At 45.0% G+C, this 144,179-nt stretch overlaps 1 protein-coding gene across 2 annotated transcripts; it reads right to left on the reverse strand.

The window, feature by feature from the left end:
* Positions 1-27,369: 27,369 nt before the first annotated feature.
* olfm3a (olfactomedin 3a) lies at positions 27,370-95,796 on the reverse strand. Of its 2 annotated transcripts, XM_073062461.1 has the most exons (6): positions 95,655-95,796; positions 73,557-73,700; positions 59,488-59,643; positions 47,037-47,256; positions 30,121-30,227; positions 27,370-29,526 (listed from the first exon to the last, which is right to left on the reverse strand). In XM_073062461.1, the coding sequence occupies exons 1-6, from the start codon at positions 95,724-95,726 to the stop codon at positions 28,831-28,833; spliced, it is 1,395 nt and encodes a 464-aa protein (XP_072918562.1). In that variant the 5' UTR covers positions 95,727-95,796; the 3' UTR covers positions 27,370-28,830. The 2 variants fall into 2 exon arrangements, with proteins under 2 accessions (XP_072918562.1, XP_072918563.1); XM_073062462.1 differs by lacking the exon at positions 59,488-59,643.
* Between the last annotated feature and the right edge of the window lie 48,383 nt (positions 95,797-144,179).

Consider the following 144,179-nt stretch of genomic DNA (forward strand, 5'->3'; position numbering starts at 1 on the left):
CACACTGGCTCCATGTTTCCCACACTCCCTTCAGACACACTGGCTCCATGTTTCCCACACCCCCTTTAAACACACTGGCTCCATGTTTCCCACACTCCCTTCAGACACACTGGCTCCATGTTTCCCACGCACCCTTAAAACACACTGGCTCCATGTTTCCCACACTCCCTTCAGACACACTGGCTCCATGTTTCCCACACCCCCTTTAAGCACACTGGCTCCATGTTTCCCACACTCCCTTCAGACACACTGGCTCCATGTTCTCCACACTCCCTTTAAACACACTGGCTCCATGTTTCCCACACTCCCTTCAGACACACTGGCTCCATGTTTCCCACACCCCCTTTAAACACACTGGCTCCATGTTTCCCACACTCCCTTTAAACACACTGGCTCCATGTTTCCCACACTCCCTTCAGACACACTGGCTCCATGTTCTCCACACCCCTTTTAGACACACTGGCTCCATGTTCTCCACACCCCCTTTAAACACACTGGCTCCATGTTTCCCACACTCCCTTCAGACACACTGGCTCCATGTTTCCCACACCCCCTTTAAACACACTGGCTCCATGTTTCGCACACTCCCTTCAGACACACTGGCTCCATGTTCTCCACACCCCCTTTAAACACACTGGCTCCATGTTTCCCACACTCCCTTCAGACACACTGGCTCCATGTTTCCCACACCCCCTTCAGACACACTGGGTCCATGTTCTCCACACCCCCTTTAAACACACTGGCTCCATGTTTCCCACGCACCCTTTAAACACTCTGGCTCCATGTTTCCCACACCCCCTTTAAACACATTGGCTCCATGTTTCCCACGCATCCTTTAAACACACTGGCTCCATGTTTCCCACACCCCCTTTAAACACACTGGCTCCATGTTTCCCACACTCCCTTCAGACACACTGGCTCCATGTTCTCCACACCCCCTTTAAACACACTGGCTCCATGTTTCCCACACTCCCTTCAGACACACTGGCTCCATGTTTCCCACAGTCCCTTCAGACACACTGGCTCCATGTTTCCCACACTCCCTTCAGACACACTGGCTCCATGTTTCCCACACTCCCTTCAGACACACTGGCTCCATGTTTCCCACACCCCCTTCAGACACACTGGCTCCATGTTTCCCACGCACCCTTTAAACACACTGGCTCCATGTTTCCCACACTCCCTTCAGACACACTGGCTCCATGTTTCCCACACCCCCTTTAAACACACTGGCTCCATGTTTCCCACACTCCCTTCAGACACACTGGCTCCATGTTCTCCACACCCCTTTTAGACACACTGGCTCCATGTTCTCCACACCCCCTTTAAACACACTGGCTCCATGTTTCCCACACTCCCTTCAGACACACTGGCTCCATGTTTCCCACACCCCCTTTAAACACACTGGCTCCATGTTTCCCACACTCCCTTCAGACACACTGGCTCCATGTTCTCCACACCCCCTTTAAACACACTGGCTCCATGTTTCCCACACTCCCTTCAGACACACTGGCTCCATGTTTCCCACACCCCCTTTAAACACACTGGCTCCATGTTTCCCACACTCCCTTTAAACACACTGGCTCCATGTTTCCCACACTCCCTTCAGACACACTGGCTCCATGTTCTCCACACCCCTTTTAGACACACTGGCTCCATGTTCTCCACACCCCCTTTAAACACACTGGCTCCATGTTTCCCACACTCCCTTCAGACACACTGGCTCCATGTTTCCCACACCCCCTTTAAACACACTGGCTCCATGTTTCCCACACTCCCTTCAGACACACTGGCTCCATGTTCTCCACACCCCCTTTAAACACACTGGCTCCATGTTTCCCACACTCCCTTCAGACACACTGGCTCCATGTTTCCCACACCCCCTTCAGACACACTGGGTCCATGTTCTCCACACCCCCTTTAAACACACTGGCTCCATGTTTCCCACGCACCCTTTAAACACTCTGGCTCCATGTTTCCCACACCCCCTTTAAACACATTGGCTCCATGTTTCCCACGCATCCTTTAAACACACTGGCTCCATGTTTCCCACACCCCCTTTAAACACACTGGCTCCATGTTTCCCACACTCCCTTCAGACACACTGGCTCCATGTTCTCCACACCCCCTTTAAACACACTGGCTCCATGTTTCCCACAGTCCCTTCAGACACACTGGCTCCATGTTTCCCACACTCCCTTCAGACACACTGGCTCCATGTTTCCCACACTCCCTTCAGACACACTGGCTCCATGTTTCCCACACCCCCTTCAGACACACTGGCTCCATGTTTCCCACGCACCCTTTAAACACACTGGCTCCATGTTTCCCACACTCCCTTCAGACACACTGGCTCTTGTTTCCCACACCCCCTTTAAACACACTGGCTCCATGTTTCCCACACTCCCTTCAGACACACTGGCTCCATGTTCTCCACACCCCTTTTAGACACACTGGCTCCATGTTCTCCACACCCCCTTTAAACACACTGGCTCCATGTTTCCCACACTCCCTTCAGACACACTGGCTCCATGTTTCCCACACCCCCTTTAAACACACTGGCTCCATGTTTCCCACACTCCCTTCAGACACACTGGCTCCATGTTCTCCACACCCCCTTTAAACACACTGGCTCCATGTTTCCCACACTCCCTTCAGACACACTGGCTCCATGTTTCCCACACCCCCTTCAGACACACTGGGTCCATGTTCTCCACACCCCCTTTAAACACACTGGCTCCATGTTTCCCACGCACCCTTTAAACACACTGGCTCCATGTTTCCCACACTCCCTTCAGACACACTGGCTCCATGTTTCCCACACCCCCTTTAAACACACTGGCTCCATGTTTCCCACACTCCCTTTAAACACACTGGCTCCATGTTTCCCACACTCCCTTCAGACACACTGGCTCCATGTTCTCCACACCCCTTTTAGACACACTGGCTCCATGTTCTCCACACCCCCTTTAAACACACTGGCTCCATGTTTCCCACACTCCCTTCAGACACACTGGCTCCATGTTTCCCACACCCCCTTTAAACACACTGGCTCCATGTTTCCCACACTCCCTTCAGACACACTGGCTCCATGTTCTCCACACCCCCTTTAAACACACTGGCTCCATGTTTCCCACACTCCCTTCAGACACACTGGCTCCATGTTTCCCACACCCCCTTCAGACACACTGGGTCCATGTTCTCCACACCCCCTTTAAACACACTGGCTCCATGTTTCCCACGCACCCTTTAAACACTCTGGCTCCATGTTTCCCACACCCCCTTTAAACACATTGGCTCCATGTTTCCCACGCATCCTTTAAACACACTGGCTCCATGTTTCCCACACCCCCTTTAAACACACTGGCTCCATGTTTCCCACACTCCCTTCAGACACACTGGCTCCATGTTCTCCACACCCCCTTTAAACACACTGGCTCCATGTTTCCCACAGTCCCTTCAGACACACTGGCTCCATGTTTCCCACACTCCCTTCAGACACACTGGCTCCATGTTTCCCACACTCCCTTCAGACACACTGGCTCCATGTTTCCCACACCCCCTTCAGACACACTGGCTCCATGTTTCCCACGCACCCTTTAAACACACTGGCTCCATGTTTCCCACACTCCCTTCAGACACACTGGCTCTTGTTTCCCACACCCCCTTTAAACACACTGGCTCCATGTTTCCCACACTCCCTTCAGACACACTGGCTCCATGTTCTCCACACCCCTTTTAGACACACTGGCTCCATGTTCTCCACACCCCCTTTAAACACACTGGCTCCATGTTTCCCACACTCCCTTCAGACACACTGGCTCCATGTTTCCCACACCCCCTTTAAACACACTGGCTCCATGTTTCCCACACTCCCTTCAGACACACTGGCTCCATGTTCTCCACACCCCCTTTAAACACACTGGCTCCATGTTTCCCACACTCCCTTCAGACACACTGGCTCCATGTTTCCCACACCCCCTTCAGACACACTGGGTCCATGTTCTCCACACCCCCTTTAAACACACTGGCTCCATGTTTCCCACGCACCCTTTAAACACACTGGCTCCATGTTTCCCACACTCCCTTCAGACACACTGGCTCCATGTTTCCCACACCCCCTTTAAACACACTGGCTCCATGTTTCCCACACTCCCTTCAGACACACTGGCTCCATGTTCTCCACACCCCCTTTAAACACACTGGCTCCATGTTTCCCACACCCCCTTTAAACACACTGGCTCCATGTTTCCCACACTCCCTTCAGACACACTGGCTCCATGTTCTCCACACCCCCTTTAAACACACTGGCTCCATGTTTCCCACACTCCCTTCAGACACACTGGCTCCATGTTTCCCACACCCCCTTTAAACACACTGGCTCCATGTTTCCCACACTCCCTTTAAACACACTGGCTCCATGTTTCCCACACTCCCTTCAGACACACTGGCTCCATGTTCTCCACACCCCTTTTAGACACACTGGCTCCATGTTCTCCACACCCCCTTTAAACACACTGGCTCCATGTTTCCCACACTCCCTTCAGACACACTGGCTCCATGTTTCCCACACCCCCTTTAAACACACTGGCTCCATGTTTCCCACACTCCCTTCAGACACACTGGCTCCATGTTCTCCACACCCCCTTTAAACACACTGGCTCCATGTTTCCCACACTCCCTTCAGACACACTGGCTCCATGTTTCCCACACCCCCTTCAGACACACTGGGTCCATGTTCTCCACACCCCCTTTAAACACACTGGCTCCATGTTTCCCACGCACCCTTTAAACACTCTGGCTCCATGTTTCCCACACCCCCTTTAAACACATTGGCTCCATGTTTCCCACGCATCCTTTAAACACACTGGCTCCATGTTTCCCACACCCCCTTTAAACACACTGGCTCCATGTTTCCCACACTCCCTTCAGACACACTGGCTCCATGTTCTCCACACCCCCTTTAAACACACTGGCTCCATGTTTCCCACACTCCCTTCAGACACACTGGCTCCATGTTTCCCACAGTCCCTTCAGACACACTGGCTCCATGTTTCCCACACTCCCTTCAGACACACTGGCTCCATGTTTCCCACACTCCCTTCAGACACACTGGCTCCATGTTTCCCACACCCCCTTCAGACACACTGGCTCCATGTTTCCCACGCACCCTTTAAACACACTGGCTCCATGTTTCCCACACTCCCTTCAGACACACTGGCTCCATGTTTCCCACACCCCCTTTAAACACACTGGCTCCATGTTTCCCACACTCCCTTCAGACACACTGGCTCCATGTTCTCCACACCCCTTTTAGACACACTGGCTCCATGTTCTCCACACCCCCTTTAAACACACTGGCTCCATGTTTCCCACACTCCCTTCAGACACACTGGCTCCATGTTTCCCACACCCCCTTTAAACACACTGGCTCCATGTTTCCCACACTCCCTTCAGACACACTGGCTCCATGTTCTCCACACCCCCTTTAAACACACTGGCTCCATGTTTCCCACACTCCCTTCAGACACACTGGCTCCATGTTTCCCACACCCCCTTCAGACACACTGGGTCCATGTTCTCCACACCCCCTTTAAACACACTGGCTCCATGTTTCCCACGCACCCTTTAAACACACTGGCTCCATGTTTCCCACACTCCCTTCAGACACACTGGCTCCATGTTTCCCACACCCCCTTTAAACACACTGGCTCCATGTTTCCCACACTCCCTTCAGACACACTGGCTCCATGTTCTCCACACCCCCTTTAAACACACTGGCTCCATGTTTCCCACACTCCCTTCAGACACACTGGCTCCATGTTTCCCACACTCCCTTCAGACACACTGGCTCCATGTTCTCCACACCCCCTTCAGACACACTGGCTCCATGTTTCCCACACTCCCTTCAGACACACTGGCTCCATGTTTCCCACACTCCCTTCAGACACACTGGCTCCATGTTCTCCACACCCCCTTCAGACACACTGGCTCCATGTTTCCCACACCCCCTTCAGACACACTGGCTCCATGTTTCCCACGCACCCTTTAAACACACTGGCTCCATGTTTCCCACACTCCCTTCAGACACACTGGCTCCATGTTTCCCACACCCCCTTTAAACACACTGGCTCCATGTTTCCCACACTCCCTTCAGACACACTGGCTCCATGTTCTCCACACCCCTTTTAGACACACTGGCTCCATGTTCTCCACACCCCCTTTAAACACACTGGCTCCATGTTTCCCACACTCCCTTCAGACACACTGGCTCCATGTTTCCCACACCCCCTTTAAACACACTGGCTCCATGTTTCCCACACTCCCTTCAGACACACTGGCTCCATGTTCTCCACACCCCCTTTAAACACACTGGCTCCATGTTTCCCACACTCCCTTCAGACACACTGGCTCCATGTTTCCCACACCCCCTTCAGACACACTGGGTCCATGTTCTCCACACCCCCTTTAAACACACTGGCTCCATGTTTCCCACGCACCCTTTAAACACTCTGGCTCCATGTTTCCCACACCCCCTTTAAACACATTGGCTCCATGTTTCCCACACTCCCTTCAGACACACTGGCTCCATGTTTCCCACACCCCCTTTAAACACACTGGCTCCATGTTTCCCACGCACCCTTTAAACACACTGGCTCCATGTTTCCCACACTCCCTTCAGACACACTGGCTCCATGTTTCCCACACCCCCTTTAAACACACTGGCTCCATGTTTCCCACACTCCCTTCAGACACACTGGCTCCATGTTCTCCACACCCCCTTCAGACACACTGGCTCCATGTTTCCCACACTCCCTTCAGACACACTGGCTCCATGTTTCCCACACTCCCTTCAGACACACTGGCTCCATGTTCTCCACACCCCCTTCAGACACACTGGCTCCATGTTTCCCACACTCCCTTCAGACACACTGGCTCCATGTTTCCCACACTCCCTTCAGACACACTGGCTCCATGTTCTCCACACCCCCTTCAGACACACTGGCTCCATGTTTCCCACACTCCCTTCAGACACACTGGCTCCATGTTTCCCACACTCCCTTCAGACACACTGGCTCCATGTTCTCCACACCCCCTTTAGACACACTGGCTCCATGTTCTCCACACCCCCTTTAAACACACTGGCTCCATGTTTCCCACACTCCCTTCAGACACACTGGCTCCATGTTTCCCACACTCCCTTCAGACACACTGGCTCCATGTTCTCCACACCCCCTTCAGACACACTGGCTCCATGTTTCCCACACTCCCTTCAGACACACTGGCTCCATGTTTCCCACACTCCCTTTAAACACACTGGCTCCATGTTTCCCACACCCCCTTTAAACACACTGGCTCCATGTTTCCCACACTCCCTTCAGACACACTAGCTCCATGTTCCTCACACTCTCTTTAAACAAACTGACTCTCTGTTGCCGACATTCCCTTTATCACACTGATTCCTCATTTGCCACACTCCCTGTAACACACTGGATCCCTGGTTCCCACAGTTTTAAACACACTGGATCCTTGTTTCCTCACATCCTTTCAACACATTGGCCTCCTGATCTCACACTCCCCTTAAACACAGTGGCTCCTTGTTTCACTCTCTCTTTTTAAACACAGAGTGGCCCTGTTTGCTACACTACCTATTAAGCATGCTGGCTCCGTGTTCCTATATTACCTTTCAAGACACTGTCTCCCCGTTCCCCACATTCCCTTTATCACCCAGGCTCCCTATTTCTGACAATTCCTTTAAAAACACTGTCTCCCTGTTCCCCACTCTATCACACTGGCTCCATGTTTCCCACACTCCCTTTAAAGCACACTGACTCCCTATTCCCTACATCCCCTTTAAACACACTGGCTCCATGTTCCCCACATCTTAAGACCATAAGATATAACCATATAACCATATAACAATCACAGCATGGAAACAGGCCATTCCGGCCCTCCTAGTCCATGCCGAACTCTTAATCTCACCTAGTCCCACCTACCCGCACTCAGCCCATAACCCTCCACTCCTTTCCTGTCCATATACCTATCCAATTTTACCTTAAATGACACAACTGAACTGGCCTCTACTACTTCTACAGGAAGCTCATTCCACACAGCTATCTCTCTCTGAGTAAAGAAATACCCCCTCGTGTTTCCCTTAAACTTTTGCCCCCTAACTCTCAAATCATGCAGAAGTATCATGCAGGAGCAGAAGTAGGCCATTTGGCCCATCAAGCTTCTCCGCCATTCAATCATGGGCTGATCCAATTCTTCCAGTCATCCCCACTCCCCTGCCTTCTCCCCATACCCTTTGATGTTCTGGCTAATCAGGAACCTATCTATCTCCGCCTTAAATATCCAATGACTTGGCCTCCACAGCCGCTCGTGACAACAAATTCCACAGATTTACTACCCTCTGACTAAAGTAATTTCTCAGCATCCCATTTCTGAAAGGACGTCCTTCAATCCTGAACTCATGCCCTCTTGTCCTAGAATCCTCTACCATGGGAAATAACTTTGCCATATCTAATCTGTTCAGGACTTTTAACATTCGGAATGTTTCTGTGAGATCCTTCCTCATTCTCCTGAACTCCAGGGAATACAGCCCAAGAGCTGCCAGACATTCTTCATACGGTGACCCTTTCATTCCTGGAATCATTCTCGTGAATCTTCTCTGAACCCTCTCCAATGTCAGTATATCCTTTCTAAAATAAGGAGCCCAAAACTGCACACAATACTCCAAGTGTGGTCTCACAAGTGCCCTATACAGCCTCAACATCACATCTCTGCTCTTATATACCTCTAGAAATGAATGCGAACATTGCATTCACCTTCTTCACAACCCCCTCAACCTGGAGGTTAACCTTTAGGGTATCTTGCACAAGGACTCCCAAGTCCCTTTGCATCTCTGCATTTTGAATTTTCTCCCCATCTAAATAATAGTCTGCCCATTTATTTCTTCCTCCAAAGTGCATGGCCATATACTTTCCAACATTATATTTCATTTGCCTCTTCTTAAGTTAGATATGGCCCTTGTGGCTAAAGGGATCAGGGGGTATGGAGAGAAAGCAGGTACAGGGTTCTGAGTTGGATGATCAGCCATGATCATACTGAATGCCGGTGCAGGCTCGAAGGGCTGAATGGCCTACTCCTGCACCTATTTTCTATGTTTCTATGTTTCTTCACCCATTCCCCTAAACTAAGTCTCTCTGCAGGCTCTCTGTTTCCTCAACACTACCCGCTCCTCCACCTATCTTTGTATCATTGGCAAATTTAGCCACAAATCCATTAATACATAGCCCAAATCATTGACATCCATCGTAAAAAGCAGCAGTCCCAACACTGACCACTGTGGAACTCCACTGGAATCCGGCAGCCTGCCAGAATAGGAACCATGCTGACTTTGGCCTGTCTTGTCATGTGCCTCCGAGTGCCCCGTAATCTCATCCCTAACAATCGAATCCAACAACTTCCCAACCACTGATCCCCTTTAAATACACTGGCTCCTTTTTCCCCACCCTCCCTTTAAACACACTAGCCCCCTGTTTCCCACACCTCCTTTAAACACACTGGCTCCCTGATCCCACATTCCCTTTAAGCACACTTGCTCCTTGTTTCGCTCTCTCCTTTTAAACACGCAGGGTCCCTATTTCCTTCACTACCTATTAAACATACTGACTCCCTGTTCTCACACTACCTTTTTAGCTCACGGGCTTCCTATTTCCCACACTCCCTTTAAACGCACTGGACCCCTGCTCTCCACACTCCCTTTAAACGCACTGGATCACTGTTCCCCACACTCCCTTCAAACACACTGGCACTGACTCCCCATTTCCCACACTCCGTTTGAACACACTGAGTCCCTGTTTCCCAAAGTTTTAAACACACTGGACCTTTGTTTCCCTGATATTCTTTCAACACACTGAAACCCGGATCCCACACTCACTTTAAACGTACTGACTCCCTGATCCCACACTTTGTGAACCACACTGGCTCCTTGTCCCATGTTCTCCCCTTAAACATATAGCTCCCTTTTTCCCATACCCCCTTTAAACGCACTGGCTCCCGGTTTCCCACACTCCCTTTAAATACAATGTCACCCTGTTTTTTACACTCCCTTTAAGCACACTGACTCCCTGTTCCTGATGATCCCTGTATCACTCTGGTTCCCTGATTCCCACACTCCCTTGAGAAACACAGGGTCCCTTCTTCTTCAAGTTTTTATGGCAGTTGGCATCCACACTGTTGCATTACTGCCATCTTCAGGATTTACTGTCCCTCATTGTCCATTCACTTGCCTGCCTAAAGTCGTCTGTCCAGTCCTGTCACCCTTAAAAAACTAAACAACCATTTCCTCCCCTGATCACTCTCCCCACATTCCAATAAACCTTTAACACTGTTCTCTACCAGTCCTATTTTGCGTAAATGTTATAGCATTTGTTGGCTTTCCTGTGCAAATTTCCTGCATGAAATAAGGATACGCTCTACTGTTTCAGTCTCCTGAAACAGATCGCAAAAACCTGTTGGATGTTTAATTATGATGGCCAGAGTACCATTAAGGTTGCTGTGCCCAATTCTCAGTCTACTTATAATTACTTGCTCCTTCCGCTTTACTCCCCTACTCCTTCCCATATCTACTCTGTTCTGAATTGAATGTAATGTTAAAATTGTACAAGGCATTGGTAAGGCCAAATTTGGAATATTGTGTACAGTTCTGGTCACCGAATTATAGGAAAGATATCAATAAATTAGAGAGAGTGCAGAGACGATTTACTAGGATGTTACCTGGGTTTCAGCACTTAAGTTACAGAGAAAGGTTGAACAAGTTAGGTGTCTATTCATTGGAGCGTAGAAGGTTGAGGGGGGATTTGATCGAGGTATTTAAAATTTTGAGAGGGATAGATAGAGTTGACGTGAATAGGCTGTTTCCATTGAGAGTAGGGGAGATTCAAACGAGAGGACATGATTTGAGAGTTAGGGGGCAAAAGTTTAAGGGAAACACAAGGGGGTATTTCTTTACTCAGAGAGTGATAGCTGTGTAGAATGAGCTTCCTGTAGAAGTAGTAGAGGCCAGTTCAGTTGTGTCATTTAAGGTGAAATTGGATAGGTATATGGACAGGAAAGGAGTGGAGGGTTATGGGCTGAGTGTGGGTAGGTGGGACTAGGTGAGATTAAGAGTTCGGCATGGACTAGGAGGGCCGAGATGGCCTGTTTCCGTGCTGTGATTGTTATATGTTTTATATATATGTTAAATGTTTTCCTTTTTTTGCTCTATCCCAATGCTGCTGCCACTGTTGATTTATCCTTCTCCACACTATGCTCTTCCCCTCTGATTTTGATAGTTTAGTATTGACCTCTACAGATCCTTTTTTGACTGCTGCTTTTGCCAGCTTATCTGCTGTCTCATTTCCCATAATACCCGAATGTGCTAGAACCCACATGAATGCGATATTTTTGCCTTGTCTAGCCAGTCTTGAATTTGCAAACAGGATTTCATAAAGCAGATCCTGGTGTCCTCTAGCTGTACCCGCCTTAATGCTTGCAAGGGCCGATACAGAATTGCTACATATCACAATATTATTACAATCAACCTGCTCACTCCATTCCAGTGCTAACAATATGGCAAACATTTCAACTGCATAAACACTCAAGCAATCCGGCATTCTCTTGCTAATTTCCACTTGATAACTTGGCACAACAATTGCAGACCCTGTTGCACCCGTTTCTGGATCCTTTGATCCATCCGTAAAAATCTGTACGTCTTTATATTTACATTCCCTATACCTATAATATTCCCAGAGTATATCAGCAGTTTTATTACTGCATTTAATCTTAAGCAATTCCGAATCTACAGAGGGATTTTCTAATACCCAGAAAGGTCTGACAGGCCACACCACACTTGGACAAAACTCTTTATCATATACACCCATATCTTTTGCTGTTTGCTCTCCTGTCCAGCCAAAACTTAGTTTTTGTATCCTTTCCTTCTCCCAGCATGTCTCCAACACCCTTTTTGTAGGATGGCTATCACCATGCCCCCTTAAGTTAATCCAGTAATTGGCCTCCAGCTGTTTACGTTGCAGCCCCAATGGCATTTCATTTACTTCAACTTGGAGTGCACACACTGGGGAAGTTCTAACCACTCCCAAGCACACCCTTAGAGCCCGAGCTTGCACGATATCCAGTTCTGCTAACACAGATTTTGCTGCTGACCCGTATACAATACTACCATAATCTAATCTTGATCTTATTAATGCTGCATAAATATACTTCGGTGATGAAAAATCAGCACCCCATTCCTAACCAGCAAGACACCTCATGACATTTATCACATTTAGCAACTACATATCTAACATGTTCTGTCCATGTTAATCTCAAGTCAAAGTGCACTCCCAAAAACTGGCATCTTTTCCAAGTTTCCTTATTGGAATAATTATTGCCTCTTTCCAGTTCCCTGGTATTCTCCCTTCATCCCAGACTTTGTTATACAGAAGCAGTAGTTTCTCCAGACTTCCATCACTCAGGTGTTTTATCATACTATAGCATATTTCATCTTTACCTGGTGCAGTCTTTCCTGTTCTATCTAATGCCTTTCTTAATTCTCCCATGCTGAAAGGGACATCTTGCACACCATCAAGGTTAGCTTTCCTACATAAAGCCTCCATATTTTCAGCTTTTGTTCTCTCTCTACCTCTTCTTCCCTTCTCAGACAAATTATCAGAACTATGTACCATAACAAAAGTACTTGCCAACAACTCTGCCTTTTCCTTATTTGTTACTGCAGTCACATTTCCATCCACCAGAACTGGGTACCTCCACTCTTTCCTGTCCCCTCCCATCCTTTTTATCATCCCCCACACCTCTCCAACTTGGGTTGTGTTTCCGATTGAATCACAATACTTTTTCCAGTGCGTCCTTTTAGCATGTTTTATTGTCCTCCTTACTACTGCCTGAGCTTGTTTGTACTGAATCATATGTTGGAAGTTATGAGTTCTTTTAACCAATTTAAAAGCCTTATTTCTATTTCTCACTGCTTCCTTACAATTATCATCCCACCATGGCATTAGATAGATAGATAGATAGATAGATAGATACTTTATTCATCCCCATGGGGAAATTCAACTTTTTTTCCAATGTCCCATACACTTGTTGTAGCAAAACTAATAACATACAATACTTAACTCAGTAAAAAAAAATATGATATGCATCTAAATCACCATCTCAAAAAGCATTAATAATAGCTTTTAAAAAGTTCTTAAGTCCTGGCGGTTGAATTGTAAAGCCTAATGGCATTGGGGAGTATTGACCTCTTCATCCTGTCTGAGGAGCATTGCATTGATAGTAACCTGTCACTGAAACCGCTTCTCTGTCCCTGGATGGTGCTATGTAGAGGATGTTCAGAGTTTTCCATAATTGACCGTAGCCTACTCAGCGCCCTTCGCTCAGCTACCAATGTTAAACTCTCCAGTACTTTGCCCACGACAGAGCCCGCCTTCCTTACCAGCTTATTAAGACGTGAGGCGTCCCTCTTCTTAATGCTTCCTCCCCAACACGCCACCACAAAGAAGAGGGCGCTCTCCACAACTGACCTATAGAACATCTTCAGCATCTCACTACAGACATTGAATGACGCCAACCTTCTAAGGAAGTACAGTCGACTCTGTGCCTTCCTGCACAAGACATCTGTGTTGGCATGAATCTTTTGCATGGATTACTCTCTTCTTTGTTCCTCCTTTACTTTTAGGAATGGATTCTAATACAGCTGATATTATACCTTGTTTTAATATGCTGTCAAGTGTTTCTGTGTCCATCTCATCACTGACCTGACTTAGATATCTATCACTTTTTTCCAGAAACTTCTCCCAATTGGCTTTCTCAAGGATACATTTCCCACCTATATTCTCTGTGACCAATGAGGCAGAAATATTTATCTTGCACCAGATTGGGTAATGATCACTCCCGACAGTTCCTTCTTGGTACACTAACCACTCACATACTGATGCAATAGAGTTTGATACTAATGTAAGATCAAGCACAGATTCTTTACCTGTATTAACATCAATTCTTGTACTACTGCCATCATTTAGGCACACTAAATACTTCCCATCTAGCAACTCCTCTATTACTTGACCATTGATGTCTGTTCTGTTGCTCCCCCATAATACATTATGTCCATTAAAATCACCACACCAAACAACGTTACTACTATTCTGCCCTTCTATCTCCTCAAGCTTGTTTAACTTAAGCCTTTTGCATGGATTATAATAATTCACAATCACCAAATCTTCCCTTTCAGCCCATACTTTTACTACCACATTCTCTTGTTCACTTCCTATACCTAGTATTCTATAAGGAATACCTTGCTTTACATAAGTTGCACATCCTCCTCCTCCCCCCCTTTCTCCTGTCTCTCCTTACCGCCTCATAACCATATAAAACAAAATCTAAATTAGGTTTTAACCATGTCTCCTGGATACACACAACATCTGACTTTTCTCTCCTACTAGCTATAAACTGCTTGAAATCTTGTCCATTACTAATCAGGCTTCTTGCATTCCATTGAAGAAGTAGCATTATTAGTAATATCAACCCATACATACTGTCTCTTGACTTGACTGTACTCTGAGTTCATCATTTACCTCTTCCCATTTTAATCCTATCATACCCAAATGGTGCTCTGCAGCTTTCACAATAATCTGAATCCTTTCAGTTTTAGATTTGATCTCATAAGTTGCATTTACCACTCCTGCTATAAAGGTCACCAATTTCTTCTTCTCTACCCATGCATTCTTCTTATCTTGCCTTTCTTTAGTGCCACTTGCTCTTTGCTACATCCTCCCTCATTCATTCTCTTCTGTCCTGCCAACTTGACTGCCTCAGCATATGAGACCTTTTCCTTCACCCTTATCTTCTGCACCTCCACCTCTTTTTTCACCACTTCACATCCCCAGTAGGCTACACTATGGTTACCTCCACAATTACAGCACTTTGGTCCCACTCCCTCTCCACATTTTCCGTATTCATGTTCCCTACCACATTTTGCATGTCTTCTCTTTCCTTTGCACACTTAGGCCACATGCCCAAACTCTTGGCAATTGAAACACCTCATAGGTTTTTATATATATTCTCTTACATTGTATCTCAGAAATCCAAAATATAACTCCTTTGGAGGCACCGTATCCTCAAATTCTACCAGAACAGTTTCAGTCTCCCTTTTCTCTGCTCCCCTTGTCATTCTGTTCACACTCTTCACTGAACTATTCCTCACCTTTAAGTTCTCCACTAGCTCCTTCATATTAACATTGAGGGGAACCCCAGAGATCACCTCCTTGCAACCTTTGTGCTCCAACTCTTACAACCCTGGACACTTTGACTTTCCCAACATTAGTCACCTTCATTGCCTTCTCCATCTGCTCTTTAGTTTTACATCCTATCAGCAGATTTCCATCTCCTAAAATTCTCGCATGGCTCACTGCCCCTACTTGCCCTCTGATGATTTTTGTTAAATTAAGCGGATTGATTTTCTTTACTCCCTCTTCCCCCTCAAATCTTACCACTGCATTTAGCAATTTTGCCCTCGGGCCCTTCCCCTCAACTTCTCTTCCCTCATTTTCCGATCCACCTACACTAGACTTTCTTTCTCTTCTGACTCATCACCTTCCTATTCTTAGTCCCTTTCCCCACCTCTTCCCACTCAAACTCCGTGCTGCTGCTGTCACCATCAGTCTCCCTCCCTGCCATCCTATCAGAGTTTGCAAGGAACCGTGTACGAATATCGTTCTGGACCTATAAAGGCCGTCGGTCAATATTCCCACAGAATGTCCCACACAACACCCCAGCCAGCCCAAGTAACCTATTTCTACCAATGTCTCCTTACATGCCAGCCAAAAAAATTGGCTGCCCGCCCCTTTAGCCTGGCCACACAGGGTCCCTGTTCCCACATGTGTATAAACACACCAACATTAGTGGCAGACCATTCAATTTGCAGAGACAGCGAGCTTCGGGGAGAAAAGTTCAATAAAGGAGTGTTTTGCGGGGCTCGGCGCATTAGCGGCAGACCAAACCATTTGTGGTTCATTAGCAGAAGCAAATAAAAGTAAAGCAGAGTCACAGCAGAGCAGGCATTGTGAGTGGACCAGTGTAGGAGTGGGAACTTGAGGCTATGGCGAGGAGGCACAGGAAAGTTGCAGGGAAGGCTTTTGTAGTGGTTGAATAAAAAGTCATTAAATTACAGCTAATTAAATAAAGTAGGGATGATGCAGGATCAGGTGATGTGCTGTTCTGCATGATGTGGGAGCTGTTGGACCCCATTGTGATTCCTGGTGACCACATCTGCAGCAATAATTGGCAGCTCAAGGAACTCAGGCTCAAAGTTGATAACCTGGAATCTGAGATTCAAACACTGCGGCACATCAGGGAGGGGCAGAGTTACCTGGATTCTCTGTTTCAGGTGGTAATCACACCCATTAGATTAGCTGCCTCAGATTCAGTCTGTGGTCATGGGTAAGAGGGTGAGGCAGATGATGGGATCCAAGAGGAGCCTCAGCCCTTGAGCTTGTCCAACGGGTCTGAGATTTTTGCTCCCTGTGTGGATGAGAGCGGGGGCTGTAGGAAGGATGAGCAACCTAACTGTGGCACCGTAGTTCAGGGAGTGATTCAAGAGGGGGAGAAAAGAGAAATGTAGTGGTAATTGGAGATAGTATAGTCAGGGGAATAGACAGAGTTTTCTGTCACGAGGACAAAGCATTCTGAAGGCTGTGCTGCCTCCCTGGTGCCCAGGTTCAGGCCATCTTATCTGACCTGCTGGAAAGATCCAGTTGTCGTGGTCCATGTGGGTACCAACGACATAGGTAGAACAAGGAAAGAGGGAGTTTGAACAGCTAGGGACTAAATTAAAAAGCAGAATTAAAAAGGTGGCAATCTCTGGATCCCTGCCTGAGCCACATGCAAATCAGCAGAGGATCAAGAAGATTAGAGAGTTAAATGCATGGCTCAGGGACTGGTGTGGGAGAAGTGGGTTTGAATTCATAGGAAATTGGCACCAGCATTGGGGAGGGAGGGAATGGTACCAATGGGATGGGTTCCATGACCTGCATCCTAGTGTATTGCATAACTAGGGCTGGGGATAGGGCTTTAAAATAAATAGCAGGGGGGTGGATTCAACAGATTGGAGAAGTATGGATAAAGTAAAAAAGAGAAGTGTGGATAAAGATAAAGTAAAAGCGGAAAAGGGTGGCTAAAGTGAACGTAGATCCCTTGGAGGATGAGAATGGGGAATTAATAGAAAGGAAATTTTAAGCCTGTGAGCCCAACCTCAGTGACTTGGAAAGTGTTGGAGTCTATTATTAAGGATCAGGTTTTGAGGTACTTGGAGACTAATGATAAAATAAGTCAAAGTCAGCATAGTTTCTGTAAAGGAAAATCTTGCCTGACAAATCTATTAAGAGTTCTTTGAGGAAGTAACAAGCAGGATGGACAAAGGAGAGGCGGTGGCTGTCATTAACTTGGATTTTCAGAAGGCGTTTGATAAGGTGCCACACATGAGACTGCTTAACAAGATAAAATCTTTTGGTGTTACAGGAAAGATACTGGCATAGATAGTGGAATGGCTAACAGGCAGGAGGCAGCCAGTGGGAATAAAGGTGGCCTTTTCTGGTTGGCTGCCTGTGACTCGGGGGTCAATATTGGGACCACTGCTTTTCACATTGTTTAGATAATGGAATTGATGGCTTTGTGTTAAAGTTTGTGGATGATATGAAGATAGGTGGATGGGTAGGTAGTGCTGAAGAAGTAATGTAGTTGCAGTGGAACTGAAACAAAGAGGAAGAATGGGCAAAAGAGTGGCAGATGGAATGCAGTGTTCAGAAATGTATGATAATGCATTTTTGCAAAAGGAACAATAGTGCGGACTATTATCTAATTGGGGAGAACATTTAAATATCAGAGGTACAGAGGGACTTAGGAGTCCTCATGCAAGACTCACAGAAGGTTAATTTACAGGTTGAATCTGTGGAAAAGAAAGCAAATCCAATGTTGGCATTTATTTTAAGGGGAATAGAATATAAAGGCTCAGCATTATCTCCTTGCTTTTATAAGACACTAGTCAAGCCACATTTGGAATATCATCAATAGCTTTAGGCCCCATATCTCGGAAAGGATGTGTTGTCATTGGAGAAAGTCCAGAGGAGATTCACAAGGATGATTCCGGGAATGAAAGGGTTAATGTATGAGAAACATTTGGTAGTTTTGGGTCTGTACTGACTGGAACTTAGAAAAATGTGTAGGGATCTCATTGAAACTTACTGAAGGGTGATGGGGTGATGTGGAGAGGATATTTCCTATGGTGAAAGTATCCAGAACTAGAGGGCACAGCCTCCAAATTGAGGGGTGACTCTTTAGAACAGAGTAAGGAGGAATTCTTTTAGCCAGAGAGTAGTAAATCTGTGGAATATTCTGTCACAGACAGTGATGGAGGCCAAGTCAATTTAAGGTGGAAGTTGATTGTTTTCTGATCCGTCAGGGCATCAAAGGATATGGTGAGAGGACAGGTGTATGGAGTTGAGTGGGATCTGGGAGCAGCCATTATGGATTGGCAGAGTAGACTCAATGTGCTGAATGGTGTAATTCTGCTCCTCTGATGATCTTATGGGTCTCTGTTTCCCACAGTTTTCAACACGCTGGATCCTTGTCTCCCTCACACCCTTTAAACATATTGGGTACCTGTTTCCCCCACTCAGCTGTGAACAGATCATCTCCCTCTATCACACACTCACTTTAAACACAGTGACTCCCTGAATCCCACATGCAATTAAAACACACTGGCTACACATTCCCCATTTGCCCTGGCTTCCTGTTACCCACAATCCCTTTAAATACATGAGGTCCAAGATTCCCACAGTTTTAAGCACACAGGCTTCCTGTTTCCTTCTCTTCCTTTAAACACACAAGGATCCTGTTTCCTGTTCTCCACGCAGATTCCCCATTGCCCTCGCTGCTTTTGAATACACTGTCTCCCTGTTCCCCACAGTCCCTATGAACACTCAGGCTCCCTGTTTCCCTCACTCCCTCCCTTTAAACACACTGACTCCCTGTTTCCCACTTTCCATTTCAACACACTGGCGCCTCATTCCCCACACCACCTTTAAACATGTTGGATCTCAGTTTCTGACACTCTCTTTAAACACCAGGTACCTGTTTCCCACACTTTTAAACACAGATTCCTTGTTTCCCTGACATCTTTTAAACACATTGTCTCTCTGTTCCCCTTAGTCCCATTAAAACACTGGCTCCCTGTTTCCCATGCCCTCTTTAAACACACTGACACCTTCTTTCAGAAAGGGTGGGTAATGTAGCAGGATCCTCTTTTGAGTCAGTATGGGTGGAAGTCAGGAACAGGAAGGGAGCAGTTATTCTACTGGGGGTATTCTATAGGCCTCCTGGTAACAGCAGAGATACCAAGGAGCAGATTGGGAGGCAGATTTTGGAAAGCTGCAAAAATAACAGGATTGTTATCATGCAAAAAATGCTGGTGGAACACAGCAGGCCAGGCAGCATCTATAGTGAGAAGCACTGTCGATGTTTCGGGCCGAGACCCTTCGTCAGGACTAACCGAAAGGAAAGATAGTAAGACTGGCCTGCTGTATGCCACCAACATTTTGTGTCTGTTGTTGTTTGAATTTCCAGCATCTGCAGATTTCCTCGGGATTGTTATCATGGGTGACTTTAACTTCCTTAATATTGATTGGCACTTGATTAGATCCAAGGGTTTAGATGGGGCAGAGTTTGTTAAGTGTTTCCAGGATGGATTCCTGTCACAGTATGTTTTTCAGGCCGACTAGGGGGAATGCCATACTAGATCTAGTATTAGGTAACGAACCGGGTCAGGTCACAGATCCGTCAGTGGGTGAGCATCTGGGGGACAGTGATCACCCCTCCCTGACCTTTAGCATTATCATGGAAAAGGATAGAATCAGAGAGGACAGGAAATTTTTTAATTGGGGAAGGGCAAATTATGAGGCTATAAGGCTAGAACTTGCGGGTGTGAATTGGGATGATGTTTTTTCAGGGAAATGTACTATGGATATGTGGTCAATGTTTAAGGATCTCTTGCAGGATGTTAGGGATAAATTTGTCCCAGTGAGGAAGATAAAGAATGGTAGGGTGAAGGAACCATGGGTGACGAGTGAAGTGGAAAATCTAGTCAGGTGGAAGAAGGCAGCATACATGAGGTTTAGGAGGCAAGGATCAGATGGGTCTATTGAGGAATACAGGGTAGCAAGAAAGGAGCTTAAGAAGGGGCTAAGAAGAGCAAGAAGGGGGCATGAGAAGGCCTTGGCGAGTAGGGTAAAGGAAAACCCCAAGGCATTCTTCAGTTATGTGAAGAACAGAAGGATGACAGGAGTGAAGGTAGGACCAATTACAGATAAAAGTGGGAAGATGTGCCTGGTGGCTGTGGAAGTGAGCGAGGTTCTCAATGAATACTTCACTTCAGTATTCACCAATGAGAGGGAACTTGATGACGGTGAGGACAATATGAGCGAGATCGATGTTCTGGAGCATGTTGATATTAAGGGAGAGGAGGTGTTGGAGTTGTTAAAATACATTAGGACGGATAAGTCCCCGGGGCCTGACGGAATATTCCCCAGGCTGCTCCACGAGGTGAGGGAAGAGATTGCTGAGCCTCTGGCTAGGATCTTTATGTCCTCGTTGTCCACGGGAATGGTACCAGAGGATTGGAGGGAGGCGAATGTTGTCCCCTTGTTCAAAAAAGGTAGTAGGGATAGGCCAGGTAATTATAGACCAGTGAGCCTTATGTCTGTGGTGGGAAAGCTGTTGGAAAAGATTCTTAGAGATAGGATCTATGGGCATTTAGAGAATCATGGTCTGATCAGGGACAGTCAGCATGGCTTTGTGAAGGGCAGATCATGCTGAACATGCCTGATAGAGTTCTTTGAGGAGGTGACCAGGCATATAGATGAGGTTAGTGCAGTGGATGTGATCTACGTGGATTTTAGTAAGGCATTTGACAAGGTTCCACATGGTAGGCTTATTCAGAAAGTCAGAAGGCATGGGATCCAGGGAAGTTTGGCCAGGTGGATTCAGAATTGGCTTGCCTGCAGAAGGCAGAGGGTCGTGGTGGAGGGAGTACATTCAGATTGGAGGGTTGTGACTAGTGGTGTCCCACAAGGATCTGTTCTGGGACCTCTACTTTTCGTGATTTTTATTAATGACCTGGATGTGGGGGTAAAAGGATGTTAGCAAGTTTGCAGACAACACAAAGGTTGGTGGTGTTGTAGATAGAGTAGAGGATTGGCGAAGATTGCAGAGAGACATTGATAGGAAGCAGAAGTGGGCTGAGCAGCGGCAGATGGAGTTCAACTGGAGAAGTGTGAGGTGGTGCACTTTGGAAGGACAAACTCCAAGGCAGAGTACAAAGTAAATGGCAGGATACTTGGTAGTGTGGAGGAGCAGAGGGATCTGGGGGTACATGACCACAGATCCCTGAAAGTTGCCTCACAGGTAGATAGGGTGGTTAAGAAAGCTTATGGGGTGTTAGCTTTCATAAGTCAAGGGATAGAGTTTAAGAGACGTGATGTAATGATGCAGCTCTATAAAACTCTGGTTAGGCCACACTTGGAGTACTGTGTCCAGTTCTGGTCGCCTCACTATAGGAAGGATGTGGAAGCATTGGAAAGGGTACAGAGGAGATTTACCAGGATGCTGCCTGGTTTAGAGAGTATGGATTATGATCAGAGATTAAGGGAGCTAGGGCTTTACTCTTTGGAGAGAAGGAGGATGAGAGGAGACATGATAGAGGTGTACAATATATTAAGAGGAATAGATAGAATGGACAGCCAGCGCCTCTTCCCCAGGGCACCACTGCTCAGTACAAGAGGACATGGCTTTAAGGTAAGGGGAGGGAAGTTCAAGGGGGATATTAGAGGAAGGGTTTTCACTCAGAGAGTGGTTGGTGCGTGGAACACACTGCCTGTGTCAGTGGTGGAGGCAGATACACTAGTGAAGTTTAAGAGACTACTAGACAAGTATATGGAGGAATTTAAGGTGGGGGGTTATATGGGAGGTAGGGTTTGAGGGTCGGCACAACATTATGGGCTGAAGGGCCTGTAATGTGCTGTACTATTCTACGTTCTATGTTCTTTCCCAAACTCCTTTGAAACAAAATGACTGAATCATACACTCACTTCAAACACACTGGCTACAAGTTCCACACACTCCCTTTAAGCACACTGACACCGTTTCTCACACTCTCTTTATCACACTGGATCCCCATTTCCCACACATCCTTCAACACACTGGCTCCTTGTTGCCCACACACTTTTTAAACATTTTGGCTCCCTGTACTGAACACTCCCTGTAATAAAACAGGCTCCCTTTTTTCCACACCCCCTTTAAAATCACTGGCTCCCTGTTTTCCACACCACCTTAAGCACACTAGCACATCATTTCCAACGTTCCCTTTGTTTTCAATACTCCCTGAAACACACTGGGTCCCTGTTTCCCACACTCCCACTAAACACATTGGCTCCCTGTTTCCTACACCCCATTTAAACACACTGGCTCCCTTTTTCTCACACTCCCTTTAAACACACTGGCTTCCTGTTTCCTACAGTCCCTTTAAGTACATGAGGTCCGTTTCCCACACCCCCTTTAAACACACTGACTCCCTTTTACCTACACTCAAGGAACACTGTGTTTCCTTGAATCACACATTCACTTTAGACGTTGGCTACAAGTTTCCCACACTCTCTTTGTCACATGGTGTGAGCAGAATCATCTGCAGCTTAATGTGAAAAAGACTAAGGAGCTGGTGGTGGACCTGAGGAGGGCTAAAACACCAGTGACCCCTGTTTCCATCCAAGGGGTCAGTGTGGACATGGTGGAGGATTACAAATACCTGGGGATACGAATTGACAATAAACTGGACTGGTCAAAGAACACTGAGGCTGTTTACAAGAAGGGTCAGAGCCGTCTCTACTTCCTGAGGAAACTGAGGTCCTTTAACACCTGCCGGACGATGCTGAGGATGTTCTACGAGGCTGTGGTGGCCAGTGCTATCATGTTTGCTGTTGTGTGCTGGGGCAGCAAGCTGAAGGTAGCAGACACCAACTGAATCAACAAACTCATTCGTAAGGCCAGTGATGTTGTGAGGGTGGAACTGGACTCTCTGACGGTGGTGTCTGAAAAGAGGATGCTGTCCAAGTTGCATGCCATCTTGGACAATGTCTCCCATCCACTTCATAATGTACTGGTTAGGCACAGGAGTATGTTCAGCCAGAGACTCATTCCACCGAGATGTAACACTGAGCGTCATAGGAAGTCATTCCCGCCTGTGGCCATTAAACTTTACAACTCCTCCCTTGGAGTGTCAGACACCATGTGCCAATAGGCTGGTCCTGGACTTATTTCCACTTAGCATGATGAACTTATTATTTAATTATTTATGGTTTTATATTGCTATATTTCTACACTATTCTTGGTTGGTACGACTGTAATGAAACCCAATTTCCCTCGGGATCAATAAAGTATTCTGATTCTGATTCTGATTCTGAAGCACACTGGCTCCCCGTTTCCCACACTACCTTCAAACACCTTCAACCACACTGGGCCCCAGTTTCTCACATTCCATTTCCACACATGGACTCCCCTTTCCCCACACTCCCTTTATCACACTGACAACCTGTTTCCCATACACCCTTTAAACATAGTCTTTCTGTTTCGCACAGTCCCATTTAAGCACACTGGCTCCCTGTTTCCCACGCTGCATTTAAACACATTGGATCTTCTTTTTGGACACTCCCTTTAAAGACACTGGCTCCCTGTTGCGCCCAGCCCCTTTAAAAACACTGGGTCCCTGTTAACCACACTTTTGAACATGGTTCCTTTTCTGCTCACTCCCTTTAAGCAAACTGGCTCCCTATTCCCCACAGTCCCTCAAAACAAACTGGCTCCCTGTTTCCCAAACTCCCTTTAAACACACTGGTTCCCTGGTTCCCACACTCCCTTTAAGCAAACTGGCTCCCTATTCCCCACAGTCCCTCAAAACAAACTGGCTCACTGTTTCCCAAACTCCCTTCAAACACTCTGGCTCTCTGTTTCCCTCTCTCCCTTTAAACACACAGGATCCCTGTTTCCAACATTCCTTTTAAACAGGCTGGATCTCAGTTTCCAACAATCCTTTTAAACACACAGCTACTCTGAACACACTGGGTCCCTGCTTTCCAGACTCTCTTTAAACACGCTGGGTCCCTATTCACCATACTTTTTAAACACACTGACTCCAATTTCTCTCCCACTTCCTTTAAACACTCTCTCTAAGCACATTGGCTCCCTGTTCCCTGCAATCCCTATAAACACACTGTCTTTCTGTTTGCACCTCTCACACATACAGAGTCCCCGTTACCCACACTGCCTTTAAACACACTGGTTCCCCATTTCTCACCGTCACTTTACACACACTGGCTCCTTGTTTCCCTCACACCATTTAAACACGTTGGCTCCCTGTTTCCTATGCTCCCTTTAAACACATTGCCTTCCTACTTCTAGCACACCCTTTAAATAGAATAACTCCCTGAATCACACACTCACTTCAAATAGACTGGCTACACATTCACCATACTCCGTTTAAATACAATGAGTCCCCATTTTGCACAGCCTCTTTAAACACACTGACACCCTATAAACACATTGGTCCCCTTTCCCCTCTCTCCCTTTAAACACAGAGTCCCTGTCTGCTACACTCCGTTTAAACACAGTGACTCCCTGTTGCCCACACTCCTTTTCAACACCGTGACTCACTGTTCCCTTACCTTCTTCACACTGGCTCCCTGATTCCCACATTCCCATGAAAAACACTGGGCCCCTGTTCCCCACATGCATCAAAACACACCAGTTCCCTGTTCACCACAATCCCTTTATCACACTGACTTCCTGTTTCCTACACTCCCTTTAAAAACGTGATCACCCTGTTTCCCAAAGTCCCTTGAACCACACTGACTCCCTGTTCCTGACAATCCCATCATTACACTGGGTCTGTTTCCCACACTGTCTTGACAAACACTGGGTCCCCGTTCCCCACACCTTTCCCCAAACTCCCGATAAACACACTGACTCACTGTTTCCCTATTCGCCTTTAGACACACGGATCCCTCTTCACCACATTCCCTTAAAACACATTGGAATCCAGTTTCCAACTCTCCGTTTAAACATACTGACTCCTTGTTTCCCTATTCCCCTTTAAACACACAGGGTTCCCGTTTCCTACATTCCATTTAAACACAGTGACTCCCTGTTCCTGAAATGCCTTTTAAACACACAGGGTCCCCGTTCACCACACTTTCTTTAAATGCACTGGCAGCCCATTATAACATTGCCACTGAACACACTGGCTCCCAGATATCCACACATCTTTATCACACTGGCTTCCTGTTTCCGACACTCCTTTTAATCACCCAGGCTTCCTGTTTCCCAAACTCCTTTGAGGCACTCTGACTCCCTGTAAACACACTGGCTCTCTGTTTTCCTCTCTACCTTTAAACACACAGGGTCCCCAAATTCTACACTACATTTAAACACTGGGTCCCTGTTCACCACAATCCCTTTATCACACTGACTCTGTTTCCCACATTCCCTTTAAATTTATGGGTCAGACAGACAGACATACTTTATTGATCCCGAGGGGAAATTGGGTTTCGTTACAGCCGCACCAATCAAGAATAGTGTAGGAATATAGCAATATAAAACCATAAATAATTAAATAATAATAAGTTAATCATGCTAAGTGGAAATAAGTCCAGGACCAACCTATTGGCTCAGGGTGTCTGACACTCTGAGGGAAGAGTTGTAAAGTTTGATGGCCACAATTAGGAATGACTTTCTATGACACTCAGTGTTATATCTCGGTGGAATGAGTCTCTGGCTGAACGTACTCCTGTGCCTAACCAGTACATTATGAAGTGGATGGGAGTCATTGTCCAAGATGGCATGCAACTTGGACAGCATCCTCTTTTCAGACACCACCGTCAGAGAGTCCATTTCCACACCCACAACATCACTGGCCTTACGAATGAGTTTGTTGATTCTGTTGGTGTCTGCTACCCTCAGCCTGCTGCCCCAGCACACAACAGCAAACATGATAGCACTGGCCACCACAGCCTCGTAGAACATCCTCAGCATCGTCCGGCAGATGTTAAAGGACCTCAGTCTCCTCAGGAAATAGAGATGGCTTTGACCCTTCTTGTAGACAGCCAGAGTCTCGGTACTCTCTGTATACCCATGACTGTGTCATCACCCACAGCTCCAATCTGTTAATTAAATTTGCTGATGACACTATACTGATTGGCCTAATCTCAGCCTACGGAGAAGAATTCATCACCCTCACACAGTGGTGTCAAGAAAACATCCTCTCCCTGAATGTCACGAAAACAAAAGAGCTAGTTGTGGACTACAGGAGGAACGGATCTGGAGTTGACAAGGTGAGCAGCTTTAAGTTCCTCGGCATACCCATCACTGAGGATCTTAGGTAGTCTGTACGTACCGGCTGCGTGGTGAAAAAAACACAACAGCACCTCTTTCACCACAGACGATTAAAGAAGTTTGGCATGAGTCCCCAAATCCTAAAGGCTTCCTACAGGAATACAATTGAGAGCATCCTGACTGGATGCATCACTGCCTGGTATGGGAACCTTACTTCCCTCAATCTGCAGAGAGTGTTGCGGACAGCCCAGCGCATCTGTGGATGTGAACTTCCCACTATTCAGGACATTTACAGTGACAGATGTGTACAAATGGCCCAAAGTATCATTGGGGACCAGAGTCACCCCAACCACAAACTGTTCCAGCTGCTACCATCCGGGAAACGGTACCGCAGCATTATAAGCAGGACCAACAGGCTCCGGGACAGCTTTTTCCACCAGGCCATCAGACTGATTAACTCATGCTGATACAACTGTATTTCTATGTTATATTGACTGCCTTGTGCACACTTAGACAGAGACGTAAAGATTTTTACTCATGTATATGAAGGATGTAAGTCATAAAGTGAATTCAATTCATTTCAATTCAATCCTTTCAAACACACAAGCTCTCTGTTTCCCACACTCCCTTTAAGCACACTGACACCCTGTTCCTGACACTCCCTTGAAACACATTGGTTCCCTCTTTCTCACAGTTTTAAACACACTAGAACCTTGTTTCCCTGACATCCTTTAAACACATTGATACCCTGATCCCACACTGGCTCCACGTTTGCACCTCTCGCTTTAAACACTGTGGTGAACTACGTGTACCTGTCTGGACACCCCCCCCCCCCCCCACCGCTGACTGCTCCTGTGGCTCCTCCCACAGACCCCGGTATAAAGGCAATTGGGGCCTGAGCCCTGCTCAGTCTCCAGGATGTAGCATGGTGGTCAATTGCTGCTTGTTCTTTCTTCCAGTCAATAAAGCCTATATCTCGCCTCACGTCTCAGAGAGTTATTGATGGTGCATCAAACACACAGACTCCCTGTTTCCCACATTCCTTATCAACACACTGGCTCCACAATCCCCACATGCCTTTTATCACACTAGCTCACTGTTCCCTACAACCCCTTTGAAAACATCAGCTTCCTGTTCCCCATACTCCCTTTATCACACTGGCTCACTGTTCTCCACATTCCCTTTAAATACACTCACTCCTTGTGGCCGACGTTCCCTTTATCACACTGGCTCTTGGTTCCCCGCAATCCCTTTATCACACCCCTTTTAAACACACGGGCACCCAGAACCCCACAATCCCTTTAAACACACTGGCTCCCCGTTACCCACAATCTCTTTTAAACATTCTGGCTCCCGGTTGTCCACTCTGTTAAGCACACTTGATTTGTGTTTGCATCTTTCACTTTAAACACACAGTGGCTCTGTTTTCTACAAGCACTTTAAACACACTGGCTTCTGGTTCCCCACAATCCCTTTATCACACTGGCTCCCAGTTCCCCACAACCCCTTTAAACACACTGGCTCTCTGTTACCCACACTCTCTGTAAATACACTGGCTCAGTTTCCTACATTCCCTAAATAGACTGACTCCCTGTTTCCCACACTCATTTTAAATGCAGCGGCTCTGTTTCACACACTCCATTTGAACACACTGGTCCCGTTTCCTACACTCCCTTTAAACACACTGGATCCTTGTTCCCCTCACACCCTTTAAACACACTGGGTCCCTGTTTACCACACTTTTGAACACATTGGTTCCTTTTCTCCTCACTCCCTTTAAACGCACTGGCTCCCCATTTCCCCCACTCCCTTTAAACACACTGGCTCCCTGTTTCCCACACTCATTCTAAACACAACAGAGCCCAATTTCCTATGCTTTTAAACTCAGTTGGGCTGTTTCACCCAGAGCCTTTAAATTTGCTATGGCCCCACTCCCTTTAGACTCACTCTCTTCGCGTGGTCCCATTTCCTGTGAGCTCCATTGGGACTCCATTTCCCAACCTCACTCTGTTGTCTCAGAAATGTATTATGCTGCTGTTTAATTGTGAAAAGGTGAATTAGAAGTGTGTATAACTGCAAGTTGTTGCATTACTTGGTTCAGCAGCCAAGACCACATTCACCAAAGTCCGAAACACACTGGATTATCCTGGTTTTACTGAAGTTTCCTTGTCTACGGTAAAGGGATGGAATTTTTCTCCAGTAGAGCAGCCATTCTAAGATGGGAACTGTCACACTGTTTACATACAGATTTGTTAAAAGCCTTGGCATTATTTTACTAACGACTCACAACAGGAAAAGTAAGGTTTGAAAATCTTATTTTGTGTTGGAGGCTTTCACCAGTTACTGCTCCCCAGGAGTCTCCATTTCTCCCTGGGTCTGAATAACATGGAACAAGGTGACATTGAAGAGCACTTGATGGCCATTATTCCATGCGTACAGTGTGCGGTCTCTGGCATTGTAATCCAGCATAGAGATGTGGAAGTACTGATTGTGGAAGGGGATGTCGATGTACTCATAGCTGGAGGTCTTGGTGGAGTATGCGTAGTAGACCTTCGCACCCGTCACGTGGGAGTTGGTGACGTACAGGGTTCCGCAGATCATGAACGCCTCTCCGGCACTCCTCTTGGGGTAACCTGTGTTCCAGGTCCGACGCACATCCAGTGTCTGTGTGTCCAGCTGGCTGATGACAATGTTTCCTGCATTCTGGTTGGTCGCGTAGACAGCCCAGATCCCACCCTCGTCAGCCATGAGATCGATGTCAGAGAAGCCGCCCCAGGTGTAGGGATACATGTTATTGAAGCCAGCATACTCTAGGCTGCGTTGCGCCTGTACTGAACTCGTCTGGAAGTTGTACCTGATGAGCGTGTTGCTCTGATACTTGTTATAGTAGAGAGAGCCATTATAGACAAGGTGATTGGTGCCAGCCCAGGGGTAGGGCAGACGGTACTGCCTATAATCCTCCCCACTGACAAAGCCCGCCATGGACTGATATTCCAGCACTACCTTGCTGCTTGTGTATCCATCCATGTACCACACCTGGGAGAGGAACGGTACAGTGAGAACTACAGGCACCAGGGAGGAACACCCCTCCTCTTCCCCTCCCACTCATCCATGTACCACACCTGGGAGAGGAACGGTACAGTGAGAACTACAGGCACTGGGGAGGAACACCCCTCCTCTTCCCCTCCCACTCATCCATGTACCACACCTGGGAGAGGAACGGTACAGTGAGAACTACAGGTACTGGGGAGGAACACCCCTCCTCTTCCCCTCCCACTCATCCATGTACCACACCTGGGAGAGGAACGGTACAGTGAGAACTACAGGCACTGGGGAGGAACACCCCTCCTCTTCCCCTCCCACTCATCCATGTACCACACCTGGGAGAGGAACGGTACAGTGAGAACTACAGGTACTGGGGAGGAACACCCCTCCTCTTCCCCTCCCACTCATCCATGTACCACACCTGGGAGAGGAACGGTACAGTGAGAACTACAGGCACCGGGGAGGAACACCCCTCCTCTCCTTCCCACAAACTCCCTTCCCCTCCACCTCCCCCTCCCCCCTTTTACCTTCCCCTCCTTCCCCTGCCCCTGCCTTCACCCACCACATTGACCCTACGTCGTTAACCTTGTCATCTCTCTGTGCTGCCAGAGGGTCAGTCATCCATGCTCCAAACCTGGTTCCAGATGTCTTCACTGTGATCGGCAGACTAATTTTCATCAACTTGCCACAGGCTGTAAGAGTAATTGACAAAGCCTTTCATCATTCTCTCTCTCCACACCCAGACCTCTCTTGATACCCACTGCTTTCTCAAGCTGTAGGTTCTCTCCCTGCAACCACATGGGTTTCTCAAGAACATAAGATCATGGGCACAGAAGAGGCCATTTGGCCCCTCAGTGCTGTCCCACCATTCAATGTGACCATTGCAGGTCTGCACCAGGACCTATCTCCCCTGCTGAAATGTTGGAGGCCCGTCGGTATGTGAGGGAGTAAGTAGGAGGAAAAGTGAGATGGAAAAGTGACTTGAAGGTCTGAAGAAATGTTTGAGGCCGATCGGTTGGTGCGTCAGAGAGCGACTGGCCAGGTGTTAGGGAAGAAAAGGCAACCTGTTTTGCTGTTATTGTCTTGTTTGTTTTGTTGTATTGTTGTTTGTGTTGTCCTGCTCAACGTTGTTGCCATGTGATATTGGTGCTGGAAATGTGTGGTGACACTTCAGTGCTCCTTTGTTAACCCAAGTGACACATTTCACTGTATTTTTCCATGTGCATTCATCATCAGGGAGCCCGTGTTGATGTGCAGAGTTCACAGCTCCCTGAAAGCGGCTATGCAGATTGACAGGGCTGTTAAGGAGGCACATGGCATGCCTGCCATTATTAGTTGAGACATTGAGTCCAAAAGTCAGGAAATTATATAAAATTCTCATTTGGCTGCATCTCGAGTATTACATAAAATTCTGGATGCCCCACTATAGGAAGGATGTCGTGGCCTTGGAGAGAGTGCAGAAGAGTTCAACAGGGTGCTATCTGGATCAGAGGCATGTGCTATATTGACAAGGCAGACAAACTTGGCTTGTTTTCTTTGGAGTGAAAGAAGCTGAAAGATCTGATAGAGGTTTATAAGGTTATAAGACCACGAGAAATAGGAGCAGAATTAAACCATTCAGCCCAGCGAGCCTGCTCCGCCATTCTATCATGGCTGATATCAGATCCCATTCAACCCCATACACCTACATCCTTGCTATATCCTTTGATGCCCTGACCAATCAGGAAACAATCAACTTCTACTTTAAATATACACACAGACAGCCTCCACGGCTGCCTACCACAAATTTACTACTCTCTGGCTAAAAAAAACCCTTCTTACCTCTGTTTTAAAGGGTCGTCCCTCAATTTTGAGGCTGTGCCCTCTAGTTCTGGATACCCCCATCACAGGAAACATCCTCTCCACGTCCACCCTATCCAGTCCTTTCACCATTCAGTAGGTTTCAATGACATCCCCATGCAGTCTTCTAAATTCCAATGAGCACAAGCCCAAAGCTACCAAAGGCTCTTCGTATGATAACCCTTTCATTCCTGGAATCATCCTCGTGCACCTCCTCTAGACCCTCTCTAATGACAACACATCTTTTCTGAGATATGGGGCCCAAAACAGTTGACAATATTCCAAGTGCAGCCTGATTAGTGTCTTATAAAGGCTCAGCATGATCCCCTTGCTTTTATATTCTATTCTCCTTGAAATAAATGCCAACATTGGATTTGCCTTCTTTACCACAGACTCAACCTGTAAATAAATCTTCCAGAAGTCTTGCATGAGGACTCCTAAGTTCCTCTGCACCTCTGATGTTTGAAACCTCTCCCCATTTAGATAACAGTCCACATGATTGTTCCTTTTACCAAAATATGTTTTCGAACATTTCGCAACAGTTCATTCCATCTACCACTTTTTTGCCCATTCTTCCAATTTGTCAAAGTCCTCCTGCAATTGCATTGTTTCTTCAGCACTGCCTACCCCTCCACCTATCTTTATATCATCTGCAAACTTTGCCACAAAGCCATCAATTCCATTATCTAAATCATTGGCAAATAATGTGAAAAGCAGTGGTCCCAATACTGACCCCTGAGGAACACCATTGGTCACGGGCAGCCAAGCAGAAGAGGCCCCTTTTATTCCCATTCACTTCCTCCTGCCTGTCAGCCATTCTGCTACCCATGCCAGTATCTTTCCAGTAATACCAAAGGATTTTATCTTGTTAAACAGCTTCATGTGTGGCACCTTATCAAATGCCTTTTGAAAATCCAAGTAAATGACATCCATTTCCTCTCCTTTGTCTACTCTGCTTGTTACATCATTACTTCCTTGAAGAACTCTAACAGATTTGTCAGGAAAGATTTCCCTTAAAAGAAACCATACTGAAATTGACTTATTTTATCATTAGTCTCCAAGTATCTTGAAACCTTATCCTTAATAATGGACTCCAACATTTTCCCAACCACTGAGGTTAGGCTAACTGGCCTATGATTTCCTTTCTTTTGTCCTTCTGCCTTCTTAAAGAGTGGAGTGACATTTGCTATCTTCCAGTCCTCTGGAAGCATGCCAGAATGAAGTAATTCTTGAAAGATCATGACCAGTGCATCTGTTAACTCTTTAGCAACTACTCACAGGACTCTGAGATGTAGGCCATTTGGTCTAGGTGACTTATCCACCTCAAGACCTTTGAGTTTGCCTAGCACTTTTTCCTTTGTAATAGCAATGGCAATCACTCCTGCTCCCTGACCCTCACGGACCTCTGGCACATAGCTAGTGTCTTCCACAGTGAAGAAAAATACAATGTTCTCATTAAGTTCATCTGGCATTTCTTTGTCCCCCGTTACTACCTCATCATCATAATTTTCCAGTGGTCCAATATCAACTCTTACTCTTTATACAACTGAAAAAACTTTTGGTATCCTGCTTCGTATTATTGACTAGTCTATTCTCATATTTCACCTTTTCCTTTCTTATAACTTTTTTAGTTGTCTTTTGTTGGATTTTAAAAGCTTCCTAATCATCCAATTTCCCATTCACTTTTGCTACTTTATATGCCCTTTCCTTGGTTTTTATGCTGTCCTTAACTTCTCTTTTCAGCCACAGTTGTCTACATCTACTACTTGAGAATTTCTTCCTCTGTGGGACATATCCATCTTACGCCTTCTGAAATATTCCCAGAATCTTCAGCCATCTCTGCTCCACCATCAACTCCACCAGTGTCCTCCTCCAATCCACCTGGACAAGCTCCTCTCTCATGCCCCTGTAATTTCCTTCATTCCATTGTGATAATGATACATGTGTTATGCTTCATGGAAATGGAAATGGAAATGGTAGATCAACTGAATGTATTTTGCATTGGTCTTCATTGTGGAAGACACTAGCTGTATGCTGGAAGTTCAAAATCCTCATGGAAGTGAGTGAAGTTGCCATTACTAGGGAAAAGGTGCTTGTGAAACATAGTGGGTGTGGTGTTTGTCAGAGTAGTCTGATGCAGAGTAGTAAGGCTTTGGCTCAACAAGGATTCATTGAGAACAGGCGGAGGCAAGTTAAGTAGGTAAATTCATTCCTTATTTCTTATTTAAATCTTGAGAGTACAGGGAGTATGGCTACAGAGCCAGTGTTCTGTGCAGGGTGTCAGATGAGGGATGTCCAGGAGACTATCAGCCTTCCCGTTGGCCAATTTGCACCAGGTGCATCGAGATGCAGCTCCTTAGAGTCTATGTTAGTGAACTGGAGCTGCAGCTCGATGACCTTCGGCTTGTTAGGGAAAGTGAAGTAGTGATAGACAGGAGCTACAGGGAGGTAGTCACCCCAAGGCAACATGAGACCAATAAATGGGCATCAGGAGAGGGAAGGGAGAACATTAGACGTTGGGAGCACTCATATGCCATGCTCCTCAACAATAAGTACTCCATTTTGAGTATTGTTGAGGGGGACAACCTACCTGTGGGATGTAACAGTGACCATGCCTCTGGCATTGAGTCTGCCCCTGTGGCTCAAAGTGTAGGGAACTGAAGAGTATGGCCGCAGTAATAGGGGACTGTATAGTCAGGGGGATAGATAAGTGATTCTGTGGAAATGAAAAGGAAACCCGGATGGTAGTTTGCCTCCCAAGTACCAGGGTCCAAGATATTTCTGGACTCGTCCACAATATCCTGAAAAGAGAGGGTGAGTAGCCAGAAATCATGGTACACATTGGTACTAATGACATAAGTAGAAAAAGGGAGGAGGTCCTGAAAAAAGAATATAGGGTTAGAAAGGAAGCTGAGAAGCAAGACCTCAAGGGTAGTAATGTCGAAATTGCTGGCTGTGCTACACTACTGTGAAGATAGGAATAGAATAAGGTGACAGATAAATGCATGGCTGGAGGACTGGAGCAGGAAGTAAGGATTCAGATAAGTGAGACCTTTTCTGGGTCAGGTGGGACTAGAACAAAAGGGATGGGTTGGACTTGGATCTGAGGGTAACCAATATTCTTGCAGGCAGGTTTACTAGAGCTGTTGGGAGTGGTTTAATCTAATATGGCAGGGGGATGGGCAGCATGATAGTGCTGAGCAGGTGATGTAATATGTAATATGAATGTAATGAAGGACAAGTCAGTGATGGGGTACAAATGCAGACAGAGCAAAGAGTTAAACTGTACCACAGAGGCAAAATTCAAAAGTGCGAAGAATGTAGGACTGAAGGTGCTGTATTCAAATGCATGTAGCATTCGGAATAAGGTGGACAAACTCATGGTGCAATTACAGGTTGGTCAGTATGACATTGTGGACATCACTGAGTTGTAGCTGAAAGAAGTTCATAGTTGGGAAATCAACATCAAAGGATATACTTTGTATCAAAAGTTCAGGCAGGAAGGCATAGGTGGTGGTGTGGCTCTGTTGGTAAGAGATGGAATTACATCTTTAGAAAGAGGAGACATAGGGTCAGAGAATGTTGAATCTTTATGGGTGGAGTTAAGAAATTGTAAGGGTAAAAAAAAGTTATGGGAATCATATATAAGCTTCCAAATAGTAGCCAAGATGTGGGATTAAGATTGTAAAGGGAGCTGGAAGGGGCACATAATAGGGGTAATGACACACTTGTAATGGGGAACTTCAATATGCAAGGAGACTGGGAACATTAAGTTGTTGTTGGATTGCAAGAGCCTACAAGATGGCTTTTTAGAGCAGCTTGTGCTTGAGCCTACTCGGGGAAAGGCTATTTTAGATTGGGTGTTGTGTAATAACCCAGATCATATTAGGGAGCTTAATGTAAAGGAGGTAGTGATCATAATATGATTGAATTCATACTGCAGTTTGAGAGTGAGAAACATAAGTCACATGAATCAGTATTACAATGGAATGAAGGGAATTACAGAGGCATGAGCTTGCGTAGGTTGACTTCTGGATGATTCTGGCGTGGATGACGGCACAGCAGAGATGGCTGAAATTTCTGGAAATAGTTCACAAAGCACAGGAAAGATATGTCCCACAGAGGAAGAAGTTCTCAAATGGCAGGATGAGGCAACCATGGCTGACAAAGGAAGTTGAGGACTGCATAAAAGCCAAGGAAAGGGCATATAAGGTAACAAAAGTGAGTGGGAAGTTGGATGATTGGGAAGATTTTAAAATCCAACAAAAGGTAACAAAAAAAGCTATAAGAAGGGAAACAATGAAATATGAGGACAGACTAGCCAATAATATAAAGCAGGAGACCAAAGGTTTTTTCAGTTATATCAAGAGTCAAAAGGTGAGAGTTGATATTCGACCACTGAAAGATGATGCTGCCCAAGTAGCAATGGTGGACAAAGAAATAACAGATGACCTTTATGAGAACCTTGCATTTTTTTTCACTGTGGAAGACACTAGCAGTGTGTCAGAGGTCCGTGACTGTCAAGGAACAGGAGTAAGTGCCATTGTTATTACAAAGAAAAATGTGCTAGGCAAACTCAAAGGTCTTAAGGTGGATAAGTCACCTGAACCAGAAGGACTACATTCCAGAGTGCTGAGAGAGGTTGCTGAGGTGATAATGGATGCATTGATCATGGTCTTTCAGGAATCACTTGATTCTAGCATGGTCCTAGAGGACTGGAAGATTGCAAATGTCACACCACTCTTTAAGAAGGGAGGAAGACAAAAGAATGGAAATTATAAGCCAGTTAGATTTATCTCAGTGGTTGGGAAAGTGTAGGAGTCTATTGTTAAGATGAGGTTTCAGGGTACTTGGAGACTAATGATAAAGTAAGTCAAAATTAGCATGGTTTCTGTGAAGGAAAATCTTGCCTGACAAATCTGTCAGAGTTCTTCAAGGAAGTAACAAGCAGTGCGGACAAAGGAGAGACAGTGGATGTCGTTTACTTGGATTTTCAGAAGGCATTTGATAAGGTGCCACACATGAGGCTGCTTAGCAAGATGAAATCCCATGGCATTACAGGAAAGATACTGGCATGGATAGCGGAATGGCTGACAGGCAGGAGGCAGCGAATGGTTGGCTGTCGTTGACTAGTGGTATTCCTCGGGGTCAGTACTGGGACTGCTGCTTTTCACATTGTTTGTCAGTGATTTAGATAATGGAATTGATGACTTTGTGGCAAAGTTTGCGGATGATACAAAGATAGTTGGAGGGGTAAGTGGTGCTGAGGAAGCAATGCGATTGCAGCAGGACGTAGATAAATTGGAAGAATGGGAAAAAAGGTGGGAGATGAAATGCACTGTTGGAAAATGTATGGCAATGAATTTTGGTAAAAGGAACAATAGTACTGACTATTATCTAAATGGGGAGAAGGTTCAAACATCAGAGTTGCAAAGTGACTTAGGAGTCCTCATGCAAGACTCCCAGAAGTTTAATTCATAGGTATTGTATGTGGTAAAGAAGACATAGAAAAAGAAGGTAAAAAAAGACATAGGTAAAGAAGAAATACAATGTTGGCATTTATTTTGATGGGAATAGAATATAAAAGCAAGGAGATAATGATGAGCCTTTATAAGACACTAATTAGGCTGCACTTGGAATATTGTCGACAGTTTTGGGCTCCATATCTCAGAAAGGACATGCTTCATGTAGAGAGTCCGGAGGAGGTTCATGAGGATGATTTCGGAATTTCAGAAATGAAGGGGTTAACATATGAGCATTTGGCAGCTTTGGGCCTGTACTCAATGGAATTTAGCAGAATGCGGGTGGTGGGGGGGTGGGTGGAATATCTCATTGAAGCCTACCGAATGTTGAAAGGACTAGGTAGGTTGGATGTGAAAAGGATATTTCCTGTGGTGGAGGTATCCAGAACTAGAGGGCACAACCTTAAAATTGAGGGGCAACCTTTTGGAATAGAGGTAACGAGAAATTTTTTTAGCCAGAGTGCAGTAAATCTGTGGAATGGTCTGTCACAGACTGTGATGGAGTCCAAGTCTATGCATATATTTAAGGGGGAAGTTGATTATTTCTTGCTCAGTCGAGGCATCAAAGGATATAGTGAGAAGGCAGGTGTATTGAGTGGGAACCAGGATCAGCTATGATGGAATGGCGGAGCAGGTGCAATGGGCTGAATGGCCTAATTCTGCTCCTATGTCTTCTGGAAACAGAAAGGTCTGAAGGTAGATAAGTCACCTGAACCAGATGGTGTACACCACAGTGTTATGGAAGAGGTGGCTAAAGAGATTGTGGAAGCATTAGTAATGATTTTCCAAGAACCACTAGATTTTGGCATGGTTCTGAAGGAATGGAAAATTGCAAATGTCACTGCACTGTTCAAGAAGGAAGAGAGGAAGAAGAAGGGAAATTATAGGCTATTTAGACTGACCTCAGTGGCTGGGAAGATATTTTGTTTCTCTTGTAAGGATATGGTTTTGGGGTACTTGGAGGCATATGTTAAAAAGGCCATAGTCAGCATAGTTTCCTTAATGGAAAATCTTGCCTGACAAATGTGTTGGAATTTTTTTGAAGAAATAACAAGCAGGATAGACAAAGGAGAATCAGTGAATATTGTATACTTGGATTTTCAGAAAACTTTTCACAAGGTGCCATACATGAGTCTGCTTAAATAGTTTAGAACCCATGGTATTATAGGACAGATACTAGCATGGATAGAGCTTTTACTGATTGGCAGGAGGCAAAGACTGGCTATAATTGGAGCCTTTTCTGGTTGGCTACCGGTGACTAGTGGGTTGCCACAGGGGTCTGTGTTGGGGCCACTTTTTTTTACAATGTTAATGACTTCGATGACAGAATTAATAGCTTTGTGACCAAGTTTGTGGACGATATGAAGATAGGTGAAATGGCAGGTAGTTTTGAGGAAGTGGACGACTACAGAAAGATTTTAACAGATTAGGAGAATGGACAAAGAAGTAGCAGATGGAATATAGTGTCAGGAAGTGTATGGTCATGCACTTCGGTACGCAAAATATAAGGGTACATGGAGCTTAGAAAAACAGAAGGCTATGGGTAACCTGAGGTAATTTCTAAAGTAAGTACATGTTCAGCACAGCATTGTGGTTTGAAGGGCCTGTATTGTGCTGTAGGTTTTCTGTGTTCTGTGTTTCTATATAGACTATTTTCTAAATAAAGAGAAAATTCAAAAATCTGAGATGCAAAGGGATTTGGGAATTTTCATAAAGGTGGTGAGGAAGGCAAATGTGATGTTAGTATTCTTTTCGAGGGGACTAGAACATAAAAGCAAAGAATTTATGGAACACTATTGAGAGCAGTTTTGGGCCCCTTATCAAAGAAACATAGAAAACCTACAGCACAATACAGACCCTTTGGCCCACAAAGTTGTGCCGAACATGTCCCAACCTTAGAAATTACTTGGCTTACCCATAGCCCTTTATTTTACTAAGCTCCATGTACCTATCCAAAAGTCTTTTAAAAGATCCTATCGTATCTGCCTCCACCACCGTTGCTGGCAGCCCAATCCACGTACTCACCACTCTCTGCATAAAAAACTTACCCCTGACATCTCCTCTGTACCTACTCCCCAGCACCTTAAACCTGTGTACTCTTGTGGCAATCATTTCAGCCCTGGGAATAAGCCTCTGACTATCCACACGATCAATGCCTCTCATCATCTTATACACCTCTATCAGGTCACCCTTCATCCTCTATTGCTCCAAGGAGAAAAGGCTGAGTTCACTCAACTCTCAACCTATTCTCATAAGGCATGCTCCCCAATCCAGGCAACATCCTTGTAAATCTCCTCTTCGCCCTTTCTATGGTTTCCACATGCTTCCTGTAGTGAGGTGACCAGAACTGAGCACAGTACACCAAGTGGGGTCTGACCAGGGTCCTATATAGCTGCAACATATAGGACATATGTACAAAATTAAGGGAGGGAAGTTTAGGGGAGACATCAGGGGTAAGTTTTTTTACACAAGAGGGTTGTGAGTGCCTGGAATAACTTGCCAGGGGTGGTGGTGGAGGCTAAAACAATAGGGGTATTTAAGACCCTCTTGGACAGGCACATGGATGAAAGAAAAATAGAGGGTTATGGTATAGTGTGGGTTTAGTACTTTTTTTAAAAGGATTATATGGGTCGGCACAACATGGAGGGCTGAAGGGCCTGTACTGTGCTATAATGTTCTATGGTTCTATGGTTTTAACATTACCTCTTGGCTCCTAAATTCAATTCCACAATTGATGAAGGCCAATACACCGCATGCCTTCTTAATCACAGAGTCAACATGCGCAGCTGCTTGGAGCGTCCTATTGACTCGGACCCCAAGATCCCTCTGATCCTCCACAATGCCAAGAGTCTTGCCATTAATACTATATTCTGCCATCATATTTGACCTACCAAAATGAACCACTTCACACTTATCTGGGTTGAACTCCATCTGCCACTTCTTAGCCTAGTTTTGCATCCCATCAATGTCCCACTGTAACCTCTGACAGCCCTCCACACTATCCACAACACCTCCAATCTTTGTGTCATCAGCAAACTTGCTAACCCATCTCTTCACTTCCTCATCCAGGTCATTTATATAAATCACGAAGAGTGAGGGTCCCAGAACAGATCCCTTAGGAATGCCACTGGTCACGGACCTCCGTGCAGAATATGACCAGTCTATAACCACTCTTTGCCTTCTGTGGGCAAGCCAGATCTAGATCCACAAAGCAATGTCCCCTTGGATCCCATGCCTCCTTACTTTCCCAATAATCTTGGCATGGGGTACCTTATCAAATGCCTTGCTGAAATCCATATACACTACATCTACTGCTCTTCCTTCATCAATATGTTTAGTCACATCCTCAAAAAAATCAATCAGGCTCATAAGGCATGACTTGTCCTTGACAAAGCCATGCTGACTATTCCTAATCATATTATACCTCTCCAAATGTTCATAAATCCTGCCTCTCAGGATCTTCTCCATCAACTTACCAACCACTGAGGTAAGGCTCACTGGCCTATAATTTCCTGGGCTATCTTTACCTCCTTTTTTGAATAAAGAAACAACATCCACAACCCTTCAATCCTCCTGAAGCTCTCCCATCCCCATTGATGATGGAAAGATCATTGCCAGAGGCTCAGCAATCTCCTCCCTCATCTCCCACAGTAGCCTGGGGTACATCGCATCCAGTCCCAGCGACTTATCCAACTTGATGCTTTCTAAAAGGTCCAGCACATCTTCTTTCTTAATATCTACATACTCAAGCTTTTCAGTCTGCTGCAAGTCATCACTACTATCACCAATATCCTTTTTCACAGTGAATACTGAAGTATTCACTAAGTACCTCTGCTGTTTCCTCTGGTTCCATACGTACTTTCCCACTGCCACACTTGATAGGTCTTATTGTTTCATGTCTTATCCTCTTGCTCTTCACACACTTGTAGAATGCCTTGGAGTTTAACTTAATCCTGCCCACCATGGCCTTCTCATGGCCCCTTCTGGCTCTCCTAATTTCCTTTTTAAGCTCCTTCCTGTTAGCCTTATAATCTTCCGATCCTTTTGTAAGCCTTTCTTTTCTACTTGACTAGATTTATTACAGCCTTTGTACACCACGGTTCCTGTACCCTACCATAACTTCCGTCTCATTGGAATGCACCTATGCAGAACTCCACACAAATATCCCCTGAACATTTGCCACATTTCTTCTGTACTTTTCCCTGAAAACATCTGTTTCCAATTTAAGCTTCCAATTTCTTGCCTGATAGCCTCATAATTCCCCTTACTCCAATTAAACACTTTTTAAATTTGTCTGTTCCTATCTCTCTCCAATGCTATTGTAAAGGAGATAGAATTATGATCATTATCTCCAAAATGCTCTCCCACTGAGAGATCTAACACCTGACCAGGTTCATTTTCCAATAACAAATCAAGTATACCCTCTCCTCTTGAAGCCTTATCTGCATATTGTGTCAAGAAACCTTCCTGAACACTCCTAACAAACTCCACCCCATCTAAAACCCTTGCTCTAGGGAGATGCCAATTGATATTTGGGAAATTATAATCTCCCATCACAACAACTCTGTTATTATTACACCTTTCCAGGATCTGTTTCCCTACCTGCTCCTTGATATCCCTGTTACTATTGGGCGGACTATAAAAAACACCCGGTAAAGTTATTGACCCCCTTCCTGTTCTTAACCTCTACCCACAGAGACTCTGTAGATAATCCCTCCATGGCCTCCTTCAGTCTGAGCTCTTCTCTGTCACCTGCCTATCCTCCCTCTCGCACTGTTTACAAGCTTTCTCTATTTGTGAGCCAACCTCCTCTTCCCCAGTCTCTTCAGTTCGGTTCCCACCCCCCAACAATTCTCGTTTAAACTCTCCCCAGTAGCCTTAGCAAACCTCCCCGCCAGGATATTGGTCCCCCTGGGATTCAAGTGTAACTTGTCCTTTTTGTACAGGTCTCACCTGCCCCAAAAGAGGTTCCAATGATTCAGAAATCTGAATCCCCGTCCCCTGCTCCAATCCCTCAGCCACACATTTATCCTTCACCTCACTCTCTTCCTATACTCACTGTTGCGTGACACAGGCAGTAATCCTGAGATTACTACACCTTTGCTGTCTTGCTTCTCAACTTCCTACCCAACTCCCTGTAGAATTTTTTCAGGACCTCTTCACTTTTCCTACCTATGTCGTTGGTACCAATATGTACCACGACCTCTGGCTGTTCTCCTTCCCACTGCAGGATATCTTGGATGCAATCTGAAACATCCCAGACCCTGGCACCCGGGAGGCAAACTACCATCCGAGTTTCTTTCCTGCATCCACAGAATTGCCTGTCTGACCCCCTAACTATAGAGTCCCATATCACTGCTGCCTTCCTTTTCCTTTCCATACCCTTCTGAGCCATAAGGCCGGACTCTGTGCCAGAGGCATGGCCACTGTCGCTCCCCCTAGGTAGGGTGTTCCCCCCAACAGTACTCAAACAGGAGTACTTATTGTCATGGGGTACAGCCACATGGGTACTCTCTAGTACCTGACTCTTCCCCTGAAATTGCTGAAAGAGCAGTGAAAGAAGTGCATGGAGTAAAGCCCGATGTAACATATAGAGAGGCTTTAATGAAAAAGAAGCAGAATAAAGGGTGTAAAGGTACTAAGGTAGAAGGGCTAAAGTGTGTGTACTTCAATGCAAGAAGCATCAGGAACAAAGTTGATGAACTGAGAGCTTGGATACATACATGGATGTAGTGGCCATTATGGTGACTTGGCTGGCACCAGGGCAGAAATGGATACTCAATATTTCTGGATTTCAGTGCTTTAAAAGGGATAGAGAGAGGGGGGGAAAGGGGAGGAGGGGTGGCATTACTGGTCAGGGATACTATTACAGCTGCAAAAAGGGTGGATAATGTTGCAGGATCCTCTTTTGAATCAGTATGGGTAGAAGTCAGGAACAGGAAGGGAGCAGTTACTCTACTGGGGGTATTCTATATGCCCCCTGGTAGCAGCAGAGATACCGAGGAGCAGATTGCGAGGCAGATTTTGGAAAGGTGCAAAAATAACAGGGTTGTTATCATGGGTGACTTTAACTTCCCTAATATTGATTGGCACTTGTTTAGTTCCAAGGTTTAGATGGGGCAGAGTTTGTTAAGTGTGTCCAGGATGGACTCCTGTCACAGTATGTTGACAGGCCGACTAGGGGGAATGCCATACTAGAACTAGTATTAGGTAATGAACTGGGTCAGGTCACAGATCAGTCAGTGGGTGAGCATCTGGGAGACAGTATTCACCGCTCCCTGACCTTTAGCATTATCATGGAAAAGGATAGAATCAGAGAGGATGGGAACATTTTTAATTGGAGAAGGAAAAATTATAGGCTATAAGGCTAGAACTTGCGGGTGTGAATTGGGATGATGTTTTTGCAGGGAAATGTACTATGGACATGTGGTCGATGTTTAAGGATCTTTTGCAGGATGTTAGGGATAAATTTGTCCCGGTGATGAAAATAAAGAATGGTAGGATGAAGGAACGATGGGTGACAAATGAAGTGGTAAATCTAGTCAGGTGGAAGAAGGCAGCATACATGAGGTTTAGGAAGCAAGGATCAGATGGGTCTATTGAGGAATATAAGGTAGCAAGAAGGGAGCTTAAGATTGGGCTGAGAAGAGCAAGAAGGGGGCATGAGAAGGCCTTGGCGAGTAGGGTAAAGGAAAACCCCAAGGCATTCTTCAATTATGTGAAGAACAAAAGGATGACAGGAGTAAAGGTAGGACCGATTAGAGATAAAAGTGGGAAGATGTGCCTGGAGGCTGTGAAAGTGAGCGAGGTCCTCAATGAATACTTCTGTTCGGTATTCACCACTGAGAGGGAACTTGATGACGGTGAGGACAATGTGAGTGAGGTTGATGCTCTGGAGCATGTTGATATTAAGGGAGAGGAGGTGTTGGAGTTGTTAAAATACATTAGGACGGATAAGTCCCCAGGGCCTGACAAAATATTCCCCAGGCTGCTCCATGAGGTAAGGGAAGAGATTGCTGAACCTCTGGCTAAGATCTTTATGTTGTCCACAGGAATGGTACCAGAGGATTGGAGGGAGGCCAAGGTAGTAGGGATAGTCCAGGTAATTATAGACCAGTGAGCCTTACGTCTGTGGTGGGAAAGCTGTTGGAAAAGATTCTTAGAGATGAGGATAGTGCAGTGGATGTGATCTATATGGATTTTAGTAAGGCACTTGACAAGGTTCCACATGGTAAGCTTATTCAGAAAGTCAGAAGGCATGGGATCCAGGGAAGTTTGACCAGGTGGATTCAGAATTGGCTTCCCTGCAGAAGGCAGAGGGTTGTGGTGGAGGGAGTACATTCAGATTGGAGGATTGTGACTAGTGGTGTCCCACAAGGATCTGTTCTGGGACCTCTACTTTTTGTGATTTTTATTAACAACCTGGATGTGGGGTTAGAAGGGTGGGTTGGCAAGTTTGCAGATGACACAAAGGTTGGTGGTGGTGTAGATAGTGTAGAGCCCCACAGGGGGGTAATTTGAAGCTTGTTTAAACCAAGTTAATGGTCTTTTAGGCTTCCTCCAGGTGAATAGGAGTTCACTTTTTGAATAATAAGAATTATATATCACCACAGGGGGCATCAGGATTTTAGAGGTGATTAGGTGGGGCATGGCCAAAAAAAGGTTGAGAACCACTGGTGTAGAGGATTGGCGAAGATTGCAGAGAGACATTGATAGGATGCAGAAGTGGGCTGAGCAGTGGCAGATGGAGTTCAACCCGGATAAGTGTGAGGTGGTACACTTTGGAAGGACAAACTCCAAGGCAGAGTACAAAGTAAATGGCAGGATACTTGCTAGTGTGGAGGAGCAGAGGGATCTGGGGGTACATGTGCACAGATCTGTGAAGGTTGCCTCACAGGTAGATAGGGTAGTTAAGAAAGCTTATGGGGTGTTAGCTTTCATAAGCCAGGGATAGAGTTTAAGAGACACGATGTAATGAGGCAGCTCTATAAAACTCTAGTTAGGCCACACTTGGAGTACTGTGTCCAGTTCTGGTCGCCTCACTATAGGAAAGGATGTGGAAGCATTGGAAAGGGTACAGAGGAGATTTACCAGGATGCTGCCTGGTTTAGAGAGTATGGATTATGATCAGAGATTAAGGGAGCTAGGGCTTTACTCTTTGGAGAGAAGGAGGATGAGAGGAGACATGATAGAGGTGTACAAGATATTAAGAGGAATAGACAGAGTGGACAGCCAGTGCCTCTTCCCCAGGGCACCACTGCTCAGTACAAGAAGACATGGCTTTAAGGTAAGGAGAGGGAAGTTCAAGGGGGATATTAGAGCAAGGTTTTTCACTCAGAGAGAGGTTGATGCGTGGAATGCACTGCCTGAGTCAGTGGTGGAGGCAGACACAATAGTGAAGTTTAAGAGACTATTAGACAGGTATATGGAGGAATTTAAGGTGGGGGGTTATATGTGAGGCAGGGTTTGAGGGTCAGCACAACATTGTGGGCCGAAGGGCCTGTTAATGTGCTGTACTATTCTATGTTCTATGTTCCCCCTCCTGACTGTGACCCACTTGTCTGTCTCCAGTGGCCTCGGTGTGACTACCTGCATCTAACTACTTTCTATCACCTTCTCGTTCTCCCTGACCAGGCGAAGGGCATCGACCTACATCTCCAGTTCCCTAACGCGGTCCCTCAGGAGCTGCAGCTTGACACACTGAGTGCAGATAAGGCCATCTGGAAGGCTGGGAGACTCCAGGACCTCCCACATCTGACACCAAGCTCAGAAAACTGGCCTCACACACGTACTACTTCCTTTGTGCAATTAACACAGTTAAACCTACCTCGCCTCATCTCAAGAAAGGATGTGCTTACATTGGAGATGGTTCACAGGAGGTTCGTGAAAATGATTCCAGGTTTGAAAGGCTTGTCGCATGAGGAGTGTTTGATGGCTCTGGGCCTCTACTCACTGGAATTCAGAAGAAAGTAGGGTGACCTCACTGAAACCTATCGAATGTTGAAAAGCATCAATGGAGTGGATGTGGAGACAATGTTTCCTTTGGTGGAAGAGTCTCAGACCAGAGGACACAGCCTCAGAATACAGGGGTGTCCTTTTAGAATGGAGAAGAGAAGGAATTGCTTTAGCCAGAGAGTGGTGAATCTGCAATTCATTGCCACAGGCAGCTTTGGAGGCCAAGTCATTGAGCATATTTAAAGCAGAGGTTGATATATTTTTGATTAATCGGGGCATGAAAGGATACAGGGAGAAGGCAGGAGATTGGGATTGAGAGGGGAAATAGATAGCCATGATGAAATGGTAGAGCAGACTTGATGGGCCGAATGATCTAATTCTGCTCCTATATCTTATGGTCTTGTGGTCAAATTGAATGTAGCATCCATTTCAAGAGGATTTGAATATAAGAACAAGGATGTAATGTTGAGGTTTCATTAGGCATGGGTCAGACCATACTTGGAGTACTGTGAGCAGTTTTGGGCCCTTTATCTATGGAAGTATATGTTCCCATTGGAGAGGTTGCAGAGGAGGTTCACGAGAATGATTATGGGAATGCAAGGGTTAACATACAAGTTATTTTTGATGGCTCTGGGTGTGTACTCGCTGGGGTTTAATGACTGAGGGGGGAATCACATTGAAACCTATTGGATATTGAAAGGTCTAGATAGAGTGATTGTGGAAATGATGTTTTTGATGCTGACGTAGCCTCAGAAGAGAGAAGAGGATACATTTCTTCAGCCTTAGGATGGTGAATCTCTGGATTTCTTTGCCACTGACAGATGTTCAGGTCAAGTCATTAGGTATATTTAAAGTAGAGATTGATAGGTTCTTCATTAATCAGGGGTTCAAAGGTTCTGGGGAGAAGGTAGGAGAATGGAGTTGAGTGGGTTGATAAATTAGCCATGACAGAAGGGTAGAGAAAACTTGATAGGTGATGGGCCAAATGGCCTAATTCTGCTCCTAGGTCTTATGTCCTTCTGATCTAACAAAATGGGATCATGAAGAGTCAGTGTACAAGGGATTGTGTCTCTACTAAGACACTCTATGATTCTGTGACTATGCAATCCTCAGTTTACTGTGATGGTACTTGGCTAGGTCCCTTCACCAATGAGCACAGGTTTCAACAGAGAAAGGTGAACTCACAGAGTTTCTTCACACAGTCTTGGAGTCTGGCCTCCAGGTTCAACACCCTGTGCTGAAGTTCTTCATAGTCGTAAGCCCCGATTTCCTCCTGGATTCCTGTCAAAACTGCTGACAGGTTCTTCACCTCCTCTTTGAACTGTAGGATGAGCTTGCTGTCTGTTTTGTATTGTTCCAGCACAGGAATTAATGGCAGCATCTCCTTCATCTTCTCCTTCAGCTCCTGAGAAAGGTCACAATCAGCCACTCGGATTTACACAGAACATGGAACATTGATCAGCAACAGGCTCTTTGGCCTGATGTCAGTGATATTGAATTTAATTCTGATTCTGATTCTACTCCTAGCTTGCTGCCAGTTTAAGCTAATCTCATTTGCTTGCACATGGTCTATATCCCTGTATTCCCCACCTGTCCACGTGTTTGCCTAAATCCCTCATAAACAACAATATTGTCTCAGGGAGCCTTTTGAAAACTGCAAGTCTCATCAGGAATGAGCTTTTTTTGAGTCAAATAAAAAGAAAGGACATTTAAGTAGAATGGACATTGTTGAAGCAGTTACAGTGTGATTGTGCTAGTGTTAGACTGATCTGGCTTTGGCTCAATAGACTTAGGTGAGAACAAGCTTGGGTAAGCACAGGTGGAGGTTCCAAGAAAGTTTCTAGTAAGTTTATTTTTTTCTGGTACTACCTAGCTAGTGTTCAGAGGTACTGGTATGTTATTTGTGCGAGATGTGGAAAGTTTGGGAGAACTCCAATCTCCCAGATAATCACATCTGTACCGGGTGCACTAAGCTGCAGTTCCTTAGAGAATGTGTTAAGGAACTGGAGCTGCAGTTGGATGACCTTACGAAAGAATGAGGAGGTGATAGATAGGAGCTATAGGGAGGTAGTCACTCCTAAATTGCAGGAGGCAGGTACCTGGGTGACTGTCATGGCAGCTAGGGCAGAGTACCCCTGTAGCCATTTCCCTCTATAATAGGTCTACCATTTTGGTTTCTGCTGTGGGGAACATCCTACCTGGGAGAACAGCAGCAAGTAGGCCTGTGGCTCAGAAGGGAAGGGGATAGAAGAGGAGAGCAGTAATAATAGGGGATTAGATATCTAGGGGAGCAGCCTGGAAAATCTGTGGACGTGATAAAAACGCCTGGATGGTATGTTGCCTTCTTGGTGCCAGGGTCAAGGGTGACTCAGATCAGGTCCACAGCATTCTAAAGAGGGAGGGTGAACAGCCAGAAGTCATGGTCCATATTAGCAGCAACAACATAGGTAGGAAATGAGAGGAGGTTCTGAAGCGGAAAAAATAGGGAGTTCGGTTGAAAGCTGAAAAGCAGGACTTCCAGGCTAGTAATCTCTAGATTGTTTCCTGTGCTACGCGCCAGTGAGAGTAAGAACAGGATGATTTGGCAGATAAATGGATGGCTGTAGAATTGGTGTAGGGGACAGGGTTCATATTTCTGGATCATTGGGATCTCTTCCATGGAAGATATGATCTGTACTAAAAGGGATGGGTTACACCTGAACCCAAGGGGACTAATATCCTTGTGGGCAGGTTTGCTAGAGTTGTTGAGGAGGGTTTAAACTAATTTGGCAAAGGGATAGGAACTGGAGTGATAGGCTCAGTCCACTGAGATCGGCCCCATGGTTTGTTCATCCTGCAGCATGTGGGAAATCAGGGATACTTCCAGTGTCCCTGATGACTATGTGTGCAGGAAATGTGTCCAGCTGCAGCTTCTGGCAGACCGCATTGAGCGTCTGGAGCTGCGATTGGATTCATACTGGAGCATCCGCGATGCTGAGAAAGTCGTGAATAGCACGTTCAGTGAGTTGGCCACACCGCAGGTAAAGGCTACACAGGCAGAAAGGGAATGGGTGGCCACTAGACAGCGTAGCAGTAGGCAGGTTGTGAAAGGAAAATCATGCCTGACGAATGTTATAGAATTTTTTGAGGATGTAACTAGTAGAGTGGATAGGGGAGAGCCAGTGGATGTGGTATATTTGGATTTTCAAAAGGCGTTTGACAAGGTCCCACACAGGAGATAAGTGTGCAAACTTAAAGCACATGGTATTACATAGAAACATAAAAAATAGGTGCAGGAGTAGGCCATTCGGCCCTTTGAGCCTGCACCGCCATTCAGTATGATCATGGCTGATCATCCAACTCAGAACCCTGTTCCTGCTTTCTCTCCATACCCCCTGATCCCTTTAGCCACAAGAGCCATATCTAACTTCCTCTTAACTTCCCCCCTCAATCTTCTAAATTCCAGTGAGTATAAGCCTAGTCGATCCAGTCTTTCTTCATATGAAAGTCCTGCCATCCCAGGAATCAATCTGGTGAACCTTCTCTGTACTCCCTCTATGGCAAGAATGTCTTTCCTCAGATTAGGGGACCAAAACTGCACACAATATTCTAGGTGCGGTCTCACCAAGGCCTTGTACAACTGCAGTAGAACCTCCCTGCTCCTGTACTCAAATCCTTTTGCTATGAATGCCAACATACCATTTGCCTTTTTCACCACCTGCTGTACCTGCATGCCCACCTTCAATGACTGGTGTACAATGACATCCAGGTCTCGTTGCACCTCCCCTTTTCCTAATCGGCCACCGTTCAGATAATAATCTGTTTCCTGTTCTTGCAACCAAAGTGGATAGCCTCACATTTATCCACATTAAATTGCATCTGCCATGAATTTGCCCACTCACCTAACCTATCCAAGTCACCCTGCATCCTCTTAGCATCCTCTTCACAGCTAACACCACCGCCCAGCTTCATGTCATCCGCAAACATGGAGATGCTGCATTTAATTCCCTCGTCTAAATCTTTAATATATATTGTAAACAACTGGGGTCCCAGCACTGAGCCTTGCGGTACCCCACTAGTCACTGCCTGCCATTCTGAAAAGGTCCTGTATACTCCCACTCTTTGCTTCCTGTCTGCCAACCAATTCTCTATCCACATCAATACCATACCCCCAATACCGTGTGCTTTAAGTTTAGACACTAATCTCCTGTGTGGGACCTTGTCAAAAGCCTTTTGAAAATCTAAATATACCACATCCATTGGCTCTCCCCTATCCACTCTACTAGGTACATCTTCAAAAAATTTAATAAGATTCGTCAGACATGATTTTCCTTTCACAAATCCATGCTGACTTTGTCCGATGATTTCAGCTCTTTCCAAATGTGCTGTTATCACATCTTTGATAACCGACTCTAGCATTTTCCCCACCACCGATGTCAGACTAACCAGTCTATAATTCCCCGGTTTCTCTCTTCCTCCTTTTTTAAAAAGTGGGATTACATTAGCCACCCTCCAATCCTCAGGAACTAATCCAGAATCTAAGGATTTTTGAAAAATTATCACTAATGCATCCACTATTTCTTGGGCTACTTCCTTAAGCACGCTGGGATGCAGACCATCTGGCCCTGGGGATTTATCTGCCTTTAATCCCTTCAATTTACCTAACACCACTTCCCTACTAACATGTATTTCCCTCAGTTCCTCCATCTCACTAGACCCTCGGTCCCTTACTATTTCCGGAAGATTATTTATGTCCTCCTTAGTGAAGACAGAACCGAAGTAGTTATTCAATTGGACTGCCATGTCTTTGTTCCCTATGATCAATTCACCTGTTTCTGACTGTAAAGGACCTACATTTGTCTTGACCAATCTTTTTCTTTTCACATATCTATAAAAGCTTTTACAGTCAGTTTTTATGTTTCCTGCCAGCTTTCTCTCATAATCTTTTTTCCCTTTCCTAATTAAGCCTTTTGTCCTCCTCTGCTGGACTCTGAATTTCTCCCAGTCCTCAGGTGTGCCGCTTTTTCAGGCTAATTTATATGTTTATTCTTTGGACTTGATACTATCCCTAATTTTTCTTGTCAGCCACGGGTGCACTACCTTCCCTGGTTTATTCTTTTGCCAAACTGGGATGAACAATTGTTGTAGTTCATCCATGCGATCTTTAAATGCTTGCCATTGCATATCCACCGTCAACCCTTTAAGTATCATTTGCCAGTCTATCTTAGCTAATTCATTATTGGGGGTATGGTATTGATGTGGATAGAGAATTGGTTGGCAGACAGGAAGCAAAGAGTGGGAATAAATGGGTCCTTTTCAGAATGGCAGGCAGTGACTAGTGGGGTACTGCAAGGCTTAGTGCTGGGACCCCAGTTGTTTACAATATATATTAATGATTTAGACGAGGGAATTAAATGCAGCATCTCCAAGTTTGCGGATGACACGAAGCTGGGCGGCAGTGTTAGCTGTGAGGAGGATGCTAAGAGGATGCAGGGTGACTTGGAAAGGTTAGGTGAGTTGGCAAATTCATGACAGATGCAATTTAATGTGGATAAATGTGAGGTTATCCACTTTGGAGGCAAGAACAGGAAAACAGGTCATTATCTGAATAGTGGCCGTTTAGGAAAAGGGGAGGTGCAATGAAACCTGGGTGTCATTGTACACCAGTTATTGAAAGTGGGCATGCAGGTACAGCAGGCGGTGAAAAAGGCGAATTATATGTTGGCATTCATAGCAAGAGGATTCGAGTAGAAGAGTAGGGAGGTTCTACTGCAGTTGTACAAGGCCTTGGTGAGACCACACCTAGAATATTGTGTGCAGTTTTGATCCCCTAATCTGAGGAAAGACATTCTTGCCATAGAGGGAGTACAAAGAAGGTTCACCAGATTGATTCCTGGGATGGCAGGACTTTCATATGAAGAAAGACTGGATTGACTAGGCTTATACTCACTGGAATTAAGAAGATTGAGGGGGGATCTTATTGAAATGTATAAAATTCTAAAGGGATTGGACAGGCTAGATGCAGGAAGATTGTTTCCGATGTTGGGGAAGTCCAGAACGAGGGGTCACAGTTTAAGGATAAAGGGGAAGCCTTTTAGGACTGAGATGAGGAGAAACTTCTTCACACAGAGAGTGGTGAATCTGTGGAATTCTCTGCCACAGGAAACAGTTGAGGCCAGTTCATTGGCTATATTTAAGAGGGAGTTAGATATGGCCCTTGTGGCTAAAGGGATCGGGGGTACGGAGAGAAAGCAGGTATAGGGTTCTGAGTTGGATGATCAGCCATGAACATACTGAATGGCGGTGCAGGCTCGAAGGGCTGAATGGCCTACTCCTGCACCTATTTTCTATGTTTCTACACCAACAGTATGCCAGAAATATGAGAGTATCAGGAGGCAGAAGTGAGTGTAGTTGTTAATCCTAAGGAGAGGTGCTTGGGAAGCTGAAAGGTCAGAAGGTACATAAGTCCCATGGACCAAGTGGATGGCACACCAGGAGTTTGAAAGAAGAAGCTGAAGAAATTGTGGAGGCATTGGTAATGATTTTTCAAGAATCACTAGATTCTGGCATGGTTCCAGAGGACTAGTAATTGTAAATGTCACCCACCCCACTTTTCATGAAGGGAGGGAAGCAGAACAAAGGAAATTATAGGCCAGTTAGCCTGACTTCAGTGGTTGGAAAAATGTGGGAGTCTATAAGAGCCCATGGTATTACAGGAAAGATGGATAGAGCAATGGCTGATTGGTGCAAGACAAAGAGTGGGAATAAAGGAGGCCTTTTCGGATTGGCTGTTCGTAACTAGTGGTGTTTTACAAGGTTTGGTGTTGGGACCACTTCTTTACATATTATTTGTCAATGACTTGGATGATGGAATTGATAGCTTTATGGCCAAGTTTGCGGATGATATGAAGACAGGTGGAGGGTCAAGTAGTGTTGAGGAAGCAGGGAGTCTGCAGAAGGAATTGGGAAGATTAGGAGAATGGGCAAATAAGTGTCAGATGGAATATAGTGTAGGGAAGTGTATGGTCATACACTTTCCTTGGAGGAAAAATGGCATAGACTATTTTCTAATTGAAGAAAAAATTCAAAAATCGGGTGCAAAGGGACATTGGAGTCCTTGTTCAGGATTCCCTGAAGGTTTATTTTCAGGTTGAGTTGGTGGTATGGAAGACAAATGCATTATTAGCATTCAATTTGAGACTAGAATGCAAAAGCAAAGATGTAATGCTGAGGCTTCATAAGAGATTGGTCAGATCACACTTTCAGTTTGTAGTGAGATGCTGAAGATGTTCTATAGGTCAGTTGTGGAGAGCGCCCTCTTCTTTGTGGTGGCGTGTTGGGGAGGCAGCATTAAGAAGAGGGACGCCTCACGTCTTAATAAGCTGGTAAGGAAGGCGGGCTCTGTCGTGGGCAAAGTACTGGAGAGTATAACATCGGTAGCAGAGCGAAGGGCGCTGAGTAGGCTACGGTCAATTATGGAAAACCCTGAACATCCTCTACATAGCACCATCCAGAGACAGAGAAGCAGTTTCAGCGACAGGTTACTATCGATGCAATGCTCCTCAGACAGGATGAAGAGATCAATACTCCCCAATGCCATTCGGCTTTACAATTCAACCGCCAGGAGTAAGATATGTTAAAGTGCCGGGGTTAGGACTCAGTGTATTTAAGTAAACTACTTAAGAACTTTTTAAAAGCTATTTATTAATGCTTTTTGAGAGGGTGATTTTAGATGCATATCATATTTTTACTGAGTTAAGTATTGTATGTAATTAGTTTTGCTACAATAAGTGTATGGGACATTGGAGAAAAAGTTGAATTTCCCCATGGGGATGAATAAAGTATCTATCTATCTATCTATTATGAGCAGTTTTGGGCCCCTTAACTAAGAAAAAGTTGAGAGAAGATTGGAGAGTGTACAGAGAAAGTTCATGAGAATGATTAAAGTAATGAAAAGGTTAATATAAGAGGAACATTTGATGACTTTATATCAGTACTGGCTGGAGTCTATAAGAATGAGGGGGAATCTTACTGAAACCTATAAAATATTGAAAGGTCTGGATAGAGTGGATGGGGAGAGAATATTTCCTATAGTGGGGTTTAGTCTAGGACCAGTGGGCACAGTCTTTCACTCGAGAGATGTCCATTTAGATCAAAGTTGAGGATGAATTTCTCTAGCCAGAGGGTGGTGAATTTGTGGAATTCATTGCTGTGGAGGACAAGTTATTGAGTGTATTTAAAGTGGAGGTTGGTAGGTTCTTGATTAGTCGGTATCAAAAGTTATGGGGAGAAGGCAAAAGTTCTGGTCGCCTCACTACAAGAAGGATGTGGAAACCATAGAAAGGGTGCAGAGGAGATTTACAAGGATGTTACCTGGATTGGGGAGCATGCCTTATGAAGACAGGTTGAGTGAACTCAGCCTTTTCTCCTTGGAGCAACAGAGGATAGGAGGTGACCTGATAGAGGTGTATAAGATGATGAGAGGCATTGATTGTGTGGATAGTCAGAGGCTTATTCCCAGGGCTGAAATGACTGCTACAAGAAGACACAGGTTTAAGGTGCTGGGGAGAAGGTACAGAGCAAATGTCAGGGGTAAGTTTTTTATGCAGAGAGTGGTGAGTACGTGGAATGTGCTGCTGTCAACGGTGGTGGAGGCAGATACGATAGGGTCTTTTAAGAGACTTTTGGATAGGTACATGGAGCTTAGTAAGATAGAGGGCTATGGGTAAACCTAGTAATTTCTAAGGTAGGGACATGTTCGACACAACTTTGTGGGCTGAAGAGCCTGTATTGTGCTGTAGGTTTTCAATGTTTCTTCTATGTTTCTAGAATAGGGTTGAGAGGGCTAGTAAATCAGCCATGATAGAATGGTGGAGCAGGCTCATTGGACTGAATGGACTAATTCTGCTCCTCTGTCTTACATTCTTATTGTATCTGCTTCCACCAGCTCCCTTGCCTGAATATTCCCAACCCCCACCAAACTGTCCTCAGAAATCTCCTTTAAATCTATGCCCTTTGGAATTTGTGAGAATGACTATTTACCCTCTGCCTCTCATAATTTAGTATATTTCTATCAGCTTTTCCTTTAGCCTACAATTCTCCAGAGAAAGCAATCCAAGTTTGTCCAACCTCTCAAACCCCCTAATCCAAGCAGCATCCTGGTAAATCTCTTCCATACCCTCTCCAAACCTTCCACATGCTTGCTGTAATGGGGTGAACAGAACAGCACACAATATTCCAAATGCTGCCTAACCTAAACTTTATACAGACAATAGACAATAGGTGCAGAAGTAGACCATTTGGCCCTTCAAGACTGCACTGCTATTCTGAGATCATGGCAGATCATCTACTAACAATACTCGGTTCCTGCCTTGTCCCCATATCCCTTGATTTCCCCTATCCATAAGATACCTATCTAGTTCCTTCTTGAAAGCATCCAGAGAATTGGCCTCCACTGCCTTCCGAGGCAGTGCGTTCCAGACCCCCACAACTCTCTGGGAGAAGAAGTTTTTCCTTAACTCTGTCCTAAATGACCTACCCCTTATTCTCAAACCATGCCCTCTGGTACTGGACTCTCCCAGCATCTGGAACATATTTCCTGTCTCTATCTTGTCCAATCCCTTAATAATCTTATATGTTGCAATCAGATCCCCTCTCAATCTCCTTAATTCCAGCGTGTACAAGCCCAGTCTCTCTAACCTCTCTGTGTAAGACAGTCCAGACATCCCAGGAATTAACCTTGTGAATCTACGCTGCACTTCCTCTACAGCCAAGATGTCCTTCCTTAACCCTGGAGACCAAAACTGTACACAATACTCCAGGTGTGGTCTCGCCAGGGCCCTGTACAAATGCAAAAGGATTTCCTTGCTCTTGTACTCAATTCCCTTTGTAATAAAGGCCAACATTCCATTAGCCTTCTTCACTGCCTGCTGCACTTGCTCATTCACCTTCAGTGACTGATGAACAAGGACTCCTGGATCTCTTTGTATTTCTCCTTTACCTAACTCTACACCGTTCAGATAATAATCTGCCTTCCTGTTCTTACTCCCAAAGTGGATAACCTCACACTTATTCACATTAAACGTCATCTGCCAAGTATCTGCCCACTCACTCAGCCAATCCAAGTCACCCTGAATTCTCCTAACATCCTCATCCCATGTCACACTGCCACCCAGCTTAGTATCACCAGCAAACTTGCTGATGTTATTCTCAATGCCTTCATCTAAATCGTTGATGTAAATCGTAAACAGCTGTGGTCCCAATACCGAGCCCTGTGGCACCCCACTAGTCACCACCTGCCATTCCGAGAAACACCTATTCACCGCTACCCTTTGCTTTCTATCTGCCAACCAGTTTTCTATCCATGTCAATATCTTCCCACCAATGCCATGAGCTCTGATTTTGCCCACCAGTCTTCTATGTGGGACCTTATCAAATGCCTTCTGAAAATCGAAGTACACTACATCCACTGGATCTCCCTTGTCTAACTTCCTGGTTACATCCTCGAAAAACTCCAATAGATTAGTCAAGCATGATTTGCCCTTGGTAAATCCATGCTGGCTCGGCCCAATCCTATCACTGCTATCTAGATATGCCACTATTTCATCTTTAATAATGAACTCTAGCATCTTCCCCACTACTGATGTTAGGCTGACAGGATGATAGTTCTCTGATTTCTCCCTCCCTCCTTTCTTAAAAAGTGGGATAACATTAGCCATTCTCCAATCCTCAGGAACTGATCCTGAATCTAAGGAACATTGGAAAATGATTACCAATGCATCCGCAATTTCCAGAGCCACCTCCTTTAGTACCCTAGGATGCAGACCATCTGGACCTGGGGATTTGCTAGCCTTCAGTCCCATCAGTCTACTCATCACCGTTTCCTTCCTAATGTCAATCTGTTTCATTTCCTCTGTTACCCTATGTCCTTGGCCCATCCATACATCTGGGAGATTGCTTGTGTCTTCTCTAGTGAAGACGGATCTAAAGTACTTATCAAATTCTTCTGCCATTTCTCTGTTTCCCATAACAATTTCATCCAATTCATTCTTCAAGGACCCAACATTGTTCTTAACTATCTTCTTTCTCTTCACATACCTAAAAAAGCTTTTGCTATCCTCCTTTATATTCCTGGCTAGCTTGCGTTCGTACCTCATTTTTTCTCCCTGTATTGCCTTTTTAGTTAAGTTCTGTTGTTCCTTAAAAACTTCCCAATCATCTGTCCTCCCACTCACCTTAGCTCTGTCATACTTCCTTTTTTTTTAATGCTATGCAATCTCTGACTTCCTTTGTCAACCACTGTGGCCGCTTTCCCCCCTTTGAATCCTTCCTTCTCCGGGGGATGAACTGATTTTGCACCTTGTGCATTATTCCCAAGAATACCTGCCATTGCTGTTCCACTGTCTTTTCTGCTAGGATATCCATCCAGATAACTTTGGCCAGCTCCTCCCTCATGGCTCCATCGTCTCCTTTGTTCAACTGCAACACTGACACCTCCGATCTGCCCTTATCTTTCTCAAGTTTCAGATAAAAACTTATCATATTATGGTCACTACCTCCTAATGGCTCCTTTACTTCAAGATCGCTTATCAAATCCTGTTCATTACACAACACTAAATCCAGAATAGCCTTGTCCCTGGTCAGCTCCCGTACAAGCTGTTCCAAGAATGCATCCCGTAGGCACTCTACAAACTCCCTATCCTGGGGTCCAGCACCAACCTGATTCTCCCAGTTCACCTGCATGTTGAAATCCCCCATAACTACTGCGACATTACCTTTGCCACATGCCAATGTTAACTCCCTATTCAACTTGCACCCAATATCCATGCTACTGTTTGGTGGCCTGTAGACAACACCCATTTGGGTCCTTTTGCCCTTACTGTTCCTCAGTTCTATCCACACAGACTCTACTTCTCCTGATCCTATGTCCCCCCTTGCAAAGGACTGAATCTCATTCCTCAGCAACAGGGCCACCCCACCCCCTCTGCCCACATTTCTGTCCCTACGATAGCACGTATACCCTTGTACATTCATTTCCCAGGTCTGATCTCCCTGCAGCCATGTCTCCGTTATCCCAACAACATCATAGTTACCCATTCGCACCTGAGCTTCAAGCTCATCCTGACATTTCTGACACTTCGTGTATTCAGATATAGAATTTTTAGCCCATTTCTCCTCTCTCTGTTTAAATCGCTACCTATTGTGCTTAACCCAGCTCCCCGAACTCCCATCGGGCTATACGCCCCTTGAATTTTGTTGTCTTTCCTAAATTTACTTATTCTTTCTGCACATTTAACTCCATGTTCCATCAGACCATCCATCTGTACATGTGTCCGCCTTATCACTTGTTCCGCCTCACCTTTCTCTACTACACACTTAATATTCCGGAACCGTGTAGTCCCCACCTGTCCTTTATTCTTTATCTCGCTATCCTCTCTCACATTCTGGATCCCTGCCCCCTGCAAATTTAGTTTAAACCCCCCGAGCAGCACTAGCAAACTTTCCTGCAAGAATGTTAGTACCGCTCCAGTTCAGGTGTAAACTGTCCCTTCGGAACAGATCCCACCTTCCCTGGAACAAAGCCCAATTATCTAAAAACCTGAAGCCCTCCCTCCTGCACCATCCTCTCAGCCACGTATTAATCTGTATATTCCTTCTGTTCCTTGCCTCACTCGCACGTGGCACAGGTAGCAATCCCGAGATTGTTACCCTGTAGGTCCTGCCCTTCAGCTTCACACCTAACTCCCTGAACTCACTACGCAGGACCCCCTCACTCATCCTACCCACATCGTTGGTCCCTACACGGACCACAACATCTGGGTTCTTGCCCTCCCTCTTGAGAATAATCTGCACCTGATCTGAGATGTCCCGGACCCTGGCACCAGGGAGGCAACATACCATCCGAGTCTCCCGATCTTCCCCACAAAATTGCCTAACTGCCCCCTGACTATAGAATCCCCCATCACTACCACTCTCTTCTCTTCCCTCCTCCCCTTCCTAGTCGAGGGTCCAACCTCAGTGCCAGAGGCAGGACTACTGCAACTTGTTCCTGGTAGGTCATCCCCACCAACAGTATCCAAAACGGTATACTTATTGTTGATGGGAACGGCCACATGTGGTGCAACATGGTGCAACATGTGGTACAGGTGCAGCATGACCTCTTGACTCTTTTACTCAATGCCTCATCCAACATGAACCCCCAACTTTTATACTTAATGCCCCAGTCAATGAAAGCAACAATGCCATCTGCCGCTCTTTGCTGCCCTATCCTCTTTTATTGCCATATTCATGGAATAAGGGACTTGCTTCCCAAGATCCCTCTGTATATTATTCTTACATCTGACCTCCAAAAGAGCACAACTCACCCTTGCCTGGATTAAACTCCATCTGCCATATTTCCAACTGATCAATGCCCTGCTGTATCCTTTGACTACCTTCTTCACTATCCACAACTCCAATTATTGTGCCATCTGCACTTACTCCCCAGCTTGTAGTATATCCAGCTCATTTATAATTATCATAAAAACAGAGGATCCAGCACTGATCTCTATAGAACACCATTGGTCATGGACCTCCAGCCAGAATAACACCCCCTCAACTGCCACCCTCTGTCTTCTATTGACCACCTCTTTGTTTCAGCATGAAGTGTCTGTCATACCTGGAAGTGTTTTGACAACAGACTCTTCCGATTGTCCTCAATTTGCCGGAACTGCCCCTTCATTCCTTTCACTTGAGTCTCCATTTTCAAGACGTACTGGAAATCCCTTTGAGTCCTCAGATTCAGAACTTCAATAGATTGAGACATGTTCTGCACCTAAACACAAGCTGCAAATCAAACAACTGCAATTGCTGGAAATCTGCTGTAACCCACTCACCAGGCTCATGTACAAACTAGGCTCGTTAGCTAACTTCGCTAACAGCCACGTGACTCAGCGGTGAGAAGGCCACCTTTCATAAACAATATATAGCTAACATTGGTACAATTTGGGGGTTTAACCAGACAGGAACATAGTGATGTTGTGATTAAAGAAACCTTGATTTGAGTGAATACTGTGGAACTACTGCCCATAAACAATAACCCATTGGCAAGAAAATACAGATTGTACACAGCATAAAATTATAAAGGAAGTTGTATTTACTGATTTCAGCTTTATCAAACAATTATTAAAAGAAAGAAAATGAAAAAGAAAATAAATAAAAGACACAATTACAGTTAGACCAGTCTAAATGTGCACATGACCATTGGAGCTTGTCTCTTTCAAAGCTGGATATAGCCGTAACTCATGGTGCCGTACTCACAGTCTGTGTGAAAGCACCTGCCATAGTCAGAACTTCCTTCGAACGAACAGGTCCTCTTGAATGAACAGGCCATCTTGAACAAACTGGCCACCTCGAACAAACTGGCTCTCTCTCAGGAGTATCTGCCCTCCTCTTTGGAGACATTCATCTGCACAAAGCATTTCCAGCTATGGGCACTCTCTCCCCATAGCATTCACTGGCATCTTTTCTTCTGTCCCACTCCGCAGCTCATGGCAAAAGACCCCAAACCAGACTACTGTCCTTCAGAAAACTCTTTGACACAGCTCTCTGGAACCTTCCCTCACAGCCCACAATCCTGATTGGCTGACACAAATTCCTAAGTTGGACAACATGTTTCCCTTTCTTAGCAGAAGCCAAAACATACTTTACAGCGTGGCACACTGCTTCTACAGTAAACTGATAATATAAACTATCTCACAGCATAGCAGTGGAAATCTTAACCAGGACATTACACAGAAAATGCTGGAAACAACTAAGTGGCAGGATCTGAGGGCTGAGAAATAGTTTAACATTGTGGGTTGAGGACCCTTCAGTGGAACTTTGCTTGAGCTCACTCCCAGTTTGACAAAGGGTTTCGGATGTGAAGTATTCATTCTGCTTCCCTCTTCACAGAAGCTGCCTGACCATAAGATATAGGAGCAGAAGTAGGCCATTTGGCCCATTGAGTCTGCTCTGCCATTCAATCATGGGGTGATCCAATTCTTCCAATCATTTCCATTACCCTGCCTTCTCCCCATACCCTTTGATGCCCTAGTTAATCAAGAACCTATCTATCTCTGCCTTCAATCCTCCCAATGACTTACCCTCCACAGCTGCTCGTGGCAACAAATTTCACAGATTTACTTCCCTTTGACAAAAGTAATTTCTCTGCATCTCTGTTCTAAATGGACGTTCTTCAATCCTGAAGTTGTGCCCTCTTGTCATAGACTCCCCTACCATAGGAAATAACTTTGCCATATCTAATCTGTTTAGGCCTCTTAACATTCAGAATGTTTCTATGAATTCCTCCCTCATTCTCCTGAACTCCAGTGAATACAGCCCAAGAACTGCCAGACGTTCCCCATACGGTAACCCTTTCATTCCTGGAATCATACTCGTGAATCTTCTCTGAGCCCTCTCTAATGTCAGTATATCCTTTCTAAAATAAGGAGCCCAAAACTGCACACAGTACTCCAAGTGTGGTCTCGCAAGTGCCTTAAAGAGCCTCAACATCACATCCTTGCTGTTATATTCTATACCTCTAGAAATGAATGCCAACATTACATTTGCCGCCTTCACCACCGACTCAAACTGGAGGTTAACCTTTAGGGTATCTTGCACAAGGACTCCCAAGTCCCTTTGCATCTCTGCATTTTGAATTCTCTCCCCATCTAAATAATAATCTGCCAATTTTATTTCTTCCACCAAAGTGCACGACCATACACTTTCAAACATTGTATTTCATTTGCCACTTCTTTGCCCTTTCCCCTAAACTATATAAGTTTCTGCAGGCTCTCTGTTTCCTTAACACTACCCGCTCCTCCACCTATCTTTGTATCTTTGGCAAATTTAGCCACAAATCCACTAATCCCATAGTCCAAATCATTGACATACATCGTAAAAGGCAGCGGTCCCAACACTGACTCCTGTGGAACTCCACTGGTAACCGGTAGGCAGCCAGAATAGGATCACTTTATTGCCACTCTCTGTTTTCTGCCGATCAGCCAATGCTCCAACCATGCTAGTAACTTCCCTGTAATTCCATGGGCTCTTATCTTGCTGAACAACCTCATGTGTAGCACCTTGTCAAAGGCCTTCTGAAAATCAAATGTTTCCAACAGTTTCTGTCTTGATATAACAAAATAAATTTTATAACACCTTAGTATTTATATAGGCTCAGTCATAGTTACACAAGACGGAAATGGGTTCTGTGGACTAACTTATCTCCGCCAACCAAGTTGCCTTACTGAGCTGGTCCCTTTCTGTAAAACTGGTGAGTAGCTAATGTTGTCCCATCTTTCAAAAAGGTCTATAGAGATTATCTCAGAAACTATAGATTGGTGACTCTCACTTCACTGGATTGTTAATGACAGAATTTATTAGCAATTAGGCCGTAGTCAACATGGTTTCCTCAAGGAAAAAATCTGTTGAAATTCTTTGAAGAAGCAGGATAGACAAAGAAGAATTGGGCGACATGTACTTGGATTTTCAGGAGGCTTTTGACAAGGTGCCACACATTAGGCTGATTAACATGATTTTATAGGAAAGATTCCAGCATGGATAAAGCAGTGGCTGATTGGCAAGAGGCAAAGAGTGAGAATAAAGGGAGCCTATACAGGCTGGCTGCTGGTGACTAATAGTGTTCCACAGGGGTCTGTGTTGGACTGATTCTTTTTACATTATATGTCAGTGATTTCGAAGATGGAATTGATTCCTTTATTGCAAAATTTGCAGATGATATGATAATAGGGGGAGGGACAGGTAGCTTTGAGGAAGAAGAGAGGCTACAGAAGAACTTAAATTAGGAGAATGGGCAAAGAAATGGTAAATGGAATATAGTGTTGGGAAGTGTATGATTACACACTTTGGTAGATGAAATGAAAGCCCTGACTATTTTCTAAATAGAGAAAAAATACAAAAAACTGAGGTGCAAAGAGACTGGCAGTCCCTGTGCAGGATTCCTTCAAGGTTAATTTGCAGGTTGAGTCTGTGCTGAGGAAGGCAAATGCAATGTTAGCATTCATTTCAAGAGGACTAGAATATAAAAGCAAAGATGTAACATTGAGACTTTATAAAGCACTGGTGAGGCCACACTTGGAGTATTGTGAACAGGTTTTGAGCCCTGTATCTTAGAAAATATGTGCTGAAACTGGAGAGAGTTCAAAGGAGGTTCACAAAAATGATTTCAGGATTGAATGTCTTTAAACCCTGGAATAGAGGGGTGTTCTAAAAGATTAGGGAGAATTTACTTAGCCAGAGTGTGGTGTATCTATGGCATTCTTTGACACAGGCAGCTGTGGAGGCCAGGTTTTAATGTATATTTAACGCAGATGTGGATAGATTCTTGATTAGTCAGGGATGCAGGGATATGGGGAGAAGGCAGGAGATTGGGGCTGAGAGGAAATTTGGATCAACCATGATGTAATGGCGGAGTAGACTCAATGGGCCAAATGGCCTAATTCTGCTCCTGTATCTTTGACCATAAGACATAGGAGCAGAATTAGGCCATTCAGACCATTAAGTCTGCTTTGCCTTCCTATCATGGCTGCTCCCAGATCCCACTTAACTCCATATATCTGCCTTTTTGATTCGGAACAAGAAGGCAGCGGGAGAACACCTAAAGATTTCCAGCGGGAAGACATTTTGAGTTCTCGGGCAAGAGAGAGGCCAAACTATGCAGGTGCGTGACACCAGCCAGTTGAGCGTGAACAGTTTAAAAAGAAGGCAGCCGTATCCAGCGGGCAGCGATGGGAGCGGGCAGCGGAGTGAGAGGCAGCGGAGTGAAAGGGCTTTGGCTCCACGGGCTTCGGCGATAACGGGATGAGTTGAGGCAGCTGTTGATTGCAAAAGGAGGTAGTATGTGTGTGTGAGGCCAGTTTTCTGTGGTCGGTGTCAGATGTGGGAGGTCCTGGAGTCTCCCGGCATCCTGGATGGCCACATCTGCACCCGGTACATTGAGATGCAACTCCTAAGGGACCGTGTTAGGGAACTCGATGACCTTCGTCTGGTCAGGGAGAGTGAGGAGGTGATAGAGAGGAGTTACAGACAGGTGGTCACTCCGGGGCCACGGAGGACAGAGAAATGGGCCACAGTCAGGAGAGGGAAGGGGAAGAGTCAGGTACTAGAGAGTACCCCTGTGGCTGTACCCCTTGACAATAAGTACTCCTGTTTGAGTACTGTTGGGTGGTGGGGACAGCCTACCTGGGGGAAGTGACAGTGGCCGTGCCTCTGGCACAGAGTCTGGCCCTGTGGCTCAGAAGGGTAGGGAAAGGAAGAGGAAGGCAATAGTGATAGGGGACTCTATAGTCAGGGGTTCAGACAGGTGATTCTGTGGATGCAGGAAAGAAACTCAGATGGTAGTTTGCCTCCCAGGTGCCAGGGTCCAGGACGTTTCTGATCGCATCCAGGATATCCTGTGGTGGAAGGGAGAACAGCCAGAGGTCGTGGTACATATTGGTACCAATGACATAGGTAGGAAAAGCGAAGAGGTCCTGAAAGAAGACTACAGGGAGTTAGGAAGGAAGTTGAAAAGCAGGACCTCAAAGGTAGTAATTTTGGGATTACTCCCTGTGCCACGTGACAGTGAGAATAGGAATAGAATGAGGTGAAGGATAAATGCATGGCTGAGGGATTGGAGCAGGGGGCAGGGATTCAGATTTCTGGACCATTGGGACCTCTTTTGGGGCGGGTGTGACCTGTACAAAAAGGATGGGTTGAACTTGAATCCCAGGGGGACCAATATCCTGGCGGGCAGGTTTGATAGAGCTGTTGGGGAGGGTTTAAACTAGTTTGGCAAGGGTTTGGGAATCAGAATGTGAGTGCAGGGATTAAGGTAGAAGGACAAGGGCATAATGCTAAGAGTTCTGAGTTGATGAGGAAGGACAGGCAGGGGACGGAACATAATTGTAGCCAGTTAAAGGGGTTGAAATGTGTCTATTTCAATGCTAGGAGTATTAGGAATAAGGAGGATGAACTTAGAGCATGGATTAGTACGTGGAACTACGATGTTGTGGCTGTTACTGAAACTTGATTGGAGGAAGGGCAGGATTGGATGATGCAGATCCCGGGGTTCAGGTGTTTTAAAAGGAATAGGATGGGAGGTAGAAAAGGTGGGGGGAGTGGCATTGCTGGTCAGGGATAGAATCACGGCTATAGAAAAGGAGGACGCTGCAGAAGGAGTATCCACGGAGTCAGTCTGGGTGGAAGTCAGAAATAGGAAGGGATCAATCACTGTGCTGGGAGTAGTCTATAGGCCTCCAAATAGCCCTCGGGACACTGAGGAGCAGATAAGCAGGCAGATTTTAGAATTTTAGAATGCAGGAAATACAGGGTAGTAGTTATGGGTGATTTCAACTTCCTTCATATTGACTGGCACCTCCTGAGTGCAAGGGAGACAGATGGGGCTGAATTTGTCAGGTGTGTTCAAGAAGGATTCCTGACACAGGATGTGGACCGGCCGACGAGAGGAGAGGCTACACTGGATCTAGTTCTGGGTAATGAACCTGGTCAGGTGACAGACCTCTTGGTGGGGGAGCATTTTGGTGAGAGTGACCACAACTCCCTTAGCTTCAGCATAGCTATAGAAAGGGATAAAATTAGATGAAATGGTAAAGTGCTTAACTGGGGAAGGGCTAACTTTGAAGGGATGAGGCAGGAACTAGCGAGGGTAAATTGGAAACAGATGTTCAAAGGGGAAAGCACAGAAGTAATGTGGGAGAAGTTTAGGGACCACTTGAGCTGGATTCAGGATAGGTTTGTCCCACTGAGGCAAGGAAAAAATGGTAGAAAAAGGGAACCGTGGCTGACGAAACATGTGAGGCAACTCATCAAGAGGAAAAAGGAAGCACATGTTAGATATAAGAAGCAGGAAGTAGGAGGGGCTTATGAGAAATATAGGGTAGCCAGGAAGGAGCTAAAGAAAGGACTTAGGAGAGCTTGAAGGGGGCATGAGAAGGCATTGGCATGTAGGATAAAGGAGAAACCCAAGGCATTCTATGCAATTGTGAAGAATAGGAGGATGACGAGAATGAAGGTGGGACCGCTAAAGGATAAAGAGGGCAACATGTGCCTGGAGGCACAGGAGGATGGGGAGGTCCTAAATGAATACTTTGCTTCAGTATTCACAAGTGAAAAGGATCTTGATCAGGATAAGGTCGAAGTAGAGCAGGCCTGTGTGCTGGACAATGTGGAGATTAAGGAAGAAGAAGTGCTGGATCTTCTTAGAAACATTAAGATTGATAAATCCCCAGGGCTGGATATGATACATCCCAGGTTGTTGTGGGAATTGAAAGAAGAGATCGCAGGAGCATTAGCTATGATCTTTGAATCCTCTTTGGCTGTAGGGGAAGTGCCAGAGGACTGGAGAATGGCAAATGTAGTTCCCTTGTTTAAAAAAGGTAATAGGGAAAAACCTGGGAACTATAGACCCGGTGAGTCTTATGTCGGTGGTATGCAAACTACTGGAAAGGATTCTTAAGGATAGGATCTACGAGCATTTGGAGAAGTACAGTCTACTCATGGATAGTCAACATGGCTTTGTGAAGGGAAGATCGTGCCTCACGAGACTGATTGAGTTTTTTGAAGAAGTAACAAAAGAAATTGATGAGGGTAGGGCAGTGAATGTGGTCTACATGGACTTCAGCAAAGCATTTGACAAGATCCCTCATGAGAGACTCATCCAGAAAGTCATGAGGCATGGGATAAGTAGAACCTTGGCTGTTTGGATAAAAAATTGGCTTAAAGGAAGAAAGCAGAGGGTAGTTGTAGAAGGAAAGTATTCTGCCTGGAGGTCAGTGACTAGTGGAGTGCCCCAGGGATCTGTCCTGGGACCCCTGCTATTTGTGATTTTTAAAAATGACATGGATGTAGAGGCAGAAGGATGGGTGAGTAAGTTTGTGGATGACACGAAGATTGGAGGAGTTGTGGATGGAGCTGTCAGTGGTCGAAGGTTACAAGAGGATATAGACAGGTTGCAGAGTTGGGCAGAAAAATAGCAGAGTTCAATCTGGAGAAGTGTGAGGTGATGCATTTTGGGAGGACAAACCAGAAGACTGAGTTCAGGATTAATGGTCAGTTACTATAGAGTGTGGATGAACAAAGGGACCTTGGGGTTCAAATCCATACATTCCTCAAGGTCACTGCACAGGTTGATAGGGTAGTTAAGAAGGCCTATGGGATGCTAGGCTTCATTAACAGGGGGATTGAGTTGAAGAGTAGAGAGGTCATGTTGCAACTCTACAAATCTCTGGTGAGACCGCACTTAGAGTATTGTGTTCAATTCTGGTCACCACATTATAGGAAGGATGTGGAAGCTATGGAGAGGGTGCAGAGGAGATTTACCAGGATGTTGCCTGGTTTGGAGAACAAGTCATATGAAGCAAGATTAGCAGAGCTGGGACTTTTCTCTTTGGAGTGTAGAAGAATGAGAGGGGACTTGATAGAGGTATACAAGATTATGAGAGGCATAGATAGGGTGGATAGTCAGTACCTGTTTCCCAGGGCACCAATAGCAAACACCAGAGGGTATATGTACAAATTTAAGGGAGGGAAGTGTAGGGGAGACATCAGGGGTAAGTTTTTTACACAGAGGATTGTGAGTGCCTGGAATGTCTTGCCAGCGATGGTGGTGGAGGTTAAAACATTAGGGGTATTTAAGAGCCTCTTGGATAGGCACATAGATTAAAGAAAAATGGAGGGTTATGGGGTAGTGTGGGTTAAGTACCTTTTTTTAAGGGTTATATGGGTCGGCACAACATGGAGGGCTGAAGGGCCTGAACTGTGCTGTAGTGTTCTATGGTTCTATGGTTCTCACCATAACCTTTGATGCCCTGATTGATCAGGAAACGATCAACTCCAGCCTTAAATATACCCATGGATGTGACCTTCTCTGCACTCTGTGGCAGAGCATTCCACAGATTCACTACCCTCTAGCTAAAATAATTCCTCCTTACCTCTATTCTGAAAGGATGTCCGTCAATGTTGAGGCTGTGCCCTTTAGTTCTGGATACCCCCACCCTAGGAACACCCTTTCTCAAATCAGCGCTAGCTAGTCCTTTCAACATTCGGTAGGTTCCACTTTCTGCTAAATTCCAGTGAGTACAGCCTCAAAGCTGCCAAATGCTCCTTATATGTTGACCCCTTCATTCCCAGAATCATCCTGATGAACCTCCTCTGGACTCACTCCAATGACAACACATCGTTTCTGAGATATGGAGCCCAAAACTGTTGACAATACTCCAAGTGTGACCTGACTAGTGTCTTATAAAGGCTCAGAATTATCTCCTTACTTTTACATTCTCTTGAAATAAATGGCAACTTAGCATTTGCCTTCTTTACCACAGACACAACCTGTAAATTAATCTTCTGCGAGTCTTGCACGAGGACTCTTAAGTCCCTCTGCACCTCTAATGTTTGAACCTTCTCCCCATTTAAATAATAGTCCACACTATTGTTCCTTTTACTAAAATATATTATCATACATTTCCCAGCACTGTATTCCATCTGCCACTTTTTTGCCCATTCCTACAATTTCTCTAATTCCTGCTGCAATCGCATTGCTTCCACAGCACTATCTACCCCCTCCATCTATTTTTGTATAATCTGCAAACTTTGCCACAAAGCCACCAATCCCATTATTCAAATCATTGACAAACAATGTGACAAGTAGTGGTCCCAATACTGACTCCTGAGAAACACCACTAGTCAACAGCAGCCAACCAGAAAAGGCCCTTTTTATTCCCAATCATTGCCCCCAGCCTGTCAGCCATTCCTCTATCCATCCCAGTAGCTTTCCTGTAATGCCAAAGGATTTTACCTTGTTAATCAGTCTCAAGTGTGGCATCTTATCAAATGCCTTCTGAAAATCCAAGTAGATGATATCCACTGCCTCTCTTCTGTACACCCTACTTGTTACTTCCTTGAAGAACTCTGACAGATTTGTCAGGCAAGATTTCCCTTCACAGAAACCGGGCTGACTTTGACTTATTTTATCATTAATCTACAAGTACCCTAAAATCTCATCCTGAATAATAGACTTCAACACATTCCCCACCACTGAGGTTAGGCTAACTAGACTATAATTTCCTTTCTTTTGCTTTCCTCCCTTCTTAAGGAGTGGAGTGACATTTACAATCTTCCAGTCCTCTGGGTCCATGCCAGAATCAAGTGATCTTATGGTCTTACGGTCTTTTTTCCTTAACCGGGTCTCAATATCTCTCGAAAACCAAGGTTCCATAAACCTGTAATCTTTGCATTTTGTTCTGACAGGAACATAAAAGCTTTGTACTCACAAAATTTTACTATCGAAGGTCTCCCTCTTACCAGGTATACCTTTGCCAGAAAACAGCCTGTCCCAATCCACACTTGTTAGATCCTTTCCGATACCATCAAAATTGGCCTTTCTCCATTTTAAAATCTCAACAGAATGATCAGATCTATACTTTTCCATAATTTAGTGTTTCCTGACACAAACAGCTGTCACCTGCCCTCTCTCATTCCCAAATAGCAGATCAGTTATTGCATATTCTCAATATAACTCCATTAATATGGTGATAACAATCTTATCCCTCAGTTCCACCCATAAAGTCGCACTGGAAGAAATCTTTAGTCTGTCCTGATTGAGCATTGCTGTGATATTTTCCCTAAAGAGTAATGCCACCCTCCCTCTTTAATCCCTTCTGCATTATCATGTCTAAAGCATCGGAACCACGGAATATTGAGCGTTCAGTGCTGCCACTCCTACAACCGTCTCTCTAAAGGGCAAGAAAGTGGCGAATGTAATACAACATTGGAAAATTTATTGCACTTTAGTAATAGAAATAAATGTGCAGACTATTCTTTACATGGGGTGAAAATCAAAGAATCTAAGATGCAAAGAATCTGGGAGTCCTCGTGCAGAATATCCTAAAGGTTAACTTTCAGGTAGAGTCTGTGGTGCGGAAGGCAAATGCAATGTTAGCATTCATTTCCAGAGCTCTAGAATACTAGAGCAGGGATGTAATGCTGAGGGTTTATAAGACACTGATGAGACCTCACCTTGAATATTGTGAATAGTTTTGGGCTCCTCCATGTGCTGGTATTGGACAGGATTCAGAGGAGGTTCAAGGATGATTCTGGGAATGAGTGGGTTATCATATGAGGAATGTTTGATAGCTGTGGACCTGTATTCATTAGAATCTAGAAGCATGAGGTGGGATTTCAATGAAACTTTTTTGAATTTTGAAAGGCCGAGAAGAGTAGATGTGGAAAGGATGTTTCCTGTAGTAGGGGTGTCTAGGACAAGAGGGCATAGCCTCAGGATAGAGGGGTGTCTATTTAAGATAGAGATGTGGTGAAATTTCATTAACCAGAAGGTGGTGAATTGTGGAATTTATTACCACAGCAACTGTATTTAAGGAGGAGATTGATAAGGTCTTGATTGGCCACAGAATCAAAAGTTATGGGGAAAACACCAGGGAGTGGGGCTGAGGAGGGGAAATAAGGTTCAGCCATTATTGAATGGCGAGCAGATTCAATGGGCAAAATGGCCTAATTCTCCTCCAATGTCTCATTGTTTTACTATTATAATTCCAGGTGTTGATCTATGCCCTGAGGTCATCTCCCTTTCCCACAAATACTCCTGGCATTGAAATACGCACAGCTCAGAACATTAGTTGCACCATTCTAAACCGCTTTTCTTCCTGACTTTGAGGTCTTAAAAATACCTCTCTCTGCGGCTTTTCCACTATCTGTTCTTGTGGTCAGATGCCTTGCAATTCCCATTGCAGCTGGTGTTGCAGTTGGTCAGGACAATCTCAATGGTGCTGCTGTAAAAGTTGATTAGAATTGGGGGAGTGAAACCTTGCTCGCCTCAGTCTCTTCAGGAGGTGAAGACACAGCTGTACCCTTTGACTAAAGAGGTGGTGTTGAGGGATAAAGGTGAGATTGTCTGTTATGTGCGCTGTCAGAAACTTGGTGCTTTTAACTCTCTCCATTGAGAAGCCTATCAGGTCCTGCTTTAAATATACCTGATGATTTGAACTTCAATGCTGTCTGTGGCAATGAATTCCACAGATTTACCACCCCCTAGCTAAGGAGGTTCCTCCTCATCTCTGTTCTGAATGGACAGGCTTCTATTCTGAGGCTGTGCTCTCTAGTCCTAGACTCATCCACTATCGGAAACATCCTCTCCACTCCACTCTAGGCCTTTCAATATTCAATAGGTTTCAAGGAGAACCTCCTTCAATCTTCTGAACTCCAGTGAGTACAGTCCCAGATAAGAGAAAATCTACAGATACTGGAAATCCAAGCAATATACACAAAATGCTGGAGGAACTCAGGTAGCATCTATGGAAAAAAGTATAGTCAACGTATCGGGCTGAGACCCTTCAGCAGGACTGTTCAAGAGCCATCAAACACTCCTCATACATTAACCCTTTCATTTCTGGAATTTTTCTTGTGAAACTCCTCTGGCTACTGTCCAATCCACTCTCCATCATTTCTTAGACAAGAGGCCCAAAACTGCTCATAATACTCCAAAATTAATGCTAAAATTGTATTTGCCTTCCTTATCACTAACTCAACCTGAAAGCTAACCTTTAGGGAGGTCCTGTGGGCTCTTCTCTCTGCCTTCACCTCTTGCACCCCAGCGAAATCAACCCATGTTTATCTAAGCTCTTCTTATAGCTCATGCTCTCTAATCCGAACAATATCCTGATAAACCTCTTCTGGACTCTGTTCAAAGCCTGAATATGTCTCTAATCCAGACAACATCCTGATAAACCTCTTCTAGACTCTGTTCAAAGCCTGAATATGTCTCTAATCCAGACAACATCCTGATAAACCTCTTCTAGATTTTGTTCAAAGCCTGACTATGTCTCTAATCCAGACAACATCCTGGTAAACCTTTTAAGACCATAGAACCATAAGACACAGGAACTGAATTTGGGCCATTCAGACCATTGAGTTTGCTCTGCCATTCCATCATAGCTGATCCTGAATCCCATTCAACCCCATACATCTATAGTGTGTGGCAGAACATTCCATAGATTCACAACTCTCTGGCTAAAATTTTCCTTCTTACCTCTGTTCTAAAAGGTAACCTTCAATTTTGAGGTTGTGTCTCCTCGTTCTGGATAGCCCCACGACAGGAAAAAACCTGTCTACGTACCCTATCTAGTCCTTTCAATATTCAGTAGATTTCAATGAGATTCCTCCCTCATTCTTCTAAATTCCAGTGAGTACAGGCCCAAAGCTGCCAAATGCTCCTCATATGTTAACTCCATCATTCCCAGAATCATCCTTGTGAACCTTCTCTGGACTCTCTCCAAAGACAACACATCCCTTCTGAGATATGGGACCCCAAACTCTTGACAATACTCCAAGTGCAGCCTGATTTGTGTCTTATAAAGGCTCAGCATTATCTCCTTGCTTTTATATTCTATTCCCCATGAAATAAGTGCCAACATTTCATTTGCCTTCTTTACCACAAACTCGACCTGTAAGTTAGCCTTCTGGAGTCTTGCATGAGGTCTCCCAAGTCCCTCTGTACTTCTGATGTTTGAACCTTCTCCCCATTTAGATAATCGTCCACACTATTGTTCTTTTTCCCATGATAATGTTGAATGATAATAAACTTTGACTTGAACATTTGATTATTAATTTAATTTGATTGGGTCAATGGGTCAAAGGGCCTCTTCCTTTGCTGTAGTATTCTGTGCTCTAAATACTGCCATTTGCAAATTCTATTCAATTCTCCCCACAGAATCTCCCACTCACTCACACACTCAGACACATCTTACAGTGTCCAACACACACATATATATGTGATTGGGAAGCAATCAAAGCACCTGCAGGAGCCCCTTATGTTTACAGAAAGATCCTGCAAACTCCACACCGACATCACTGGAGATGTGGTTGGAACTTGGATCTTTTCATCTGTGAGGCAGTGGCTGTGTTACCCCAAAGCCAAGTGTTATTTCCCTGATAGATGATAGACTGCACAGGATGGGACGGTTTTCCCTGAGACATAGGAGGCTGAGGGGTGAACTTATAGATGTTTATAAAACTATGAGGTATGTAGAGTAATGCAACGGGTGACAGATGACACAAATTGTTCAAAATAGAAACTGTTCTACATAATTCGCACACACCGTCATTGAGTTATTTGCTTTAGAGATGGTGTCTGACGTAATGACAGCAGTGTAAGGCAATGGCTTTTGGTCTGTTCATAAAGGGCTGCAGCTTTTGTTAAGCACATAAAATGACTCTCGCGTGTTTTATTGACAAAATGCTCACTTATTTTATTGACAGGTGCATAGATATGGCAGAAAATCACAGTCTCTTCCCCAGGGTAGGGAAGTTTAAAACTAGGGGTAATGGGTATAAGGTGAGAGGGGAATAGTTTAAAGGGGAGCTAAGGGCCAGATTTTTCACCAGGAGAGTGATGGATATGTGGAATGAGCTGCTAGAGGTAGGTACAATGACATCTCTATTTTAATAATAAAAGACATTTTGGCAGGTATCTGGATTGGAAAGGTAAGCGGAATGGGCAAATGAATTTAAATGGGACAGGCTCTGGTAGGTAGCTTGGTCAGCATAAATACTTAGTTGGGCTGAAGGGCCTGGTTCTGAGCTGTCTGACTAGGAATTTGGAACCGTATCAATACCGCAATGAGCACCTTTATGAAAATCTCTGTCTGCCACATAAGATCACTCTGAGTGGAAACATACCTTTTCGAGGAGCCGTTGCAGTTGCTTGCTGCGTGCATCCCTGGAGCACAGGTTCTGCTCCGGAGCCACTACTGTGCAGATGCATCTTCCATCAGGGTCCTGGGCCGAGCTGTAGACTTGCCAGCCTTCCCTCAGCCTGACAGACTGTGGAGGCAAGGTCGAACAGTTTACCAATAACTGGCAGCACAGTGCAGTAACTGTTCCCTGTTTAACCCTTCACATTTGTCATTTTATCACCTCATCAACCATCTGCATCTGTTCTCTGTAGCTGTCTGTTCATTTGTTTGCTGAATGCTGCTTCTCTACCCATGTGATACTGTTTTCCTCTTTATTGGTGTCTCTGCCCCTCTTTCCTCTTCTTTTCTGTGTGTGTTTCTCTCTCCTTTTCTCTCTCGCCCTCTCTCATCCTGCTCTCTTTCTTGATACTCCTCCTGCCACTTTCAGCAATCTAGATAGATAGAGATAGATAGATAGATACTTTATTCATCCCCATGGGGAAATTCAACTTTTTTTCCAATGTCCCATACACTTGTTGTAGCAAAACTAATTACATACAATACTTAACTCAGTAAAAAATATGATATGCATCTAAATCACTATCTCAAAAAGCATTAATAATAGCTTTTAAAAAGTTCTTAAGACCTGGCGGTTGAATTGTAGAGCCTAATGGCATTGGGGAGTATTGACCTCTTCATCCTGTCTGAGGAGCATTGCATCGATAGTAACCTGTCGCTGAAACTGCTTCTCTGTCTCTGGATGGTGCTATGTAGAGGATGTTCAGAGTTTTCCATAATTGACCGTAGCCTACTCAGCGCCCTTCGCTCAGCTACCGATGTTAAACTCTCCAGTACTTTGCCCACGACAGAGCCCGCCTTCCTTACCAGCTTATTAAGATGTGAGGCGTCCCTCTTCTTAATGCTTCCTCCCCAACACGCCACCACAAAGAAGAGGGCGCTCTCCACAACTGACCTATAGAACATCTTCAGCATCTCACTACAGACATTGAATGACGCCAACCTCATTTTCCACCAACAAATTTCTCTCTCCTGTTGTGACCTCCTGCTCCTATTGTGGTTACAATACAAACTAAACAAAAATCAAGAGATGAAAAGCAGACTTTCTTTAAGTTAAACTGTGTCTCATAGACTCATAGTTCCTCAGCTTTTCAGCCAATTGAGTCCGTGTTTTCCCTCAGTCACCTATTGATGCCAATCCTACACCAATCCCATTTTATTTTTCCAACATTCCCATCAATTCCCCCCAAATTGCACCCCTCGCCCACACATTGGGGACAATTTACTGTGGAAAATTAACCTGCCAGCCCACACATCTTTGGGATATGGGAGGGAACTATAGCCCCCAGGGGAAACCCACGGAGTCACAGAGAAAATGTGCAAACTCCACATGGACATCTCTGGAGATCAGGACTGAACCAGAACATTATGCGGGGACAGTGTTTTTCTCCACTGCACCACTCCAAGCATTCAAATGTTTCTGTTAACTATTTTTCATTCATTTCCCTACTGTCTTGCCCAGTGTGAATTTTCCATATTGGAAAGGACAGTGGAGAATGTTCAGGGAGAGTTGAGAATTTACCATATATCCTCACCCCTTAAAAAACAGACCATTTAGCCTATCAAGAGAATGCTAGCTCACAGAACAATCATATTCCACAATAATTCTGCCAGAATAATGAGCTTGAGAGGTAGAAAGACGATAAGGTCCTGAAGAGAGAATTTAGGGAGCTAGCTAGAAAGCTGAAAAACAGGACCTCCAGGGTAGTAATCTCTGGATTGCTGCCTGTGCCACAAGCCAACAAGAGGAAGAATAAGATGATATGGCAGATGAATGTGTGGCTGAGGAACTGGTGTAGGGAGCAGGGGTTCAGATTTATGGATCATTGGGATCTCTTCTGAGGGAGGTATGATTTGTATAAAAAGGATTGGCTACACCTGAACCGGAGAGGATTCAATATCCTTGCGGTCAGATTTGCTGCAGTTGTTTGGGAGGGTTTAAACTACAGTAATTTGGCAGAGGCATGGGAACCAGAGTGATAGTGTTGAGGATAAGGTAGTTGGTTTACGAACAGTGGCAGTGTAGTGAGACTGCTAGCAAGGAGAGGTTGATGGTAGGATAAAATTGTAGTCAAAAGGATGAGTTGCAATGTAAAAGGCAGACAAAATTGAAAAGGGTGAATACAGGACTGATGGTGTTACATTTGAATGTGCACAGTAAACAGGATAAGGTAGATGAACTTGTACATAGATTGTTATGATGTTATAGACTGGTTATGATGTTGTGGGCAGCACTGAATCATGGCTGAAAGAAGATTATAACTGGTGAGTTTAACATCTCAGGATACACATTATATCAAAAGGTAAAGGGGTTTGTGTGGCTCTGCTGATAAAAATTGAAATCAAATCATTAGAAAGAGGAGGACATGGGATCAGAAGGTATTGCATCGTTGTGGATAGAGCTAAGGAAATGCAAGGCGAAAATGACCCCAATGGGAGTTATATATAGACTCCTCAAACAGCAGTATAGATGTGGTCTACAATTTACAATGGGAGATAGAAATGCCAAAAGGGCATCGTTACAATAGTCATGGGGAACTTCAATATGTAGGTAGATTGGGAACATTAGGCTGGTGCTGAATTACAGGAGGGTGAATTTCCAGAGTGCCTACGAGGTGGCTTTTTAGAGCAGCCCACTGGAGATCAACTATTCTGGATTGAGTGCAATGAACCAGAATTGTTAAAGCAAAGGAGCCCTGAGAGTTTAGTGATCATAATATAATTTAATTCACCCTGTAATTTGAGAAGGAGAAGCTAAAGTCAGATATATCAGTATTACAGTGGAGTAAAGGGAACTACAAAGGCATGAGAAAGGAGTTGGCCAGAAATGACTGGAAAAGAACACTGACAGGGATGACGGCAGAGCAGTAGTGGTTAGAATTTCTGGGAACAATTCAGAAGGTGCAGGATATAAACATCCTGAAGAGGAAGAAGCATTCTAAAGACAGGATAACACAACTGTGGCTGGCATAAAAGTCAAAACTAACATAAAGGCCAAAGAGTGGGCATAAGAACATAAACATTATAACAGATTAAAATTTAGTGGGAAGGTAGATGATTGGGAATCTTTTAAAAACCAACAGAAGGCAATTAAAATAAATCATTAAGAAGCTAAAGATGGAATACGAAGGTAAGCTAGCCAATAATATTAAAGAGGATTCCAAAAGTTTCTTCAGTTATATAAAGTACAAAAGAGAGGTGAGAGTAGATATCAAACAACTGGAAAATGATGCTGCAGAGGTAGCAATGGGGGACAAGGAAATGGCAGATAAACTGAAAAAGTATTTTGCATCACTCTTCACTGTGGAAGATACTAGCAATATGCTGGAAGTTTGAGAGTGTCAGGAGGCAGAGGTGTGTGAAGTTGACATTACTATGGAGAACATTCTTGGGAAACAGAATGGTTTTAAGGTAGATAAGACCATATAGTACACACCCCAAAGTTCTGAAAGAGGTGGCTGAAGAAATCATGGAGGCATTAGTAATGATCCTGGAATGGTTCTGCAGGACTGGAAAATTGCAAATAGCACCCCACTCTTCAAGAAGGGAGAGAGGCAGAAGAAAGGAAACTAATAGGCCAGCTAGTCTGATCTCAGTGGCTGAGATATGTTGGAGTCAATTGTTAAGGATGTTGTTTTGGGATACTTGGAAGCACATGAAAAATAGGTGTTAGTCAGCATAATCTCTTCAAGGGAAAAACTTGCCAGATGAATTTGATGAAATTCTTTAAAGAAATAACAAGCAGGATAGACAAAGGAGAATCAGTTTATGTTGTGCATTTGGATTTTCAGGAGGCCTTTGACAAGGTGCCACACATGAGGCTGCTTAACAAGTTAAGAGCTCATAGTATTACCAGAAAGATACCAGCATGGATAGAGCATTGGCTAATTGGCAGGAAGCAATGAGTGGGAATAAAGGGAGCCTTTTCTGGTTGGCTGCTGGTGACTAGTGGTGTTCCACAGGGGTTTGTGCTGGGACCATTTATTTTTATGTTATATGTCAATGATTTGGAAGACATAATTGATGGTTTGTGGCCTAACTAAGTGGAGAGGCAAGGTAGTTTTGAGGAAAAGAGAGGCTACAGAAGGACTCAGTATCAAAAACTGGGCAAAGATGTGGCTGATGGAATACCATGTCAGGAAATGTATGGTCATGTACTTTAATAGGAGAAATAAAAGCAAAGACTATTTTGTAATTGGAGAGAGAATTCAAAAACCTGAGGTGCAAAAGGACTTGGGAGTCCTTGTGCAGGATTCCCTAAAGGTTAACTTGTAAGTTGAGTCTGTGGTGAGGAAGCTACATTTCAAAGTTCTCTAAGAATGCATGTTTTTGGTATTTTACAGCCAAAATAGAAACATTAAATTAGAATGGAAATGCTCAGCAGGAGCAACAGCATCTGTGGAGAGTGAAAAACTGAGCTACAATTTCAGCTGATAAGGAAAAAATTTAAAAGGCATGTTTTAAGTTGCAGAGAAGGGGGACAGTAGGGAAGTGGTGGCTGGAAACAACAAGGTGAAAATTTGTGCTAGGGTGAAGAGTAAAAGAATCTGGATGAGGTAGATGCCATGTGAAGACTTGTTAATGGGAGTTAATACCCTTGAGGAGGTGTAAGTAGAGGGAGATAAAGTGGAGAAAGGAAGGAAGAAAAAGACAGTCCTGGAACTCCAAGGTGCAGAGCACAGCAGCTGCAAGAAACCTGAAACCTGTTCTCATTAGAATGGAGGTAAGGAGGATTTTTTTTATATAGCCAGAGAACAGTAAATCTGTGGAATGCTCTGCCACAGACTGTGATGAAGGGAAGTCTGTGCGTATATTTAAGGCGGAAGTTGATCATTTCCTGATCAGTCAGGCCATCAAAGGATATGGCGAGAAGGCAGATGTATGGGGTTGAGTCGAATCAAGGATCAGCCATGATGGAATGGCAGAGTAGACTCGATGGGCTGAATAGTCTAATTCTGCTCCTATGTCTTATGGTCTAAATGCGATGTTAGCATCCATTTCAAGAGGATTATAATATAAAAGCAAGGACGTAATGTTGAGGCTTTATAAAGCACTGGCGAGGCCTCACCTAACAGTATTATGAGCAGTTTGGGTCCCTTATCTTAGAAAGGATGTGTTGAAACTGGAGAGGGTTCAAAGGAGGTTCACAAAAATGATACCAGGATTGAATGGCTTATCATATGAAGAGCATTTGATGTTTCTTAGTCTCTATTCACTGGAATTCAGAAGAATGAGGAGTGACCTTGATAGAGTGGATGTGGAGCGGATGTTTCCTATGGTGGGGGAATCTAAGATCAGAGGACACCACTTCAGAACAGAGGGGTGTCCTTTTAGAATGAAGATGAGGAGGAATTTCTTTAGGCAAAGTATGGTGAATCTGTGAAATTCATTGCCACAGATGGCTGTGGAGGCCATCACTGGGTATATTTAAGGCAGAGGTTAGCAGATTCTTCATTGGTCAAGGCATGAAGGGATACGGGGGGTGAGGGGGAAGGCAGGAGATTGGTGCTGAGAGGAAGAACGGATCAAACAGCATGAAATGGCAGAGCAGACTTGATGAATGGCCTAACTCTGCTCTGATATCTTATGGTCTTAAAAAAAAATCAGCCAAAATGGAATGGTGGAGAAGACTCAGTGGACCGGGTGGTCTGATTCTGCTGCTATATCTTAGGGTTTTATACCATTCCCTGTAACCTTTTGAAAGACTAAGAGAGAAAAGATTGACACTAGAAACAGGTATGTTAAAACCAGAGGGGCAGCTTTTAAAGTTGGGGTAAGAGGATTAAGGAGAAAACTTAAGGAGAAATGTAGATTAAGGTGATGAGTAGACTGATGGGACTGAAGGCTGACAAATCCCCAGGTCCAGATGGTCTGCATCCTAGGGTACTAAAGGAGGTGGCTCTGGAAATTGCGGATGCATTGGTAATCATTTTCCAATGTTCCTTAGATTCAGGATCAGTTCCTGAGGATTGGAGAATGGCTAATGTTATCCCACTTTTTAAGAAAGGAGGGAGGGAGAAAACAGAGAACTATCGACCTGTCAGCCTGACATCGGTGGTGGGAAAGATGCTAGAGTCCATTATTAAAGATGAAATAGTGGCATATCTAGATAGCAGTGATAGGATTGGGCCGAGCCAGCATGGATTTACCAAGGGCAAATCATGCTTGACTAATCTATTGGAGTTCTTCGAGGATGTAACCAGGAAGTTAGACAAGGGAGATCCAATGGATGTAGTGTACCTCGATTTTCAGAAGGCATTTGATAAGGTACCACATAGGAGATTGGTGGGTAAAATCAAAGCTCATGGCATTGGGGGGAAGACATTGACATGGATAGAAAACTGGTTGGCAGATAGAAAGCAAAGGGTAGCGGTGAATGGGTGTTTCTCGGAATGGCAGGTGGTGACTAGTGGGGTGCCACAGGGCTCGGTATTGGGACCACAGCTGTTTACAATTTACATCAACGATTTAGATGAAGGCATTGAGAATAACATCAGCAAATTTGCTGATGATATTAAGCTGGGTGGCAGTGCGACATGTGATGAGGATGTTAGGAGAATTCAGGGTGACTTGGATAGGCTGGGTGAGTGGGCAGATACTTGGCAGATGACGTTTAATGTGAATAAGTGTGAGGTTATCCACTTTGGGAGTAAGAACAGGAAGGCAGATTATTATCTGAACGGTGTAAAGTTAGGTAAGGGAGAAATACAAAGAGATCTAGGAGTCCTTGTTCATCAGTCACTGAAGGTGAATGAGCAAGTGCAGCAGGTAGTGAAGAAGGCTAATGGAATGTTGGCCTTTATTACAAAGGGAATTGAGTACAAGAGCAAGGAAATCCTCTTGCATTTGTACAGAGCCCTGGTGAGACCACAGCTGGAGTATTGTGTACAGTTTTGGTCTCCAGGGTTAAGGAAGGACATCCTGGCTGTAGAGGAAGTGCAGCGTAGATTCACAAGGTTAATTCCTGGGATGTCTGGACTGTCTTATGCAGAGAGGTTAGAGAGACTGGGCTTGTACACGCTGGAATTAAGGAGATTGAGAGGGGATCTGATTGCAACATTAAGATTATTAAGGGATTGGACAAGATAGAGACAGGAAATATGTTCCAGATGCTGGGAGAGTCCAGTACCAGAGGGCATGGTTTAAGAATAAGGGGTAGGTCATTTAGGACAGAGTTAAGGAAAAACTTCTTCTCCCAGAGAGTTGTGGGGGTCTGGAATGCACTGCCTCGGAAGGCAGTGGAGGCCAATTCTCTGGATGCTTTCAAGAAGGAGCTCGATAGGTATCTTATGGATAGGGGAATCAAAGGATATGGGGACAAGGCAGGAACCGGGTATTGATAGTAGATGACCAGCTATGATCTCAAAATGGCGGCGCAGGCTCTAAGGGCTGAATGGTCTACTTCTGCACCTATTGTCTATTGTCTATTGTCTAAAACATCTGAGGATAGATGTTTTAACCAGGGGTTGCTGGATTTACCAAGGCTACAGACCTGATGTGGGTAAAAAGGGTTAGTATAGAGGGGGGTGTCTTTTCAGCAGACTGAAGGGCCTGTTTATGACAGTACACCCTCCAGTCCTTGATGCCAGCTTGAACCATTCACAGTGATCATGTTTGATCATCCAAACTCCGCCTCCTCTTGCAGCTTTCTTCCCAGTGACTATATCCAATTCCATAGAGCCAACACCTGATCAGTTCAGGTGTTCAGTGTTGAGAGGGTCTCTGCCTCAGGCATTCACTGAGTGTCAGATTCATAAGAACATAAGAAATAGAAGCAGGAGTAGGCCATCTGGCCCTTTGAACCTGCTCCACCATTCAATAACATCATGGCTAATCTGGCCATGGACTCATCTCCACCAACCTGCCTTTTCCCTGTAACCTTTAATTCCCCTACTATGCAAAAATCTATCCAACCTTGTCTTAAGTATACTTACTGAGGCAGCCTCCACTGCTTCATTGGGCCAAGAATTTCACAGATTCGCCACTCTCTGCAAAGAGCAGTTCCTCCTCATCTCTGTCCTAATTGCAAGGTTTATTGAGAAAGTAAGGAGGCATAGGATCCAAGGGGCCATTGCTTTGTGGATCCAGAACTGGCTTGCCCACAGAAGGCAAAGTGTGGTTGGAGATGGGTCATATTCTGCATGGAGGTTGGTGACCAGTGGTGTGCCTCAGGGATCTGTTCTGGGACCCTTACTCCATGATTTTTATAAATGACCTGGATGAGGAAGTGGAGGGATGGGTTAGTAAGTTTGCTGATGACGCAAAGGTTGGGGGTGTTGTGGATAGTGTGGAGGGCTGTCAGAGGTTAAAGCGGGACATTGATAGGATGCAAAACTGGACTAAGAAGTGGCAGATGGAGTTCAACCAGATAAGTGTGAAGTAGTTCATTTTGGTAGGTCAAATATGATGGCATAATATAGTATTAATGGTAAGACTCTTGGCAATGTGGAGGATCAGAGGGATCTTGGGGTCCGAGTCCATAGGACACTTAAAGCAGTTGCACAGGTTGACTCTGTGGTTAAGAAGGTATATGGTGTATTGACCTTCATTAATCGTGGAATTGAATTTAGGAGCAGAGAGGTAATGTTGCAGCTATATAGGATCCTGGTCAGACCCCCACTTGGAGTACTGTGCTCAGTTCTGGTTGCCTCACCACAGGAAGGATGTGGAATAGAAAGGGTGCAGAGAAGATTTACAAGGATCAAGGATGACGCCTAGATTGGGGAGCATGCCTTATGGAAACAGGTAGAGTAAACTTGGCCTTTTCTCCTTGGAGCAACGGAGGATGAAAGGTGACCTGATAAATGTATATGAAATGATGAGAGGTATTGATCATATGGATAGTCAGAGGCTTTTTCCCAAGGCTGAAATGGCTGCCACAAGAGGACACAGGTTTAAGGTGCTTGAGAGAAGGTACAGAGGAGATGTCTGGGGAAAGTTTTTTTACTCAGAGAGTGGTGAGTTCATGGAATGGGCTGCCAGCAATGGTGGTGGAGGCAGATACGATAGGGTCTTTTAAGAGACTTTTGGATAGGTACATGGAGCTTAGTAAAACAGAGGGCTATGGGTAACCCTAGTAATTTCTAAGGTAAGAACATGTTTGGCACAACTTTGTGGGCCGAAGGTCCTGTATTGTGCTGTTGAGTTTCTGTTTTCTAAATCTACCCCCTGGAATCTTGAGGCTATGTCTGCTAGTTCTACTCTCACCTATCAGTGGAAATAACTTTCCTGCCTCTATCTTATCTATCCCTTTCCTAGTTTTATATGTTTCTATAAGATCTCCTCTCATTCTTCTGAATTCCAGCAAGTACAGTCCCAGGCGACTTAATCTCTCTTCATAATCTAACCTTCTCACATCTGAAATCAACCTGGTGAACCTCCTCTGCACTGCCTCCAAAGCCAGTGTATCCTTCCTCAAATAAGAGACCAGAACTACACGCAGTATTCCAGGTGCGGCCTCACCAGTATCCTGTACAGTTGCAGTATAATCTTGCTGCTCTTAAATTCAATCACTGTAGCAATGCAGGTCAGCATTCCATTTGCCTTCTTGACAGCCTGCTGAACCCGCAAACCAACCTATTGTGATTGATGCATAAATACTCCCAAGTCCTTCTCTCAAGACCTCCTTCTCCCTTACTAGGGAGAGAGTGGGCCTGTGGTATGCCATATACCAGGTGAAATTCAGTCTTTAGGGTAACTGCAAGACTGTGTCTTTGCTGTTGCTTTGCTCAAACTTGAGTGCTCGGTGGCAGATGCCAATGCTTTTCTTTGCCAGTGGACGGAGGGGGGGATTGTTGCTTGCTGTCACTTACGTGCAGGAAGGAGGGGAACTGGGGGGACTTTGGGGTTCTAACATTTAACTGTCACTCATTCTTTGGGGCACTCCTCTGTTTTTGTGGATGGTTGTGAAGAAAAAGCATTTCTCTGAAATGGACCTTTAATCTCATTAAATTGGACCTTTGAACCTTTGAAGTCTCTCTGCACAGCAGCATACTGCAATTTTTTACCAGTTAAACAATAACCTGATCTTCCGTTTTTTGTTCCAAGTGGATGACCTCACATTTACCAACATTGGCTCCATCAGCTATACCCTTGCCCACTCACTTAACCTATCTATATCCCTCTGCAGACTCTCTGTATCTTCTGCACAATTAGCTTTTCCACTCAATTTAGTACTGTTGGCAAACTTAGACACACTACTCTCACTCCCTTCTTCCAAATTGTTAATATATATTGTGAATAGTTGTGGACCCAGCACCGACCCCTGCAGCACACCGCTCACCACTGATTGCTAACCAGAGTAACACCTATGTAGCCCAACTCTCTGCTTTCTATTAGTTAATCAATCCTCTATCCATGCTAATACATCACCCCCAACTCTATGCATCCTTAACTTATGGACAAGTCCTTTGTGTGGCATCTTATCGAACACCTTCTGGAAATCCAAGTAAATAATGTCCATCTGTTCCCCTCTATCCACTGCGCTTGTTATAATGAGCTCTAGTAAGTTGGTCAAACGGGACATGCCTTTGCTGAATCCAAGCTGCATCTGTCTGATGGATCCATTTCTTTCTGGATGTCTCACTATTTCTTCTTTAATGATACCTTCAAGCATTTTCCCAGTTACAGATGTTAAACTAACTGGCTTAAAGTTACCTGCCTTTTACCTACATCCTTTTTTGAACAGTGGGTTGACAGTCACTGTCTTCCAATCTGCCAGGACCTGTCCAGAGTCCAGAGAGTTTTGGTAAATTATCACCAAAGCCTCTATTATAACTTCTGCCATTTCTTTCACCCAGGGATGCATTACATCAGGACCAGGGGCTTATCTATCTTCAGGCCTACAAATTTGCTCAGCACTACCTCTTCAGTGATAGATGCTGTATTGAGGTCTTCACCTCCCATTGTATCCACAACATCTCTCTTTGGCATGTTAGATACGTCCTCCAACATGAAGACCGACACAAAATGGTCATTTAAAGACTCAGTCATTTCCTCATTACCTAATATCAATTCCCCCTTCTCATCCTCCAGGTGACATACATTCACCATTTTTAAATTTTGTGCTAGTTTATTTTCATAATCTAGCTTCCCTTTCTTTATTGCTCACTTAGTGGTACTTTGTTGCTTTTTAAAGTTTTTACAATCTTCCAGTTTCCCACTACTTTTGGCAACTTTGTATGCAGGAGCTTTTAGTTTGATGCCTTCTTTTATTTCCTTAGTTATCCAAGGCTGGCTCTCCCACCCTTACTGTCCTTGCTTTTAACTGGAATATACTTTTGTTGAGCACCGTGAAAAATCTCTTTGAAAGTTTTCCACAGTTTCTCAACTGACCCACCATATGGTCTGTGCTCCCAGTCTACACAAGCCAAATCCTCCCTCATCCTATTGTAGTATCCATTGTTTAGGCATAATACACTGGTTTAAATTGAACTATTGAACCCTCCATTTGTGTGAGAAATTCAGTCATGCTGTGATCACTCTTTCCAAGAAGATCCCTAACTACAAGATCACTAATTTTACCTGTCTCATTGCACAGGATCAGATCTAAGACAACACGTTCCCTTATAGGTTCGTAACATGCTGTTCAAGGAAGTCATCATGGATGCACTTCATAAAGTCCTCCTCAAGGCTGCCTCAACCAACTTGATTCACCCAATCTATGTGCAAGTTAAAGACCCCCATGATAACTGCTGTTCCAATCTTACATGCCTCAGTTACTTCTCTGTTTATTGCCTGTGCCACTGTAATATTTTTATTTGGTGGCTGATAGACAACTCCCACCAGTGATATTTTCCTTTTAATATTCCTAATCTCTACCCAGATGGATTTAATATTCTGCTCCTTAGATCTTATATCATCTCTCACTATTGCCCTGATTTCACCTTTAATTAAGAGCGCTATCCACCTCCCTTACCTTCCTGCCTATCCTTCCGTATTACCTGATATCCTTGGATATTTAATTCCCAACCCTCTCCACCCTACAACCACGTCTCTGTAATGACCACTAAATCATACCCCTTTGTACTGATTTGAGCCACAAGTTTACTGGCCTAATTTCGAACATGACAAGCATTCAAATCAAGTGCTCTTACACTCATGTGCTTTTAAAATCCTGTAATCTTTTTCTCTTTTGCACTTTACTTTTCTTCACTCCACTCTTACCGTTCTCTTTTTTTATCTTTTGTTTTTCTTTATCTTTATCCACACTTTTGGAAACATAGAAACATAGAAAACCTACAGCACAATACAAGCCCTTCGGCCCACTATACTGTGCTGAACATGTCCTTAGAAATTACCTAGGGTTACCCATAGCCCTCTATTTTTCTAAGCTCCTTGAAAAGCTATCTAGGAATCTCTTAAAAGACCCTATCGTATCCGCCTCCACCACCATCGCCGGCAGCCCATTCCACGCACTTACCACTCTTTGTGTAAAAATAGTTACCCCTGACATCTCCTCTGTACCTCTCTCATGTTAGCCATTTCAATCCTGAGAAAAAGCCTCTGACTATCCACACGTTCAATGTCTCTCATCATCTTATACACCTCTATCAGGTCACCTCTCATCCTCCGCCGCTCCAAGGAGAAAAGGCTGAGTTCACTCAACCTATTTTCATAAGGCATGCTCCCCAATCCAGGCAACATCCTTGTAAATCTCCTCTGCATCCTTTCTATGGTTTCCACATCCTTCCTGTAGTGAGGTGACCAGAACTGAGCACAGTACCCCAAGTGGGGTCTGACCAGGGTCATATATATATATGCAAGGTCTCCTGGATCCTATACCTCCTTAGTTTCTCAATAAGCCTTGCATGGGGTACCTTATCAAATGCCTTGCTGAAATCCATATACACTACATCTACTGCTTTACCTTCATCAATGTGTTTAGTCACATCCTCAAAAAATTCAATCAGGCCCGTAAGGCATAACCTGTCTTTGGCAAAGCCATGCTGACTATTCCTAATCATATTATGCCTCTCCAAGTGTTCATAAATCCTGCCTCTCAGGATCTTTTCCATCAACTTACCAACACAGAAGTAAGACTCACTGGTCTATAATTTCCTTGGCTATCTCTGCTCCTTTTCTTGAATAAGGGAACAACATCTGCAACCCTCCAATCCTCCAAAACCTCTTCAGTCCCCCTTGATGATGCAAAGATCATTGTCAGAGGCTCAGCAAGCTATTGTGGATTATCTCATCTGGTCCCAGAGACTTATCCAACATGATGCTTTCCAAAACTCTAGCATATCCTCTTTCTTAATGTCAATCCCCTCTAAGTCATCCCTGCAATTGCCAAGATCCTTTTCCATAGTGAATACTGAAGCAAAGTATTCATTAAGTACCTCCGCTAATTCTTCCGGTTCCATACACACTTTTCCATTGTCACACTTGATTGGTCCTATTCTGTCATGTCTTAGCCTCTTGCTCTTCACATACTTGTAGAACGCATTGGGGTTTTCCTTAATGCTGCTTGTCGAGGTCTTCTCATGGCTCCTTCTGGCCCTTCTAATTTCATTCTTAAGCTCCTTCCTGCTAGCCTAATAACCTTCTAGATCTCTATCCTTACCTAGTTTTTTGAATCTTTCATAGGCTTTTATTTTCTTCTTGACTAGATTTTCAACAGCCTTTGTACACCACGGTTCCTGTACCCTACCATCCTTTCCCTGTCTCATTGGAATGTACCTTTGCAGAATGCCACACAAAGATCCCCTGAACATTTGCCACATTACTGCCATATATTTCCCTGAGAACATCTGTTCCCAATTTATGCTTCCAAGTTCCTGTGATAGCTTCATATTTCCCCTTACTCCAATTAAAAGCTTTCCTAACTTGTCTGTACCTATCGCTCTCCAATACTATGGTAAAGGAGATAGAATTGTGATCCCTATCTCCAATATGCTCTCCCACTGAGAGATCTGACACCTGACCAGGTTTGTTTCCCAATACTAGATCAAGTACAGCCTCTCTTCATGTAGGCTTATCTACATATTGGGTCAGGAAACCTTCCTGAACACACCTAATAAACTCTACCCCATCTAAACCCCTTGATCTAGGGAGATGCCAATCAATATTTGGGAAATTAAAATCTCCCACCACAACAACTCTCTTATTATTACACCTTTCCAGAATCTGTCTCCTTATTTGTTCCTCGATGCCCCTGTTACTATTGGGTGGTCTATAAAAAACACTCAGTAGAGTTATTGACCCCTTCCTGTTTCCTTCCTTCCGCCCTGCTCTGCTGGGTGAGAAGCTGACAATGATACAGGTGGATGCTTCCCTGGTGTCATGGATTATTGATTAACTGTCTGGCAGACCACAGTACGTGCGTTTGCAACACTGTGTGTCAGACAGAGTGGGCAGCAGCACTGGGGCTCCACAGGGGACTCTCCTGACTCCCTTTCTCTTCACTATCTACACCTTGGACTTCAACTACTGCACAGAGTCTTGCCATCTTCAGAAGTTTTCTGATGACTCTGCCATAGTTGGATGCATCAGCAAGGGAGGTGAGGTGGAGTACAGGGCTATGGTGGGAAACTTTGTCACATGGTGTGAGCAGAATCATCTGCAGCTTAATGTGAAAAAGACTAAGGAGCTGGTGGTGGACTTGAGGAGGGCTAAGGCACCGGTGACCCCTGTTTCCATCCAAGGGGTCAGTGTGGACATGCTGGAGGATTACAAATACCTGGGGGATACGAATTGACAATAAACTGGACTGGTCAAAGAACACTGAGGCTGTTTACAAGAAGGGTCAGAGCCGTCTCTATTTCCTGAGGAAACTGAGGTCCTTTAACATCTGCCTGACGATGCTGAGGATCTTCTACGAGTCTGTGGTGGCTAGTGCTATCATGTTTGCTGTTGTGTGCTGGAGCAGCAGTCTGAGGGTAGCAGACACCAACAGAATCAACAAACTCATTCGTAAGGCCAGTGATGTTGTGGGGGTGGAACTGGACTCTCTGACGATGGTGTCTGGAAAAGAGGATGCTGTCCAAGTTGCATGCCATCTTGGACAATGTCTCCCATCCACTCCATAATGTACTGGTTAGGCACAGGAGTACATTCAGCCAGAGACTCATTCCACCGAGATGTAACACTGAACGTCATAGGAAGTCATTCCTACCTGTGGCCATCAAACTTTACAACTCCTCCCTTGGAGTGTCAGACACCCTGAGCCAATAGGCTGGTCCTGGGCTTATTTCCACTTGGCATGATTAACTTATTATTTAATTATTTATAGTTTTATATTGCTATATTTCTACACTGTTCTTGGTTGGCGTGGCTGTAACAAAACCCAATTTCCCTCGGGATCAATAAAGTATGTCTGTCTGTCTGTCTGTCTGTTTTTAACTTCCACCCACAGAGACTCAGTAGACAATACCTCCATGACTTCCTTTTCTGCAGTTGTGACACTATTTCTGATCAGCAGTGCCATGCCCCCACTTCTTTTGTCTCCCTCCCTGTCCTTTCTGAAACATCTAAAGCCTGGTACTCTAAGTAGCCATTCCTGCCCTTGAGCCATCCAAGTCTCTGTAATGGCCACAACATCATAGCTCCAAGTACTGATCCATGCTCTAATCTCATCGGCTTTGTTCATGATGCTTCTTGCATTAAATTTTACTTTTTACTTGATCCATATTTCTCCAATCTGTTGAAACCACTCCCTTACTATTTAGTTTAATGCCCTATCCACAGCCCTAGTTTTGCGATTTGCTAGGATCCAGGTCCCATCACAATTCAGCTGGAGCACGTCCCATTGGTACAGCTCCCTCCTTCCCCAACACTGGTGCCAATTTCCCATGAATTCAAACCTACTTCTCCCACACCAATCTCTGTGCCATGCATTTAACTCTCTAAACTTCTTCACCCTATGCCAATTTGCACATGGCTTGGGTAGTAATCCAGACTTTACTGCCTCTTTGGTTCTGCTTTTTAATTTAGTCCCTAGCTGCTCAATTTCCCTCAGCAGAACCTCTTTCCTTGTTCTACCTATGTTGTTGGTACCTACGTAGACCATGACAACTGGGTCTTTCCCCTCCCACTGCAAATTCCTCTGCAGGTCAGATAAGAGGTCCTGAACTTGAGCAGGCAACCCAACTCTATCTTCATGACAGAGAACTCAGTCTATTCCCCTGACTATACTAACCCCAATTACCACTACATTTTTCTTCTCTCCCCCTCTTGAATCACTCCCTGAACTACGGTGCTTTGGTTAGGTTGCTCATCCTTCCTACAGCCCCCACTCCACACAGGGAGCAAAAATCTCAGACCTGTTGGACAAGCTCAAGATCTGAGGTTCCCTCTAACACTGTCTGTTGGATCCCACTACCCACCTCACTCATAGTCAGACCCTCTTGTTCCTGACCACAGACTGAACTTGAGGTAGCGACTACCTCCTGAAACAGAGAATCCAGGTAATTCTCCCCCTCCCTGATGTGCCACAGTGTTGGAAGCTCAGATTCCAGGTCTTCAACTTTGAGCCCGAGTTCCTTGAACTGCCAATTCTTGCTGCGGATGTGGTCATCAGGAACCACAATGGGGTCCACCAGCTCCCACATCATGCAGAATAGCACATCACCTGATTCTGCATCATCCCTATTTTTTTTAATTAGCTGTAATTCAATTACTTTTCATTCAACCGCCACAAAAGCCTTACCTGCTACTTACCTGCACCTCCTCGCCAAAGCCTCAAGATCCCATCCTATACTGGTCCCCTCACAATGCCTGCTCTGCTTTGACCCTGCTTTATTTGCTCCTGCTAATGAATCGTGAATTGATTAGTCCGCTGCTAATGTGTTGAGCTCCGCAAAATGCTCCTTTATTAAACTCTTCTCCCTGACCTGAGCGAACCTCGCTCTCTCTCTTCGAATTGATTGATCTGCCACTAACGCTCCAAGCCCTGTGAAACACTCCTTTTTTAAACTTTTCTCCCTGACCTGAGCTGAAGCTATCTCTCTCTTCGAATTGATTGGTCCACTGCTAATGCGAACTCTCATTCCAATCCTCTCGTCCACACTGGGGAAAAAACTCTTTCTTCAATCCCCTCTAAATCTTTCACTCTTTATCCTAAACCTCTGTCTTCTGGTTTTAGGACCTCTCTTGATATTATATGTTCATAGATTACAGGGAAAATGAATGTGCATGAGATCAGTCTGGGATCAAGAATAGATCTGATGAACTGATTCCCATTCTGAGGAATGGGAAATTGTTCAACTCCCTTGAAACTTTTTCCCAGACCCGAGCAACTTCCTGCCCCAGTCCTAATGCGGCCAGTGCCCTGTGGAATCTCTGTTCTGGAACAGATGTTGATGACATTACTCATGTCACAAAACCATACACAGAGCAAGCTCCTCTGGCCCAGCTTGTTCATGCCAATCAATTTGACAAACTGAACGCATCTGATTTGACTGCATTTAGCCCAGATTGCCCCAAACCTGCTACCTGTCCAAGGATCTTTAAATGTTCTAATTGTCCCTACCTCTAATAGAAGAAACATAGAAACATAGAAAATGGTTCAGCACAGCCAAGAAGGGCCAAAAGGCCTGTTTCTGTGCTGTAATGTTCTATGGTTCTATGGTTCTAAAAGCTACAGCACGATACAGGCCTTTGGCCCGAAATGCTGTGCCGAACATGTCCTTACTTTAGAAATTACCTAGGATTACCCATAGTCCTCTATTTTACTTAGCTCCATTTACCTATCCAGGAGTCTCTTAAAAGACCCTATTGTATCCGCCTCCACCACTGTAGCCGGCAGCCCATTCCAAGCACTCACCACTCTCTATATAAAAAAGCTTACTCCTGACATCTCCTCTGTACCTACTTCCAAGCACCTTAAAACTGTGTCCTCTCTTGATAGCCATTTCAGCCTTGGGGAGAAACCTCTGACTATCCACACGATCAATGCCTCTCATCATCTTATACACCTCTATAAGGTCACCTCTCATCTTCCTCCGTTTCAAGCAGAAAAGGCTAAGTTCACTCAACCTATTCTCATAAGGCATGCTCCCCGATCCAGGCAACTAATAGCCAGTTCCATATAGCTAATACTCTGTGTGAAAAACCTGCCCCTCAGTGCCCCTTAAACCCCAGACTTTAAGCCTGGAACTGAAGGCCAAGCAGCTGTTGGAAGGATACACTGGCTTTGGAGACAGTGCAGAGGAGGTTCACCAGGTTGATTCCAGAGATGCAGGGGTTAGACTATGAGGAGAGATTGAGTCACCTGGGACTGTACTTGCTGGAATTCAGAAGAATGAGAGGAGATCTTATAGAAACATATAAAAATTATGAGAAGGATAGATAATACAGAGGCAGGGAAGTTGTTTGCACTAGTAGATGAGACTATAACTCTGGGACATAGCCTCAAGGTTCAGGGGAGTAGATTTAGGACAGAGATGAGGAGGAACTGCTTTTCACACAGAGTATTAATAAGGTTGAAAGAGTGCAGTGAAGGTTTACAAGGATGTTGCCAGGACTTGAGAAACTGAGTTACAGAGAAAGGTTGAATAGGTTAGGACTTCATTCCCTGGAGTGTAGAAGAATGAGGGGAGATTTGATAGAGGTATATAAAATTATGATGGGTATAGATAGAGTGAATGCAAGCAGGCTTTTTCCACTGAGGCTAGAGGAGAAAAAAAACTAGAGGACATGGGTTAAGGGTGAAGGGGGAAAAGTTTAAAGGGAACATGGGCAGGGCTTCTTCACACAGAGAGTGGTGGGAGTGTGGAATGAGCTGCCAAGATGAAGTGGTAAATGCGGGCTCACTTTTAAAATTTAAGAAAAACTTGGACAGGTACATGGATGAGAGGTGTATGGAGGGATATGATCCAGGTGCAGGTCAGTGGGACTAGGCAGAAAAATGGTTTAGCACAACCAAGAAGGGCCAAAAGGCCTGTTTCTGTTCTGTAATGTTCTATGGTTCTATGGTGAATCTGTGGAATTCTCTGCCCAATGAAGCAGTGGAGGCTACCTCTAAATATATTTAAGACAAGGTTGGATAGGTTTTTGCATAGTAGGGGAATTAAGGGTTATGGGGAAAAGACAGGTAGGTGGAGACAAGTCCATGGCCAGACTAGCCATGATGTTATTGAATGGCGGAGCAGGTTCGATGGGCCAGATGGCCTACTCCTCTTCCTATATCTTATGTTCTTATGTTTAACAGTTACACAGATCCAGGATCGATCCTGAATTTTGGTGTTGTCTGTATGGAGTATGCATGTTCTCTCTGTGTCTATGGCGGTTTCCCTTAGGTGCTCTGGTGCCCTCCCACATCCCAAAGACATGTGGGTCAGTGGGTTAATTGGCTGCTGTAAATTGTTAGCAATGTGTGGGTGAGGGGTGGAATCTGCCCAGGTTTAGTGGGAATGAAATGAGATCAGTGTAAGATTGATGTCAGTGGTGTCAACTGACTCCGTGTGCTGAGTGGATCTCTGAAATTTACATCATGCCTTGATATATTGCAGTACCATTGTTAACAAAATTGCAATTGACTTGACTGTAACAGAATAAGCCAGCCATTGGTAGGGAGAATCAATGATTCTGAAATCCCAATCAGCATTAATGAGGTGGAATCACTGTCATTAAACATTTAAACATTCAAGCTCTCTGCCTTTCATTCCAGTTCTGAGGTCAAATCACATAGACCTGTGATACATGGCCTGTAAGATACTGCCTGTGCACGGGTCCTCTCCCTTGGTCAGCCCAGTGACTCATTTTGTCAGCACCCCTCCCAATGCAGCCTAACCTTCCCTCTCATTCCAGAGAAAAAGATTTGTGATTAATCCACACTCATTAAATGGAAAACATGAAACATCTTCACCAGGGAATGCTTGCAAGATGATCTGAGTTGCTCAAGGAGAGAAAGATAGAGTGCAGAATGATAGGGAGAGGGAGGGGGAGGAACAGCAGAATAACAGGGAGAGAGAGAGCAGTGACAGAAAGAGGGAAGGGAAAAGCAAAGTGACAGAGGGGAAAAGCAGAGTGACAGGGAGAGAGAGATGGGATGTAGAATGACAGGGAAAGAGAGAGAGAATTGGAGAAGAAAGAGATTGGGAGAAGGAGACAGAGAAAGATGGAGACCAGAGTGATAAGAAAAGAGCAAGAGAGGCAGAGCAGAAAAACAGGGTGAGAGGGAGAGAGAATAAGGAGACCAGAGTGACATGGACAGAGCAAGAGATGGAGAGCAGAGTGAGAGGGAGAGAGAGATGGAGATCAGAGTGAGAGGGAGAGACTGGCATAGGAGAGACATGGAGAACAAAATGACAGGGAGATTGAGACATAGAGGGATGGAAAGCAGAGTGAAAAGAAGACCAAGATAGAGACAAATGCACAGCAGAGCAACAGGGAGTGCAAGAGAGAGAGAGATGGAGAGCAGAGAGAGGAAGAGAGAGATGAAGAGAGTGAGATGGATGGACAGTAGAGTGATGGTGAGAGTGATTCAGATCAGAGTAAAAGAGAGAGAGAGATTGAGATGGGGAGTAGAGTGACAGGCAGAGCGAGTGAAAGAGGGGATTGAGAGCAGTGCCAGGGAGAGAAGGATGGGGAACAATAGGCTGGGGACAGTGAGAGAGATGGAGAGCAGAATGACAGGGAAGGAAGGAGAGATGGAGAGCAGTGTGGCAAAGGGAGAGGGAGATATATGGAGAGTTGAGTGACAGAAAGAGTGAGAGGAGAATGACTGGGAGAGTTAAAGGGAGAAATGGAGCAGTTATGTACAGAGAGAATGTGAGAGACAGATGGAGAGCAGAAGAAAGCAGAGAGAGAGATGGAAAGCAGAGTGTCAAGGAGAGAGAGAGTGATGGAGTGCAGAGTGATGGGGAGAGAGAATGAGAAATGGAATGCAGAGTTACAGGGAGAATGAGACAGAGGTGGGGAACAGAGCATCAGGCAGATCGAGAGAGATTGAGAGCAGAGTAACAGGAAGAGAGGGAAATGGAGAGCAGATTGACAGGGAGAGAGAGAGTTGGATGGAGTGATGAAGAGAGTGAGAGAGAGTGATGGAGTGCAAAGTGACAGGGAGAGAGGGAGACAGAGAGGAGAGTGATGAAGAGAGAGAGAGTGTGAGGGAGGTGGAAAGCAGAGAGAGAGAGTGATTGAGAGCTGTGTCACATTGAGAGAGATTGTTGGAGAGGTGATCAACAGTGGGAGAGAGTGAAAGGAGAGAGTGAGAGAAGGAGAGAGAGAAAGAGTGCAGAGTGAGAGGAAGAGAGAGTGAGATGGAGAACAGAGAGACAGGGAGAGAAAGAGAGAGGGAGTGATGGGGAGCAGAACTGTAGGGAGAGAGTGAGATGGAGAGAACAAGAGAGAGGCAATGGAGTACAGACAGGGAGGGTGAGTGAAATAGAGAGCAGTGACAGGAAGAGAGAGATGGGGAGCAGTGACAGGGAGAGAGAGATAGAGAGCAAAGTGACAAGGAGAGAGATGGAGAACAGAGTAACAGGGAGGGAGAGAGAGGGATGGGGAGTGACAAGAAGAGAGAGATAAACATAGACATAGGGAAAGAAACAGACATGTACACATTGAGAAAGGCAGAAAGAGACTGGTACACAGAAACACAATACACACATTCACTCACACAGAAACACAATACACACACACACACACACACACACACACACACACACACACACACACACACACACACACACACACACACACACACACACACGACAGATTCACACACATACAGAAACATACTCTCCACACACAAACTCACACACATACACACTATCCCCATACCCCACACACAGGAACATACATACACACTCCCCCAACACAATATACTCTCGAAAACACATTCACAGGTTCTCTCTCACACACATAGACGCATACGCACACACAGACAAACACATAGATTCACATTGACATACCACATACATATAAACACACACACACATACATATACGGACACACAGTGACACACCTCTCCCCCCCACACACACATATACTGTGCGGCCGGTCAGAATGCTCATCCAGGGGCTCTGGAATCAAAGACAGCTCCCCACACGCCCCCATTGCTCCCCGATCTCTCACTTACCCACGAACTGTCCTGTCCTAGTAACAACAGCAACAGCAGTGGTCCGCAGCCGCAACGCGTCCACATCCCCATCGCCAGCCTGGCCCTGGCGCTGCGCCGACTGCCAGCCACGCTCGGTTTCCGTCTGTCTGTGGCCGCTGGTCAACTCCGGCCGCCGCTGCCTCCGCCCTCCTCTCCTCTCCTCCCACCCTCCGACGGCACCTGCAGCCCTCTCCCTCCTAGCAGCCGGAACACGCAGTGTCCAACCTCCCTCCAACTAGACAATGCAGTCTCCGGTAGGGAGAGTGCTCCTCGGACACATCTCCCGGGACCTCGCGGCGGATCTGACTGCAAGGCAGCACCTTGGGCGCTGTTGTGGATGCAGGGGCGATCGGCCTCTCTCCTTGCGGACACTGACCTTCATGGGCAGTCTGCTGTCCGCTGCACTGCGTGCAGTTTCCATCTCTTTATTAACATGATATCCCCCGATAATCCGCTGTCCGCACAGTCGGAAGACCCCATCTTTCTGCATCTGACTCCCTGGCAAGTTTGCCGCATCTAACAATCTCCCCTGCCTGTATATCACCCACTCCCCCGACTGCCCGATCCAGGCACCCACACAAGAAAAAACTTTCTCCCTCTCACCTTAAAGCTATGCCCTCTTGTATTTGACATTTCCCTGTGAGGTAAGACTCTCATTGTCTACACGATCTATCTGTACCCTCATAGTTCTACAGACCAATCAGGTCACCCCTCAACCGCCAAGACAACCCAAGTTTGTTCAACCTCTCCTTATGGATCATCCCCTCTAATCCAGAGAATAAAGCCGTGACTGTCCCTGATCTGTTCTGAACTACGGTAGATCCTGTCCCTCAGAACCTCCAGTTCCTTTCCTTTCCTGGCTTGTTCTTGCAGCTTTTCTTAAATAAAGACATGACGTTAGCCACCCTCTGGTCTTCAGCACCATTAGCCATTGCGGAAGATGATTTGTATATCTCTGCCAAAGCCCCACAAGATCTTCGGATACATTTGGTTTGGTTCCAGGGATTTAGCCACACATTAAGCACCTGGTTTACAATATTGATGTGTTCAAAAACATCCCTGTCCTCTGAATTCCCAAGTTTTGTGACCTTCCCCAACATAAATACAGATCAAGAATATTTACAGAAGATCTTGCCCATCTCCTGTGGCTCCACACATAGAGTTACAGAGTCACACACTTTAACAGTATGGAAAACAGCTTATTTGGCCATGGCATCTATGCATGCCTGAGCCAGTCCCATTTGCCAGCATTTGTGCCAAATCCCCTCTGAACCTGTTCTATCCATGTACCTGTCCGAATGTACCTACCACTACCATTCCTCTGGACCTCATTTCAGCCATTCTCTTTGTGAAAATGGTGCCCCTCAAGATGGATTTTTTCTCCCAATGATCCCCCTAGCCTGGATAATAGGCTCAGCACACACAAAATGCTGAAAGAACTCAGCAGGCCAGGCAGCATCTAGGAAAAGAGTGGCTTGAGTTGACAGCATCTTCAGATTTTCTCATGTCAGGGTAATAGATTGTTGCTAGAATCACAGTCAGAATCAAGTTTCATATCAATAACATGTCGGTTTTGGTGTTTTGTGGCAGCAGCATATTACAATACAGACTAGTATTTTTTAAAACCTATAAACTACAATAAATATATATTAAAGATTAAATAAGTAGTGTAAAAAGACAGGGGAAATAGTGAGGTAGTGTTCATGGGTTCATTGCCCATTCAGAAATCTGAATGGATCGGAGGGGAAGAAGGTGTTCCTCAAACATTGAGTGTGTGTCTTCAGGCTCCTGTACCTCCTCCTTGATGGTAGCAATGAGAAGGGGGCATGTCCTGGGTGATGGGGGTCCTTAATGATGGATGCTGGAGAAAATGATGGCCATGATGGAGCCGGCTGAGTTTACAACTTTCTGCAGCTGTGCCTCTTGAATTTTATAAATGCCTATAAAATCACCCCTCAGCCTCCTCCGCTCCAGGGAAACCAGCCCCAGTCTATCCTGTCTCTCCTTATAAATCAAACTTCATCTATCTTTTCTGATTCTACCACTAGAGACAATTTACAGCAGCCAATTAAACCTCTGAACCACAAGTCTTTGGGATGTGGGAGGAACTAGAGCCCCCAGGGGAAACCCACACAGTCACAAAGAAAACCATAAGACTAAAGAGCAGAATTAGGTCATTCGACCCATCAAGTCTGCTTCTCCATTCCATCATGGCTGATTTATTATCCCTCTCAACCCCTCCCCCGCTTTCTTTTTGTAAACGTTGATGCCCTAACAAATCAAGAACCTATCAATCTCTACTTTAAATATACCCAATGACAACTTCCACAGTTGTCTGGGGCAATGAATTCCACAGATTCACCACCCTCTGGCTAAAGAAATTTCTCCTCATCTCTGTTCTAAAGGTATGTCACTCTAGTCTGAAGGTGTGTCCTCTGGTCCTAGACTTCCCTACTATAGGAAACATCCTCTCCACATCCACTCTATCAAGCCCTTTCACCATTCATTAGGTTTCAATGCGATTTACCCCTTGTTCTTCTAAACTCCAGTGAGTACAGGCTCAGAGTCATCAAACACTCCTCATACATTAACTCCTTCATTTGGGAATCTTTCTCATGAATCTCCCCTGGACCTTCTCCAACACCAGCATATTTTTAATTCAATAAGGGGCCCAAAACTGGTCATAATACTCCAAATACGGTCTGACCACACACAGAGTGCTGGAGGTCTGGATTGAATCTGAGTCTCTGGGGCTGTAAAGCTGTGACTCTGCCCACTGTGGTGATGAGCTATTCTGTAGTTAATGAAATAGTGGCCAGAAATGTGCAGCCAGAGGAGGGTGATATCGATGCCGAACACAAACTATATCCAACAAAGGGAGGTGTAATTGTGTGGCCGACATGCATACCTCAGCCCTGCCTTGGGATAGGATCGCGGAGAGAGAGAGTAATGTCAGGTTCTGTTTGCTTTGGCTGTGCAGCTCGTTCTGTTCATTTACCACACTTGATTCTGTCAGCACTACAGCACAGAAACAGGTCCTTCAACCCATCTGGTCCATGCTGAGCCTGCTTCCACCTAATCCCATCGACTTGCACTATATCCCCCTGTACCCCTCCCATCAATGTACCCATCTAAACTTCTGTTAAATGCTGCAGTCCACCCCACATCCACCATTTCCACTAGCAGCTTGTTCTACACTCCCACCACCCCCTGAGTGAATGTGTTCCCTCTGGGTGACAATCAGGAAGAGGAAAGGAGTGAATGAACCAGTGCAGATTACTCCTGTGGCCAACCCCCTCAATGACAGGTATGTCACTTTGGAGAAGACCTAACAGAGGAAACTCAGTGACTGGGTCACTAGCACTGATATTACCTCTGTGACTCAGATGGGAAGGGGGAAGAAAAGGCATGCTGTGGTGTCAGGGGATTTGTTAGTTAGGGGAAAAGACAGGAGATTCCATGGGTGAGAACAAGATTCCTCCAGGTTGCCTCCCAAATGCCAGGGTCCAGCATATCTTGGATTGAATCCTCAGCATTCTTAAATGGGAGAATGAACAGTCAGAAGTCGTGGTGTCATAAGGGGACAGGAGGCTGGACCCAAGTGCAGGACACAGGCACTGAAGTACTAGGGGCAGGACGGGAACAACTAAACAATAGACAAGATGTGGTGACTGTGGTGTGCATGAGGGATGTGACATTCAAGGTGATTCTGGGGTTCCGGGAGAGTCTTAGAGTTCAGGCAAGGCAGGATCCCAGAGTTCACTGGGCGGGCTGCATAACTCCTGGTTAGGGCCCAGACCTCCCAGGCAGGAACACAGGGGCCTGGGCAGGTCACAGGGTACCTGGGTAGGTTGCAGGGCACAACCCATCAACAACGAGAGATAGGTAGGGGCAGAGACCTCTGGGTGAGCCGCATAACTCCTGGGCAGGGCCCGGACCTCCCAGGCAGGAACACAGGGGCCTGGGCAGGTCACAGGACACCTGGGTAGGTAGCGGGGCACAACCCATCAACAACGAGAGATAGGTAGGGGCAGAGACCTCTGGGTGGGCCGCATAACTCCTGGGCAGGGTCCGGACCTCCCAGGCAGGAACACAGGGGCCTGAGCAGGTCACAGGGTACCTGGGTAGGTTGCAGGGCACAACCCATCAGCAGCAAGGGATGGGTAGGGGCAGAGTCCCCTGCCAGGCAACAGCAGTCCAGCCAGGCTTGCCCAACAGAGGCAAGGGATAGGAAGGGAATTAGGTCCAGGGTGACTGCCAGACTTACTCAAAGAACTCATCTTTAACAAGGGGAACTCCAAGCCAGGGCAACCAGAGAAACAAGACACCCCACAACTCCACTCAGTCCCAGAGCCCCCTATATACACCGCCAGCCGATAGGCATCAGGTGCGCCTCCTTGAGCCCCAACAAGCCATGATGATCCACAGGTGTGACTAATTGGGCTCAAGGGCAAAAGGAGGGATGGCTACAAGACCTAGAGCCCGGAGTCCGCGGACCGGATCAAGACCCGGAATGCGAGCTCCAGACCGGACCATAACACGTGGCCCATGTAGGTACCAACGACATAGGCAGGATTAGTGATGAGGAACACAGGGAGTTCAGGAAGTTAGATGCAAAGCTAAAGGGCAGGACCTCCATGGTTGTGATCTCAGGATTGCTACCCATGCCACATGCTAGTGAAGATTATATGATTTAATATGTGGCTAAGGAGTAGGTGTAAAACCATAAAACCTTAAGACATAAGAGCAGAGTTAGGCCATTCAGTCTATAAAGTCAGAATCAGAATCAGAATCAGTTTTATTATCACCGGCATGTGTCATGAAATTTGTTAACTTAACAGCAGCTGTTCAATGCAATACATAATATAGAAGGAAAAAATAAATAAAGAAGTAAATCAATTACAGTATATGTATATTGAATAGATTAAAAATCGTGCACAAAAGCAGAAATAATATATATTGAAAAAGTGAGGTAGTGTTCACGGGTTTAATGTCCATTTAGGAATCAGATGGCAGAGGGGAAGAAGATGTTCCTGAATCGAATAGTGTGTGCCTTCAGGCTTCTGTACCTCCTACTTGATGGTAACAGTGGGAAAAGGGCATGCTCTGGGTGCTGAAGGTCCTTAATAATGGACACTGCCTTTATGAGACACCATTCCTTGAAGATGTCCTGGGTATTTTGTAGGCTAGTATCCAAGATGGAGCCAACTAAATTTACAACCCTCTGCAGCTTCTTTTGGTCCTGTGCAGTAGCTTCCCCCCAGCTGATACTAGACAGAGATACAGCCAGTCAGAATGCTCTCCATGGTACAACTACAGAAGTTTTTGTGTAGTTGTTGCCATACCAAATCTCTTCAAACTCCTATTGAAGTATAGTTGCTGTCTTGTCTTCTTTATAACTGCATCGATATATTGGGATCAGGTTAAATTCTCAGAGATCTTGACACCCAGCAACTTGAAACTGCTCACCCTCTCCACTTCTGATCCCTCTATGAGGATTGGTATGTGTTCCTTCATCTTACCCTTCCTGAAGTCCACAACCAGCTCTTTCATCTTACTGACGTTGAGTGTTAGGTTGTTGCTGCGGCACCATTCCACTAGTTGGCATATCTTGCTCCTGTACGCCCTCTTGGCTCCATCTGAGATTCTACCAACAATGGCTGAATCATCAGCAAATTTATAGATGATATTTGAGCTATGCCTAGCCACACAGTCATGGGTATAGAGAGAGTAGAGCAGTGGGCTAAGCACACAGCTTTGAGGTGCACCAGTGTTGATTGTCTGCGAGGAGGAGATGTTATCACCAATTCACACAGATTGTGGTCTTCCAGTTAAGAAGTTGAGGATCCAATTGCAGAAGGAGGTACAGAGGCCCAGGTTCTGTAACTTCTCAATCAGGATTGTGGGAATGATGGGATTAAATGCTGAGCTATAGTCGATGAACAGCATCCTTTCTTTCTTTATCAGTCTTTGTATTAATTATAAAGTACATATATATAAGCAAGAGAATTATCTCAAATATCTATATCGATAACAATTCATAGAAAAGATAAAATAAACATTATCAAGATCATACATAGTATTAATCTAATAGTATATAGTAAAAAAATAAGATATAAGATGAACAGCATCCTGACGTAGGTGTTTGTGTTGTCCAGGTGGTCTAAAGCCATGTGAAGACCCATTGAGATTGCGTCTGCCATTGACCTATTTTGGCAATAGGCAAATTGCACTGGGTCCAGGTCCTTGCTGAGGCAGGAGTTCAGTCTCGTCATGTCCAACCTCTCAAAGCATTTCATAACTGTAGATGTGAGTGCTACCGGACAATGGTCATTAAGGTAGCTCACATTATTCTTCCTAGATACTGGTATAATTGTTGCCTTTTTAAGCAAGTGGGAACTTCTGCTCATAGCAGTGAGAGGTTGAAAATATCCTTGAATACTCCCGACAGTTGGTTGGCACAAGTTTTCGGAGCTTTACCAGGTACTCCATCGGGACCTTCTGCTTTGCGAGGGTTCACCCTCTTTAAAGACAGCCTAACGTCAGCCTCTGAGACAGTGATCACAGTCTCATTAGGTGCAGCAGGGATCTTCACAGTCATGGTTATATTCTTCCTTTCAAAGCAGACATAGCAGGCATTGAGTTCATCTGGTAGTGAAGCATCATGGCCATTCATGCTGTTGGGTTTCACTTTGTAGGAAATAATGCCTTGCAAACCCTGCCAGAGTTGTTGTACATCTGATGTCACCTACAGCATCATTTGAAATTGTCTCTTCACCTTTGAAATAGCCCTCCACAAATTATACCTGGTTTTCTGGTACAGGCTTGGGTCGCCAGACTTGAATGCCACAGATCACCTTCAGCAGATGATGTACCTCTTGGTTCATCCATGGCTTTTGGTTTAGAAATCTACCCCAAGTCTTTGTAGGCACACACTCATCCACACAGGTTTTAATGAAGTCAGTAACAACCGCAGCAAACTCATCCAGATTCGAAGATGAATCCCTGAATACAGAGTCTGCTCTGCCATTACATCATGGCTGATAGGAGGGAGGGCATAAGATTTTTGGATCATTGGGCTCTTCCAAGGAAGGTGGGACATGTACAGAAGGGACGGTTTGCACCTGAACTGGAGGGGGACTAATATCCTAGTGGAAAGGTTTGTCAATGCTGAATGATGGGGTTTAAACTAGAGTTGTCGGGGGATGGGAGCCAGAGTGCCAGAACAGTTAGTGGAGATGTGGAGGCAGATGTTAGGAAGACCTCAGACAAAGTTAGGAACCAAAAGGCTGAGCATAGTGCAACAAAATTGAAAAGGGTGAACACAGGACTGAAGGTGTTGTGTCTGAATGTAAACACTTGGCTGTGCCCTCTTGTCCTAGACTCCCCCACCATGGGAAACATCCTTTCCACATTTACTCTGGCTAGGCCTCGAAACATTCAAAATGTTTCAATGAGAACCCTCCTCGTACTTTTAAATTCCAACGATTACAGACCTAGAGTTATCAAACGTTCCTTGTATGATAACCTTTTCATTCCTGGAATCATCCTTGTGAACCTCCTCTGGATCCTCTCCAATGCCAGCACATCTATTCTGAGATGAGAAGCCCAAAACTGCTCACAATATTCAAGGTGAGGCCTCACCAGTGCCTTATAAAGACTCAGTATCACACCCTTGCTCTTGTATTCTAGACCACTTGAAATAAATGCTAACATTTCATTTGCCTTCCTCACCACCGACTCAACCTGCAAGTTATCCTCCCAATTCCATTTGCATCTCAGATTTTTGGATTTTCTCCACATTTAGAAGATAGTCTGCACATTTATTTCTACTACCAAAGAGCATGACCATGCATTTTCCAATATTATATTTCATTTGCTACTCTCTTGCCCATTCTTCTAATCTGTCTAAGTCCTTCTGCATCCTACCTGTTTCCTCAACACTACCTGCCCCATCACCAATCTTCGTATCATCTGCAAACTTGGCAACAAAGCCATCTATTCCATCATCTAAATCTTTGATATACAGCATAAAAAAATGGTCCCAACACCGACCCCTGTGGAACTGTTAGTGTCTTCCACAGTGAAGACTGATGCAAAATATTTAGTTCATCTGCCATCTCCATGGTCCTCATTATTATTTCTCCTGCTTCATTTTCTAACGGTTCTCTTTCCACACTCATCTCTCTTTTATTTTTTACGTACTTGAAAAATCTTTTACTATCCACTTTGATATTGTTTACTAGCTTGCATAGAAACATAGAAAATAGGTGCAGAAGTAGGCCATTTGGCCCTTTGAGCCTGCACCACCATTCAGTATGATCATGGCTGATCATCCAACTCAGAACCCTGTACCGGCTTTCTCTCCATACCCCCTGAACCCTTTAGCCACAAGAGCCATACCTAACTTCTTCTTAAATATAGCCAATGAACCGGCCTCAACTGTTTCCTGTGGCAGAGTATTCCACAGATTCACCACTCTCTGTGTGAAGAAGTTTTTCCTCATCTCGGTCCTAAAAGGCTTCCCCTTTATCCTTAAACTGTGACCGCTCGTTCTGGACTTCCCTAACATCGGAGACAATCTTCCTGCATCTAGCCTGTGCAATCCCTTTAGAATTTTATACGTTTCAATAAGATTCCCCCTCAATTTTCTAAATTTCAGTGAGTATAAGCCTAGTCGATCCAGTCTTTCTTCATATGAAAGTCCTGCCATCCCAGGAATCAATCTGGTGAACCTTCTCTGTACTCCCTCTATGGCAAGAATGTCTTTCCTCAGATTAGGGGACCAAAACTGCACACAATACTCTAGGTGCGGTCTCACCAAGGCCTTGTACAACTGCAGTAGAACCTCCCTGCTCCTGTACTCAAATCCTTTTGCTATGAATGCCAACATACCATTTGCCTTTTTCACTGCCTGCTGTACCTGCATGCCCACCTTCAATTACTGGTTACAATGACACCCAGGTCTTGTTGCACCTCCCCTTTTCCTAATCGGCCACTGTTCAGATAATAATCTGTTTTCCTGTTCTTGCAACCAAAGTGGATAACCTCACATTTATCCACATTAAATTGCATCTGCCATGAATTTGCCCACTCACCTAACCTATCCAAGTCACCCTGCATCCTCTTAGCATCCTCCTCACAGCTAACACCGGCGCCCAGCTTCGTATCATCCGCAAACTTGGAGATGCTGCATTTAATTCCCTCGTCTAAATCATTAATATATATTGTTGTGGTGAACTACATATACCTGTCTGGACACGCCCCCCTGCTGACTGCTCCTGTGGCTCCTCCCACAGACCTCTGTATAAAGGTGATTGGAGGCACTGCTCCTCCCTCAGTCTCCAGGATGTTGTGTGGTGGGCTCTTGCTGCTGACATTGCTGACTGTGCTTTCTTCCAGCTAATAAAAGCCTATCTCGACTCACGTCTCCGAGAGTTATTGATGGTGCATCAATTGTATATTGCTTTTATATTTCATCTTTTCCTTCCTTTCTTTTTCACTCTTTTTATTATTATTATTAATATCAACATAATAAGGTTAATACATAGATAATGGGATTACAAACATACACATTTCAACTGAACATGAAAGAATACATAAGCAATAGTTACAATATAAATGAGTCTTCCCAAATCATGGACGATACAAGTAACATATAAACAAAGCAAACCTAGGTATATCATAATATATATTAAAAAAAACAGAAAAGAGAAAAAGAAAAAAAAATTATGTAAGAAAAACTAATCTAACAATCTAATAACTAATAAGAAAAAAAACGAGAAAAGAAAAAAGGGGAAAAAAATGAAAAATAAAGGGCTGTTTATAATATCTTACAAAAATACAAAATCATCAGTGTCGTCAACTCCGATCCTTTCAACATATGTAAAATCAAAACTGGAAAAACAAATAGGCTTGGAACAGGGTCACATTACATCATATGAAAATATTGAATAAATGGTCTCCATATCTTTTCAAATTTAATAGAAGTATCAAATACAACACTTCTAATTTTTTCTAAATTTAGACATCACATAGTTTGAGAAAACCAATGAAATATGGTAGGAGGATTAATTTCTTTCCAATTCAACAAATTAGATCTTCTAGCCATTAATGTAAGAAATGCAATCATTCGACAAGCAGAAGAGGATAAATGGACTGAGTCCATCATTGCTAAACCAAAAATTGCAGTAATAGGATGAGGTTGTAAATCAATGTTCAATACCGTGGAAATAATATCAAAAATGTCTTTCCAATATTTTTTCAAAAGTGGACAAGACCAAAACATATGAGTTAAAGACGCTATCTCAGAATGACATCTGTCACAAATAGGATTTATATAGGAATAAAAATGAGCCAATTTATCCTTGGACATATGAGCCCTATGCACAACCTTAAACTGTATTAATGAATGTTTAGCACATATAGATGATGAATTAACTAATTGAAGAATTTTATCCCAATTCTCAATAGGGATAGTAAGGTTAAGTTCTCTAGACAAGGCTGTCCTCTTAGTCCATTATTATTTGATATTGCTTTAGAACCCTTGGCAATTGCTATCAGAGAATCACAGAACATTTTTGGCATTAATCGTGGGACGGATATACATAAGCTATCATTATATGCAGATGATTTATTATTATTTATTTCTGATCCTGAGAAATCCATTCCTGCAGTTATATAATTGTTGGCTCAATTTAGTAATTTTTCTGGGTATAAATTAAATCTTAATAAGAGTGAATTGTTTCCTTTAAATAGACAGGTTCCAATTTATGGAAATTTACCTTTTAAGTTAGTTAATGACTTTTTTATTTACTTAGGGATTAAAATCACAAAAAATTATAAGGACTTATTTAAGGTTAATTTTTTACCCCTAATCGATCAGATTAAATGTTTGTTTACTAAATGATCACCAGTATCTTTATCTCATCTTTTCCTTCCTAATGATTCTTTTAGTTGCTCTCTCTAGGGTTTTAAAAGCTTCCCAATCCTCTGTCTTTCCACTAACTTTTGCTTCGTTGCATGCCCTCCCTTTTGCTCTTACATTAGCTTTGACTTCCCTTGTCAGCCACGGTTGTACTATTTTGCCATTTGAGTATTTCTTCATTTTTGGAATACATCTAATCTGCACCTTCCTCATTTTTCCCAGAAACTCACGCTATTGCTGCTCTGCTGACATCCCTGCCAGCAGCTCCTTCCAATTTACTTTGGCCAACTCCTGTCTCATACCACTGTAATTTCCCTTACTCCACTGAAATACTGCTTCATCAGACTTTACTTTCTCCCTATCAAATTCGAAATTGAACACAATCATATTGTGATCACTGCCTCCAAAATGGTTCTTCTACCTTAAGCTCCCTAATCACCTCTGGTTCATTACATAACACCTAATCTAGTATAGTCAATTCCCTAGTAGACTCAATGACAAACTGCTCTAAAACCAACTCATAGGCATTCAACAAACTCACTCTCTTGGTATTCATTTCCAACCTGATTTTTCCAATTGACCTGCATGTTGAAATCTCCTATGACTATTATAACATTGCTTCGCCGAACACCTACGCTCCATCTGCCAGAAAATGTGGGATCTCCCAGCATCCACCCATTTTAATTCCACTTCCTATTCACATTCCAGTATGTCTATCCATGGCCTCCTTCACTGTCATGATGAGGCCACACTTAGGTTGGAGGAACAACACCTTGTATTCCGTTTGGGTAGCCTCCAATCTAATGGTATGAGCATTGATTTCTTGAACTTCCAGTAATGCACCCCACCATTTCTTTCACCATTTTCCATCCCCTTTTCCCTCTCTCACCTTATCTCCTTGCCCACCCATTGCTTCCCTCTGGTACTCCTCCTCCCTTTTCTTTCTTCCATGGCTTTCTATCTCTTTCATCAATTAACTTCCCAACTCTTTACTTCATCCCCTCCCACTTCAGGTTTCACCTATCACCTGGTGTCTCCCTCTCTCCCTTACTCCACCTTTTAAACCTAATCCTCAGTTTTTTTCTCCATTCCTGCCAAAGGGTTTCAGCCTGAAATGTTGACTGTACTCTTTTCCCAGATGCTGCCTGGCCTGTTGAGTTCCTTCAGCATTTTGTGTGTGTTGCCTGGATTTCCAGCACCTGCAGATTTTCACTTGTTTGTGATTGGATAACATTGCCCTTTTGACACGCCTTTTCTTTGTCCTATTGTAATCTGTGGTCCACATCTCAGCTACTGTTGGGAGGCCTGTATATAACAGCCATCAAGGTCCTTTTACCCTTGCAGTTTCTTAACTCAATCCACAAGGACTCAACATCTTTGAATCTTATGTCACATCTTTCTACTGATTTGATGCCATTCTTTATAACGTGTAACCTTGGACATTCAGCTCCCAACTACCATCAAGCTTCAGCCATGATTCAGTGATGGCCACAACATTGTACCTGGCAATCTGTAATAGTGGAATAAGATCATCTACCTTATTTCTTATACTCCGTACATTGAGATATAACACTTTGGTGCTGTATTTGCTACCCTTTTTGATTTTGCATCCCTAATGCAATGATACTTACTCTGCTGGCTGTAATTTTGTCCAATCAGCTGCCTGCCCTTCCTGACAGTCTGACTGCATGCTATCTTTGCTTTTTTACCATCCATCCTATCCTGAGTCCCTTCATTCTGGCTCCCACTCCCTGCAAAATTATTTTAAACCTTCACCAACAGGTGTAAGAATCCTACCCATGAGAATATTGGTCTCCCTCAGATTCAGGTGTGACCTGTCCCTTTTGTAAAGGTCATACCTTCCCCAGAAGAGACACCAATGATCCAAGAACTTGAAGCCATGTCCCCTGAACCAGCTTCTCAGCCACACATTTTTCTGCCAAATCATCCTGTTTCTACTCTCGCTGGCACGAGGCACAGGCAGCAATCCAGAAATTACTACCCTGGAGGTCCTGCTTCTCAGCTTTCTACCTAGCTCTCTAAATTCTCTCTTCAGGATCTCATCGCTTTTCCTTTCTATGTCATTGGAATCAATATATACCAAGATATCTGGCTGCTCTCCTTCCCTCTCCATAATGCTCTGGACATCATCCAAAATGTCCCTGACCCTGGCAGCTGGGAGGCAACTTACCATTCCGGTATCACGTTCATGAGCACAAAATCTTCTGTCTGTTCCTCTGACTATTGAATCCTGTATCACTATTACTCTTCTCTTCTTCCTCTTAAACTTCTGCACCAAAGACCCATGCTCAGTGACATTAATGTGGTCTCCATGGCATTCCCCTGGGAGATCATCCCTACAACAGTATTCAAAACAGATACTTATTGTTGAGGGGAATGGCCACAGGGGACTCTCTGTGCTAACTGCCTGTTCACATTTCCATTTCTCCTGACAGTCACCCAGCTACTCGCTTCCTGCAACTTAGGGGTGACTACTTCCCTGTAACTCTGATCAATCATCTCCTCACTCTCCCGTACAAGCCAAAGGTCATCCAACTGCTGCTCCAGATCCCTAACATTGTCTTCAAGGAACTGCAGCTGAATGCACTTCATGGAGATGTAGACTCCAACGTCCAGCATGAAGAACACAGAACAGCCATTTACTCCACTAGGTACAGTAAGAGGGAAAGAAAAGGTGAACCTTAAAAAAATCTTACCCAGAGCCCACACTTCTTTTGAGCTTCAGCCTCCTTTGAGCCAAAGCCTGACACTCCTCTCACCACTGGCCCACTCCCAACCTTAGCCGCACCGCTTGTCCCTTCTCTACTTTTAAACAAGCGTCACTGACCTGTGAGAAATCTTGTTGCTGTGGTTTGTCACTGACTGAGCCATTGGAGTGAACCTGAATGCCTATGAAGATCTCCTTTTAAACAAGCGTCGCTGATCTGTGAGAAATCTCATCAGTGTGGACTGCTCCTGCTGTTGACTGAGCTGTCGGAATGAACAGCAATGGGCTGCAATGGCTGGAATTTCTGGAAGCAATTCAGAAGGCACAGGATATAGACATCTCAAAGAGGAAGAAGTATTCTCTAGGAAAGATGACACAAGCATGGCTAGCAAGAGAAGTCAAAGCCAACATAAAAGCCAAAGAAAAGATATGTGTCAGGGACCAGGGGCAGCTTAAAGAACCAGTAGAAATGGAAAACACATTGGGGAGACTGGTATTGCTATAAACTGATAATGTTTATTAGTAAACTACGCAATACAGTACTATGAATGCAAATATCTTAAACAGGTTAGCAATGATGTATCTGTACATAAGTGTGGAAATAGGAAAACCAAGCTTCTTCAACTCTAGGGGGTAAATGAATCCAGTCTTACGATGATATATAAGAAAGGTCTGTTCAATGCACAAGGTTGCTGTTGTTGGTGAGAGAGAGAGATTTGTAATCCAAAGGCGTATGTTGTAAGAAGGCAATTATGTCGGTATTCCAAAATACCAATAGCTGTAGGTTTTATCTCTGAAGTTGTTCCACTCCACACACAAAGTATCACCAACAGTGATCTTCAACGAATATCCTTTCAACACAAATGGTACCACACCCAAATTCAGCTACGGGTCATCCCAAAGTGGTGGCCACAGGATACTCAAACAGAATCCACGTATGGATTATCACTAACAGTAGCTTATCACTGAGGTACCATCTTCAAGTTGTAAAACTACCAACCTAGGCCAGGATAATCACACACAGGTAGATTCCACACAAGGTTACCCCAAACACACAACTGTGATAGCCACTTATCCAGTTCCACGACATACGAAATAACTCCTACAGTGATTTACCACAGGGGTGCATATCTTCAGTGAACTACCACACCCAAACAAGGGTAACACACAAGTGGTAATCACAAAGGTTTCCCCCTCACCAGAGAACCCACTGCTGTGGATTAACTACGTGACAGTCACACCTTCGTATTCGAATGGAACTCAAACTCACCCTTGCAGGCTACAGAGAAGAGAGTCCAAACAGTGACCTCTTGGTCACTAGGTTTCTTCTGTTTCAAACCTTCCTCTCCCCTCTTCTTTTCCTTTAAAGTCACCGAATGTGACCACAAAACAAAGGCGACCATTCTTCTGTGGTGGAATTATTACCCAGGCAAGGGTGGGCACACAAGTAATTGCCCAACCGATCACTCCTTTTCACACTGACAGCCACTGATCGATTTCCCCAAATCGATCCTCCAAACCCCCACCTTCCTGTGGGTGCAACAAAGCTTGTCCAGTGTCCAAAACCATGTGTCTGTCTGTGTATCAGCAGACCTGGTTTTTATCTCCTCATGTTGGACACCAGCTGTCCATCAACCTGCTCCGCCCTCCTCTCTCTATAAGAACTTCATAAGCAGGCAAGCTCCTTGTGGAAAGGTAAACAACTTGTAGAGAAACCATAACATCAATCTTTTGAGCAGTTTCTGTCCCTCTCTCTCTCTCTCTCACTGCATTGGACACCTTCCTCTCTCTCTTTGTAACAGCTCAAACAATGTCCAAAAGTCAGATTCATTCTCCCGACATTTTAAAGTGATTGTCCACAGAAAATATGAACCCTAGGGGTACATAACATATGGAATAGAGCAAAAATTAGTGGGGTTAGAGGATTGGGAAGCTTATAAAAACCAACAGAAAGCAAATAAAATAACCATTAAGAAAGTAAAGCTGGAACAAGAAAGTAAGCTAGCCAAAAATATTAAAAAGGATTCCAAAAGTTTCTTCAGATATATGAAGTGTAAAAGAGAGGTGAGAGTGGATATCGGACACTGGAAAACATGCTGGAGAGGTGGTAATGGGAGAGGGAAATGTCAGACAAACTGAATAAGTGTTTTGCATCAGTCTTCACTGTGGAAGGCACTAGCAGCATGTTGAAAATTTCAAGTGTCAGAGGCCATGAAGTGTGTGAAGATGCCAAGTGTGTTAGAAGGTCTTGGGAAACTGAAAGGTCTGAAGATAGATAAGTCATCAGGACCAGATGGTGTACACCCTAGAGTTCTGAAAGAGGTGCCTGAAGAGTTTGTGCTGGCATTAGTAATGATCTTTCAAGAATCACCAGATTCTGGAATGGTTCTGGAAGACTGGGAAATTGCAGATGTCACTCAAGAAGGGAGAGAGGCAGCAGAAAGGAATCAATAGGCCAGTTAATCTGGCCTTAGTGTTTGAGAAGATGTTTGAGTCGATTATTAAGGATGAGGTCTCAGGGTACTTGGAGGCACACGATAAAATAGGCTGTAGTCAACATGGTTTCCTCAAGGGAAAATCTTGCCTGACATATCTGTTGGAATTCTTTGAAGAAATAACAAGCAAGACAGACAAAGGAGAATTGGTTGATGTTGTGTACTTGGATTTTCAGAAGGTCTTTGAAAAGGTGCCAGACAAGAAACTGCTTAACAAGCTACAAGCCCGTGATATTAGATGCATCGGCAGATAGATATATACTTTATTAATGCCAAAGGAAATTACAGTGTCACAGTAGCATTACAAGTGTACAGATATAAATATTACAAAGTAGAAGAGAAGTAAAAGACTGAAAAAATAAGTTACCACAAACAGTCAAACATCACTTCCCCGGTTAAAGATTTACTCATTATAGAGCCTAATTGCTGGGGTTTAGAATGCCCTTGTATAGTGTTCTTTGGAGCAGTGTAGTTGTCTTCATCTATTACTAAAAGTGCTCCTCTCTTCAGCTAGGGTGGATTGCAGAGGGTGAGAAACATAGTCAGAATTGCCAGGATTTCCCCTAGACTCCTTTGTTCTATGACAGCTTCCAGTGTGTCCAGTTTGACTCCTATAATAGAGCCAGCCCTTTCTAATCAGTTTATTGAGTCTGTTGCCATCACCTGTCTTGATGCCACTGCCCCAGCACACCACCACATAGAAGATTGTACTGGAAACAACAGACTGGTAGAACATGTGAAGGAGAGGCCTGCATACTCCAAAGGACCTCAGTCTCCTCAGGAAATAGAGGCAACTCTGGCCCTTCTTGTACACAGCCTCTGTGTTGGTGCTCCACTTAAGTCTGTCATCCAGGTGCACCCCCAGGTACTTGTAGATCCTCACCACACCCACATCCTCACCATCAAATGTAACAGGGAGCAATGCAGGCTTAGTCTTTCTAAAGTCTATCACCATATTCTTTGTCTTACTAATGTTGAGCTGCAGATTATTCAGTTTGCATCATTTGACAAAATCCTCCACCAGGGCCCTGAATTCATCCTCCCATCCTCTGTTTATACACCCACTATTGCTGTGTTATCAGAGAATTTCTGCAGATGACATGACTTGGTGTTGTATCTAAAGTCTGAGGTATACAGGGTAAACAGAAAGGGAGCCAATACAGTCCCCTGTGGGGCCCAGTGCTGCTTATAGCCATGTCTGACACACAGCTCTGAAGCTACACAAACTGTGATCTGTCAGTGAGATAGACCATTATCCAGGATACAATAGAAGTGCCAACTTGCACTGAATGGAGCTTCTCCCGCAGCAATGAGGGCTGTAGGGTATTACATAGAATATAGAACATAGAATAGTACAGCACATTACAGGCCCTTCATCCCACAATGTTGTGCCGACCCTCAAACCCTAACCCTCCCATATAACCTCCCACATTAAATTCCTCCATATACCTGTCTAGTAGTCTCTTAAACTTCACTAGTGTATCTGCCTCCACCACTGACTCAGGCAGTACATTCCACGCACCAACCACTCTCTGAGTGAAAAACCTTCCTCTAATATCCCCCTTGAACTTCCCTCCCCTTACTTTAAAGCCATGTCCTCTTGTACTGAGCAGTGGTGCCCTGGGGAAGAGGTGCTGGCTGTCCACTCTATCTATTCCTCTTAATATCTTATACACCTCTATCATGTCTCCTCTCATCCTCCTTCTCTCCAAAGAGTAAAGCCCTGGCTCCCTTAATCTCTGATCATAATCCATACTCTCTAAACCAGGCAGCATCTTGGTAAATCTCCTCTGTACCCTTTACAATGCTTCCACATCCTTCCTATAGTGATGCGACCAGAACTGGATACAGTACTCCCAGTGTGGCCTAACCAGAGTTTTATAGAGCTGCGTCATTGCATCGCGTCTCTTAAACTCTATCCCTCAACTTATGAAAGCAAACACCTCATAAGCTTTCTTAACTACCCTATCTACCTGTGAGGTAACTTTCAGGGATCTGTGGGCATGTACCCCCAGATCCCCATGTCTCTATGGAATCTTTGACAATCCTCTACACTATCCACAACACCACCAACCTTTGTGTCATCTGCAAACTTGCCAACCCACCCTTCTACCCTGACATCCAGGTTGTTAATAGAAATCATGAAAAGTAGAGGTCCCAGAACTGATCCTTGTGGGACACCACTAGTCACAGCCCTCCAATCTGAATGTGCTTTCTCCACCACGACCCTCTGCTTTATGCAGGCAAGCCAATTCTGAATCCACCTGGCCAAACTTCCTTGGATCCCATGCCTTCTGACTTTCTGAATAAGCCTACCATGTGCAGCCTTGTCAAATGCCTTACTAAAATCCATGTAGATCACATCCACTGCACTACCCTCATCTATATGCCTTGTCACCTCCTCAAAGAACTCTATCAGGCTTGCTAGACATGATCTGCCCTTCACAAAGCCATGCAGACTGTCCCTGATCAGACCATGATTCTCTAAATGCCCATAGATCCTATCTCTAAGAATCTTTTCCAACAGTTTTCCCACCACAGATGTAAGGCCCACCGGTCTATAATTACCCAGACTATCCCTACTACCTTTTTTGTACAAGGGGACAACATTCGCCTCCCTCCAATCCTCCGGTACCATTCCCATGGACAACGAAGACAAAAAGATCCTAGCCAGAGGCTCAGCAATCTCTTCCCTCGCCTTGTGGAGCAGCCTGGGGAATATACCATCAGGCCCTGGGGACTTAACCATCCTAATGTATTTTAACGACTCCAACACCTCCTCTCCCTTAATATCAACATGCTCCAGAACAACAACCTCACTCATATTGTCCTCACCGTCATCAAGTTACCTCTCATTGGTGAATACCGAAAAGAAGTATTCATTGAGGACCTTGCTCACTTCCACAGCCTCCAGGCACATCTTCCCACTTTTATCTCTAATCGGTCTTCACTCCTGTCATTCTTTTGTTCTTCACATAATTGAAGAATGGCTTGGAGTTTTCCTTTACCCTACTCACCAAGGCCTTCTCATGCCCCCTTCTTGCTCTCCTCAGCCCCTTCTTAAGCTCATTTCTTGCTACCCTTTATTCCTCAATAGGCCCATCTGATCCTTGCCTCCTAAACCTCATGTATGCTGACTTCTTCCATCTGACTAGATTTTCCACCTCACTTGTCACCCATGGTTCCTTCACCTTATCATTCTTTATCTTCCTCACCGAGACAAATTTATCCCTAACATCCTGCAAGAGATCCCTAAACATCGATCACATCCATAGTACATTTCCCTGCAAAAACATCATCCCAATTCACACACGCAAGTTCTAGCCTTATAGCCTCATACTTTGTCCTTCCCCAATTAAAACGTTTCCTGTCCTCTCTGATTCTATCCTTTTCCATGATAATGCTAAAGGCCAGGGAGGGGTGGTCACTGTTCCCCAGATGCTCACCTACTGAGAGATCTGTGACCTAACCCAGTTCATTACCTAATACCAGATCTAGTATGGCATTCCCCCTAGATGGTCTGTGAACATACTGTGACAGGGATCCATCCTGGACACACTTAACAAACTCTGCTCCGTCCAAACCTTTGGAACTAATCAGATGCCAATCAATATTAGGCAGCAATCCTGAGAACGCCACCCTTTAGGTCCTGTTCTCCAGCCTTCTGCCCAGTTCCCAAAACTCACACTTCAGGACCTCATCCCTCTTCCTGCCTGTGTTGTTGGTACCAACGTGTATCACAACTTCTGGTTGCTTTCCCTCTCGTATCAGGTTGTCGTGCACCCAGTCAGAGACATCCCGGACCCTGGCACCCAGGAGGCAACAAACCATGCGGGTGTCCTTCTCATGTCCACAAAATCTCCTGTCTGCTCCCCTGACTATAGAGTCTCCAATGATGACAGCTCTCCTCTTCTCTGTCCCACCCTTCTGCACCATAGGGTCAGACTCAGTGCCGGAGGCCCTGCCACCGTGGCTCACCCCTGGTCGGTTGTCCCTGCCAAGTGTATCCAGGACGGTATGCTTATTATCCAGGGGAAAGTCTACAGGGGTGCTCTGCACTACCTGTCTACTCACACTTCACTTTCCCCCCTCTGACAGTCACCCAACGACTTGCTTCCGGCAGCCTAGTTGTGACTACCTCCCTGCAGCTCTCATCTATGATTGCCTCATTCTCCCTTATGAGTCGAAGGTCATCCAGCTGCTGCTCCAGATTCCTCACACGGTCTTCCAGATCGCCCAGCCACAAGCACTTCTGGCAGTTGTGACTCTGCGGGAGAGGGGAGGTCTGTCAGGGTCTGGTCCGTAATCCGCATTCCGGGTCTCGATCCGGTCCGAGTGCTCCAGACTCCGAGTCTTACAGCTGTCCCTCCCGGCCCCTTTGAGCCTGTTAAGATCATCCTGGATCAAGGAGGCACACCTGTGGCCAATTCGGCTGCAGGTGTTTATAAGGGGCAGTGGGACGGAGACCTGCTGGGTGGTTGTTTTGTTCTGCATCCTGTTAGCTCTGAAGCTGGTTTTACTAGCTCTATACCTGGTTTGTCCACTCCTTGTCTGCTCTGAAGTTGGTTTAACCTGTTTTACCTGGTTTGTCTACTCCTTGTCTGCTCTGAAGTTGGTTTAACCTGTTTTACCTGGTTTGTCTACTCCTTGTCTGCTCTGAAGTCGGTTTAACCTGTTTTACCTGGTTTGTCATGCTTTTCCTGCTCCTCTCGGGTGCGCTGGCCCTGCCATTCAGTCTTATTTGTCTTGCCCGCGCTTTTGGTTGCCTTTACCAAAGTACCTGGTGGATTACTGTATTTCTGCTACTTACCCTGGACCCACCTTCCTACCTGTTGCCTCCGTCGGGTGGGTCCGGCCGGACTGCTGCTGCCTGGCGGGGGTTCTGCACCTTCCTACCTGTTGCTTCTGTCGGGCGGATCTGGCTGGACTGCTGCTGCCTGGCGGGGGTTCTACCCCCTCCTACTTGTTGCCTCTGTCGGGCGGATCTGGCTGGACTGTCGCTGCCTGGCAGGGGTTCTGCCTTTTCCTCCTCTTGTTTCCCAAGGGTTGTGCCCCGCACCTGCCCAGGTGTCTGCAACTGGCCCAGGCCTCCGTGTTTTCCTCCTGGGAGGCGGCCCTGCCCGTGATCCATGCGGCCCGCCCTAGGGACTCCTACCCTTTCCGCCCCTCGTTTCCCATGGATTGTGCCCCGCACCTGCCCAGGTGTCCACGACTGGCCCAGGCCTCTGTGTTCCCGCCTGGGAGGCAGCCCTGCCCGGGATCCCTGTGGCCTGCCATGAGGAATCTGCCTGCCTGCCTGCCCCGAACTGTGGGATCTGCCTGCCTGCCTCGTCTGAACTCTGGGATCCAGCCCCGCCTGCATTAACCCTTAAATGCAATGGCATCCCCAACCTGTCCTCCCCCTCCTGTCCTGAAGTATGTGTACTTCAGTGTCTGTGTCCTGCATTTGGGTCCATCCGGCCCCGTTCCTGACAAGCTCCCCCAAGACTGCCACATCTCATATGAGAGGCACATCACTGTCTCAGCAGGCATTGTAAAACCTAAATGGGAGCAAGCTCATCCTCCGCCTCTTCTCGTCGAAGCCTCTCGAGTCAAAGCCTCAAAGCTCCACTCCTTCACTGGCCCACTCACTCACTGGCCACTCTGCTTGAGCTACCCCTTTATTTATTTGTTTGAGCTTTTCAAACTGCTTAGTATCATCAGCAAATTTACTAACCCATCTCTCCACTTTCTCATCCAGGTCATTTCTAAAAATCACGAAGAGAAGGGATCCCAGAACAGATCCCTGAGGTCACCGACCTCCATGCAGTATATGACCTGTCTACAACCACAACAAATGTACTGTACATTTCTATTTTCTATGTTTCTAAATCTGGAAGCAATTCAGAAGCACAGGATATATACATCCCAAAGAGGAAGATGTATTCTAAAGGAAAGATGGCTAACAAGAAAGCCAACATAAAAGGCAAAGACAGGGCATATAATAGAACTAAGATTAGTGGGAAAATAAAGGATTGGGAAGTTTATAAAAATCAACATTAAAACACCTAAAAAGTCATTAAGAATGTAAAGATGGAATTTGAAAATAAGCTAGCCAATAATACTAAAGAGGATACCAAAAGTTTCTTCAGATAAAAAGAGCAAAAAAGAGGTGAGAGTGGATATTGGACTGCTGGAAAATGATGCTGGAGAATCAGTAATGGGAGACGATGAAACAGCAACTGAATTAATATTTTGCATCAGTCTTCACTGTGGAAGACACTAACTGTATGGTCGAAGTTCCAGCTGTCAGAGCTCATAGAATGTGTGAAGTTACCATAACTAGAGAGACGGTTCTTGGGAAACTGAATGGTCTGAAGGTATAATTAAGACAGAGGTTGATAGATCCTTGATTGGTCAGGGCATGAAGGGATATGGGGAGAAGGCAGGAGATTGGAGCCGAGAGAAAAATTGGATCAGCCATGATGAAATGGCGGAGCAGACTCAGTTGGCCACAGGGCCTAACCCTGCTCTTGTATCTTATAGTTTTATAGATAATAGGAAGTGCTGCAAGCTGTTCTTGCAGGAATGTCACCCAAGGACAACATTCCATGGACTATCAATCTTCAGGCCATGACATTCAAGGACTACGGGTTAATATTCTTTTGTTACAGGATAGAAACATAGAAAAACTACAGCACAATACAGGCTCTTCAGCCCACAAAGCTGTGACGAACATGTCCTTACCTGAGAAATTACCCAGAGTTACCCATAGGCCTCTATTTTTCTAAGCTCCATGTATCCAACCAGGAGTCTCTTAAAAGACCCTATCGCTTCCGCCGCCACCATCGGCCCATTCCACACACTCACCACTCTCTGTAAAAATCTTACCCCTGACATCTCCTCTGTACCTACTCCCCAGCACCTTAAAACTATGCCCACTTGTGCTAGCCATTTCAACCCTGGGGAAAAGCCTCTGACTATCCACACGATCAATGCCTCTTATTATCTTGTACATCTCTATCAGGTCACCTCTCATCCTCCGTCACTCCATTCTCATAAAGCAGGGTCCCCAATCCAGGCAACATCCTTGTAGATCTCCTCTCTACCGTTTCTATGGTTTCCACATCCTTCCTGTAGAGAGGTGACTAGAATTGGGCACAGTACTCCAAGTGGGGTCTGAACCGGGTCCTATATAGCTGCAACATTACCTCTCAGCTCTTAAACTCAATCCCATGGGTGATGAAAGCCAATGCACCGTATGCCTTCTTAACCACAGAGTCAACCTGTGTAGCAGCTTTGAGTGTCCTATGGACTCAGACCCCAAGATTCCTCTGATCCTCCATGGTGCCAAGAGTCTTACCATTAATGCTATATTCTACCGTCATATTTGACCTACCAAATGAACCACCTCACACTTATCTGGGTTGAACTCCAACTGCCCGAACTGTGTGGATCCGCACTGTGTGGATAGGTTATATCCAACTGTTATATCCGACTGTGTGGATAGAACTGAGGAACAGTAAGGGCAAAAGGACCCAAATGGGTGTTGTCTACAGGCCACCAAACAGTAGCATGGATATTGGGTGCAAGTTGAATAGGGAGTTAACATTGGCATGTGGCAAAGGTAATGTTGCAGTAGTTATGGGGGATTTCAACATGCAGGTGAACTGGGAGAATCAGGTTGGTGCTGGACCACAGGATAGGGAGTTTGTAGAGTGCCTACGGGATGCATTCTTGGAACAACTTGTACGAGAGCTGACCAGGGACAAGACTATTCTGGATTTAGTGTTATGTAATGAACAGGATTTGATAAGCGATCTCGCAGTAAAGGAGCCATTAGGAGGTAGTGATCACAATATGATAAGCTTTTATCTGCAATTTGAGAAGGATAAGGGCAGCTCGGAGGTGTCAGTGTTGCAGATGAACAGGGGAAACTATGGAGCCATGAGGGAGGAGCTGGCCAAAGTTTGACTGGACGGATAGCCTAGCAGAAAAGACAGTGGAACAGCAATGGCAGGTATTCTTGGGAATAATGCACAAGGTGCAAAATCAGTTCATCCCCCAGAGAAGGAAGGATTCAAAGGGGGGAAAGGGGCCTCAGTGGTTGACAAAGGAAGTCAGAGACTGCATAGCATTAAAAAAAAGGAAATATGACAGAGCTAAGGTGAGTGGGAGGACAGATGATTGAGAAGTTTTTAAGGAACAACAGAACTTAACTAAAAAGACAATATGGGGAGAAAAAATGAGGTACGAACGCAAGCTAGCCAGGAATATAAAGGAAGATAGCTAAAGCTTTTTTCGGTATGTGAAGAGAAAGAAGATAGTTAAGAACAATGTTGGGCCCTTGAAGAATGAATTGGGTGAAATTGTTATGGGAAACAGAGAAATGGCAGAAGAATTTAATGAGTACTTTAGATCTGTTTTCACTAAGGAAGACACAAGCAATCCCCCAGATGTATGGATGGGCCAAGGACATAGGGTAACAGAGGAAATGAAACAGATTGACATTCGGAAGGAAATGGTGATGAGAAGACTGATGGGACTGAAGGCTGACAAATCCCCAGGTCCAGATGGTCTGCACCCTAGGGTACTAAAGGAGGTGGCCCTGGAAATTGCGGATGCATTGGTAATCATTTTCCAATGTTCCTTAGATTCAGGATCAGTTCCTGAGGATTGGAGAATGGCTAATGTTATCCCACTTTTTAAGAAAGGAGGGAGGGAGAAAACAGAGAACTATCGACCTGTCAGCCTGACATCGGTGGTGGGAAAGATGCTAGAGTCCATTATTAAGGATGAAATAGTGGCATATCTAGATAGCAGTGATAGGATTGGGCTGAGCCAGCATGGATTTACCAAGGGTAAATCATGCTTGACTAATCTGTTGGAGTTTTTCGAGGATGTAACCAGGAAGTTAGATGGGGGAGATCCAGTGGATGTAGTGTACCTTGATTTTCGGAAGGCATTTGATAAGGTCCCACATAGAAGATTGGTGGGTAAAATCAAAGCTCAGGGCCTCGGGGGGAAGGCATTGACATGGATAGAAAACTGATTGGCAGATAGAAAGCAAAGGGTAGCGGTGAATGGGTGTTTCTCGGAATGGCAGGTGGTGACTAGTGGGTGCCACAGGGCTCGGTATTGGGACCACAGCTGTTTACCATTTACGTTAATGATTTGGATGAAGGCATAGAAAATAACATCAGCAAATTTGCTGATGATACTAAGCTGGGTGGCAGTGCGATATGTGATGAGGATGTTAGGAGAATTCAGGGTGACTTGGATAGGCTGGGTGAGTGGGCAGATACTTGGCAGATGGCGTTTAATGTGAATAAGTGTGAGGTTATCCACTTTGGGAGTAAGAACAGGAAGGCAGATTATTATCTGAATGGTATAGAGTTGGGTAAGGGAGTAATACAAAGAGATCTCGGAGTCCTTGTTCATCAGTCACTGAAGGTGAATGAGCAAGTGCAGCAGGCAGTGAAGAAGGCTAATGGAATGTTGGCCTTTATTACAAAGGGAATTGAGTACAAGAGCAAGGAAATCCTCTTGCATTTGTACAGAGCCCTGGTGAGACCACAGCTGGAGTATTGTGTACAGTTTTGGTCTCCAGGGTTAAGGAAGGACATCCTGGCTGTAGAGGAAGTGCAGCGTAGATTCACGAGGTTAATTCCTGGGATGTCTGGACTGTCTTACACAGAGAGGTTAGAGAGACTGGGCTTGTACACGCTGGAATTAAGGAGATTGAGAGGGGATCTGATTGCAACATATAAGATTATTAAGGGATTGGACAAGATAGAGGCAGGAAATATGTTCCAGATGCTGGGAGAGTCCAGTACCAGAGGGCATGGTTTGAGAATAAGGGGTAGGTCATTTAGGACAGAGTTAAGGAAAAACTTCTTCTCCCAGAGAGTTGTGGGGGTCCGGAATGCACTGCCTCGGAAGGCAGTGGAGGCCAATTCTCTGGATGCTTTCAAGAAGGAGCTAGATAGGTACCTTATGGATAGGGGAATCAAGGGATATGGGGACAAGGCAGGAACTGGGTATTGATAGGAATTGATCAGCCATGATCTCAAAATGGCGGTGCAGGCTCGAAGGGCCGAATGGTCTACTTCTGCACCTATTGTCTATTGTCACAATTATATGTGATGTATGTGTGACTGTACGTACTGTGTGTGTGACTGTATGTACTGCATGTGAATGTATGTGCTGTGTGTGTGTGTAACTGTATTACAGTGTATGAGTGACTGCATGTACTGCGTGTGTGACTGTATGTACAGTATGAGGGTCTGTATATACTGTGTGTGTGACTATATGTGATGTTTGTATGTGACTATGCACTGTGTGTGAGTGACTGCCTATGTTGTGTGTGAGTGACTGAATACACAGTGCGTGTGACAGTATGTACTGTGTGAGGAAACTGTATGTACTGTGTGTGTGACTGCACACTTTGTATGTGTTTGACTGTATGCACTGTGTGTATGACTGTATGTACTGTGTGTGTGATTGCAAATGGTGTGTGTGACTGACTACTGTGTGTAACTGTATGTACTGTATGACTGACTGTATGTGCTGTGTGTGAATGACTGTATGTACTGTGTGTGTGACTGAATGTTATGTCTGTGACTGCATGTATTGTATGTGACTGTATGCACTGTGTGTTTGACTGTATGTGGTGTGTGTGAGTGACCGTTTGTACTGTGTGTGGCTGTATGTACTGTGTGTGAGTGACTGTATGCACTGCATGTGTGACTGTATACGCTGTGTGAGTTTGTATGTGCTGTGTGTGTGACTGTACTGTGGGTGTGAATGTATGTACTGAGTGTGTGACTGTATACACTATGTGTGTTTGAGTGTATGCACTGTGTGTGTGACTGTATATGCTGTGTGTGTTTGAGTGTATGCACTGTATGTGTGTGACTGTATGTACTGTGTGTGATTGCATACAGTATGTGTGAATGATTGTATTGTGTGTGACTATATGTACTGTGTGATTGCATGTACAGTGTGTATGACAGTATGTGATGTGACTGACTCTTCTGTGTGTGTGTGACTGTATGTACTATGACTGACTGTATGCACTATGACTGACTGTATTTGCTGTGTGTGAGTAACTGTATGTACTGTGTGTGTGACTGTATGTGCATTGTGAGTGACTGTATGCACTGTGTGTGAATGGCTGTATATACTATGTGAATGACTGTAGACACTATGTGTATGACTGTAAGTGATGTGTATTTGTGACTGTATGTACTGTCTATGTGACTGCATACAGTGTCTGAGTATCTATTTTTAATGTGTGTGACCGTATTTATTGTATGTGCAGTATGTGAGTGATTTATGTACTGTGTGTGTGACTATGTGCAATGTGAGTGACTATGTGCTAAGTGTGTGACTGTATGCACTGTGTGTGTGACTGTGTACTGTGTTTGAGTGAACGTATGTGCTTTGAGTGAATATGTTTGCTGTGTGAGAGTATGTATCATGTGTGTGCGACTGTAAGCACTCTGAGTGACTGCATGTAGTGTGTGTGACTGACTGTATGTATTGTGCGTGTGTGTGACTGTAAGCGCTCTGTGTGAGAGACTGTATGTGCTGTGTGTGAGTGACTATATGCACTGTGTGTGACTGCATGTACTGTGTGTTTGCAGTGTGTGAGTGTATGCAATGTGCGTGTGTGACTGTATATACTTCATGTGTGACTGTATGTGGTGTGTGTGAGTGACTGTATGTGCCATGTGGGTGTCTGTATGTGCTGTGCTTGTGTGTGTAGGTACTGTGTGTGTGTGATTGTATGGACTGTAAGTGAGTGACTGTAAGCACTGTGTGTGTGACTGTATGTCCTGCGTGTTGACTGTATGCACTGTGTGTGATTCTATGTGCTGTATGTGGTGTGTGTGAGCGATGGTACTGTGTGTGAGTGACTGTATGTGTCGTGTGGGTGTCTGTATGTGCTGTGCTTGTGTGTGTATGTACTGTGCGTGTGTGATTGTATGTACTGTAAGTGAGTGACTGTAAGCACTGTGTGAGTGACTGTATGAGCTGGGTTTTTGTGAATGTATTTACACTGTGTGTGACTATATGTGCTGTGTGTGATCAAACACGAGGAAATCTGCAGATGCTGGAGATTCAAACAACACACACAAAATGCTGGTGGAGCACAGCAGGCCAGGCAGCATCTATAAGATAGATAGATAGATAGATACTTTATTCATCCCCATGGGAAAATTCAACATTTTTTCCAATGTCCCATACACTTATTGTAGCAAAACTAATTACATACAATACTTAACTCAGTATAATATGATATGCATCTAAAATCACCCTCTCAAAAAGCATTAATAAATAGCTTTTAAAAAGTTCTTAAATAGTTTACTAAAATACATTGAATGGTAACTTAAGCTCAGTCCTAACCCCGACACTTTAACATATCTTACCCCTGGCGGTTGAATTGTAAAGCCGAATGGCATTGGGGAGTAATGATCTCTTCATCCTGTCTGAGGAGCATTGCATCGATAGCAACCTGCCGCTGAAGCTGCTTCTCTGTCTCTGGATGGTGCTATGTAGAGGATGTTCAGGGTTTTCCATGATTGACCGTAGCCTACTCAGCGCCCTTCGCTCTGCTACCGATGTCATACTCTCCAGTTCTGTGCCCACGACAGAGGCCGCCTTCCTTACCAGCTTATTAAGGCGTGAGGAGAAGCACTGTCGACATTTCGGGCCAAGACCCTTCATTAGGACTAACCGAAAGGAAAGATACTAAGAGATTTGAAAGTAGTGGGGGGAGGGGGAAATGCGAAATGATAGGAGAAGACTGGAGGGGGTGGGATGAAGCTAAGAGCTGGAAGGGTGATTGGCGAAAGTGATACAGAGCTGGAGAAGGGAAAGGATCATGGGACGGGAGGCCTCGGGAGAAAGAAAGGGGGAGGGGGAGCACCAGAGGGAGATGGAGAACAGGCAGAGTGATGGGCAGAGAGAGAGAAAAAAACAAACAACTAAATATGTCAGATATAGGGTAAGAAGGGGAGGAGGGGCATTAATGGAAGTTAGAGAAGTCAATGTTCATGCCATCAGGTTGGAGGCTACCCAGCCGGTATATAAGGTGTTGTTCCTCCAACCTGAGTGTAGCTTCATCTTGATAGTAGAGGAGGCCATGGATAGACATATCAGAATGGGACTGGGACGTGGAATTAAAATGTGTGGCCACTGGGAGATCCTGCTTTCTTGGCGGACCGGGCATAGGTGTTCAGCGAAACGGTCTCCCAGTCTGCGTCGGGTCTCACCAGTATATAAAAGACCACACCGGGAGCACCGGACGCAGTATACCACACGAGCCGACTCACAGGTGAAGTGTCACCTCACCTGGAAGGACTGTCTGGGGCACTGAATGGTGGTGAGGGAGGAAGTGTAAGGGCAGATGTAGCACTCGTTCCGCTTACAAGGATAAGTGCCAGGAGGGAAATCGGTGGGAAGAGATGGGGGGAGAGTGGACAAGGGAGTCGTGAAGGGAGCGATCCCTGCGAAAAGCAGAAAGAGGGGGGAGGGAAAGATGTGCTTGGTAGTGGGATCCCGTTGGAGGTGGCGGAAGTTACGGAGAATTATACGTTGGACGTGGAGGCTGGTGGGGTGGTAGGTGAGGACAAAGGGAACCCTATCCCGAGTGGGGTGGTGGGTGGATGGGGTGAGGGCAGATGTGCGGGAAATGGGAGAGATGCGTTTGAGAGCAGAGTTGATGGTGGAAGAAGGGAAGTCCCTTTGTTTAAAAAAGGAAAACATCTCCTTCGTCCTGGAATGAAAAGCCTCAACCTGAGAGCAGATGCGGCGGAGATGGAGGAACTGTGAGAAGGGGATAGCATTTTTGCAAGAGTCAGGGTGGGAAGAGGAATAATCCAGGTAGCTGTGAGAGTCTGTAGGCTTATAGTAGATATCAGTAGATAAGCCGTCTCCAGAGATGGAGACAGAAAGATCAAGAAAGGGGAGGGAGGTTTCGGAAATGGACCAGGTAAATTTGAGGGCAGGGTGAAAGTTGGAGGCAAAGTTAATGAAGTCAACGAGCTCAGCATGCGTGCAGGAGGCAGTGCCAATGCAGTCGTCGATGTAGCGAAGGAAAAGAGGGGGATGGATACCTGTATAGACTTGGAACATGGACTGTCCCACAAAGCCAACAAAAAGGCAGGCATAACTGGGACCCATGCGGGTGCCCATGGCTACACCCTTGGTTTGGAGGAAGTGGGAGGAGCAAAGGAGAAATTATTGAGATTACGAACTAATTCCGCTAGATGGAGGAGAGTGGTGGTAGAGGGGAATTGGTTAGGTCTGGAATCCAAAGAGAAGCGAAGAGCTTTGAGACCTTCCTGGTTGGGGATGGAGGTATATAGGGACTGGACGTCCATGGTGAAAATAAGGCGGTGGGGGCCAGGGAACTTAAAATCATTGAAAAAATTCAAAGTGTGAGAAGTGTTACGAACATAGGTGGGAAGAGATTGAACGAGGAGGGATAAAACAGTGTCCAGGTATGCAGAAATGAGTTCAGTGGGGCAGGAGTAAGCTGAGACAATAGGTCTACCTGGACAGGCAGGTTTGTGGATCTTGGGTAGGAGGTAGAAACGGGAAGTGCGGGGTGTGGGAACTATGAGGTTGGTGGCAGTGGATGGGAGATCCCCAGAGCTGATAAGGTTGGTGATGGTATAGGAGACAATGACCTGGTGCTCCTTAGTGGTGTCATGATCAAGGGGTAAATAAGAGGAGGTATCAGAGAGTTGTCGCTGTGACTCGGCCAGGTAGAGGTCAGTACGCCAGACAACAACAGCTCCCCCCTTATCAGCAGGTTTTATAGTGAGGTTGGGTTTGGTGCGGAGAGCAGAGCGTTTGGAAGGAGTGAGGTTAGAATTGGAACAGGGTGTGGTGAAGTCGAGATGGTTGATGTCCCATCGGCAATTAGCAATAAAGAGATCCAGAGCAGGCAGAAGACCAGAGCGTGGTGTCCATAAAGAGGAGGAGGGTTGAAGACGGGAGAAGGGGTCATCGGTGGGGGTAGGAGAGTCCTTGCCAAAGAAATAAGCTCAGAGACGGAGCCAGCGGAAGTAGAGTTCAGCATCATGGCATACGTGGAACTCGCTGAGTTGTGGGCGAAGGGGGACAAAGCTGAGGCCCTTACTGAGGACAGAGTGCTCTGCCTCAGAGAGTTGAAGGTCGGAGGGAATGGTAAAGACCCAGCATGGATGAGAAATGGGATCAGAGGGGTGGAGGAGGCTGATAGTGTCAGTGGAGAGGGAAGGGTTGGTGTGAGAGGAAGATGGAGCCTCTGAGGGCCCAGGAGCTGACGATGGGAGATGACGATGGATCCATGTGTGCAATTGCCGTTTCTTTGACTTTATCACATCCTTCAAGGATCGCAAGATCTTCCATCTGCAGACCCCAGAGCATGGACTTCGTATCGCCGCCCCGGGCCCGGCCGTCGATCTCGGCTGTCCCAGCAACCCAGGGCATATTGAAAACCCAGATTCCAGCACCATCAACGCAGGTTCCAACGGCCATGGACAGCTTCAGAGCGATTGCGCAACCACCGACTGCGACTCCACCCTTGAACTCCAGGCCGGGTCTTCACATGCTGCGATTGCAACTCCTGTCTCCCCTTCCCCACCACCACTCTGCAATCCCCTCTCCCTCAGATCCCATTATCAGCTCCTGGGCCCTCAGAGGCTCCATCTTCCTCTCACCCAACCCTTCCCTCTCCACTGACACTACCAGCCTTCCTCCCCCCTCTGATCCTATTTCTCATCCATGCTGGGTCTTTACCATTCCCTCCGACCTTCAACTCTCTGAGGCAGAGCACTCTGTCCCCAGTAAGGGCCTCAGCTTTGTCCCCCTTTGCCCACAACTCAGCGAGTTCCGTGTACGCCATGATGCTGAACTCTACTTCCGCCGGCTCCGTCTCCGAGCTTATTTCTTTGGCAAGGACTCTCCTACCCCCACCGATGACCCCTTCTCCCATCTCCAACCTTCCTCCTCTTCATGGACACCACGCTCTGGTCTTCTGCCTGCTCTGGATCTCTTTATTGCTAATTGCCGATGGGACATCAACCGTCTCGAATTCACTGCACCCTGTTCCAATTCTAGCCTCACTCCTTCCAAACGCTCTGCTCTCCGCACCAAACCCAACCTCACTATAAAACCTGCTGATAAGGGGGGAGCTGTTGTTGTCTGGCGTACTGACCTCTACCTGGCTGAGTCACAGCGACAACTCTCTGATACCTCCTCATTTACCCCTTGAGCATGACACCACTAAGGAGCACCAGGCCATTGTCTCCTATACCATCACCAACCTTATCAGCTCTGGGGATCTCCCATCCACTGCCACCAACCTCATAGTTCCCACACCCCACACTTCCCATTTCTACCTCCACAAACCTGCCTGTCCAGGTAGACCTATTGTCTCAGCTTGCTCCTGCTCCACCAAACTCATTTCTGCATACCTTGACACTGTTTTATTCCCCCTCGTTCAATTTCTTCCCACCTATGTTCGTGACACTTCTCACACGTTGAATTTTTTCAATGATTTTAAGTTCCCTGGCCCCCACCGCCTTATTTTCACCATGGACGTCCAGTCCCTATATACCTCCATCCCCCACCAAGATGGTCTCAAAGCTCTTTGCTTCTTTTTGGATTAAGACCTAACCAAATCCCCTCTACCACCACTCTCCTCTGTCTAGCGGAATTAGTTCTTACTCTCAATAATTTCTCCTTTGGCTCCTCCCACTTCCTCCAACCCAAGGGTGTAGCCATGGGCACCCATATGGGTCCCAGTTATGCCTGCCTTTTTGTTGGCTTTGTGGGACAGTCCATGTTCCAAGTCTATACGGGTATCCGTCCCCCTCTTTTCCTTCGCTACATCGACGACTGCATTGGCGCTGCCTCCTGCATGCATGCTGAGCTCATTGACTTCATTAACTTTGCCTCCAACTTTCACCCTGCCCTCAAATTTACCTGGTCTATTTCCAACACCTCCCTCCCCTTTCTTGATCTTTCTGTCTCCATCTCTGGAGACGGCTTATCTACTGATATCTACTATAAGCCTACAGACTCTCACAGCTACCTGGATTATTCCTCTTCCCACCCTGACTCTTGCAAAAATGCTATCCCCTTCTCACAGTTCCTTCATCTCCGCCACATCTGCTCTCAGGTTGAGGCTTTTCATTCCAGGACGAAGGAGATGTTTTCCTTTTTTAAACAAAGGGACTTCCCTTCTTCCACCATCAACTCTGCTCTCAAACGCATCTCTCCCATTTCCCGCACATCTGCCCTCACCCCATCCACCCACCACCCCACTCGGGATAGGGTTCCCTTTGTCCTCACCTACCACCCCACCAGCCTCCACGTCCAACGTATAATTCTCCGTAACTTCCGCCACCTCCAACGGGATCCCACTACCAAGCACATCTTTCCCTCCCCCCTCTTTCTGCTTTTCGCAGGGATCGCTCCCTTCACGACTCCCTTGTCCACTCGTACCCCCCCCCCCCCCCATCCCTTCCTACCGATCTCCCTCCTGGCACCTATCCTTGTAAGTGGAACAAGTGCTACACCTGCCCTTACACTTCCTCCCTCACCACCATTCAGGGGCCCAGACAGTCCTTCCAGGTGAGGTGACACTTCACCTGTGAGTCGGCTCGTGTGGTATACTGCGTCCGGTGCTCCCGGTGTGGTCTTTTATATATTGATGAGACCCGACGCAGACTGGGAGACCATTTCGCTGAACACCTATGCTCGGTCCGCCCGAGAAAGCAGGATCTCCCAGTGGCCACACATTTTAATTCCACGTCCCATTCCCATTCTGATATGTCTATCCATGGCCTCCTCTACTATCAAGATGAAGCCACACTCAGGTTGGAGGAACAGCACCTTATATACCTTATATACCGGCTGGGTAGCCTCCAACCTGATGGCATGAACATTGACTTCTCTAATTTCCGTTAATGCCCCTCCTCCCCTTCTTACCCTATATCTGACATATTTAGTTGTTTGTTTTTTTCTCTCTCTCTGCCCATCACTCTGCCTGTTCTTCATCTCCCTCTGGTGCTCCCCCTCCCCCTTTCTTTCTCCCGAGGCCTCCCGTCCCATGATCCTTTCCCTTCTCCAGCTCTGTATCACTTTCGCCAATCACCTTTCCAGCTCTTAGCTTCATCCCACCCCCTCCGGTCTTCTCCTATCATTTTGCATTTCCCCCTCCCCCCACTACTTTCAAATCTCTTAGTATCTTTCCTTTTGGTTAGTCCTGATGAAGGGTCTCGGCCCGAAATGTCGACATTGCTTCTCCTTATAGATGCTGCCTGGCCTGCTGTGTTCCACCAGCGTTTGGTGTGTGTTGTTTGTGCTGTGTGTGATGTGTGTGATTATATGTACTGTGTGTGACTGAATGTACTGTGTGTGCATGAGGCTGTGTGTGAACTGTATGTGGTGTGTGAGGGACTGCTTGTACAGTGTATGTGACTGTATGTGTTGTGTGTGTTTGTCTGTATGTACTGCATGTTGGCTGTATGCACTGCTTGTGTGACTATGCGCTTTGTGTGTGACTGTACGAATTGTGTGCATGTGAGTTTATGCACTGTGTGTGAGTGACTGTGTGTTGTGTGGGTGACTGTATGTGCTGTCCATGCGTATGAATACACTATGTGTGTGACTGTATGTACTCTGTGTGTGTGACTGTATGTGCTCTGTGTGTGACTGTATGCACTGTGTGTGTGACTATGAATTGTGTGCACATGACTTTATGCACTGTGTGTGTTATTGCATGTACTGTGAGTGTGTGTTGTGTGGTGACTGCTGTGCGTGTGTACATATGTACTGTGTGTGTGACTGTATGTACTCTATGTGTGATGGTGTGTGACTGTATGCATTGAGTGAATGACTGTATGTACTGTCTGAGTGACTGTAAATGATGTGTGTGACTGTATGTACTATGTGGGTTACTGTATGTGCTGTGCATGTGTATGTATGCACTTTGTGCCTGTGACTGTATACACTGTATGTGCTGTGTGTTTGACTGTATGCAGTGTGTGTGAGTGACAGTATTGTGTATGTGACTGTATATACTGTGCGCATGACTCTTTTGCGCTGTGTGACTATGCGCTGTGTGTGACTGTATATACTGTGCAGGTGACACTTTTACGCTTTGTGTGTGACTGTATTGCACTGTGTGTGACTGTATGTTCTGTGTGTATTTGACAGTGTGTTCTCAGTGTGTTACTGTATGTACTGTGCATGACATGACTGTGTGTGAGGTACGTGTTGAGTGAGTGACTGTATATACTTTGTGTATGGCTGTATGTGCTGTGTGAGTGACTGTAAATGTGTGAATGACTGTTTGTACTGTGTGTGAGTGACTGTGCTGTGTGGGTGACTGGGAAGTGTGTGTGACTATGTGCTGTGTGTGTGACAGTATGTACTATGTGTGTGTGACTGTATGTACTATATGTGTGTGACAGTATGTACTATGTGTTTGACTGTATGTGGTATGTGTGAGTGACTGTATGTGATGTGTGTGTTGACTGTATGCACTGTGTGTGTGACTGCATGTATTGTGTGTGTGAGTGACTGTATGTGCTGTTCTATCATTTCTGAGGAGGCTTATAAGGGCCTGCAAGGAGAAAGCTGTAGAGAGCTTTTTGGGGACTTTATCTGTGCACCCTGTGTTTCGAGCTGGTTTTGATAAAGTGCGTGGCTGCATTGGGTCTGACACCGAATTTAAATGAAGGACTGTGTGGTTCACTCAGTCGAAGCCACTGGTGGTCCGGCCCGGGGAGGTAACAAAAGTGAGGGGGATCCCCAATTTTCCCAGAGTGCCTGAGGGCGAGGCCCTCTCAGTGGACGCTCTGGAAGACCTTGAAGGGGATGACCCTGGTGCACCTGTTCCAGGTGATGGTAATGTCCAGTGTCCCTGTGAGACAAGCCGGGGAGAAACTATAGGAAAAAGGGGGAAAATTGACAGCAAAGATAGAGGCAGTTACCACTTGGCCAAGACCCCAGATTGTAGAAATATAAAAGCAGAGAAAACCTACAGCACAATACAGGCCCTTCAGCCCACAAAGTTGAGCCAAACATGTCCCTGCCTTAGAAATTACTAGGCTTACCTATAGCCCTCTATGTTCCTAAGCTCCATGTATCTATCCAAAAGTCTCTTAAAAGACCCTATCATATCTACCTCCACCACCGTTGCCGGCAGCCCATTCCACGCACTCACCACTCTCTAAGTAAAAAAACTTACGCCTGACATCTCCTCAGTACCTACTCTCCAGCACCTTAAACCTGTGTCCTCTTGTGGCAACCATTTCAGCCCTGGGAAAAAGTCTCTGACTATCCACACGATCAATGGCTCTCATTGTCTTATACACCTCTATCAGTCATCCTTCATCCTCCGTCGTTCCAAGGAGAAAAGGCCGAGTTCACTCAACCTATTCTCATAAGGCATGCTCCACAATCCAGGCAACATCCTTGAAAATCTCTTCTGCACCCTTTCTATGGCTTCCACATCCTTCCTGTAGTGAAGCGACCAGAACTGAGCACAGTACTCCAAGTGGGGTCTGACCAGGGTCCTATATAGCTGCAACATTACCTCTCGGCTCCTAAATTCAATTCCACGATTGATGAAGGCCAATACACCGTATGCCTTCTTAACCACAGAGTCAACCTGTGTAGCAGCTTTGAGCGTCTTATGGACTCGGACCCCAACATCCCTCTGATCCTCCACACTGCCAAGAGTCTTACCATTAATACTATATTCTGCCATCATATTTGACCTACCAAAATGAACTACTTCACACTTATCTGGGTTGAACTCCATCTGCCACTTCTCAGCCCAGTTTTGCATCCTATCAATGTCCCACTGTAACCTCTGACAGCCACCCACACTATCCACAACACCTCCAACCTTTGTGTCATCAGCAAACGTACTAACCCATCCCTCCACTTCCTATCCAGGTCATTTATAAAAATCACGAACAGTAAGGGATCCCTGAGGCACTCCACTGGTGACTGACCTCCATGCAGAATATCACCCATCTACAACTACTCTTTGCCTTCTGTGGGCAAGCCAGTTCTAATTGTGAGCACTCTGCGCTCGTTTATCAGGTTCTGTGGTGTATGCTGACTTTTGCTAACTCCCCATTGATTGAGGAAGAGACTCCCGGCCCTTCTCCCATTGAGTTAGATGAGAGGGTGTGGAGGTCTTAGAGAATTAGGAGACCCCCAGATTGGCTGGCCTACATAGTCCCAAGGGAACAGAAAGTGACCCCTACTGTGTTGGGGAGCTATGTCACTGCGTTTTACACCTGGATTGGACTCTGTATTTTGCAGGAAGGATTGGCGAATTATCTGAACATCATGAGGACATGACTAAATTCAGTGGGGGGAGAGTGTAACACTGTAAGGTTTCACTGCTAAGGCTAATGTAATGGCTTCTATGTAATGTTTCTCTGCTAAGGTAATGGTTTCTCTGTAGCAGCAATGTTTGGGTAATGACTAGAGATAACGGGGTTTGGAATGTATGTTATCCAATGGGAGAAATGTTACTCTTTCTTGTGAGTCTGGAAGAAAGATCTTCGCAGTCTTTCATCGGGGAGTGATGGAGAGAAAGGATGCGAGTGGAGATAGTCAGAAGACCACCGGACTGGGTGGACTGAGGGGCAAGGGTCTGAAGTTTGTCGACATTTGGAGGAGGTCGATGGTTGATGAATAGCTGTATCAGTGAACTCCAATAATGCGCAATAGACTTTTTTCCTTAAAATAGGTCCTTTTTCTTTTCATTTTCTTTACTAACCCTTTATTCAGATAAAGATTTATAAAGTTCAATCATTTAATCACATATTGTGTAATGTTTGATATTTTGCGGTGTGGATTTGTAACCAGGCAACACATCACGCAGCATCCACACAAATGAGATTTCTCAGTTTGGCTGGGTTGGGAGTTGTTTTCCCCAGATGTACACGTGCTGGCTGAGCCTAAAGGTTACACAGTGCTTGTGAGTAACTTTTTGTACTGTGTGTGACTGTATGAACTGTGTGTGCGACTGTATGCACTGTGTGTGTGACTGTATGTACTCTGTGTGACTGTGTGTGGTGTGTGTGACTTATGACTATGCATGACTGTAATTGATTTACTTATTTATTTATTGTTAGTTTTTCTTTTATTTATCTTTTTCCACTTCTGTATTATGTATTGCATTGAACTGCTGCTGCTAGGTTAACAAATTAACAAATTTCATGTCACATGCCAGTGATAATAAACCTGATACTGATTTATATACTGTCTGTGACTGTAAATACAGTGTGTATGACTGTATGTGCTGTCTGTGAGTGACTGTGTGTGAGACTGTATTTACTGTGTTTGCGTGACTGTATGCATATGACTCCCCTCTAAGTTTCTCCTATTGCCTGCTGTTTCTCTCTCCCCTCCCACCCCCTACCTTTCGTATCTACTCCTCAGCTTTTTTTTCTCCAGTCCTGCCAAACTGTTTCAGCCTGAAATGACAACTGTTATTTTTTTCCCCCATAGATGTTCACTAGTTTCTGGAATGGTTCCAGTAGACTGGAAAATTGCAAAGGCTCTCTGCATTTCATGAAGGGAGAGAGGCAGTAGAAAGGAAACTATAGGCCTGATAGTCTGGCCTCAGTTGTTGGAAAGATGTTGGAGTCGATTCTGAAGGGTGTGGTCTCAGGGTACTTGGAGGCACATGATAAAATACACCATAGTCAACATAGTTTCATCAAGGGAAAGTCTTTCCTGACAAAAATCTTGGAATTGTAACAAGCAGGATAGACAAAGGAGAACTGGTTGATTCTCAGAAGGCCTTTGACAAGGTGTCATACATGAGGCTGCTTAACAAGTTACGAGCCAGTAGTATTACAAGAAAGATTCCAGCTGGGATAAAGCAGTGGCTGATTGGCAGGAGACAAAAAGTGGAAATAAAGTGAGCCTTTTCTGGCTGGCTGCTTGTGAGTGGTAGTGTTCCACAGGGGTCTGTGTTGGGACAAATTATTTTAATGTGATATGTCAATGCTTGGTTGATGGAATTGATGGCTTTGTTGCAGACAATATGGAGATAGGTGGAGGGGCATGTAGTTTTGAAGAAATAGAGAGGCCACAGGAGGACTTAAACAGATTAGTGACACTACAACATCTGACATTAGCAGTGTGCCAGATGTTTTGGTATGTGAAGGAAGAGAAGTGGGTGTAGTTACTACTACAAGGGAGAAGGTGCTCAAAAAGCTGAAAGACCTAAAGGTACATAAGCCACCCGGACCAGAGGAACTGTACCATAGGGTTTTGAAAGAGGTAGCATTTGAGATTGTGGTGGCATTGGAAATTATCTTTCAGAAATCATTGGACTCTGGCATGGTGCCAGAGGACAGGAAAATTGCAAATGTCACTCCACTAGAAAGGAGGAAGGCAGTAGAAAGCAAATTATAGACCTGTTAGCCTGACCTCAGTGGTTGGGAAGATGTTAGAGGTTATGGATAAGGTTATGGAGTACTTGGTGACACAGCACAAGACAGGACAAAGCCAGCATGGTTTCTTTCAAAGAAAATTCTACCTGACGAACCTGTTGGAATTCTTTGAGGAGATTACAAGTAGGATAGATAAAGGGGATTCACTGGATGTTGTATATTTGGACTTTCAGAAGGCCTTTGACAAGGTGTCACACATGAGGCTGCTTACCAAGTTAAGAGCCCATGGTATTACAGGGAAGTTAGTAACATGGTGGCGTAGTGGCATCAGCGCTGGACTTCGGAGCGAAGGCTCCCGAGTTTGAATCCAGCCAGCTCCCTTACACACTTTCCATCCATGCTGGGTTGAGCGTCGAGCTAGCAACTCAGCCTCGTAAAAACAAGAAAGCCTGCTAAAAAACATGCCATCACAACGGCGTCCCAATGACTCCACTCAGACTTCAGGGCTTTCTTCTTCTTCTTCTTCTTTCTTCTTTACTAACATGGATAAAGCATTGGCTGATTGGAAGAAGGCAGCGAGTGGTAATAAAAGGATCTTTGTCTGGTTGGCTGCCAGTGACTAGTGGTGTTCCACAGAGGCTGGTGTTGGGACCACTTCTTTATATGCTGTGTATAAGAGATTTAGATGATGAAATAGATGGCTTTGTTGCCAAGTTTGTAGGTGATAAGAAGATGGAGGGGCATATAGTTTTGAGGAAACAGATAGGCTACAGAACGATTTAAACAGGTTAGGAGAATGGGCAAGAAAATGGCAATGAAATATAATGTTGGAAAATGCATAATCATGCACTTTGCTAGTAGAAATAAATGTGCAGACTATTTTCTAAATGGAGAGAAACTCCAAAAATCTGAGATGCATTGGGACTTGGGACTCCTCGTACAGAACACCCTAAAGGTTAACTTGCAGGTTGAGTTGGTGATGAGGAAGGCAAATGCCAGGTTAGCATTCATTTCAAGAGGACTAGAATAAAGAACAAGGATGTGATGCTGAGGCTTTATAAGGCACTGTGAGGCCTCACCTTGAATATTGTGAACGTTTTGGGCCCCTCATCTTAGAAAAGATGTGCTGGCATTGGAGAGGGTCCAGAGGATGTTCACATGGATGATTCCAGGAACGAAAGGGTTATCATACGAGGAATGTTTGATGGCTCTGGGTCTGTACTCACTAGAATTCAGAAGGATGAGGGGGGATCTCATTGAAACCTTTCAAATGTTGAAGGACTAGACAGAGTAGATATGGAAAGGATGTTTCCCATGGTGGGAGAGTCTAAGACAAGAGGACACAGCTTCAGGATAGAGGGGCACCCTTTCAAAACAGAGATGTGGCAAAATTTCTTTAGCAAGAGGATGGTGAATTTGTGGAATTTGTTGCCATGTGCAGCTGTGGAGGCCAGGTCGTTGGGTGTATTTAAGGCAGAGATTCATAGTTCCTTGATTGGACATGTCATCAAAGGTTATGGGGAGAAGGCTAGGAAATGGGGTTGAGGAGGAGAAAGAAAGGATCAGCCATGATTAAAAGGTGGAGCAGACTCGATGGGCCAAATGACCTAATTCTGCTCCTATGTCTTATGGTTTTATAGATTGGAAGAATGTGCAAAGAAATGACAGAGGAATAGAGTGTCCGGAAGTGTAAGGTCATGCATTTTGGTAGAAGGAATGAAAGGGCTGACTATTTTCTAAGTGGAGAAAAATACAAAAAACTGAGGTGCAAAGGGACTTGGGAGTCCTTGTGCAGGATTCCCTATAGTTAATTTGCAGGTTGAGACAGTGATAAGGAAGGCAAATGCAATGTTAGCATTCATTTCAACAGGACTAGAATATAAAAGCAAGGATGTAATGCTAAGACTTTATAAAGCACTGGTGAGGCCTCAATTGGAGTATTGTGAGTGGGCTTGGGTCGCTTATCTTAGAAAGGATGTGCTGAAGCTGGAAAGGGTTCAAAGGAGGCTCATGAAAATGATTCCAGGATTGAATGGCTTGTCATATGAAGAGCATTTGATATCTCTGGGCCTGTATTCACTAGAATTCAAAAGAATGAGGTGTGACCTCATTGAAACCTAATGAATGGTGACAAGCCTTGACGGAATGGATGTGGAGAGGATGTTTCCTATGATGGGAGAGTCAAAGACCAGAGGACACAGCCTCAGAATAGAGGGTTGTCCTTTTAGAATGGAGATGATGAGGAATTTCTTTAGCCAGAGAGTGGTGAATCTGTGGAATTCTTTGCCACAGGCAGTTGTGGAGGCTGTCTTTATGTATATTCAAGAGAGAAGTTGATAGGCTCTTAATTGGTCAGGGCATGAGTGATACTAGGAGAAGACAGGAGATTGGGGGTGAGGAAAATTGGATAAGCTATGATGAAGTAGTGGAGCAGACGCGATGGGCCAAGTGGCCTAATTCTGCTCCTATATCTCATGGTTTTATGGACTTTAAAATCAGGAAATGCTGAAGTCACCCAGTAGGTCAGAGCATCTCTGGAGAGGAACAGGGTTGCCGTTTCGTAGGGGTGCCACTTAGTTCCCCAAAGGTGCAGCCTAACCTATTGTGCATTTCCACCAACTTCTCTCCAACTTCAGCCTAACTTGGTGGTCTTGCTTTCTCAGCTCTGAGATGAACTTTCTTTCCTTCTCCCCAGCTGTTGTCCAGCTGTCTGACTCTTTGGTATCTCCAGTACTCACCATTTCTATTTCAGATGTATACCATCTGCAGAGCATTGTGCTGGGATTGATATAATGTGTAAACACATCAATCGCAGAAGTAGCTCCTCAGAGAGAAACCACCCAGCTCATTAATGGGGTATTGATGCATTTACAGTACTGTGAAAAGTCTTAGGCACTTGTAAAAAGTGAAGATGGTTTCAAAAATGATGAAATGAAGTCTTAATAAATATTTAAAAAATTACTATAAAGAACAATAAACAGTAAAAAATTAAATCAAATCAATGTTTCATGTTATCACCCTTTGCCTTTAAAACGGCATCAATTCTCTGAGATACACTGTTTTGCATTTTTATAAGAAAATCAGCTGATAGGTTGTTCCAGACATCTTGGGGAACTTGCCACAATTCTTCTATAGACTTCGGCTGTCTCCATAAGACCATAAAACATAGGAGCAGAGTTAGGCTATTTGGCCCATCGAGTCTGCTCCGCAATTCAATCATGGCTGATCCTTTATTTAAAATCTCCTCCTCAACACCAGTTCCCGGCCTTCTCCCCGTAACCTTATACACCCCTCAGTCTCCCATACTCTGAATAAAGTCATTATTTTATACACCCATCAGTCTCCCCGCTCTGAATAGTCATGATTTTATACTCCCCTCATTCTCCCAGTTGTGAATAATCATGATTTTATATTCCCCTCAGTGTCCCAGCTCTGAAGAGTCACGATTTTGTACTTCTCTCAGTCTCCCAGTTCTGAATAATCATGATTTTATAGTCTCCCGTGCTCTGTGGAATGAAATCATGATTTTATACTCCCCTCAATCTCCCAGCTCTGAATAATGATGATTTTATACTCCCCTCAGTCTCCCAGCTCTGAACAATGATGATTTTATACTCCCCTCAGTCTCCCAGCTCTGAACAATAATGATTTTATACTCCCCTCAATCTCCCAGCTCTGAATAATGATGATTTTATACCCCTCAGTCTCCCTTGCTCTGTGGAATGAAGTCCTCGCCTGCCAAACCTCTCTCTATAACTCAGGTCCATGAGCCCAGGCAACACTCTCTTAAATTATTGCTTCACTCATTTTAGTTTAACAGTGTCTCTCCTGGAACAGGAAATTAAAACTGTACACAATATTCCAGATACAGCCTAACCAATATTGTACAACTGCAACATAACTTCCCAACTCCTGTACTCAGTGCTGTGATTGATGAAGGCCAGTGTGCCAATTACCCATTTCACTATCATGTTTATGTGTATTGCCACAATCAGGGAACCATGTGTCTGTACTCCTCGGTCATTCTCTCCTACAGCACCCCCAGGGCTCTGCTCTTCACTGTGAAATCCTATCCCAAAGTGCAATTTCTCACACTTACCTGGATTAGATTTATATTACTAACTGACATAGTGGGCATGCTATGTTGGCACCAGAGAGTGGAGCAACATTTGTCCCCAGCACATCCTTGGTGTTAACGCAAATGACACATCCACAGGCTTTGGTATACATGTGAAAAATATAATCTGAATCTGAGTAGTCACACCAGGGCCTCATGAGACAGATAAATGGTTAACAGTCAGGAGAGGGAAGCGCAAGAGTCAGGTACAAAAGAGTACCCCTTTGGCTGTCCCCCTGAGCAATAAGTACTCCTGTTTGAGTAATGATGGGGGGGGGGGGGAACAGCCTACCTGTGGGAAGCAACAATGTCTGCGCCTCTGGCAGAGTCTGGCCCTGTGGCTCAGAAGGGTAGGGAAAGGAAGAAGGCAGAAGTGATAGGGGACTCTACAGTTAGGGGGTCAGACAGGAGATTCTGTGGGTGCAGGAAAGAAACTCGGATGGTAGTTTGCCCCCCAGGTGCCAGGGTTCGGGATGTTTCAGATTGCATCCAAGATATCCTGAAGTGGGAGGGAGAACAGCGAGAGGTCGTGGCACATATTGGTACCAACGACACAGGTAGGAAAAGGGAGGAGGTCCTGAAAACAGATGACAGGGAGTTTGGAAGGAAGTAGAAAAGCAGAACCTCAAAGGTAGTAATCTCAGGATTACTGCCTGTGCCATGCGACAGTGAGTATGCATATAGAGTAAGGTGGAGGATAAATGTGTGGCCGAGGGATTGGAGCAGGGGGCAGGGATTCATATTTCTGGATCGTTGGGACCTCTTTTGGGGCAGGCGCAACCTGCATAAAAAAGACAGGTTGCACTTGAATCCCAGGAGTAGCGATATCCTGGCAGGGAGGTTTGCTAAGGCTATTGGGGAGAGTTTAAACTAGAATTGCTTAGGGGTGGGAACTGAACTGAAGAGATGGAGGAAGGGGCAGTTGGCTCACAAATAGAAAAGCTTGGAGACAGTGCGAGAGGGAGGATAGTCAGGTAATAGAGAAGGGATACACTCAGACCAATGGTTTGAGATGTGTCTATTTTAATGCAAGAAGCATCATGAACAAAGCAAATGAACTTAGAGGGTGGATCGGTACTTGGAGCTATGATATTGTGGCCATTACAGAAACTTGGATGGCTCAGGGGCAGGAATGGTTAGTTAGACTGCCAGAGTTTAGATGTTTCAGAAAGGACAGGGAGGGAGGCAAAAGGGGTGGGGGTAAGGCACTGCTGATCAGAGATAGTATCATGGCTGCAGAATAGGAGGAAGTCATGGAGGGATTGTCTCCTGAGTCTCTGTGGGTGGAAGTTAGAAACAGGAAGGGGTCAATAACTCTACAGTGTGTTTTTTATAGACCACCTAATAGTAACAGGGACATTAAGGAACAGATAGGGAGATTCTGGAAAGGTGTAATAATAAGAGGGTTGTCATGGTGGGAGATTTTAATTTCCAAAATGTTGATTGGTATCTCTCTAGAGTAAGGGATTTAGATGGAGTGGAGTTTGTCAGATGTGTTCAGGGAGGTTTCCTGACACAATATGTAGATAAGCCTACAAGAGCAGAGGCCGTACTTGATCTGGTATTGGGAAATGAACCTGGTCAGGTGTCAGGTCTCTCAGTGGATAGCATTTTGGAGATAGTGATTACAATTCTATCTTGTTTACCATAGCATTGAAGAGGGATAGGCACAGACAAGTTAGGAAAGTGTTTAATTGGAGTAAGGGGAAATATGAGGCTGTCAGGCAGGAATTTGGAAGCATAAACTGGGAACAGATGTTCTCAGGGAAAAGTACGGAAGAAATGTGGCAAGTGTTCAGGGGATATTTGCGTGGAGTTCTGCATAGGTACATACCAATGAGACAGGGAAAGGATGGTAGGGTACAGGAACCGTGGTGTACAAAGGCTGTTGTAAATCTAGTCAAGAAGAAAAGAACAGCTTATGAAAGGTTAAAAAAACTAGATAATGATAGAAATCGAGAAGGTTATAAGGCTAGGAAGGAGCTTAAGAATGAAATTTGGAGAGCCAGAAGGGACCATGAGAAGGCCTTGGCAAGCAGGATCAAAGAAAACCTCAAGGTATTCTACAAGTATGTGAAGAGCAAGAGGATAAGACATGAGAGAATAGGACTAATCAAGTGTGACAGTGGAAAAGTGTGTATGGAACCAGAGGAGATGCTTCAGTATTCACTATGGAAAAGGATCTTGACGATTGTAGGGATGACTTACAGTAGATTGAAAAGCTTGAGCATGTAGACATTAAGAAAGAGGATGTGCTGGAGCTTTTGGAAAGCATCAAGTTGAATAAGTCCCAGGGACCAGATGGAATATACCCCTGGCTACTGTGGGAGGCGAGGGAGGAGATTGCTGAGCCTTTGGCAATGATCTTTGCATCACCAATGGGGATGGGGGAGGTTCCGGAGGATTGGAGGGTTGCAGATATCGTTCCCTTATTCAAGAAAGGGAGTAGAGATAGCTCAGGAAATTATAGACCAGTGAGTCTTACTCCAGTGGTTGGTGAGTTGATGGAGAAAATCCTGAGAGGCAGGATTTATGAACATTTGGAGAGGCATAATATGATTAGGAATAGTCAGCATGGCTTGGTCAAAGGCAAGTCGTGCCTTACGAGCCTGATTGAATTTTTTGAGGATGTGACTAAACACATTGATGAAGGTAGAGCAGTAGATGTAGTGTATATGGATTTCAGCAAGGCATTTGATAAGGTACCCCATGCAAGTTTTATTGAGAAAGTAAGGAGGCATGGGATCCAAGGGGACATTGCTTTGTGGCTCCAGCATTGGCTTGCCCACAGAAGGTAAAGTGTGGTTGTAGACGGGTCATATTCTGCATGGAAGTCAGAGACCAGTGGTGTGCCTCAGGGATCTGTTCTGGGACCCCTTCTCTTTGTGATTTTTATAAATAACCTGGGTAAGGAAATGGAGGGATGGGTTTGTAAATTTGCTGATGACAAAGGTTGGGGGTGTTGTGGATAGTGTGGAGGGTTGTCAGAGGTACAGTGGGACATTGATAGGATGCAAAACTGGGCTGAGAAGTGGCAGATGGAGTTCGATCCAGATAAGTGTGAGGTGGTTCATTTTGGTAAGTCAAATATGATGGCAGAATATAGTATTAATGGTAAGACTCTTGGCAGTGAGGATCAGTGAGATCTTGGGGTTCATGCCCATAGGACACAAAGCTGCTGCACAGGTTGACTCTGTGGTTAAGAAGACATACGGTGCATTGGCCTTCATCAGTCATGGGATTGAGTTTAAGAGCTGGAAGGTAATGTTACAACTATGTAGGACTCTGGTCAGACCCCACTTGGAATACTGTACTCAGTTCTGGTCACTTCACTACAGGAAGGATGTGGAAACTTTACAAAAGATGCAGAGGAGATTTACAAGAATGTTGCCTGGATTGGGAAGCATGCCTTACAAGAATAGGTTGAGTGAACTTGGCCTTTTCTCCTTGGAAAGACAGAGAATAAGAGGTGACCTGATAGAGGTGCATAAGATGATGAGAGGCTTTGATTGTGTGGATAGTCAGAGACTTTTTCCCAGGGCTGAAATGGCTAACATGAGAGGGCACAGTTTTAAGGTGCTTGGAATTATGTAGAGAGGAGATGTCAGGGGTAAGTTTTTTACACAGGGAGTGGTGAGTGCGTGGAATGGACTGCCAGCGATGGTGGTGGAGGCGAATACGATAGGATCTTTTAAGAGATCTTGGATAGGTACTTGGAGCTTAGAAAAATAGAGGGCTATGTGTAACCCTAGGTAATTTCTAAAGTAAGTACATGTCTGGCATAGCATTGTGGGCCAAAGGACCTGTATTATGCTGTAGGTTTTCTATGTTTCCATGAATCTGAACTGGGTATTGTCAGAGATAGATTTTTTTACACAAAGAGCCAGAGGTGAGTACATGCAATGCCCTTTTAGAGTTGGTGATAGAGCCAGATTTATTGGGGCCATTGAAGAGACTCTCAGATAGTCACATGGATGATCGAAAAGTGGAGGGTTATGTAGGAAGGAAGAATGAGATTGATCTTAATGTAGGTTAAAAGATTGGTACAACATGATGGGCTGAAGAGCCTGTACAGTGCTGTTGTGTTCTATGTTCTGAATCTGAATGTGACATGAAATTTGTCGTTTTGCACCCATTGGCCAATCCTCAGCGCACCTACCCAACTGATCATGTCCTTCACTGAATTGATCTGCAGCTCTAACAGAGACATAACATAAAGATTTTTACTCCTCATGTATGTGAAGGATGTAAGAAATAAAATCAATTCAATTCAAATCAAATGCATTATCTCATACCTCTTTGAAACCCATTAACCACTCTTCAGCGCATTCCCTATTTGATCTAGATCCACATGTAATCTACAATAACCTTCTTCACTATCAACAACATCTCCTAATTTTGTGTCATTGGCAAATTTACTGATCAACCTTGTGCATTCTCATTAAATCATTTATACAAATAATGAATAGCAGTGGTCTGAACACCAGCCCCTGTGACATATCACTAGCAACTGGTCTCCATTCCAAGAAGCAATCTTCAACCATCACCCTCTGCATCCTCTCTGAATTGAATCCACCTAACTTGCTCTCCCTGGATTCTGTGGGACATAATCTTCCAGAGCAGCCGAACATTTAGGATATTGTTGAAGGCCTTGCTCAAATCCAAAAGCCAGCATCCTCTGCACTACCCTCATCTACCCCTTTGGTCACTTCTTCAAAAAACTCCGAAAGGTTTTCAAGCACAACATCCATGTAGAAAGCCATGCTATCTCCACCTAATCATGCTCTCTATCCAAATAGTGGTAGATCCCTCAATAACTTCCT

This window comes from Hemitrygon akajei, chromosome 12, assembly GCF_048418815.1.
Source record: "Hemitrygon akajei chromosome 12, sHemAka1.3, whole genome shotgun sequence".
In the NCBI taxonomy this organism is placed as follows: Eukaryota; Metazoa; Chordata; class Chondrichthyes; order Myliobatiformes; family Dasyatidae; genus Hemitrygon; species Hemitrygon akajei.

What these genes read in the sequence shown, in the direction of transcription:
- olfm3a (XM_073062461.1), bottom strand. Translation starts at nt 95,726, where the DNA reads ATGGGGATGTGGACGCGTTGCGGCTGCGGACCACTGCTGTTGCTGTTG. An exon ending in TAGGACAGGACAGTTCGTGG is followed by an intron (nt 73,701 to 95,654) that starts GTAAGTGAGAGA and finishes TTGCCTCCACAG; the next exon opens with TCTGTCAGGCTGAGGGAAGG. An exon ending in CAGCACAGAGAGATGACAAG is followed by an intron (nt 29,527 to 30,120) that starts GTTAACGACGTA and finishes TTCCTCTCCCAG; the next exon opens with GTGTGGTACATGGATGGATA.